Below are 133621 nucleotides of genomic sequence, written 5' to 3' on the forward strand. Positions count from 1 at the left end.
CTTGTACCATTGCATTTTTCTCCCAAACGAAGGACACTAGAATTAAAATTTTAAAGCCTCCTGTTAGGCCATCATCTACACGATATAGCCCTGAATTTTCCAATGCGCAGCTCTTTGCAAACGAGAGATATTGGCAAGGAAAAGCTGTCTTGTACCTTTGCATTTTTCTCCCAAACGAAGGACACTAGAAATAAAATTTTAAAGCCTCCTGTTAGACCATCATCTACACGACATAGCCCTGAATTTTCCAATGCGCAGCTCTTTGCAAAAGAGAGATATTGGCAAGGAAAAGCTGTCTTGTACCATTGCATTTTTCTCCCAAACGAAGGACACTAGAATTAAAATTTTAAAGCCTCCTGTTAGGCCATCATCTACACGATATAGCCCTGAATTTTCCAATGCGCAGCTCTTTGCAAACGAGAGATATTGGCAAGGAAAAGCTGTCTTGTACCTTTGCATTTTTCTCCCAAACGAAGGACACTAGAAAGAACATTTTAAAGCCTCCTGTTAGACCATCATCTACACGGCATAGCCATGAATTTTCCAATGCGCAGCTCTTTGCAAAAGAGAGATATTGGCAAGGAAAAGCTGTCTTGTACCATTGCATTTTTCTCCCAAACGAAGGACACTAGAATTAAAATTTTAAAGCCTCCTGTTAGGCCATCATCTACACGATATAGCCCTGAATTTTCCAATGCGCAGCTCTTTGCAAACGAGAGATATTGGCAAGGAAAAGCTGTCTTGTACCTTTGCATTTTTCTCCCAAACGAAGGACACTAGAAAGAAAATTTTAAAGCCTCCTGTTAGGCCATCATCTACACGACATAGCCCTGAATTTTCCAATGCGCAGCTCTTTGCAAAAGAGAGATATTGGCAAGGAAAAGCTGTCTTGTACCTTTGCATTTTTCTCCCAAACGAAGGACACTAGAATTAAAATTTTAAAGCCTCCTGTTAGGCCATCATCTACACGACATAGCCCTGAATTTTCCAATGCGCAGCTCTTTGCAAAAGAGAGATATTGGCAAGGAAAAGCTGTCTTGTACCTTTGCATTTTTCTCCCAAACGAAGGACACTAGAAAGAAAATTTTAAAGCCTCCTGTTAGTGCTTTATCTACACGGCATAGCCCTGAATTTTCCAATGCGTAGCTCTTTGCAAAAGAGAGATATTGGCAAGGAAAAGCTGTCTTGCACCTTTGCATTTTTCTCCCAAACGAAGGACACTAGAATTAAAATTTTAAAGCCTCCTGTTAGGCCATCATCTACACGACATAGCCCTGAATTTTCCAATGCGCAGCTCTATGCAAAAGAGAGATATTGGCAAGGAAAAGCTGTCTTGTACCTTTGCATTTTTCTCCCAAACGAAGGTCACTAGAAAGAAAATTTTAAAGCCTCCTGTTAGGCCATCATCTACACGATATAGCCCTGAATTTTCCAATGCGCAGCTCTTTGCAAAAGAGAGATATTGGCAAGGAAAAGCTGTCTTGTACCTTTGCATTTTTCTCCCAAACGAAGGTCACTAGAAAGAAAATTTTAAAGCCTCCTGTTAGGCCATCATCTACACGATATAGCCCTGAATTTTCCAATGCGCAGCTCTTTGCAAACGAGAGATATTGGCAAGGAAAAGCTGTCTTGTACCATTGCATTTTTCTCCCAAACGAAGGACACAAGAAAGAAAATTTTAAAGCCTCCTGTTAGGCCATCATCTACACGACATAGCCCTGAATTTTCCAATGCGCAGCTCTTTGCAAAAGAGAGATATTGCAAGGAAAAGCTGTCTTGTACCTTTGCATTTTTCTCCCAAACGAAGGACACTAGAATTAAAATTTTAAAGCCTCCTGTTAGGCCATCATCTACACGACATAGCCCTGAATTTTCCAATGCGCAGCTCTTTGCAAAAGAGAGATATTGGCAAGGAAAAGCTGTCTTGTACCATTGCATTTTTCTCCCAAACGAGGGTCACTAGAAAGAAAATTTTAAAGCCTCCTGTTAAGCCATCATCTACACGTCATAGCCCTGAATTTTCCAATGCGTAGCTCTTTGCAAAAGAGAGATATTGGCAAGGAAAAGCTGTCTTGTACCTTTGCATTTTTCTCCCAAACGAAGGACACTAGAAAGAAAATTTTAAAGCCTCCTGTTAGTGCTTTATCTACACGGCATAGCCCTGAATTTTCCAATGCGTAGCTCTTTGCAAAAGAGAGATATTGGCAAGGAAAAGCTGTCTTGCACCTTTGCATTTTTCTCCCAAACGAAGGACACTAGAATTAAAATTTTAAAGCCTCCTGTTAGGCCATCATCTACACGACATAGCCCTAAATTTTCCAATGCGCAGCTCTATGCAAAAGAGAGATATTGGCAAGGAAAAGCTGTCTTGTACCTTTGCATTTTTCTCCCAAACGAAGGTCACTAGAAAGAAAATTTTAAAGCCTCCTGTTAGGCCATCATCTACACGATATAGCCCTGAATTTTCCAATGCGCAGCTCTTTGCAAAAGAGAGATATTGGCAAGGAAAAGCTGTCTTGTACCTTTGCATTTTTCTCCAAAACGAAGGTCACTAGATAGAAAATTTTAAAGCCTCCTGTTAAGCCATCATCTACACGACATAGCCCTGAATTTTCCAATGCGCAGCTCTTTGCAAAAGAGAGATATTGGCAAGGAAAAGCTGTCTTGTACCTTTGCATTTTTCTCCCAAACAAAGGACACTAGAAAGAAAATTTTAAAGCCTCCTGTTAGGCCATCATCTACACGACATAGCCCTGAATTTTCCAATGCGCAGCTCTTTGCAAACGAGAGATATTGGCAAGGAAAAGCTGTCTTGTACCTTTGCATTTTTCTCCCAAACGAAGGACACTAGAAAGAAAATTTTAAAGCCTCCTGTTAGGCCATCATCTACACGACATAGCCCTGATTTTTCCAAAGCGCAGCTCTTTGCAAAAGAGAGATATTGGCAAGGAAAAGCTGTCTTGTACCATTGCATTTTTCTCCCAAACGAAGGACACTAGAAAGAAAATTTTAAAGCCTCCTGTTAGACCATCATCTACACGGCATAGCCATGAATTTTCCAATGCGCAGCTTTTTGCAAAAGAGAGATATTGTCAAGGAAAAGCTATCTTGTACCTTTGCATTTTTCTCCCAAACGAAGGACACTAGAATTAAAATTTTAAAGCCTCTTGTTAGGCCATCATCTACACGACATAGCCCTGAATTTTCCAATGCGCAGCTCTTTGCAAAAGAGAGATATTGGCAAGGAAAAGCTGTCTTGTACCTTTGCATTTTTCTCCCAAACGAAGGACACTAGAAAGAAAATTTTAAAGCCTCCTGTTTAGACCATCATCTAAACGGCATAGCCATGAATTTTCCAATGCGCAGCTCTTTGCAAAAGAGAGATATTGGCAAGGAAAAGCTGTCTTGCACCTTTGCATTTTTCTCCCAAACGAAGGACACTAGAATTAAAATTTTAAAGCCTCCTGTTAGGCCATCATCTACACGACATAGCCCTGAATTTTCCAATGCGCAGCTCTTTGCAAAAGAGAGATATTGGCAAGGAAAAGCTCTCTTGTACCTTTGCATTTTTCTCCCAAACGAAGGTCACTAGAAAGAATATTTTAAAGCCTCCTGTTAGGCCATCATCTACACGACATAGCCCTGAATTTTCCAATGCGTAGCTCTTTGCAAAAGAGAGATATTGGCAAGGAAAAGCTGTCTTGTACCTTTGCATTTTTCTCCCAAACGAAGGACACTAGAAAGAAAATTTTAAAGCCTCCTGTTAGGCCATCATCTACACGACATAGCCCTGAATTTTCCAATGCGCAGCTCTTTGCAAAAGAGAGATATTGGCAAGGAAAAGCTGTCTTGTACCTTTGCATTTTTCTCCCAAACGAAGGTCACCAGAAAGAAAATTTTAAAGCCTCCTGTTAGGCCATCATCTACACGACATAGCCCTGAATTTTCCAATGCGCAGCTCTTTGCAAAAGAGAGATATTGGCAAGGAAAAGCTGTCTTGTACCTTTGCATTTTTCTCCCAAACGAAGGTCACTAGAAAGAAAATTTTAAAGCCTCCTGTTAGGCCATCATCTACACGATATAGCCCTGAATTTTCCAATGCGCAGCTCTTTGCAAACGAGAGATATTGGCAAGGAAAAGCTGTCTTGTACCATTGCATTTTTCTCCCAAACGAAGGACACAAGAAAGAAAATTTTAAAGCCTCCTGTTAGGCCATCATCTACACGACATAGCCCTGAATTTTCCAATGCGCAGCTCTTTGCAAAAGAGAGATATTGCAAGGAAAAGCTGTCTTGTACCTTTGCATTTTTCTCCCAAACGAAGGACACTAGAATTAAAATTTTAAAGCCTCCTGTTAGGCCATCATCTACACGACATAGCCCTGAATTTTCCAATGCGCAGCTCTTTGCAAAAGAGAGATATTGGCAAGGAAAAGCTGTCTTGTACCATTGCATTTTTCTCCCAAACGAGGGTCACTAGAAAGAAAATTTTAAAGCCTCCTGTTAAGCCATCATCTACACGTCATAGCCCTGAATTTTCCAATGCGTAGCTCTTTGCAAAAGAGAGATATTGGCAAGGAAAAGCTGTCTTGTACCTTTGCATTTTTCTCCCAAACGAAGGACACTAGAAAGAAAATTTTAAAGCCTCCTGTTAGTGCTTTATCTACACGGCATAGCCCTGAATTTTCCAATGCGTAGCTCTTTGCAAAAGAGAGATATTGGCAAGGAAAAGCTGTCTTGCACCTTTGCATTTTTCTCCCAAACGAAGGACACTAGAATTAAAATTTTAAAGCCTCCTGTTAGGCCATCATCTACACGACATAGCCCTAAATTTTCCAATGCGCAGCTCTATGCAAAAGAGAGATATTGGCAAGGAAAAGCTGTCTTGTACCTTTGCATTTTTCTCCCAAACGAAGGTCACTAGAAAGAAAATTTTAAAGCCTCCTGTTAGGCCATCATCTACACGATATAGCCCTGAATTTTCCAATGCGCAGCTCTTTGCAAAAGAGAGATATTGGCAAGGAAAAGCTGTCTTGTACCTTTGCATTTTTCTCCCAAACGAAGGTCACTAGATAGAAAATTTTAAAGCCTCCTGTTAAGCCATCATCTACACGACATAGCCCTGAATTTTCCAATGCGCAGCTCTTTGCAAAAGAGAGATATTGGCAAGGAAAAGCTGTCTTGTACCTTTGCATTTTTCTCCCAAACAAAGGACACTAGAAAGAAAATTTTAAAGCCTCCTGTTAGGCCATCATCTACACGACATAGCCCTGAATTTTCCAATGCGCAGCTCTTTGCAAACGAGAGATATTGGCAAGGAAAAGCTGTCTTGTACCTTTGCATTTTTCTCCCAAACGAAGGACACTAGAAAGAAAATTTTAAAGCCTCCTGTTAGGCCATCATCTACACGACATAGCCCTGATTTTTCCAAAGCGCAGCTCTTTGCAAAAGAGAGATATTGGCAAGGAAAAGCTGTCTTGTACCATTGCATTTTTCTCCCAAACGAAGGACACTAGAAAGAAAATTTTAAAGCCTCCTGTTAGACCATCATCTACACGGCATAGCCATGAATTTTCCAATGCGCAGCTTTTTGCAAAAGAGAGATATTGTCAAGGAAAAGCTATCTTGTACCTTTGCATTTTTCTCCCAAACGAAGGACACTAGAATTAAAATGTTAAAGCCTCCTGTTAGGCCATCATCTACACGACATAGCCCTGAATTTTCCAATGCGCAGCTCTTTGCAAAAGAGAGATATTGGCAAGGAAAAGCTGTCTTGTACCTTTGCATTTTTCTCCCAAACGAAGGACACTAGAAAGAAAATTTTAAAGCCTCCTGTTTAGACCATCATCTGCACGGCATAGCCATGAATTTTCCAATGCGCAGCTCTTTGCAAAAGAGAGATATTGGCAAGGAAAAGCTGTCTTGCACCTTTGCATTTTTCTCCCAAACGAAGGACACTAGAATTAAAATTTTAAAGCCTCCTGTTAGGCCATCATCTACACGACATAGCCCTGAATTTTCCAATGCGCAGCTCTTTGCAAAAGAGAGATATTGGCAAGGAAAAGCTCTCTTGTACCTTTGCATTTTTCTCCCAAACGAAGGTCACTAGAAAGAATATTTTAAAGCCTCCTGTTAGGCCATCATCTACACGACATAGCCCTGAATTTTCCAATGCGTAGCTCTTTGCAAAAGAGAGATATTGGCAAGGAAAAGCTGTCTTGTACCTTTGCATTTTTCTCCCAAACGAAGGACACTAGAAAGAAAATTTTAAAGCCTCCTGTTAGGCCATCATCTACACGACATAGCCCTGAATTTTCCAATGCGCAGCTCTTTGCAAAAGAGAGATATTGGCAAGGAAAAGCTGTCTTGTACCTTTGCATTTTTCTCCCAAACGAAGGTCACCAGAAAGAAAATTTTAAAGCCTCCTGTTAGGCCATCATCTACACGACATAGCCCTGAATTTTCCAATGCGCAGCTCTTTGCAAAAGAGAGATATTGGCAAGGAAAAGCTGTCTTGTACCTTTGCATTTTTCTCCCAAACGAAGGACACTAGAAAGAAAATTTTAAAGCCTCCTGTTTAGACCATCATCTGCACGGCATAGCCATGAATTTTCCAATGCGCAGCTCTTTGCAAAAGAGAGATATTGGCAAGGAAAAGCTGTCTTGTACCTTTGCATTTTTCTCCCAAACGAAGGACACTAGAATTAAAATTTTAAAGCCTCCTGTTATGCCATCATCTACACGACATAGCCCTGAATTTTCCAATGCGCAGCTCTTTGCAAAAGAGAGATATTGGCAAGGAAAAGCTGTCTTGTACCTTTGCATTTTTCTCCCAAACGAAGGACACTAGAAAGAAAATTTTAAAGCCTCCTGTTTAGACCATCATCTAAACGGCATAGCCATGAATTTTCCAATGCGCAGCTCTTTGCAAAAGAGAGATATTGGCAAGGAAAAGCTGTCTTGCACCTTTGCATTTTTCTCCCAAGCGAAGGACACTAGAATTAAAATTTTAAAGCCTCCTGTTAGGCCATCATCTACACGACATAGCCCTGAATTTTCCAATGCGCAGCTCTTTGCAAAAGAGAGATATTGGCAAGGAAAAGCTCTCTTGTACCTTTGCATTTTTCTCCCAAACGAAGGTCACTAGAAAGAATATTTTAAAGCCTCCTGTTAGGCCATCATCTACACGACATAGCCCTGAATTTTCCAATGCGTAGCTCTTTGCAAAAGAGAGATATTGGCAAGGAAAAGCTGTCTTGTACCTTTGCATTTTTCTCCCAAACGAAGGACACTAGAAAGAAAATTTTAAAGCCTCCTGTTTAGACCATCATCTAAACGGCATAGCCATGAATTTTCCAATGCGCAGCTCTTTGCAAAAGAGAGATATTGGCAAGGAAAAGCTGTCTTGCACCTTTGCATTTTTCTCCCAAACGAAGGACACTAGAATTAAAATTTTAAAGCCTCCTGTTAGGCCATCATCTACACGACATAGCCCTGAAGTTTCCAATGCGTAGCTCTTTGCAAAAGAGAGATATTGGCAAGGAAAAGCTGTCTTGTACCTTTGCATTTTTCTCCCAAACGAAGGACACTAGAAAGAAAATTTTAAAGCCTCCTGTTAGGCCATCATCTACACGACATAGCCCTGAATTTTCCAATGCGCAGCTCTTTGCAAAAGAGAGATATTGGCAAGGAAAAGCTGTCTTGTACCTTTGCATTTTTCTCCCAAACGAAGGTCACCAGAAAGAAAATTTTAAAGCCTCCTGTTAGGCCATCATCTACACGACATAGCCCTGAATTTTCCAATGCGCAGCTCTTTGCAAAAGAGAGATATTGGCAAGGAAAAGCTGTCTTGTACCTTTGCATTTTTCTCCCAAACGAAGGACACTAGAAAGAAAATTTTAAAGCCTCCTGTTTAGACCATCATCTGCACGGCATAGCCATGAATTTTCCAATGCGCAGCTCTTTGCAAAAGAGAGATATTGGCAAGGAAAAGCTGTCTTGTACCTTTGCATTTTTCTCCCAAACGAAGGACACTAGAATTAAAATTTTAAAGCCTCCTGTTATGCCATCATCTACACGACATAGCCCTGAATTTTCCAATGCGCAGCTCTTTGCAAAAGAGAGATATTGGCAAGGAAAAGCTGTCTTGTACCTTTGCATTTTTCTCCCAAACGAAGGACACTAGAAAGAAAATTTTAAAGCCTCCTGTTTAGACCATCATCTAAACGGCATAGCCATGAATTTTCCAATGCGCAGCTCTTTGCAAAAGAGAGATATTGGCAAGGAAAAGCTGTCTTGCACCTTTGCATTTTTCTCCCAAGCGAAGGACACTAGAATTAAAATTTTAAAGCCTCCTGTTAGGCCATCATCTACACGACATAGCCCTGAATTTTCCAATGCGCAGCTCTTTGCAAAAGAGAGATATTGGCAAGGAAAAGCTCTCTTGTACCTTTGCATTTTTCTCCCAAACGAAGGTCACTAGAAAGAATATTTTAAAGCCTCCTGTTAGGCCATCATCTACACGACATAGCCCTGAATTTTCCAATGCGTAGCTCTTTGCAAAAGAGAGATATTGGCAAGGAAAAGCTGTCTTGTACCTTTGCATTTTTCTCCCAAACGAAGGACACTAGAAAGAAAATTTTAAAGCCTCCTGTTTAGACCATCATCTAAACGGCATAGCCATGAATTTTCCAATGCGCAGCTCTTTGCAAAAGAGAGATATTGGCAAGGAAAAGCTGTCTTGCACCTTTGCATTTTTCTCCCAAACGAAGGACACTAGAATTAAAATTTTAAAGCCTCCTGTTAGGCCATCATCTACACGACATAGCCCTGAATTTTCCAATGCGTAGCTCTTTGCAAAAGAGAGATATTGGCAAGGAAAAGCTGTCTTGTACCTTTGCATTTTTCTCCCAAACGAAGGACACTAGAAAGAAAATTTTAAAGCCTCCTGTTAGGCCATCATCTACACGACATAGCCCTGAATTTTCCAATGCGCAGCTCTTTGCAAAAGAGAGATATTGGCAAGGAAAAGCTGTCTTGTACCTTTGCATTTTTCTCCCAAACGAAGGTCACCAGAAAGAAAATTTTAAAGCCTCCTGTTAGGCCATCATCTACACGACATAGCCCTGAATTTTCCAATGCGCAGCTCTTTGCAAAAGAGAGATATTGGCAAGGAAAAGCTGTCTTGTACCTTTGCATTTTTCTCCCAAACGAAGGACACTAGAATTAAAATTTTAAAGCCTCCTGTTATGCCATCATCTACACGACATAGCCCTGAATTTTCCAATGCGCAGCTCTTTGCAAAAGAGAGATATTGGCAAGGACAAGCTGTCTTGTACCTTTGCATTTTTCTCCCAAACGAAGGTCACTAGAAAGAAAATTTTAAAGCCTCCTGTTAGGCCATCATCTACACGACATAGCCCTGAATTTTCCAATGCGTAGCTCTTTGCAAAAGAGAGATATTGGCAAGGAAAAGCTGTCTTGTACCTTTGCATTTTTCTCCCAAACGAAGGACACTAGAAAGAAAATTTTAAAGCCTCCTGTTAGACCATCATCTACACGGCATAGCCATGAATTTTCCAATGCGCAGCTTTTTGCAAAAGAGAGATATTGTCAAGGAAAAGCTATCTTGTACCTTTGCATTTTTCTCCCAAACGAAGGACACTAGAATTAAAATTTTAAAGCCTCCTGTTAGGCCATCATCTACACGACATAGCCCTGAATTTTCCAATGCGCAGCTCTTTGCAAAAGAGAGATATTGGCAAGGAAAAGCTGTCTTGTACCTTTGCATTTTTCTCCCAAACGAAGGACACTAGAAAGAAAATTTTAAAGCCTCCTGTTTAGACCATCATCTAAACGGCATAGCCATGAATTTTCCAATGCGCAGCTCTTTGCAAAAGAGAGATATTGGCAAGGAAAAGCTGTCTTGCACCTTTGCATTTTTCTCCCAAGTGAAGGACACTAGAATTAAAATTTTAAAGCCTCCTGTTAGGCCATCATCTACACGACATAGCCCTGAATTTTCCAATGCGCAGCTCTTTGCAAAAGAGAGATATTGGCAAGGAAAAGCTCTCTTGTACCTTTGCATTTTTCTCCCAAACGAAGGTCACTAGAAAGAATATTTTAAAGCCTCCTGTTAGGCCATCATCTACACGACATAGCCCTGAATTTTCCAATGCGTAGCTCTTTGCAAAAGAGAGATATTGGCAAGGAAAAGCTGTCTTGTACCTTTGCATTTTTCTCCCAAACGAAGGACACTAGAAAGAAAATTTTAAAGCCTCCTGTTAGGCCATCATCTACACGACATAGCCCTGAATTTTCCAATGGGCAGCTCTTTGCAAAAGAGAGATATTGGCAAGGAAAAGCTGTCTTGTACCTTTGCATTTTTCTCCCAAACGAAGGACACTAGAATGAAAATTTTAAAGCCTCCTGTTAGTGCTTCATCTACACGGCATAGCCCTGAATTTTCCAATGCGTAGCTCTTTGCAAAAGAGAGATATTGGCAAGGAAAAGCTGTCTTGTACCTTTGCATTTTTCTCCCAAACGAAGGACACTAGAATTAAAATTTTAAAGCCTCCTGTTAGGCCATCATCTACACGACATAGCCCTGAATTTTCCAATGCGCAGCTCTTTGCAAAAGAGAGATATTGGCAAGGAAAAGCTGTCTTGTACCATTGCATTTTACTCCCAAACGAAGGACACTAGAAAGAAAATTTTAAAGCCTCCTGTTAGGCCATCATCTTCACGGCATAGCCATGAATTTTCCAATGCGTAGCTCTTTGCAAAAGAGAGATATTGGCAAGGAAAAGCTGTCTTGTACCTTTGCATTTTTCTCCCAAACGAAGGTCACTAGAAAGAAAATTTTAAAGCCTCCTGTTAGGCCATCATCTACACGACATAGCCCTGAATTTTCCAATGCGTAGCTCTTTGCAAAAGAGAGATATTGGCAAGGAAAAGCTGTCTTGTACCTTTGCATTTTTCTCCCAAACGAAGGTCACTAGAAAGAAAATTTTAAAGCCTCCTGTTAGGCCATCATCTACACGACATAGCCCTGAATTTTCCAATGCGCAGCTCTTTGCAAAAGAGAGATATTGGCAAGGAAAATCTGTCTTGTACCTTTGCATTTTTCTCCCAAACGAAGGTCACTAGAAAGAAAATTTTAAAGCCTCCTGTTAGGCCATCATCTACACGACATAGCCCTGAATTTTCCAATGCGCAGCTCTTTGCAAAAGAGAGATATTGGCAAGGAAAAGCTGTCTTGTACCTTTGCATTTTTCTCCCAAACGAAGGACACTAGAATTAAAATTTTAAAGCCCTCCTGTTAGGCCATTTTCCAATGCGCAGCTCTTTGCAAAAGAGAGATATTGGCAAGGAAAAGCTGTCTTGTACCTTTGCATTTTCTCCCAAACGAAGGTCACTAGAAAGAAAATTTTAAAGCCTCCTGTTAGGCCATCATCTACACGACATAGCCCTGAATTTTCCAATGCGCAGCTCTTTGCAAAAGAGAGATATTGGCAAGGAAAAGCTGTCTTGTACCTTTGCATTTTCTCCCAAACGAAGGTCACTAGAAAGAAAATTTTAAAGCCTCCTGTTAGGCCATCATCTACACGACATAGCCCTGAATTTTCCAATGCGCAGCTCTTTGCAAAAGAGAGATATTGGCAAGGAAAAGCTGTCTTGTACCTTTGCATTTTTCTCCCAAACGAAGGACACTAGAAAGAAAATTTTAAAGCCTCCTGTTTAGACCATCATCTACACGGCATAGCCATGAATTTTCCAATGCGCAGCTCTTTGCAAAAGAGAGATATTGGCAAGGAAAAGCTGTCTTGTACCTTTGCATTTTTCTCCCAAACGAAGGACACTAGAATTAAAATTTTAAAGCCTCCTGTTAGGCCATCATCTACACGACATAGCCCTGAATTTTCCAATGCGCAGCTCTTTGCAAAAGAGAGATATTGGCAAGGACAAGCTGTCTTGTACCTTTGCATTTTTCTCCCAAACGAAGGTCACTAGAAAGAAAATTTTAAAGCCTCCTGTTAGGCCATCATCTACACGACATAGCCCTGAATTTTCCAATGCGTAGCTCTTTGAAAAAGAGAGATATTGGCAAGGAAAAGCTGTCTTGCACCTTTGCATTTTTCTCCCAAACGAAGGACACTAGAATTAAAATTTTAAAACCTCCTGTTAGGCCATCATCTACACGACATAGCCCTGAATTTTCCAATGCGTAGCTCTTTGCAAAAGAGAGATATTGGCAAGGAAAAGCTGTCTTGTACCTTTGCATTTTTCTCCCAAACGAAGGACACTAGAAAGAAAATTTTAAAGCCTCCTGTTAGGCCATCATCTACACGACATAGCCCTGAATTTTCCAATGCGCAGCTCTTTGCAAAAGAGAGATATTGGCAAGGAAAAGCTGTCTTGTACCTTTGCATTTTTCTCCCAAACGAAGGACACTAGAATTTAAAATTTTAAAGCCCTCCTGTTAGGCCATTTTCCAATGCGCAGCTCTTTGCAAAAGAGAGATATTGGCAAGGAAAAGCTGTCTTGTACCTTTGCATTTTTCTCCCAAACGAAGGACACTAGAATTAAAATTTTAAAGCCTCCTGTTAGGCCATCATCTACACGACATAGCCCTGAATTTTCCAATGCGCAGCTCTTTGCAAAAGAGAGATATTGGCAAGGACAAGCTGTCTTGTACCTTTGCATTTTTCTCCCAAACGAAGGTCACTAGAAAGAAAATTTTAAAACCTCCTGTTAGGCCATCATCTACACGACATAGCCCTGAATTTTCAAATGCGTAGCTCTTTGCAAAAGAGAGATATTGGCAAGGAAAAGCTGTCTTGCACCTTTGCATTTTTCTCCCAAACGAAGGACACTAGAATTAAAATTTTAAAGCCTCCTGTTAGGCCATCATCTACACGACATAGCCCTGAATTTTCCAATGCGCAGCTCTTTGCAAAAGAGAGATATTGGCAAGGTAAAGCTGTCTTGTACCATTGCATTTTTCTCCCAAACGAAGGACACTAGAAAGAAAATTTTAAAGCCTCCTGTTAGGCCATCATCTACACGACATAGCCCTGAATTTTCCAATGCGCAGCTCTTTGCAAAAGAGAGATATTGGCAAGGAAAAGCTGTCTTGTACCTTTGCATTTTTCTCCCAAACGAAGGACACTAGAATTAAAATTTTAAAGCCTCCTGTTAGGCCATCATCTACACGACATAGCCCTGAATTTTCCAATGCGCAGCTCTTTGCAAAAGAGAGATATTGGCAAGGAAAAGCTGTCTTGTACCTTTGCATTTTTCTCCCAAACGAAGGTCACTAGAAAGAAAATTTTAAAGCCTCCTGTTAGGCCATCATCTACACGACATAGCCCTGAATTTTCCAATGCGTAGCTCTTTGCAAAAGAGAGATATTGGCAAGGAAAAGCTGTCTTGTACCTTTGCATTTTTCTCCCAAACGAAGGACACTAGAAAGAAAATTTTAAAGCCTCCTGTTAGGCCATCATCTACACGACATAGCCCTGAATTTTCCAATGCGCAGCTCTTTGCAAAAGAGAGATATTGGCAAGGAAAATCTGTCTTGTACCTTTGCATTTTTCTCCCAAACGAAGGTCACTAGAAAGAAAATTTTAAAGCCTCCTGTTAGGCCATCATCTACACGACATAGCCCTGAATTTTCCAATGCGCAGCTCATTGCAAAAGAGAGATATTGGCAAGGAAAAGCTGTCTTGTACCTTTGCATTTTTCTCCCAAACGAAGGACACTAGAATTAAAATTTTAAAGCCCTACTGTTAGGCCATTTTCCAATGCGCAGCTCTTTGCAAAAGAGAGATATTGGCAAGGAAAAGCTGTCTTGTACCTTTGCATTTTTCTCCCAAACGAAGGACACTAGAAAGTAAATTCTAAAGCCTCCTGTTAGGCCATCATCTACACGACATAGCCCTGAATTTTCCAATGCGCAGCTCTTTGCAAAAGAGAGATATTGGCAAGGAAAAGCTGTCTTGTACCTTTGCATTTTCTCCCAAACGAAGGTCACTAGAAAGAAAATTTTAAAGCCTCCTGTTAGGCCATCATCTACACGACATAGCCCTGAATTTTCCAATGCGCAGCTCTTTGCAAAAGAGAGATATTGGCAAGGAAAAGCTGTCTTGTACCTTTGCATTTTTCTCCCAAACGAAGGACACTAGAAAGAAAATTTTAAAGCCTCCTGTTTAGACCATCATCTACACGGCATAGCCATGAATTTTCCAATGCGCAGCTCTTTGCAAAAGAGAGATATTGGCAAGGAAAAGCTGTCTTGTACCTTTGCATTTTTCTCCCAAACGAAGGACACTAGAATTAAAATTTTAAAGCCTCCTGTTAGGCCATCATCTACACGACATAGCCCTGAATTTTCCAATGCGCAGCTCTTTGCAAAAGAGAGATATTGGCAAGGACAAGCTGTCTTGTACCTTTGCATTTTTCTCCCAAACGAAGGTCACTAGAAAGAAAATTTTAAAGCCTCCTGTTAGGCCATCATCTACACGACATAGCCCTGAATTTTCCAATGCGTAGCTCTTTGAAAAAGAGAGATATTGGCAAGGAAAAGCTGTCTTGCACCTTTGCATTTTTCTCCCAAACGAAGGACACTAGAATTAAAATTTTAAAACCTCCTGTTAGGCCATCATCTACACGACATAGCCCTGAATTTTCCAATGCGTAGCTCTTTGCAAAAGAGAGATATTGGCAAGGAAAAGCTGTCTTGTACCTTTGCATTTTTCTCCCAAACGAAGGACACTAGAAAGAAAATTTTAAAGCCTCCTGTTAGGCCATCATCTACACGACATAGCCCTGAATTTTCCAATGCGCAGCTCTTTGCAAAAGAGAGATATTGGCAAGGAAAATCTGTCTTGTACCTTTGCATTTTTCTCCCAAACGAAGGTCACTAGAAAGAAAATTTTAAAGCCTCCTGTTAGGCCATCATCTACACGACATAGCCCTGAATTTTCCAATGCGCAGCTCTTTGCAAAAGAGAGATATTGGCAAGGAAAAGCTGTCTTGTACCTTTGCATTTTTCTCCCAAACGAAGGACACTAGAATTTAAAATTTTAAAGCCCTCCTGTTAGGCCATTTTCCAATGCGCAGCTCTTTGCAAAAGAGAGATATTGGCAAGGAAAAGCTGTCTTGTACCTTTGCATTTTTCTCCCAAACGAAGGACACTAGAAAGTAAATTTTAAAGCCTCCTGTTAGGCCATCATCTACACGACATAGCCCTGAATTTATCAATGCGCAGCTCTTTGCAAAAGAGAGATATTGGCAAGGAAAAGCTGTCTTGTACCTTTGCATTTTCTCCCAAACGAAGGTCACTAGAAAGAAAATTTTAAAGCCTCCTGTTAGGCCATCATCTACACGACATAGCCCTGAATTTTCCAATGCGCAGCTCTTTGCAAAAGAGAGATATTGGCAAGGAAAAGCAGTCTTGTACCTTTGCATTTTTCTCCCAAACGAAGGACACTAGAAAGAAAATTTTAAAGCCTCCTGTTTAGACCATCATCTACACGGCATAGCCATGAATTTTCCAATGCGCAGCTCTTTGCAAAAGAGAGATATTGGCAAGGAAAAGCTGTCTTGTACCTTTGCATTTTTCTCCCAAACGAAGGACACTAGAATTAAAATTTTAAAGCCTCCTGTTAGGCCATCATCTACACGACATAGCCCTGAATTTTCCAATGCGCAGCTCTTTGCAAAAGAGAGATATTGGCAAGGACAAGCTGTCTTGTACCTTTGCATTTTTCTCCCAAACGAAGGTCACTAGAAAGAAAATTTTAAAGCCTCCTGTTAGGCCATCATCTACACGACATAGCCCTGAATTTTCCAATGCGTAGCTCTTTGCAAAAGAGAGATATTGGCAAGGAAAAGCTGTCTTGCACCTTTGCATTTTTCTCCCAAACGAAGGACACTAGAATTAAAATTTTAAAGCCTCCTGTTAGGCCATCATCTACACGACATAGCCCTGAATTTTCCAATGCGCAGCTCTTTGCAAAAGAGAGATATTGGCAAGGTAAAGCTGTCTTGTACCATTGCATTTTTCTCCCAAACGAAGGACACTAGAAAGAAAATTTTAAAGCCTCCTGTTAGGCCATCATCTACACGACATAGCCCTGAATTTTCCAATGCGCAGCTCTTTGCAAAAGAGAGATATTGGCAAGGAAAAGCTGTCTTGTACCTTTGCATTTTTCTCCCAAACGAAGGACACTAGAATTAAAATTTTAAAGCCTCCTGTTAGGCCATCATCTACACGACATAGCCCTGAATTTTCCAATGCGCAGCTCTTTGCAAAAGAGAGATATTGGCAAGGAAAAGCTGTCTTGTACCTTTGCATTTTTCTCCCAAACGAAGGTCACTAGAAAGAAAATTTTAAAGCCTCCTGTTAGGCCATCATCTACACGACATAGCCCTGAATTTTCCAATGCGTAGCTCTTTGCAAAAGAGAGATATTGGCAAGGAAAAGCTGTCTTGTACCTTTGCATTTTTCTCCCAAACGAAGGACACTAGAAAGAAAATTTTAAAGCCTCCTGTTAGGCCATCATCTACACGACATAGCCCTGAATTTTCCAATGCGCAGCTCTTTGCAAAAGAGAGATATTGGCAAGGAAAATCTGTCTTGTACCTTTGCATTTTTCTCCCAAACGAAGGTCACTAGAAAGAAAATTTTAAAGCCTCCTGTTAGGCCATCATCTACACGACATAGCCCTGAATTTTCCAATGCGCAGCTCTTTGCAAAAGAGAGATATTGGCAAGGAAAAGCTGTCTTGTACCTTTGCATTTTTCTCCCAAACGAAGGACACTAGAATTAAAATTTTAAAGCCCTCCTGTTAGGCCATTTTCCAATGCGCAGCTCTTTGCAAAAGAGAGATATTGGCAAGGAAAAGCTGTCTTGTACCTTTGCATTTTTCTCCCAAACGAAGGACACTAGAAAGTAAATTTTAAAGCCTCCTGTTAGGCCATCATCTACACGACATAGCCCTGAATTTTCCAATGCGCAGCTCTTTGCAAAAGAGAGATATTGGCAAGGAAAAGCTGTCTTGTACCTTTGCATTTTCTCCCAAACGAAGGTCACTAGAAAGAAAATTTTAAAGCCTCCTGTTAGGCCATCATCTACACGACATAGCCCTGAATTTTCCAATGCGCAGCTCTTTGCAAAAGAGAGATATTGGCAAGGAAAAGCTGTCTTGTACCTTTGCATTTTTCTCCCAAACGAAGGACACTAGAAAGAAAATTTTAAAGCCTCCTGTTTAGACCATCATCTACACGGCATAGCCATGAATTTTCCAATGCGCAGCTCTTTGCAAAAGAGAGATATTGGCAAGGAAAAGCTGTCTTGTACCTTTGCATTTTTCTCCCAAACGAAGGACACTAGAATTAAAATTTTAAAGCCTCCTGTTAGGCCATCATCTACACGACATAGCCCTGAATTTTCCAATGCGCAGCTCTTTGCAAAAGAGAGATATTGGCAAGGACAAGCTGTCTTGTACCTTTGCATTTTTCTCCCAAACGAAGGTCACTAGAAAGAAAATTTTAAAGCCTCCTGTTAGGCCATCATCTACACGACATAGCCCTGAATTTTCCAATGCGTAGCTCTTTGCAAAAGAGAGATATTGGCAAGGAAAAGCTGTCTTGCACCTTTGCATTTTTCTCCCAAACGAAGGACACTAGAATTAAAATTTTAAAGCCTCCTGTTAGGCCATCATCTACACGACATAGCCCTGAATTTTCCAATGCGTAGCTCTTTGCAAAAGAGAGATATTGGCAAGGAAAAGCTGTCTTGTACCTTTGCATTTTTCTCCCAAACGAAGGACACTAGAAAGAAAATTTTAAAGCCTCCTGTTAGGCCATCATCTACACGACATAGCCCTGAATTTTCCAATGCGCAGCTCTTTGCAAAAGAGAGATATTGGCAAGGAAAATCTGTCTTGTACCTTTGCATTTTTCTCCCAAACGAAGGTCACTAGAAAGAAAATTTTAAAGCCTCCTGTTAGGCCATCATCTACACGACATAGCCCTGAATTTTCCAATGCGCAGCTCTTTGCAAAAGAGAGATATTGGCAAGGAAAAGCTGTCTTGTACCTTTGCATTTTTCTCCCAAACGAAGGACACTAGAATTAAAATTTTAAAGCCCTCCTGTTAGGCCATTTTCCAATGCGCAGCTCTTTGCAAAAGAGAGATATTGGCAAGGAAAAGCTGTCTTGTACCTTTGCATTTTTCTCCCAAACGAAGGACACTAGAAAGTAAATTTTAAAGCCTCCTGTTAGGCCATCATCTACACGACATAGCCCTGAATTTTCCAATGCGCAGCTCTTTGCAAAAGAGAGATATTGGCAAGGAAAAGCTGTCTTGTACCTTTGCATTTTCTCCCAAACGAAGGTCACTAGAAAGAAAATTTTAAAGCCTCCTGTTAGGCCATCATCTACACGACATAGCCCTGAATTTTCCAATGCGCAGCTCTTTGCAAAAGAGAGATATTGGCAAGGACAAGCTGTCTTGTACCTTTGCATTTTTCTCCCAAACGAAGGTCACTAGAAAGAAAATTTTAAAGCCTCCTGTTAGGCCATCATCTACACGACATAGCCCTGAATTTTCCAATGCGTAGCTCTTTGCAAAAGAGAGATATTGGCAAGGAAAAGCTGTCTTGCACCTTTGCATTTTTCTCCCAAACGAAGGACACTAGAATTAAAATTTTAAAGCCTCCTGTTAGGCCATCATCTACACGACATAGCCCTGAATTTTCCAATGCGCAGCTCTTTGCAAAAGAGAGATATTGGCAAGGAAAAGCTGTCTTGTACCTTTGCATTTTTCTCCCAAACGAAGGACACTAGAAAGAAAATTTTAAAGCCTCCTGTTTAGACCATCATCTACACGGCATAGCCATGAATTTTCCAATGCGCAGCTCTTTGCAAAAGAGAGATATTGGCAAGGAAAAGCTGTCTTGTACCTTTGCATTTTTCTCCCAAACGAAGGACACTAGAATTAAAATTTTAAAGCCTCCTGTTAGGCCATCATCTACACGACATAGCCCTGAATTTTCCAATGCGCAGCTCTTTGCAAAAGAGAGATATTGGCAAGGACAAGCTGTCTTGTACCTTTGCATTTTTCTCCCAAACGAAGGTCACTAGAAAGAAAATTTTAAAGCCTCCTGTTAGGCCATCATCTACACGACATAGCCCTGAATTTTCCAATGCGTAGCTCTTTGCAAAAGAGAGATATTGGCAAGGAAAAGCTGTCTTGCACCTTTGCATTTTTCTCCCAAACGAAGGACACTAGAATTAAAATTTTAAAGCCTCCTGTTAGGCCATCATCTACACGACATAGCCCTGAATTTTCCAATGCGTAGCTCTTTGCAAAAGAGAGATATTGGCAAGGAAAAGCTGTCTTGTACCTTTGCATTTTTCTCCCAAACGAAGGACACTAGAAAGAAAATTTTAAAGCCTCCTGTTAGGCCATCATCTACACGACATAGCCCTGAATTTTCCAATGCGCAGCTCTTTGCAAAAGAGAGATATTGGCAAGGAAAATCTGTCTTGTACCTTTGCATTTTTCTCCCAAACGAAGGTCACTAGAAAGAAAATTTTAAAGCCTCCTGTTAGGCCATCATCTACACGACATAGCCCTGAATTTTCCAATGCGCAGCTCTTTGCAAAAGAGAGATATTGGCAAGGAAAAGCTGTCTTGTACCTTTGCATTTTTCTCCCAAACGAAGGACACTAGAATTAAAATTTTAAAGCCCTCCTGTTAGGCCATTTTCCAATGCGCAGCTCTTTGCAAAAGAGAGATATTGGCAAGGAAAAGCTGTCTTGTACCTTTGCATTTTTCTCCCAAACGAAGGACACTAGAAAGTAAATTTTAAAGCCTCCTGTTAGGCCATCATCTACACGACATAGCCCTGAATTTTCCAATGCGCAGCTCTTTGCAAAAGAGAGATATTGGCAAGGAAAAGCTGTCTTGTACCTTTGCATTTTCTCCCAAACGAAGGTCACTAGAAAGAAAATTTTAAAGCCTCCTGTTAGGCCATCATCTACACGACATAGCCCTGAATTTTCCAATGCGCAGCTCTTTGCAAAAGAGAGATATTGGCAAGGAAAAGCTGTCTTGTACCTTTGCATTTTTCTCCCAAACGAAGGACACTAGAAAGAAAATTTTAAAGCCTCCTGTTTAGACCATCATCTACACGGCATAGCCATGAATTTTCCAATGCGCAGCTCTTTGCAAAAGAGAGATATTGGCAAGGAAAAGCTGTCTTGTACCTTTGCATTTTTCTCCCAAACGAAGGACACTAGAATTAAAATTTTAAAGCCTCCTGTTAGGCCATCATCTACACGACATAGCCCTGAATTTTCCAATGCGCAGCTCTTTGCAAAAGAGAGATATTGGCAAGGACAAGCTGTCTTGTACCTTTGCATTTTTCTCCCAAACGAAGGTCACTAGAAAGAAAATTTTAAAGCCTCCTGTTAGGCCATCATCTACACGACATAGCCCTGAATTTTCCAATGCGTAGCTCTTTGCAAAAGAGAGATATTGGCAAGGAAAAGCTGTCTTGCACCTTTGCATTTTTCTCCCAAACGAAGGACACTAGAATTAAAATTTTAAAGCCTCCTGTTAGGCCATCATCTACACGACATAGCCCTGAATTTTCCAATGCGCAGCTCTTTGCAAAAGAGAGATATTGGCAAGGACAAGCTGTCTTGTACCTTTGCATTTTTCTCCCAAACGAAGGACACTAGAATTAAAATTTTAAAGCCCTCCTGTTAGGCCATTTTCCAATGCGCAGCTCTTTGCAAAAGAGAGATATTGGCAAGGAAAAGCTGTCTTGTACCTTTGCTTTTTTCTCCCAAACGAAGGACACTAGAAAGTAAATTTTAAAGCCTCCTGTTAGGCCATCATCTACACGACATAGCCCTGAATTTTCCAATGCGCAGCTCTTTGCAAAAGAGAGATATTGGCAAGGACAAGCTGTCTTGTACCTTTGCATTTTTCTCCCAAACGAAGGTCACTAGAAAGAAAATTTTAAAGCCTCCTGTTAGGCCATCATCTACACGACATAGCCCTGAATTTTCCAATGCGTAGCTCTTTGCAAAAGAGAGATATTGGCAAGGAAAAGCTGTCTTGCACCTTTGCATTTTTCTCCCAAACGAAGGACACTAGAATTAAAATTTTAAAGCCTCCTGTTAGGCCATCATCTACACGACATAGCCCTGAATTTTCCAATGCGCAGCTCTTTGCAAAAGAGAGATATTGGCAAGGAAAAGCTCTCTTGTACCTTTGCATTTTTCTCCCAAACGAAGGTCACTAGAAAGAATATTTTAAAGCCTCCTGTTAGGCCATCATCTACACGACATAGCCCTGAATTTTCCAATGCGTAGCTCTTTGCAAAAGAGAGATATTGGCAAGGAAAAGCTGTCTTGTACCTTTGCATTTTTCTCCCAAACGAAGGACACTAGAAAGAAAATTTTAAAGCCTCCTGTTAGGCCATCATCTACACGACATAGCCCTGAATTTTCCAATGGGCAGCTCTTTGCAAAAGAGAGATATTGGCAAGGAAAAGCTGTCTTGTACCTTTGCATTTTTCTCCCAAACGAAGGACACTAGAATGAAAATTTTAAAGCCTCCTGTTAGTGCTTCATCTACACGGCATAGCCCTGAATTTTCCAATGCGTAGCTCTTTGCAAAAGAGAGATATTGGCAAGGAAAAGCTGTCTTGTACCATTGCATTTTTCTCCCAAACGAAGGACACTAGAAAGAAAATTTTAAAGCCTCCTGTTAGACCATCATCTACACGGCATAGCCATGAATTTTCCAATGCGTAGCTCTTTGCAAAAGAGAGATATTGGCAAGGAAAAGCTGTCTTGTACCTTTGCATTTTTCTCCCAAACGAAGGACACTAGAAAGAAAATTTTAAAGCCTCCTGTTAGGCCATCATCTACACGACATAGCCCTGAATTTTCCAATGGGCAGCTCTTTGCAAAAGAGAGATATTGGCAAGGAAAAGCTGTCTTGTACCTTTGCATTTTTCTCCCAAACGAAGGACACTAGAATGAAAATTTTAAAGCCTCCTGTTAGTGCTTCATCTACACGGCATAGCCCTGAATTTTCCAATGCGTAGCTCTTTGCAAAAGAGAAATATTGGCAAGGAAAAGCTGTCTTGTACCTTTGCATTTTTCTCCCAAACGAAGGACACTAGAATTACAATTTTAAAGCCTCCTGTTAGGCCATCATCTACACGACATAGCCCTGAATTTTCCAATGCGCAGCTCTTTGCAAAAGAGAGATATTGGCAAGGAAAAGCTGTCTTGTACCATTGCATTTTTCTCCCAAACGAAGGACACTAGAAAGAAAATTTTAAAGCCTCCTGTTAGACCATCATCTACACGGCATAGACATGAATTTTCCAATGCGTAGCTCTTTGCAAAAGAGAGATATTGGCAAGGAAAAGCTGTCTTGTACCTTTGCATTTTTCTCCCAAACGAAGGTCACTAGAAAGAAAATTTTAAAGCCTCCTGTTAGGCCATCATCTACACGACATAGCCCTGAATTTTCCAATGCGTAGCTCTTTGCAAAAGAGAGATATTGGCAAGGAAAAGCTGTCTTGTACCTTTGCATTTTTCTCCCAAACGAAGGTCACTAGAAAGAAAATGTTAAAGCCTCCTGTTAGGCCATCATCTACACGACATAGCCCTGAATTTTCCAATGCGCAGCTCTTTGCAAAAGAGAGATATTGGCAAGGAAAAGCTGTCTTGTACCTTTGCATTTTTCTCCCAAACGAAGGACACTAGAATGAAAATTTTAAAGCCTCCTGTTAGTGCTTCATCTACACGGCATAGCCCTGAATTTTCCAATGCGTAGCTCTTTGCAAAAGAGAGATATTGGCAAGGAAAAGCTGTCTTGTACCTTTGCATTTTTCTCCCAAACGAAGGACACTAGAATTAAAATTTTAAAGCCTCCTGTTAGGCCATCATCTACACGACATAGCCCTGAATTTTCCAATGCGCAGCTCTTTGCAAAAGAGAGATATTGGCAAGGAAAAGCTGTCTTGTACCTTTGCATTTTTCTCCCAAACGAAGGTCACTAGAAAGAAAATTTTAAAGCCTCCTGTTAGGCCATCATCTACACGACATAGCCCTGAATTTTCCAATGCGTAGCTATTTGCAAAAGAGAGATATTGGCAAGGAAAAGCTGTCTTGTACCTTTGCATTTTTCTCCCAAACGAAGGACACTAAAAAAGAAAATTTTAAAGCCTCCTGTTAGGCCATCATCTACACGACATAGCCCTGAATTTTCCAATGCGCAGCTCTTTGCAAAAGAGAGATATTGGCAAGGAAAATCTGTCTTGTACCTTTGCATTTTTCTCCCAAACGAAGGTCACTAGAAAGAAAATTTTAAAGCCTCCTGTTAGGCCATCATCTACACGACATAGCCCTGAATTTTCCAATGCGCAGCTCTTTGCAAAAGAGAGATATTGGCAAGGAAAAGCTGTCTTGTACCTTTGCATTTTTCTCCCAAACGAAGGACACTAGAATTAAAATTTTAAAGCCTCCTGTTAGGCCATCATCTACACGACATAGCCCTGAATTTTCCAATGCGCAGCTCTTTGCAAAAGAGAGATATTGGCAAGGAAAAGCTGTCTTGTACCTTTGCATTTTTCTCCCAAACGAAGGTCACTAGAAAGAAAATTTTAAAGCCTCCTGTTAGGCCATCATCTACACGACATAGCCCTGAATTTTCCAATGCGTAGCTCTTTGCAAAAGAGAGATATTGGCAAGGAAAAGCTGTCTTGTACCTTTGCATTTTTCTCCCAAACGAAGGACACTAGGAAGAAAATTTTAAAGCCTCCTGTTAGGCCATCATCTACAAGACATAGCCCTGAATTTTCCAATGCGCAGCTCTTTGCAAAAGAGAGATATTGGCAAGGAAAATCTGTCTTGTACCTTTGCATTTTTCTCCCAAACGAAGGTCACTAGAAAGAAAATTTTAAAGCCTCCTGTTAGGCCATCATCTACACGACATAGCCCTGAATTTTCCAATGCGCAGCTCTTTGCAAAAGAGAGATATTGGCAAGGAAAAGCTGTCTTGTACCTTTGCATTTTTCTCCCAAACGAAGGACACTAGAATTAAAATTTTAAAGCCCTCCTGTTAGGCCATTTTCCAATGCGCAGCTCTTTGCAAAAGAGAGATATTGGCAAGGAAAAGCTGTCTTGTACCTTTGCATTTTTCTCCCAAACGAAGGACACTAGAAAGTAAATTTTAAAGCCTCCTGTTAGGCCATCATCTACACGACATAGCCCTGAATTTTCCAATGCGCAGCTCTTTGCAAAAGAGAGATATTGGCAAGGAAAAGCTGTCTTGTACCTTTGCATTTTCTCCCAAACGAAGGTCACTAGAAAGAAAATTTTAAAGCCTCCTGTTAGGCCATCATCTACACGACATAGCCCTGAATTTTCCAATGCGCAGCTCTTTGCAAAAGAGAGATATTGGCAAGGAAAAGCTGTCTTGTACCTTTGCATTTTTCTCCCAAACGAAGGACACTAGAAAGAAAATTTTAAAGCCTCCTGTTTAGACCATCATCTACACGGCATAGCCATGAATTTTCCAATGCGCAGCTCTTTGCAAAAGAGAGATATTGGCAAGGAAAAGCTGTCTTGTACCTTTGCATTTTTCTCCCAAACGAAGGACACTAGAATTAAAATTTTAAAGCCTCCTGTTAGGCCATCATCTACACGACATAGCCCTGAATTTTCCAATGCGCAGCTCTTTGCAAAAGAGAGATATTGGCAAGGACAAGCTGTCTTGTACCTTTGCATTTTTCTCCCAAACGAAGGTCACTAGAAAGAAAATTTTAAAGCCTCCTGTTAGGCCATCATCTACACGACATAGCCCTGAATTTTCCAATGCGTAGCTCTTTGCAAAAGAGAGATATTGGCAAGGAAAAGCTGTCTTGCACCTTTGCATTTTTCTCCCAAACGAAGGACACTAGAATTAAAATTTTAAAGCCTCCTGTTAGGCCATCATCTACACGACATAGCCCTGAATTTTCCAATGCGTAGCTCTTTGCAAAAGAGAGATATTGGCAAGGAAAAGCTGTCTTGTACCTTTGCATTTTTCTCCCAAACGAAGGACACTAGAAAGAAAATTTTAAAGCCTCCTGTTAGGCCATCATCTACACGACATAGCCCTGAATTTTCCAATGCGCAGCTCTTTGCAAAAGAGAGATATTGGCAAGGAAAATCTGTCTTGTACCTTTGCATTTTTCTCCCAAACGAAGGTCACTAGAAAGAAAATTTTAAAGCCTCCTGTTAGGCCATCATCTACACGACATAGCCCTGAATTTTCCAATGCGCAGCTCTTTGCAAAAGAGAGATATTGGCAAGGAAAAGCTGTCTTGTACCTTTGCATTTTTCTCCCAAACGAAGGACACTAGAATTAAAATTTTAAAGCCCTCCTGTTAGGCCATTTTCCAATGCGCAGCTCTTTGCAAAAGAGAGATATTGGCAAGGAAAAGCTGTCTTGTACCTTTGCATTTTTCTCCCAAACGAAGGACACTAGAAAGTAAATTTTAAAGCCTCCTGTTAGGCCATCATCTACACGACATAGCCCTGAATTTTCCAATGCGCAGCTCTTTGCAAAAGAGAGATATTGGCAAGGAAAAGCTGTCTTGTACCTTTGCATTTTCTCCCAAACGAAGGTCACTAGAAAGAAAATTTTAAAGCCTCCTGTTAGGCCATCATCTACACGACATAGCCCTGAATTTTCCAATGCGCAGCTCTTTGCAAAAGAGAGATATTGGCAAGGAAAAGCTGTCTTGTACTTTTGCATTTTTCTCCCAAACGAAGGACACTAGTAAGAAAATTTTAAAGCCTCCTGTTTAGACCATCATTTACACGGCATAGCCATGAATTTTCCAATGCGCAGCTCTTTGCAAAAGAGAGATATTGGCAAGGAAAAGCTGTCTTGTACCTTTGCATTTTTCTCCCAAACGAAGGACACTAGAATTAAAATTTTAAAGCCTCCTGTTAGGCCATCATCTACACGACATAGCCCTGAATTTTCCAATGCGCAGCTCTTTGCAAAAGAGAGATATTGGCAAGGACAAGCTGTCTTGTACCTTTGCATTTTTCTCCCAAACGAAGGTCACTAGAAAGAAAATTTTAAAGCCTCCTGTTAGGCCATCATCTACACGACATAGCCCTGAATTTTCCAATGCGTAGCTCTTTGCAAAAGAGAGATATTGGCAAGGAAAAGCTGTCTTGCACCTTTGCATTTTTCTCCCAAACGAAGGACACTAGAATTAAAATTTTAAAGCCTCCTGTTAGGCCATCATCTACACGACATAGCCCTGAATTTTCCAATGCGCAGCTCTTTGCAAAAGAGAGATATTGGCAAGGTAAAGCTGTCTTGTACCATTGCATTTTTCTCCCAAACGAAGGACACTAGAAAGAAAATTTTAAAGCCTCCTGTTAGGCCATCATCTACACGACATAGCCCTGAATTTTCCAATGCGCAGCTCTTTGCAAAAGAGAGATATTGGCAAGGAAAAGCTGTCTTGTACCTTTGCATTTTTCTCCCAAACGAAGGACACTAGAATTAAAATTTTAAAGCCTCCTGTTAGGCCATCATCTACACGACATAGCCCTGAATTTTCCAATGCGCAGCTCTTTGCAAAAGAGAGATATTGGCAAGGAAAAGCTGTCTTGTACCTTTGCATTTTTCTCCCAAACGAAGGACACTAGAATTAAAATTTTAAAGCCTCCTGTTAGGCCATCATCTACATGACATAGCCCTGAATTTTCCAATGCGTAGCTCTTTGCAAAAGAGAGATATTGGCAAGGACAAGCTGTCTTGTACCTTTGCATTTTTCTCCCAAACGAAGGACACTAGAATTAAAATTTTAAAGCCCTCCTGTTAGGCCATTTTCCAATGCGCAGCTCTTTGCAAAAGAGAGATATTGGCAAGGAAAAGCTGTCTTGTACCTTTGCATTTTTCTCCCAAACGAAGGACACTAGAAAGTAAATTTTAAAGCCTCCTGTTAGGCCATCATCTACACGACATAGCCCTGAATTTTCCAATGCGCAGCTCTTTGCAAAAGAGAGATATTGGCAAGGAAAAGCTGTCTTGTACCTTTGCATTTTCTCCCAAACGAAGGTCACTAGAAAGAAAATTTTAAAGCCTCCTGTTAGGCCATCATCTACACGACATAGCCCTGAATTTTCCAATGCGCAGCTCTTTGCAAAAGAGAGATATTGGCAAGGAAAAGCTGTCTTGTACCTTTGCATTTTTCTCCCAAACGAAGGACACTAGAAAGAAAATTTTAAAGCCTCCTGTTTAGACCATCATCTACACGGCATAGCCATGAATTTTCCAATGCGCAGCTCTTTGCAAAAGAGAGATATTGGCAAGGAAAAGCTGTCTTGTACCTTTGCATTTTTCTCCCAAACGAAGGACACTAGAATTAAAATTTTAAAGCCTCCTGTTAGGCCATCATCTACACGACATAGCCCTGAATTTTCCAATGCGCAGCTCTTTGCAAAAGAGAGATATTGGCAAGGACAAGCTGTCTTGTACCTTTGCATTTTTCTCCCAAACGAAGGTCACTAGAAAGAAAATTTTAAAGCCTCCTGTTAGGCCATCATCTACACGACATAGCCCTGAATTTTCCAATGCGTAGCTCTTTGCAAAAGAGAGATATTGGCAAGGAAAAGCTGTCTTGCACCTTTGCATTTTTCTCCCAAACGAAGGACACTAGAATTAAAATTTTAAAGCCTCCTGTTAGGCCATCATCTACACGACATAGCCCTGAATTTTCCAATGCGTAGCTCTTTGCAAAAGAGAGATATTGGCAAGGAAAAGCTGTCTTGTACCTTTGCATTTTTCTCCCAAACGAAGGACACTAGAAAGAAAATTTTAAAGCCTCCTGTTAGGCCATCATCTACACGACATAGCCCTGAATTTTCCAATGCGCAGCTCTTTGCAAAAGAGAGATATTGGCAAGGAAAAGCTGTCTTGTACCTTTGCATTTTTCTCCCAAACGAAGGACACTAGAATTAAAATTTTAAAGCCTCCTGTTAGGCCATCATCTACACGACATAGCCCTGTATTTTCCAATGCGCAGCTCTTTGCAAAAGAGAGATATTGGCAAGGACAAGCTGTCTTGTACCTTTGCATTTTTCTCCCAAACGAAGGTCACTAGAAAGAAAATTTTAAAGCCTCCTGTTAGGCCATCATCTACACGACATAGCCCTGAATTTTCCAATGCGTAGCTCTTTGCAAAAGAGAGATATTGGCAAGGAAAAGCTGTCTTGCACCTTTGCATTTTTCTCCCAAACGAAGGACACTAGAATTAAAATTTTAAAGCCTCCTGTTAGGCCATCATCTACACGACATAGCCCTGAATTTTCCAATGCGCAGCTCTTTGCAAAAGAGAGATATTGGCAAGGTAAAGCTGTCTTGTACCATTGCATTTTTCTCCCAAACGAAGGACACTAGAAAGAAAATTTTAAAGCCTCCTGTTAGGCCATCATCTACACGACATAGCCCTGAATTTTCCAATGCGCAGCTCTTTGCAAAAGAGAGATATTGGCAAGGAAAAGCTGTCTTGTACCTTTGCATTTTTCTCCCAAACGAAGGACACTAGAATTAAAATTTTAAAGCCTCCTGTTAGGCCATCATCTACACGACATAGCCCTGAATTTTCCAATGCGCAGCTCTTTGCAAAAGAGAGATATTGGCAAGGAAAAGCTGTCTTGTACCTTTGCATTTTTCTCCCAAACGAAGGACACTAGAATTAAAATTTTAAAGCCTCCTGTTAGGCCATCATCTACATGACATAGCCCTGAATTTTCCAATGCGTAGCTCTTTGCAAAAGAGAGATATTGGCAAGGACAAGCTGTCTTGTACCTTTGCATTTTTCTCCCAAACGAAGGACACTAGAAAGAAAATTTTAAAGCCTCCTGTTAGACCATCATCTACACGGCATAGCCATGAATTTTCCAATGCGCAGCTTTTTGCAAAAGAGAGATATTGTCAAGGAAAAGCTATCTTGTACCTTTGCATTTTTCTCCCAAACGAAGGACAATAGAATTAAAATTTTAAAGCCTCCTGTTAGGCCATCATCTACACGACATAGCCCTGAATTTTCCAATGCGCAGCTCTTTGCAAAAGAGAGATATTGGCAAGGAAAAGCTGTCTTGTACCTTTGCATTTTTCTCCCAAACGAAGGACACTAGAAAGAAAATTTTAAAACCTCCTGTTTAGACCATCATCTAAACGGCATAGCCATGAATTTTCCAATGCGCAGCTCTTTGCAAAAGAGAGATATTGGCAAGGAAAAGCTGTCTTGCACCTTTGCATTTTTCTCCCAAGCGAAGGACACTAGAATTAAAATTTTAAAGCCTCCTGTTAGGCCATCATCTACACGACATAGCCCTGAATTTTCCAATGCGCAGCTCTTTGCAAAAGAGAGATATTGGCAAGGAAAAGCTCTCTTGTACCTTTGCATTTTTCTCCCAAACGAAGGTCACTAGAAAGAATATTTTAAAGCCTCCTGTTAGGCCATCATCTACACGACATAGCCCTGAATTTTCCAATGCGTAGCTCTTTGCAAAAGAGAGATATTGGCAAGGAAAAGCTGTCTTGTACCTTTGCATTTTTCTCCCAAACGAAGGACACTAGAAAGAAAATTTTAAAGCCTCCTGTTAGGCCATCATCTACACGACATAGCCCTGAATTTTCCAATGGGCAGCTCTTTGCAAAAGAGAGATATTGGCAAGGAAAAGCTGTCTTGTACCTTTGCATTTTTCTCCCAAACGAAGGACACTAGAATGAAAATTTTAAAGCCTCCTGTTAGTGCTTCATCTACACGGCATAGCCCTGAATTTTCCAATGCGTAGCTCTTTGCAAAAGAGAGATATTGGCAAGGAAAAGCTGTCTTGTACCTTTGCATTTTTCTCCCAAACGAAGGACACTAGAATTAAAATTTTAAAGCCTCCTGTTAGGCCATCATCTACACGACATAGCCCTGAATTTTCCAATGCGCAGCTCTTTGCAAAAGAGAGATATTGGCAAGGAAAAGCTGTCTTGTACCATTGCATTTTTCTCCCAAACGAAGGACACTAGAAAGAAAATTTTAAAGCCTCCTGTTAGACCATCATCTACACGGCATAGCCATGAATTTTCCAATGCGTAGCTCTTTGCAAAAGAGAGATATTGGCAAGGAAAAGCTGTCTTGTACCTTTGCATTTTTCTCCCAAACGAAGGTCACTAGAAAGAAAATTTTAAAGCCTCCTGTTAGGCCATCATCTGCACGACATAGCCCTGAATTTTCCAATGCGTAGCTCTTTGCAAAAGAGAGATATTGGCAAGGAAAAGCTGTCTTGTACCTTTGCATTTTTCTCCCAAACGAAGGTCACTAGAAAGAAAATTTTAAAGCCTCCTGTTAGGCCATCATCTACACGACATAGCCCTGAATTTTCCAATGCGCAGCTCTTTGCAAAAGAGAGATATTGGCAAGGAAAAGCTGTCTTGTACCTTTGCATTTTTCTCCCAAACGAAGGACACTAGAATTAAAATTTTAAAGCCTCCTGTTAGGCCATCATCTACACGACATAGCCCTGAATTTTCCAATGCGCAGCTCTTTGCAAAAGAGAGATATTGGCAAGGAAAAGCTGTCTTGTACCATTGCATTTTTCTCCCAAACGAAGGACACTAGAAAGAAAATTTTAAAGCCTCCTGTTAGACCATCATCTACACGGCATAGCCATGAATTTTCCAATGCGTAGCTCTTTGCAAAAGAGAGATATTGGCAAGGAAAAGCTGTCTTGTACCTTTGCATTTTTCTCCCAAACGAAGGTCACTAGAAAGAAAATTTTAAAGCCTCCTGTTAGGCCATCATCTGCACGACATAGCCCTGAATTTTCCAATGCGTAGCTCTTTGCAAAAGAGAGATATTGGCAAGGAAAAGCTGTCTTGTACCTTTGCATTTTTCTCCCAAACGAAGGTCATTAGAAAGAAAATTTTAAAGCCTCCTGTTAGGCCATCATCTACACGACATAGCCCTGAATTTTCCAATGCGCAGCTCTTTGCAAAAGAGAGATATTGGCAAGGAAAAGCTGTCTTGTACCTTTGCATTTTTCTCCCAAACGAAGGACACTAGAATGAAAATTTTAAAGCCTCCTGTTAGTGCTTCATCTACACGGCATATCCCTGAATTTTCCAATGCGTAGCTCTTTGCAAAAGAGAGATATTGGCAAGGAAAAGCTGTCTTGTACCTTTGCATTTTTCTCCCAAACGAAGGACACTAGAATTAAAATTTTAAAGCCTCCTGTTAGGCCATCATCTACACGACATAGCCCTGAATTTTCCAATGCGCAGCTCTTTGCAAAAGAGAGATATTGGCAAGGAAAAGCTGTCTTGTACCTTTGCATTTTTCTCCCAAACGAAGGTCACTAGAAAGAAAATTTTAAAGCCTCCTGTTAGGCCATCATCTACACGACATAGCCCTGAATTTTCCAATGCGTAGCTCTTTGCAAAAGAGAGATATTGGCAAGGAAAAGCTGTCTTGTACCTTTGCATTTTTCTCCCAAACGAAGGACACTAGAAAGAAAATTTTAAAGCCTCCTGTTAGGCCATCATCTACACGACATAGCCCTGAATTTTCCAATGCGCAGCTCTTTGCAAAAGAGAGATATTGGCAAGGAAAATCTGTCTTGTACCTTTGCATTTTTCTCCCAAACGAAGGTCACTAGAAAGAAAATTTTAAAGCCTCCTGTTAGGCCATCATCTACACGACATAGCCCTGAATTTTCCAATGCGCAGCTCTTTGCAAAAGAGAGATATTGGCAAGGAAAAGCTGTCTTGTACCTTTGCATTTTTCTCCCAAACGAAGGACACTAGAATGAAAATTTTAAAGCCTCCTGTTAGTGCTTCATCTACACGGCATAGCCCTGAATTTTCCAATGCGTAGCTCTTTGCAAAAGAGAGATATTGGCAAGGAAAAGCTGTCTTGTACCTTTGCATTTTTCTCCCAAACGAAGGACACTAGAATTAAAATTTTAAAGCCTCCTGTTAGGCCATCATCTACACGACATAGCCCTGAATTTTCCAATGCGCAGCTCTTTGCAAAAGAGAGATATTGGCAAGGAAAAGCTGTCTTGTACCTTTGCATTTTTCTCCCAAACGAAGGTCACTAGAAAGAAAATTTTAAAGCCTCCTGTTAGGCCATCATCTACACGACATAGCCCTGAATTTTCCAATGCGTAGCTCTTTGCAAAAGAGAGATATTGGCAAGGAAAAGCTGTCTTGTACCTTTGCATTTTTCTCCCAAACGAAGGACACTAGAAAGAAAATTTTAAAGCCTCCTGTTAGGCCATCATCTACACGACATAGCCCTGAATTTTCCAATGCGCAGCTCTTTGCAAAAGAGAGATATTGGCAAGGAAAATCTGTCTTGTACCTTTGCATTTTTCTCCCAAACGAAGGTCACTAGAAAGAAAATTTTAAAGCCTCCTGTTAGGCCATCATCTACACGACATAGCCCTGAATTTTCCAATGCGCAGCTCTTTGCAAAAGAGAGATATTGGCAAGGAAAAGCTGTCTTGTACCTTTGCATTTTTCTCCCAAACGAAGGACACTAGAATTAAAATTTTAAAGCCTCCTGTTAGGCCATCATCTACACGACATAGCCCTGAATTTTCCAATGCGCAGCTCTTTGCAAAAGAGAGATATTGGCAAGGAAAAGCTGTCTTGTACCTTTGCATTTTTCTCCCAAACGAAGGTCACTAGAAAGAAAATTTTAAAGCCTCCTGTTAGGCCATCATCTACACGACATAGCCCTGAATTTTCCAATGCGTAGCTCTTTGCAAAAGAGAGATATTGGCAAGGAAAAGCTGTCTTGTACCTTTGCATTTTTCTCCCAAACGAAGGACACTAGAAAGAAAATTTAAAGCCTCCTGTTAGGCCATCATCTACACGACATAGCCCTGAATTTTCCAATGCGCAGCTCTTTGCAAAAGAGAGATATTGGCAAGGAAAATCTGTCTTGTACCTTTGCATTTTTCTCCCAAACGAAGGTCACTAGAAAGAAAATTTTAAAGCCTCCTGTTAGGCCATCATCTACACGACATAGCCCTGAATTTTCCAATGCGCAGCTCTTTGCAAAAGAGAGATATTGGCAAGGAAAAGCTGTCTTGTACCTTTGCATTTTTCTCCCAAACGAAGGACACTAGAATTAAAATTTTAAAGCCCTCCTGTTAGGCCATTTTCCAATGCGCAGCTCTTTGCAAAAGAGAGATATTGGCAAGGAAAAGCTGTCTTGTACCTTTGCATTTTTCTCCCAAACGAAGGACACTAGAAAGTAAATTTTAAAGCCTCCTGTTAGGCCATCATCTACACGACATAGCCCTGAATTTTCCAATGCGCAGCTCTTTGCAAAAGAGAGATATTGGCAAGGAAAAGCTGTCTTGTACCTTTGCATTTTCTCCCAAACGAAGGTCACTAGAAAGAAAATTTTAAAGCCTCCTGTTAGGCCATCATCTACACGACATAGCCCTGAATTTTCCAATGCGCAGCTCTTTGCAAAAGAGAGATATTGGCAAGGAAAAGCTGTCTTGTACCTTTGCATTTTTCTCCCAAACGAAGGACACTAGAAAGAAAATTTTAAAGCCTCCTGTTTAGACCATCATCTACACGGCATAGCCATGAATTTTCCAATGCGCAGCTCTTTGCAAAAGAGAGATATTGGCAAGGAAAAGCTGTCTTGTACCTTTGCATTTTTCTCCCAAACGAAGGACACTAGAATTAAAATTTTAAAGCCTCCTGTTAGGCCATCATCTACACGACATAGCCCTGAATTTTCCAATGCGCAGCTCTTTGCAAAAGAGAGATATTGGCAAGGACAAGCTGTCTTGTACCTTTGCATTTTTCTCCCAAACGAAGGTCACTAGAAAGAAAATTTTAAAGCCTCCTGTTAGGCCATCATCTACACGACATAGCCCTGAATTTTCCAATGCGTAGCTCTTTGCAAAAGAGAGATATTGGCAAGGAAAAGCTGTCTTGCACCTTTGCATTTTTCTCCCAAACGAAGGACACTAGAATTAAAATTTTAAAGCCTCCTGTTAGGCCATCATCTACACGACATAGCCCTGAATTTTCCAATGCGCAGCTCTTTGCAAAAGAGAGATATTGGCAAGGTAAAGCTGTCTTGTACCATTGCATTTTTCTCCCAAACGAAGGACACTAGAAAGAAAATTTTAAAGCCTCCTGTTAGGCCATCATCTACACGACATAGCCCTGAATTTTCCAATGCGCAGCTCTTTGCAAAAGAGAGATATTGGCAAGGAAAATCTGTCTTGTACCTTTGCATTTTTCTCCCAAACGAAGGTCACTAGAAAGAAAATTTTAAAGCCTCCTGTTAGGCCATCATCTACACGACATAGCCCTGAATTTTCCAATGCGCAGCTCTTTGCAAAAGAGAGATATTGGCAAGGAAAAGCTGTCTTGTACCTTTGCATTTTTCTCCCAAACGAAGGACACTAGAATTAAAATTTTAAAGCCTCCTGTTAGGCCATTTTCCAATGCGCAGCTCTTTGCAAAAGAGAGATATTGGCAAGGAAAAGCTGTCTTGTACCTTTGCATTTTTCTCCCAAACGAAGGACACTAGAAAGAAAATTTTAAAGCCTCCTGTTAGGCCATCATCTACACGACATAGCCCTGAATTTTCCAATGCGCAGCTCTTTGCAAAAGAGAGATATTGGCAAGGAAAAGCTGTCTTGTACCTTTGCATTTTTCTCCCAAACGAAGGACACTAGAATTAAAATTTTAAAGCCTCCTGTTAGGCCATCATCTACATGACATAGCCCTGAATTTTCCAATGCGTAGCTCTTTGCAAAAGAGAGATATTGGCAAGGACAAGCTGTCTTGTACCTTTGCATTTTTCTCCCAAACGAAGGACACTAGAATTAAAATTTTAAAGCCCTCCTGTTAGGCCATTTTCCAATGCGCAGCTCTTTGCAAAAGAGAGATATTGGCAAGGAAAAGCTGTCTTGTACCTTTGCATTTTTCTCCCAAACGAAGGACACTAGAAAGTAAATTTTAAAGCCTCCTGTTAGGCCATCATCTACACGACATAGCCCTGAATTTTCCAATGCGCAGCTCTTTGCAAAAGAGAGATATTGGCAAGGAAAAGCTGTCTTGTACCTTTGCATTTTCTCCCAAACGAAGGTCACTAGAAAGAAAATTTTAAAGCCTCCTGTTAGGCCATCATCTACACGACATAGCCCTGAATTTTCCAATGCGCAGCTCTTTGCAAAAGAGAGATATTGGCAAGGAAAAGCTGTCTTGTACCTTTGCATTTTTCTCCCAAACGAAGGACACTAGAAAGAAAATTTTAAAGCCTCCTGTTTAGACCATCATCTACACGGCATAGCCATGAATTTTCCAATGCGCAGCTCTTTGCAAAAGAGAGATATTGGCAAGGAAAAGCTGTCTTGTACCTTTGCATTTTTCTCCCAAACGAAGGACACTAGAATTAAAATTTTAAAGCCTCCTGTTAGGCCATCATCTACACGACATAGCCCTGAATTTTCCAATGCGCAGCTCTTTGCAAAAGAGAGATATTGGCAAGGACAAGCTGTCTTGTACCTTTGCATTTTTCTCCCAAACGAAGGTCACTAGAAAGAAAATTTTAAAGCCTCCTGTTAGGCCATCATCTACACGACATAGCCCTGAATTTTCCAATGCGTAGCTCTTTGCAAAAGAGAGATATTGGCAAGGAAAAGCTGTCTTGCACCTTTGCATTTTTCTCCCAAACGAAGGACACTAGAATTAAAATTTTAAAGCCTCCTGTTAGGCCATCATCTACACGACATAGCCCTGAATTTTCCAATGCGTAGCTCTTTGCAAAAGAGAGATATTGGCAAGGAAAAGCTGTCTTGTACCTTTGCATTTTTCTCCCAAACGAAGGACACTAGAAAGAAAATTTTAAAGCCTCCTGTTAGGCCATCATCTACACGACATAGCCCTGAATTTTCCAATGCGCAGCTCTTTGCAAAAGAGAGATATTGGCAAGGAAAAGCTGTCTTGTACCTTTGCATTTTTCTCCCAAACGAAGGACACTAGAATTAAAATTTTAAAGCCTCCTGTTAGGCCATCATCTACACGACATAGCCCTGTATTTTCCAATGCGCAGCTCTTTGCAAAAGAGAGATATTGGCAAGGACAAGCTGTCTTGTACCTTTGCATTTTTCTCCCAAACGAAGGTCACTAGAAAGAAAATTTTAAAGCCTCCTGTTAGGCCATCATCTACACGACATAGCCCTGAATTTTCCAATGCGTAGCTCTTTGCAAAAGAGAGATATTGGCAAGGAAAAGCTGTCTTGCACCTTTGCATTTTTCTCCCAAACGAAGGACACTAGAATTAAAATTTTAAAGCCTCCTGTTAGGCCATCATCTACACGACATAGCCCTGAATTTTCCAATGCGCAGCTCTTTGCAAAAGAGAGATATTGGCAAGGTAAAGCTGTCTTGTACCATTGCATTTTTCTCCCAAACGAAGGACACTAGAAAGAAAATTTTAAAGCCTCCTGTTAGGCCATCATCTACACGACATAGCCCTGAATTTTCCAATGCGCAGCTCTTTGCAAAAGAGAGATATTGGCAAGGAAAAGCTGTCTTGTACCTTTGCATTTTTCTCCCAAACGAAGGACACTAGAATTAAAATTTTAAAGCCTCCTGTTAGGCCATCATCTACACGACATAGCCCTGAATTTTCCAATGCGCAGCTCTTTGCAAAAGAGAGATATTGGCAAGGAAAAGCTGTCTTGTACCTTTGCATTTTTCTCCCAAACGAAGGACACTAGAATTAAAATTTTAAAGCCTCCTGTTAGGCCATCATCTACATGACATAGCCCTGAATTTTCCAATGCGTAGCTCTTTGCAAAAGAGAGATATTGGCAAGGACAAGCTGTCTTGTACCTTTGCATTTTTCTCCCAAACGAAGGACACTAGAAAGAAAATTTTAAAGCCTCCTGTTAGACCATCATCTACACGGCATAGCCATGAATTTTCCAATGCGCAGCTTTTTGCAAAAGAGAGATATTGTCAAGGAAAAGCTATCTTGTACCTTTGCATTTTTCTCCCAAACGAAGGACAATAGAATTAAAATTTTAAAGCCTCCTGTTAGGCCATCATCTACACGACATAGCCCTGAATTTTCCAATGCGCAGCTCTTTGCAAAAGAGAGATATTGGCAAGGAAAAGCTGTCTTGTACCTTTGCATTTTTCTCCCAAACGAAGGACACTAGAAAGAAAATTTTAAAACCTCCTGTTTAGACCATCATCTAAACGGCATAGCCATGAATTTTCCAATGCGCAGCTCTTTGCAAAAGAGAGATATTGGCAAGGAAAAGCTGTCTTGCACCTTTGCATTTTTCTCCCAAGCGAAGGACACTAGAATTAAAATTTTAAAGCCTCCTGTTAGGCCATCATCTACACGACATAGCCCTGAATTTTCCAATGCGCAGCTCTTTGCAAAAGAGAGATATTGGCAAGGAAAAGCTCTCTTGTACCTTTGCATTTTTCTCCCAAACGAAGGTCACTAGAAAGAATATTTTAAAGCCTCCTGTTAGGCCATCATCTACACGACATAGCCCTGAATTTTCCAATGCGTAGCTCTTTGCAAAAGAGAGATATTGGCAAGGAAAAGCTGTCTTGTACCTTTGCATTTTTCTCCCAAACGAAGGACACTAGAAAGAAAATTTTAAAGCCTCCTGTTAGGCCATCATCTACACGACATAGCCCTGAATTTTCCAATGGGCAGCTCTTTGCAAAAGAGAGATATTGGCAAGGAAAAGCTGTCTTGTACCTTTGCATTTTTCTCCCAAACGAAGGACACTAGAATGAAAATTTTAAAGCCTCCTGTTAGTGCTTCATCTACACGGCATAGCCCTGAATTTTCCAATGCGTAGCTCTTTGCAAAAGAGAGATATTGGCAAGGAAAAGCTGTCTTGTACCTTTGCATTTTTCTCCCAAACGAAGGACACTAGAATTAAAATTTTAAAGCCTCCTGTTAGGCCATCATCTACACGACATAGCCCTGAATTTTCCAATGCGCAGCTCTTTGCAAAAGAGAGATATTGGCAAGGAAAAGCTGTCTTGTACCATTGCATTTTTCTCCCAAACGAAGGACACTAGAAAGAAAATTTTAAAGCCTCCTGTTAGACCATCATCTACACGGCATAGCCATGAATTTTCCAATGCGTAGCTCTTTGCAAAAGAGAGATATTGGCAAGGAAAAGCTGTCTTGTACCTTTGCATTTTTCTCCCAAACGAAGGTCACTAGAAAGAAAATTTTAAAGCCTCCTGTTAGGCCATCATCTGCACGACATAGCCCTGAATTTTCCAATGCGTAGCTCTTTGCAAAAGAGAGATATTGGCAAGGAAAAGCTGTCTTGTACCTTTGCATTTTTCTCCCAAACGAAGGTCACTAGAAAGAAAATTTTAAAGCCTCCTGTTAGGCCATCATCTACACGACATAGCCCTGAATTTTCCAATGCGCAGCTCTTTGCAAAAGAGAGATATTGGCAAGGAAAAGCTGTCTTGTACCTTAGCATTTTTCTCCCAAACGAAGGACACTAGAATTAAAATTTTAAAGCCTCCTGTTAGGCCATCATCTACACGACATAGCCCTGAATTTTCCAATGCGCAGCTCTTTGCAAAAGAGAGATATTGGCAAGGAAAAGCTGTCTTGTACCATTGCATTTTTCTCCCAAACGAAGGACACTAGAAAGAAAATTTTAAAGCCTCCTGTTAGACCATCATCTACACGGCATAGCCATGAATTTTCCAATGCGTAGCTCTTTGCAAAAGAGAGATATTGGCAAGGAAAAGCTGTCTTGTACCTTTGCATTTTTCTCCCAAACGAAGGTCACTAGAAAGAAAATTTTAAAGCCTCCTGTTAGGCCATCATCTGCACGACATAGCCCTGAATTTTCCAATGCGTAGCTCTTTGCAAAAGAGAGATATTGGCAAGGAAAAGCTGTCTTGTACCTTTGCATTTTTCTCCCAAACGAAGGTCACTAGAAAGAAAATTTTAAAGCCTCCTGTTAGGCCATCATCTACACGACATAGCCCTGAATTTTCCAATGCGCAGCTCTTTGCAAAAGAGAGATATTGGCAAGGAAAAGCTGTCTTGTACCTTTGCATTTTTCTCCCAAACGAAGGACACTAGAATGAAAATTTTAAAGCCTCCTGTTAGTGCTTCATCTACACGGCATAGCCCTGAATTTTCCAATGCGTAGCTCTTTGCAAAAGAGAGATATTGGCAAGGAAAAGCTGTCTTGTACCTTTGCATTTTTCTCCCAAACGAAGGACACTAGAATTAAAATTTTAAAGCCTCCTGTTAGGCCATCATCTACACGACATAGCCCTGAATTTTCCAATGCGCAGCTCTTTGCAAAAGAGAGATATTGGCAAGGAAAAGCTGTCTTGTACCTTTGCATTTTTCTCCCAAACGAAGGTCACTAGAAAGAAAATTTTAAAGCCTCCTGTTAGGCCATCATCTACACGACATAGCCCTGAATTTTCCAATGCGTAGCTCTTTGCAAAAGAGAGATATTGGCAAGGAAAAGCTGTCTTGTACCTTTGCATTTTTCTCCCAAACGAAGGACACTAGAAAGAAAATTTTAAAGCCTCCTGTTAGGCCATCATCTACACGACATAGCCCTGAATTTTCCAATGCGCAGCTCTTTGCAAAAGAGAGATATTGGCAAGGAAAATCTGTCTTGTACCTTTGCATTTTTCTCCCAAACGAAGGTCACTAGAAAGAAAATTTTAAAGCCTCCTGTTAGGCCATCATCTACACGACATAGCCCTGAATTTTCCAATGCGCAGCTCTTTGCAAAAGAGAGATATTGGCAAGGAAAAGCTGTCTTGTACCTTTGCATTTTTCTCCCAAACGAAGGACACTAGAATGAAAATTTTAAAGCCTCCTGTTAGTGCTTCATCTACACGGCATAGCCCTGAATTTTCCAATGCGTAGCTCTTTGCAAAAGAGAGATATTGGCAAGGAAAAGCTGTCTTGTACCTTTGCATTTTTCTCCCAAACGAAGGACACTAGAATTAAAATTTTAAAGCCTCCTGTTAGGCCATCATCTACACGACATAGCCCTGAATTTTCCAATGCGCAGCTCTTTGCAAAAGAGAGATATTGGCAAGGAAAAGCTGTCTTGTACCTTTGCATTTTTCTCCCAAACGAAGGTCACTAGAAAGAAAATTTTAAAGCCTCCTGTTAGGCCATCATCTACACGACATAGCCCTGAATTTTCCAATGCGTAGCTCTTTGCAAAAGAGAGATATTGGCAAGGAAAAGCTGTCTTGTACCTTTGCATTTTTCTCCCAAACGAAGGACACTAGAAAGAAAATTTTAAAGCCTCCTGTTAGGCCATCATCTACACGACATAGCCCTGAATTTTCCAATGCGCAGCTCTTTGCAAAAGAGAGATATTGGCAAGGAAAATCTGTCTTGTACCTTTGCATTTTTCTCCCAAACGAAGGTCACTAGAAAGAAAATTTTAAAGCCTCCTGTTAGGCCATCATCTACACGACATAGCCCTGAATTTTCCAATGCGCAGCTCTTTGCAAAAGAGAGATATTGGCAAGGAAAAGCTGTCTTGTACCTTTGCATTTTTCTCCCAAACGAAGGACACTAGAATTAAAATTTTAAAGCCTCCTGTTAGGCCATCATCTACACGACATAGCCCTGAATTTTCCAATGCGCAGCTCTTTGCAAAAGAGAGATATTGGCAAGGAAAAGCTGTCTTGTACCTTTGCATTTTTCTCCCAAACGAAGGTCACTAGAAAGAAAATTTTAAAGCCTCCTGTTAGGCCATCATCTGCACGACATAGCCCTGAATTTTCCAATGCGTAGCTCTTTGCAAAAGAGAGATATTGGCAAGGAAAAGCTGTCTTGTACCTTTGCATTTTTCTCCCAAACGAAGGTCACTAGAAAGAAAATTTTAAAGCCTCCTGTTAGGCCATCATCTACACGACATAGCCCTGAATTTTCCAATGCGCAGCTCTTTGCAAAAGAGAGATATTGGCAAGGAAAAGCTGTCTTGTACCTTTGCATTTTTCTCCCAAACGAAGGACACTAGAATGAAAATTTTAAAGCCTCCTGTTAGTGCTTCATCTACACGGCATAGCCCTGAATTTTCCAATGCGTAGCTCTTTGCAAAAGAGAGATATTGGCAAGGAAAAGCTGTCTTGTACCTTTGCATTTTTCTCCCAAACGAAGGACACTAGAATTAAAATTTTAAAGCCTCCTGTTAGGCCATCATCTACACGACATAGCCCTGAATTTTCCAATGCGCAGCTCTTTGCAAAAGAGAGATATTGGCAAGGAAAAGCTGTCTTGTACCTTTGCATTTTTCTCCCAAACGAAGGTCACTAGAAAGAAAATTTTAAAGCCTCCTGTTAGGCCATCATCTACACGACATAGCCCTGAATTTTCCAATGCGTAGCTCTTTGCAAAAGAGAGATATTGGCAAGGAAAAGCTGTCTTGTACCTTTGCATTTTTCTCCCAAACGAAGGACACTAGAAAGAAAATTTTAAAGCCTCCTGTTAGGCCATCATCTACACGACATAGCCCTGAATTTTCCAATGCGCAGCTCTTTGCAAAAGAGAGATATTGGCAAGGAAAATCTGTCTTGTACCTTTGCATTTTTCTCCCAAACGAAGGTCACTAGAAAGAAAATTTTAAAGCCTCCTGTTAGGCCATCATCTACACGACATAGCCCTGAATTTTCCAATGCGCAGCTCTTTGCAAAAGAGAGATATTGGCAAGGAAAAGCTGTCTTGTACCTTTGCATTTTTCTCCCAAACGAAGGACACTAGAATGAAAATTTTAAAGCCTCCTGTTAGTGCTTCATCTACACGGCATAGCCCTGAATTTTCCAATGCGTAGCTCTTTGCAAAAGAGAGATATTGGCAAGGAAAAGCTGTCTTGTACCTTTGCATTTTTCTCCCAAACGAAGGACACTAGAATTAAAATTTTAAAGCCTCCTGTTAGGCCATCATCTACACGACATAGCCCTGAATTTTCCAATGCGCAGCTCTTTGCAAAAGAGAGATATTGGCAAGGAAAAGCTGTCTTGTACCTTTGCATTTTTCTCCCAAACGAAGGTCACTAGAAAGAAAATTTTAAAGCCTCCTGTTAGGCCATCATCTACACGACATAGCCCTGAATTTTCCAATGCGTAGCTCTTTGCAAAAGAGAGATATTGGCAAGGAAAAGCTGTCTTGTACCTTTGCATTTTTCTCCCAAACGAAGGACACTAGAAAGAAAATTTTAAAGCCTCCTGTTAGGCCATCATCTACACGACATAGCCCTGAATTTTCCAATGCGCAGCTCTTTGCAAAAGAGAGATATTGGCAAGGAAAATCTGTCTTGTACCTTTGCATTTTTCTCCCAAACGAAGGTCACTAGAAAGAAAATTTTAAAGCCTCCTGTTAGGCCATCATCTACACGACATAGCCCTGAATTTTCCAATGCGCAGCTCTTTGCAAAAGAGAGATATTGGCAAGGAAAAGCTGTCTTGTACCTTTGCATTTTTCTCCCAAACGAAGGACACTAGAATTAAAATTTTAAAGCCTCCTGTTAGGCCATCATCTACACGACATAGCCCTGAATTTTCCAATGCGCAGCTCTTTGCAAAAGAGAGATATTGGCAAGGAAAAGCTGTCTTGTACCTTTGCATTTTTCTCCCAAACGAAGGTCACTAGAAAGAAAATTTTAAAGCCTCCTGTTAGGCCATCATCTACACGACATAGCCCTGAATTTTCCAATGCGTAGCTCTTTGCAAAAGAGAGATATTGGCAAGGAAAAGCTGTCTTGTACCTTTGCATTTTTCTCCCAAACGAAGGACACTAGAAAGAAAATTTAAAGCCTCCTGTTAGGCCATCATCTACACGACATAGCCCTGAATTTTCCAATGCGCAGCTCTTTGCAAAAGAGAGATATTGGCAAGGAAAATCTGTCTTGTACCTTTGCATTTTTCTCCCAAACGAAGGTCACTAGAAAGAAAATTTTAAAGCCTCCTGTTAGGCCATCATCTACACGACATAGCCCTGAATTTTCCAATGCGCAGCTCTTTGCAAAAGAGAGATATTGGCAAGGAAAAGCTGTCTTGTACCTTTGCATTTTTCTCCCAAACGAAGGACACTAGAATTAAAATTTTAAAGCCCTCCTGTTAGGCCATTTTCCAATGCGCAGCTCTTTGCAAAAGAGAGATATTGGCAAGGAAAAGCTGTCTTGTACCTTTGCATTTTTCTCCCAAACGAAGGACACTAGAAAGTAAATTTTAAAGCCTCCTGTTAGGCCATCATCTACACGACATAGCCCTGAATTTTCCAATGCGCAGCTCTTTGCAAAAGAGAGATATTGGCAAGGAAAAGCTGTCTTGTACCTTTGCATTTTCTCCCAAACGAAGGTCACTAGAAAGAAAATTTTAAAGCCTCCTGTTAGGCCATCATCTACACGACATAGCCCTGAATTTTCCAATGCGCAGCTCTTTGCAAAAGAGAGATATTGGCAAGGAAAAGCTGTCTTGTACCTTTGCATTTTTCTCCCAAACGAAGGACACTAGAAAGAAAATTTTAAAGCCTCCTGTTTAGACCATCATCTACACGGCATAGCCATGAATTTTCCAATGCGCAGCTCTTTGCAAAAGAGAGATATTGGCAAGGAAAAGCTGTCTTGTACCTTTGCATTTTTCTCCCAAACGAAGGACACTAGAATTAAAATTTTAAAGCCTCCTGTTAGGCCATCATCTACACGACATAGCCCTGAATTTTCCAATGCGCAGCTCTTTGCAAAAGAGAGATATTGGCAAGGACAAGCTGTCTTGTACCTTTGCATTTTTCTCCCAAACGAAGGTCACTAGAAAGAAAATTTTAAAGCCTCCTGTTAGGCCATCATCTACACGACATAGCCCTGAATTTTCCAATGCGTAGCTCTTTGCAAAAGAGAGATATTGGCAAGGAAAAGCTGTCTTGCACCTTTGCATTTTTCTCCCAAACGAAGGACACTAGAATTAAAATTTTAAAGCCTCCTGTTAGGCCATCATCTACACGACATAGCCCTGAATTTTCCAATGCGCAGCTCTTTGCAAAAGAGAGATATTGGCAAGGTAAAGCTGTCTTGTACCATTGCATTTTTCTCCCAAACGAAGGACACTAGAAAGAAAATTTTAAAGCCTCCTGTTAGGCCATCATCTACACGACATAGCCCTGAATTTTCCAATGCGCAGCTCTTTGCAAAAGAGAGATATTGGCAAGGAAAATCTGTCTTGTACCTTTGCATTTTTCTCCCAAACGAAGGTCACTAGAAAGAAAATTTTAAAGCCTCCTGTTAGGCCATCATCTACACGACATAGCCCTGAATTTTCCAATGCGCAGCTCTTTGCAAAAGAGAGATATTGGCAAGGAAAAGCTGTCTTGTACCTTTGCATTTTTCTCCCAAACGAAGGACACTAGAATTAAAATTTTAAAGCCTCCTGTTAGGCCATTTTCCAATGCGCAGCTCTTTGCAAAAGAGAGATATTGGCAAGGAAAAGCTGTCTTGTACCTTTGCATTTTTCTCCCAAACGAAGGACACTAGAAAGAAAATTTTAAAGCCTCCTGTTAGGCCATCATCTACACGACATAGCCCTGAATTTTCCAATGCGTAGCTCTTTGCAAAAGAGAGATATTGGCAAGGAAAAGCTGTCTTGTACCTTTGCATTTTCTCCCAAACGAAGGTCACTAGAAATAAAATTTTAAAGCCTCCTGTTAGGCCATCATCTACACGACATAGCCCTGAATTTTCCAATGCGCAGCTCTTTGCAAAAGAGAGATATTGGCAAGGAAAAGCTGTCTTGTACCTTTGCATTTTTCTCCCAAACGAAGGACACTAGAATTAAAATTTTAAAGCCTCCTGTTAGGCCATCATCTACACGACATAGCCCTGAATTTTCCAATGCGTAGCTCTTTGCAAAAGAGAGATATTGGCAAGGAAAAGCTGTCTTGCACCTTTGCATTTTTCTCCCAAACGAAGGACACTAGAAAGAAAATTTTAAAGCCTCCTGTTAGGCCATCATCTACACGACATAGCCCTGAATTTTCCAATGCGCAGCTCTTTGCAAAAGAGAGATATTGGCAAGGACAAGCTGTCTTGTACCTTTGCATTTTTCTCCCAAACGAAGGTCACTAGAAAGAAAATTTTAAAGCCTCCTGTTAGGCCATCATCTACACGACATAGCCCTGAATTTTCCAATGCGTAGCTCTTTGCAAAAGAGAGATATTGGCAAGGAAAAGCTGTCTTGCACCTTTGCATTTTTCTCCCAAATGAAGGACACTAGAATTAAAATTTTAAAGCCTCCTGTTAGGCCATCATCTACACGACATAGCCCTGAATTTTCCAATGCGCAGCTCTTTGCAAAAGAGAGATATTGGCAAGGTAAAGCTGTCTTGTACCTTTGCATTTTTCTCCCAAACGAAGGACACTAGAAAGAAAATTTTAAAGCCTCCTGTTAGGCCATCATCTACACGACATAGCCCTGAATTTTCCAATGCGCAGCTCTTTGCAAAAGAGAGATATTGGCAAGGAAAATCTGTCTTGTACCTTTGCATTTTTCTCCCAAACGAAGGTCACTAGAAAGAAAATTTTAAAGCCTCCTGTTAGGCCATCATCTACACGACATAGCCCTGAATTTTCCAATGCGCAGCTCTTTGCAAAAGAGAGATATTGGCAAGGAAAAGCTGTCTTGTACCTTTGCATTTTTCTCCCAAACGAAGGACACTAGAATTAAAATTTTAAAGCCTCCTGTTAGGCCATTTTCCAATGCGCAGCTCTTTGCAAAAGAGAGATATTGGCAAGGAAAAGCTGTCTTGTACCTTTGCATTTTTCTCCCAAACGAAGGACACTAGAAAGAAAATTTTAAAGTCTCCTGTTAGGCCATCATCTAAACGACATAGCCCTGAATTTTCCAATGCGTAGCTCTTTGCAAAAGAGAGATATTGGCAAGGACAAGCTGTCTTGTACCTTTGCATTTTCTCCCAAACGAAGGTCACTAGAAATAAAATTTTAAAGCCTCCTGTTAGGCCATCATCTACACGACATAGCCCTGAATTTTCCAATGCGCAGCTCTTTGCAAAAGAGAGATATTGGCAAGGAAAAGCTGTCTTGTACCTTTGCATTTTTCTCCTAAACGAAGGACACTAGAATTAAAATTTTAAAGCCTCCTGTTAGGCCATCATCTACACGACATAGCCCTGAATTTTCCAATGCGTAGCTCTTTGCAAAAGAGAGATATTGGCAAGGAAAAGCTGTCTTGCACCTTTGCATTTTTCTCCCAAACGAAGGACACTAGAAAGAAAATTTTAAAGCCTCCTGTTAGGCCATCATCTACACGACATAGCCCTGAATTTTCCAATGCGCAGCTCTTTGCAAAAGAGAGATATTGGCAAGGTAAAGCTGTCTTGTACCATTGCATTTTTCTCCCAAACGAAGGACACTAGAAAGAAAATTTTAAAGCCTCCTGTTAGACCATCATCTACACGGCATAGCCATGAATTTTCCAATGCGCAGCTCTTTGCAAAAGAGAGATATTGGCAAGGAAAAGCTGTCTTGTACCTTTGCATTTTTCTCCCAAACGAAGGACACTAGAATTAAAATTTTAAAGCCTCCTGTTAGGCCATCATCTGCACGACATAGCCCTGAATTTTCCAATGCGCAGCTCTTTGCAAAAGAGAGATATTGGCAAGGAAAAGCTGTCTTGTACCTTTGCATTTTTCTCCCAAACGAAGGACACTAGAATGAAAATTTTAAAGCCTCCTGTTAGGCCATCATCTACACGGCATAGCCCTGAATTTTCCAATGCGCAGCTCTTTGCAAAAGAGAGATATTGGCAAGGAAAAGCTGTCTTGTACCTTTGCATTTTTCTCCCAAACGAAGGACACTAGAAAGAAAATTTTAAAGCCTCCTGTTAGGCCATCATCTACACGGCATAGCCCTGAATTTTCCAATGCGTAGCTCTTTGCAAAAGAGAGATATTGGCAAGGAAAGCTGTCTTGTACCTTTGCATTTTTCTCCCAAACGAAGGACACTAGAAAGAAAATTTTAAAGCCTCCTGTTAGGCCATCATCTACACGACATAGCCCTGAATTTTCCAATGCGCAGCTCTTTGCAAAAGAGAGATATTGGCAAGGAAAATCTGTCTTGTACCTTTGCATTTTTCTCCCAAACGAAGGTCACTAGAAAGAAAATTTTAAAGCCTCCTGTTAGGCCATCATCTACACGACATAGCCCTGAATTTTCCAATGCGCAGCTCTTTGCAAAAGAGAGATATTGGCAAGGAAAAGCTGTCTTGTACCTTTGCATTTTTCTCCCAAACGAAGGACACTAGAATTAAAATTTTAAAGCCCTCCTGTTAGGCCATTTTCCAATGCGCAGCTCTTTGCAAAAGAGAGATATTGGCAAGGAAAAGCTGTCTTGTACCTTTGCATTTTTCTCCCAAACGAAGGACACTAGAAAGTAAATTTTAAAGCCTCCTGTTAGGCCATCATCTACACGACATAGCCCTGAATTTTCCAATGCGTAGCTCTTTGCAAAAGAGAGATATTGGCAAGGAAAAGCTGTCTTGCACCTTTGCATTTTTCTCCCAAACGAAGGACACTAGAAAGAAAATTTTAAAGCCTCCTGTTAGGCCATCATCTACACGACATAGCCCTGAATTTTCCAATGCGCAGCTCTTTGCAAAAGAGAGATATTGGCAAGGACAAGCTGTCTTGTACCTTTGCATTTTTCTCCCAAACGAAGGTCACTAGAAAGAAAATTTTAAAGCCTCCTGTTTAGACCATCATCTACACGGCATAGCCATGAATTTTCCAATGCGCAGCTCTTTGCAAAAGAGAGATATTGGCAAGGAAAAGCTGTCTTGTACCTTTGCATTTTTCTCCCAAACGAAGGACACTAGAATTAAAATTTTAAAGCCTCCTGTTAGGCCATCATCTACACGACATAGCCCTGAATTTTCCAATGCGCAGCTCTTTGCAAAAGAGAGATATTGGCAAGGACAAGCTGTCTTGTACCTTTGCATTTTTCTCCCAAACGAAGGTCACTAGAATGAAAATTTTAAAGCCTCCTGTTAGGCCATCATCTACACGACATAGCCCTGAATTTTCCAATGCGTAGCTCTTTGCAAAAGAGAGATATTGGCAAGGAAAAGCTGTCTTGCACCTTTGCATTTTTCTCCCAAACGAAGGACACTAGAATTAAAATTTTAAAGCCTCCTGTTAGGCCATCATCTACACGACATAGCCCTGAATTTTCCAATGCGCAGCTCTTTGCAAAAGAGAGATATTGGCAAGGTAAAGCTGTCTTGTACCATTGCATTTTTCTCCCAAACGAAGGACACTAGAAAGAAAATTTTAAAGCCTCCTGTTAGGCCATCATCTACACGACATAGCCCTGAATTTTCCAATGCGCAGCTCTTTGCAAAAGAGAGATATTGGCAAGGAAAATCTGTCTTGTACCTTTGCATTTTTCTCCCAAACGAAGGTCACTAGAAAGAAAATTTTAAAGCCTCCTGTTAGGCCATCATCTACACGACATAGCCCTGAATTTTCCAATGCGCAGCTCTTTGCAAAAGAGAGATATTGGCAAGGAAAAGCTGTCTTGTACCTTTGCATTTTTCTCCCAAACGAAGGACACTAGAATTAAAATTTTAAAGCCTCCTGTTAGGCCATTTTCCAATGCGCAGCTCTTTGCAAAAGAGAGATATTGGCAAGGAAAAGCTGTCTTGTACCTTTGCATTTTTCTCCCAAACGAAGGACACTAGAAAGAAAATTTTAAAGCCTCCTGTTAGGCCATCATCTAAACGACATAGCCCTGAATTTTCCAATGCGTAGCTCTTTGCAAAAGAGAGATATTGGCAAGGAAAAGCTGTCTTGTACCTTTGCATTTTCTCCCAAACGAAGGTCACTAGAAATAAAATTTTAAAGCCTCCTGTTAGGCCATCATCTACACGACATAGCCCTGAATTTTCCAATGCGCAGCTCTTTGCAAAAGAGAGATATTGGCAAGGAAAAGCTGTCTTGTACCTTTGCATTTTTCTCCCAAACGAAGGACACTAGAATTAAAATTTTAAAGCCTCCTGTTAGGCCATCATCTACACGACATAGCCCTGAATTTTCCAATGCGTAGCTCTTTGCAAAAGAGAGATATTGGCAAGGAAAAGCTGTCTTGCACCTTTGCATTTTTCTCCCAAACGAAGGACACTAGAAAGAAAATTTTAAAGCCTCCTGTTAGGCCATCATCTACACGACATAGCCCTGAATTTTCCAATGCGCAGCTCTTTGCAAAAGAGAGATATTGGCAAGGTAAAGCTGTCTTGTACCATTGCATTTTTCTCCCAAACGAAGGACACTAGAAAGAAAATTTTAAAGCCTCCTGTTAGACCATCATCTACACGGCATAGCCATGAATTTTCCAATGCGCAGCTCTTTGCAAAAGAGAGATATTGGCAAGGAAAAGCTGTCTTGTACCTTTGCATTTTTCTCCCAAACGAAGGACACTAGAATTAAAATTTTAAAGCCTCCTGTTAGGCCATCATCTGCACGACATAGCCCTGAATTTTCCAATGCGCAGCTCTTTGCAAAAGAGAGATATTGGCAAGGAAAAGCTGTCTTGTACCTTTGCATTTTTCTCCCAAACGAAGGACACTAGAATTAAAATTTTAAAGCCTCCTGTTAGGCCATCATCTACACGACATAGCCCTGAATTTTCCAATGCGCAGCTCTTTGCAAAAGAGAGATATTGGCAAGGACAAGCTGTCTTGTACCTTTGCATTTTTCTCCCAAACGAAGGTCACTAGAATGAAAATTTTAAAGCCTCCTGTTAGGCCATCATCTACACGACATAGCCCTGAATTTTCCAATGCGTAGCTCTTTGCAAAAGAGAGATATTGGCAAGGAAAAGCTGTCTTGCACCTTTGCATTTTTCTCCCAAACGAAGGACACTAGAATTAAAATTTTAAAGCCTCCTGTTAGGCCATCATCTACACGACATAGCCCTGAATTTTCCAATGCGCAGCTCTTTGCAAAAGAGAGATATTGGCAAGGTAAAGCTGTCTTGTACCATTGCATTTTTCTCCCAAACGAAGGACACTAGAAAGAAAATTTTAAAGCCTCCTGTTAGGCCATCATCTACACGACATAGCCCTGAATTTTCCAATGCGCAGCTCTTTGCAAAAGAGAGATATTGGCAAGGAAAATCTGTCTTGTACCTTTGCATTTTTCTCCCAAACGAAGGTCACTAGAAAGAAAATTTTAAAGCCTCCTGTTAGGCCATCATCTACACGACATAGCCCTGAATTTTCCAATGCGCAGCTCTTTGCAAAAGAGAGATATTGGCAAGGAAAAGCTGTCTTGTACCTTTGCATTTTTCTCCCAAACGAAGGACACTAGAATTAAAATTTTAAAGCCTCCTGTTAGGCCATTTTCCAATGCGCAGCTCTTTGCAAAAGAGAGATATTGGCAAGGAAAAGCTGTCTTGTACCTTTGCATTTTTCTCCCAAACGAAGGACACTAGAAAGAAAATTTTAAAGCCTCCTGTTAGGCCATCATCTAAACGACATAGCCCTGAATTTTCCAATGCGTAGCTCTTTGCAAAAGAGAGATATTGGCAAGGAAAAGCTGTCTTGTACCTTTGCATTTTCTCCCAAACGAAGGTCACTAGAAATAAAATTTTAAAGCCTCCTGTTAGGCCATCATCTACACGACATAGCCCTGAATTTTCCAATGCGCAGCTCTTTGCAAAAGAGAGATATTGGCAAGGAAAAGCTGTCTTGTACCTTTGCATTTTTCTCCCAAACGAAGGACACTAGAATTAAAATTTTAAAGCCTCCTGTTAGGCCATCATCTACACGACATAGCCCTGAATTTTCCAATGCGTAGCTCTTTGCAAAAGAGAGATATTGGCAAGGAAAAGCTGTCTTGCACCTTTGCATTTTTCTCCCAAACGAAGGACACTAGAAAGAAAATTTTAAAGCCTCCTGTTAGGCCATCATCTACACGACATAGCCCTGAATTTTCCAATGCGCAGCTCTTTGCAAAAGAGAGATATTGGCAAGGTAAAGCTGTCTTGTACCATTGCATTTTTCTCCCAAACGAAGGACACTAGAAAGAAAATTTTAAAGCCTCCTGTTAGACCATCATCTACACGGCATAGCCATGAATTTTCCAATGCGCAGCTCTTTGCAAAAGAGAGATATTGGCAAGGAAAAGCTGTCTTGTACCTTTGCATTTTTCTCCCAAACGAAGGACACTAGAATTAAAATTTTAAAGCCTCCTGTTAGGCCATCATCTGCACGACATAGCCCTGAATTTTCCAATGCGCAGCTCTTTGCAAAAGAGAGATATTGGCAAGGAAAAGCTGTCTTGTACCTTTGCATTTTTCTCCCAAACGAAGGACACTAGAATGAAAATTTTAAAGCCTCCTGTTAGGCCATCATCTACACGGCATAGCCCTGAATTTTCCAATGCGCAGCTCTTTGCAAAAGAGAGATATTGGCAAGGAAAAGCTGTCTTGTACCTTTGCATTTTTCTCCCAAACGAAGGACACTAGAAAGAAAATTTTAAAGCCTTCTGTTAGGCCATCATCTACACGGCATAGCCCTGAATTTTCCAATGCGTAGCTCTTTGCAAAAGAGAGATATTGGCAAGGAAAGCTGTCTTGTACCTTTGCATTTTTCTCCCAAACGAAGGACACTAGAAAGAAAATTTTAAAGCCTCCTGTTAGGCCATCATCTACACGGCATAGCCCTGAATTTTCCAATGCGCAGCTCTTTGCAAAAGAGAGATATTGGCAAGGAAAAGCTGTCTTGTACCTTTGCATTTTTCTCCCAAACGAAGGACACTAGAAAGAAAATTTTAAAGCCTCCTGTTAGGCCATCATCTACACGGCATAGCCCTGAATTTTCCAATGCGCAGCTCTTTGCAAAAGAGAGATATTGGCAAGGAAAAGCTGTCTTGTACCATTGCATTTTTCTCCCAAACGAAGGACACTAGAAAGAAAATTTTAAAGCCTCCTGTTAGGCCATCATCTACACGGCATAGCCCTGAATTTTCCAATGCGCAGCTCTTTGCAAAAGAGAGATATTGGCAAGGAAAAGCTGTCTTGTACCTTTGCATTATTTTACCAAACGAAGGACACTAGAATGAAAATTTTAAAGCCTCCTGTTAGTGCTTCATCTACACGGTATAGCCCTGAATTTTCCAATGCGTAGCTCTTTGCAAAAGAGAGATATTGGCAAGGAAAAGCTGTCTTGTACCTTTGCAATTTTCTCCCAAACGAAGGACACTAGAATGAAAATTTTAAAGCCTCCTGTTAGGCCATCATCTACACGTCATAGCCCTGAATTTTCCAATGCGCAGCTCTTTGCAAAAGAGAGATATTGGCAAGGAAAAGCTGTCTTGTACCTTTGCATTTTTCTCCCAAACGAAGGACACTAGAATGAAAATTTTAAAGCCTCCTGTTAGGCCATCATCTACACGGCATAGCCCTGAATTTTCCAATGCGCAGCTCTTTGCAAAAGAGAGATATTGGCAAGGAAAAGCTGTCTTGTACCTTTGCAATTTTCTCCCAAACGAAGGACACTAGAATGAAAATTTTAAAGCCTCCTGTTAGGCCATCATCTACACGTCATAGCCCTGAATTTTCCAATGCGCAGCTCTTTGCAAAAGAGAGATATTGGCAAGGAAAAGCTGTCTTGTACCTTTGCATTTTTCTCCCAAACGAAGGACACTAGAAAGAAAATTTTAAAGCCCCCTGTTAGGCCATCATCTACACGGCATAGCCCTGAATTTTCCAATGCGTAGCTCTTTGCAAAAGAGAGATATTGGCAAGGAAAAGCTGTCTTGTACCTTTGCATTTTTCTCCCAAACGAAGGACACTAGAATGAAAATTTTAAAGCCTCCTGTTAGGCCATCATCTACACGGCATAGCCCTGAATTTTCCAATGCGCAGCTCTTTGCAAAAGAGAGATATTGGCAAGGAAAAGCTGTCTTGTACCTTTGCATTTTTCTCCCAAACGAAGGACACTAGAAAGAAAATTTTAAAGCCTCCTGTTAGGCCATCATCTACACGGCATAGCCCTGAATTTTCCAATGCGCAGCTCTTTGCAAAAGAGAGATATTGGCAAGGAAAAGCTGTCTTGTACCTTTGCATTTTTCTCCCAAACGAAGGACACTAGAAAGAAAATTTTAAAGCCTCCTGTAAGGCCATCATCTACACGGCATAGTCCTGAATTTTCCAATGCGCAGCTCTTTGCAAAAGAGAGATATTGGCAAGGAAAAGCTGTCTTGTACCTTTGCATTTTTCTCCCAAACGAAGGACACTAGAAAGAAAATTTTAAAGCCTCCTGTTAGGCCATCATCTACACGGCATAGTCCTGAATTTTCCAATGCGCAGCTCTTTGCAAAAGAGAGATATTGGCAAGGAAAAGCTGTCTTGTACCTTTGCATTTTTCTCCCAAACGAAGGAAACTAGAATGAAAATTTTAAAGCCTCCTGTTAGGGCTTCATCTACACGGCATAGCCCTGAATTTTCCAATGCGTAGCTCTTTGCAAAAGAGAGATATTGGCAAGGAAAAGCTGTCTTGTACCTTTGCATTTTTCTCCCAAACGAAGGACACTAGAAAGAAAATTTTAAAGCCTCCTGTTAGGCCATCATCTACACGGCATAGCCCTGAATTTTCCAATGCGCAGCTCTTTGCAAAAGAGAGATATTGGCAAGGAAAAGCTGTCTTGTACCTTTGCATTTTTTTCCCAAACGAAGGACACTAGAATGAAAATTTTAAAGCCTCCTGTTAGTGCTTCATCTACACGGTATAGCCCTGAATTTTCCAATGCGTAGCTCTTTGCAAAAGAGAGATATTGGCAAGGAAAAGCTGTCTTGTACCTTTGCATTTTTCTCCCAAACGAAGGACACTAGAAAGAAAATTTTAAAGCCTCCTGTTAGGCCATCATCTACACGGCATAGCCCTGAATTTTCCAATGCACAGCTCTTTGCAAAAGAGAGATATTGGCAAGGAAAAGCTGTCTTGTACCTTTGCATTTTTCTCCCAATTACCACTTTAATAATAGGGTAAAGAAAATTAAGTGGATTTTTGAAAGAAAACAGTACTGTCAATATACTATTAAAACAAATTAAAATGGTAAAAGTTATTGTACTTTAAGTAAAATTAAAAGAGCTAAAATATCAATCCCAGTTTTGGATTACTTTAATTAAAAAAAATGCATATAGCAAAGGATAGTTTCAATCTGCCTACCTCTGGGTTATGGGCCCAGCATGCTTCCATTGCTGTACTCTGCTGCACATGTAAGTGCAAGAGATCCCGAAGCACTCACTCATCATGGGAAAGTACCAATGTGTTTCTTCGTTGGTTGATTTAAGAAACATCTTACAAAAACTCTCCAGATTATTGACTTTTTAAAGTTTTTCTAATAAACGTTCTAGATGAATGCTTATTAGCCTTTGTCAGTATGCACTTTTGCAAAGTGTCTCTGTGGCGCAATCAGTTAGTGTGTTTGGCTGCTAACCAAAAGGTTGGTGGTTCAATCCCACCCAGGGACGTAATTGACCTTGTGATAAGATTTTGGTGATCTTTAAGTAGTCAAGTCAAAATTTCAAACCCCCTCTTATGGTGTAGGGTACCAGGCCTTCTCTGATGTAATCAGAGTTAGATTTGATTAAGTGATTTTATAAAAAACAGCTGGGAAGCACAATTTAGCAGTGGGTTGCAGAGAAAAAAAAATATGCTTGCAGAAAAATCAAATTGAGTGATTAAACAGCTCTTCATTTTCTGGCTTTATTTTTATGCTAACAAATCTGTTCTCTGAAAAGTGTCCACAAAGCCAAGTCTCTGATTAACACCTTTGTAAGGATGGTTTTTCACCTATTACTAAATTAAACTTGCTTCATTGGAAAGGCAGCAAGATGTATCCTCATTTCAATGTCTACTGAAATAATACGGGTTGACACCAGGAAACATTAACGCCAATGCATCCTTGCTGCTTTCTCATGTGGAAGACTGTTTAATGTGAAAACAAGGTGATATCTAATTAGCACACAGGTAAGGAATTAAGAAAATCTTTATTTAAGGGGGAAGATGTTTCTCACAAAATCGTTGCCCCGATGCATCATTGAAATTCAAGCTGGAAAGATGATTTTAATATATCACTTGTACATTTTGTATTGCTCTTCTGGTGACAATGTAGTTTGTTTTTGTCAATTACCATTTTAATAATAGGGTAAAGAAAATTAAGTGGATTTTTGAAAGAAAACTATACTGTCAATATACTATTAAAACAAATTAAAATGGTAAAAGTTATTGTACTTTAAGTAAAAATAAAAGAGCAAAAATATCAATCCCAGTTTTTATTACTTAAATTAACAAAAAAAACTGCATATAGCAAAGGATAGTTTCAATCTGCCTACCTCTGGGTTATGGCCAGCATGCTTCCATTGCAGTACTCTGCTGCACATGTAAGTGCAAGAGATCCTGAAGCACTCACTCATCATGGGAAAGTACCAATGTGTTTCTTCGTTGGTTTATGGAAGAAACATCTTACAAAAACTCTCCAGATTATTAACTTTTTAAAGTTTTTTTAATAAACGTTCTAGATGAATGCTTATTAGCCTTTGTCAGTATGCACTTTTGCAAAGTGTCTCTGTGGCGCAATCAGTTAGTGTGTTTGGCTGATAACGAAAAGGTTGGTGGTTCAATCCCACCCAGGGACGTAATTGACCTTGTGATAAGATTTTGGTGATCTTTAAGTAGTCAAGTCAAAATTTCAAACCCCCTCTTATGGTGTAGGGTACCTGGCCTTCTCTAATTTAATCAGAGTTAGATTTGATTAAGTGATTTTATAAAAAACAGCTAGGAAGCACAATTTAGCAGTGGGTTGCAGAGAAAAAAAAATATGCTTGCAGAAAAATCAAATTGAGTGATTAAACAGCTCTTCATTTTCTGGCTTTATTTTTATGCTAACAAATCTGTTCTCTGAAAAGTGTCCACAAAGCCAAGTCTCTGATTAACACCTTTGTAAGGATGGTTTTTCACCTATTACTAAATTAAACTTGCTTCATTGGAAAGGCAGCAAGATGTATCCTCATTTCAATGTCTACTGAAATAATACGGGTTGACACCAGGAAACATTAACGCCAATGCATCCTTGCTGCTTTCTCATGTGGAAGTCTGTTTAATGTGAAAACAAGGTGATATCTAATTAGCACACAGGTAAGGAATTAAGAAAATCTTTATTTAAGGGGGAAGATGTTTCTCACAAAATCGTTGCCCCAATGCATCATTGAAATTCAAGCTGGAAAGATGATTTTAATATATCACTTGTACATTTTGTATTGCTCTTCTGGTGACAATGTAGTTTGTTTTTGTCAATTACCATTTTAATAATAGGGTAAAGAAAATTAAGTGGATTTTTGAAAGAAAACTATACTGTCAATATACTATTAAAACAAATTAAAATGGTAAAAGTTATTGTACTTTAAGTAAAAATAAAAGAGCAAAAATATCAATCCCAGTTTTGATTACTTAAATTAACAAAAAAAAAACTGCATATAGCAAAGGATAGTTTCAATCTGCCTACCTCTGGGTTATGGGCCCAGCATGCTTCCATTGCAGTACTCTGCTGCACATGTAAGTGCAAGAGATCCTGAAGCACTCACTCATCATGGGAAAGTACCAATGTGTTTCTTCGTTGGTTGATGGAAGAAACATCTTACAAAAACTCTCCAGATTATTGACTTTTTAAAGTTTTTCTAGGAAACGTTTTAGATGAATGCTTATTAGCCTTTGTCAGTATGGACTTTTGCAAAGAGTCTCTGTGGTGCAATCAGTTAGTGTGTACGGCTATTAACCAAAAGGTTGGTGGTTCAATCCCACCCAGGGACGTAATTGACCTTGTTATCAGATTTTGGTGATCTTTAAGTAGACAAGTCAAAATTTCAAACCCCCTGTTATGGTGTAGGGTACCTGGCCTTTTCTGATGTAATCAGAGTTAGATTTGATTCAGTGATTTTATAAAAACAGCTAGGAAGCACAATTTAGCAGTGGGTTGCAGAGAAAAAGAAATATGCTGGCAAAAAAATCCAATTGAGTGATTAAACAGCTCTTCATTTTCTGGCTTTATTTTAATGCTAACAAATTTGTTCTCTGAAAAGTGTCCACAAAGCCAAGTCTCTGATTAACACCTTTGTAGGGATGGTTTTTCACCTATTACTAAATTAAACTTGCTTCATTGGAAAGGCAGCAAGATGCATCCTCATTTCAATGTCTACTGAAATAATACAGGTTGACACCAGGAAACATTAACGCCAATGCATCCTTGCTGCTTTCTCATGTGGAAGTCTGTTTAATGTGAAAACAAGGTGATATCTAATAAGCACACAGGTAAGGAATTAAGAAAATCTTTATTTAAGGGTGAAGATGTTTCTCACAAAATCGTTGCCCCAATGCATCATTGAAATTCAAGCTGGAAAGATGATTTTAATATATCACTTGTACATTTTGTATTGCTCTTCTGGTGACAATGTAGTTTGTTTTTGTCAATTACCATTTTAATAATAGGGTAAAGAAAATTAAGTGGATTTTTGAAAGAAAACAATACTGTCAATATACTATTAAAACAAATTAAAATGGTAAAAGTTATTGTACTTTAAGTAAAAATAAAAGAGCCAAAATATCAATCCCAGTTTTGGATTACTTTAATTAACAAAAAAAAATGCATATAGCAGAGGATAGTTTCAATCTGCCTACCTCTGGGTTATGGGCCCAGCATGCTTCCATTGCTGTACTCTGCTGCACATGTAAGTGCAAGAGATCCTGAAGCACTCACTCATCATGGGAAAGTACCAATGTGTTTCTTCGTTGGTTGATGGAAGAAACATCTTACAAAAACTCTCCAGATTATTGACTTTTTAAAGTTTTTTTAGGAAACGCTTTAGATGAATGCTTATTAGCCTTTGTCAGTATGGACTAGAGATGAGCGGGTTCGGTTTCTCTGAATCCGAACCCGCCAGAACTTCATGGTTTTTTTCACGGATCCGAGCAGACTCGGATCCTCCCGCCTTGCTCGGTTAACCCGAGCGCGCCCGAACGTCATCATGACGCTGTCGGATTCTCGCGAGACTCGGATTCTATATAAGGAGCCGCGCGTCGCCGCCATTTTCACACGTGCATTGAGATTGATAGGGAGAGGACGTGGCTGGCGTCCTCTCCATTTAGATTAGGGTTGAGAGAGAGAGAGAGAGATTGACCTGAGGCTGTGATACTGTAGAAGAGAGTGCAGAGTTTAGTGACTGACGACCACAGTGACCACCAGACAGTGCAGTTGTTTGTTTTATTTAATATATCCGTTCTCTGCCTGAAAAAAACGATACACACAGTGACTCAGTCACATACCATATCTGTGTGCACTGCTCAGCCCAGTGTGCTGCATCAATGTATATATGTATCTGACTGTGCTCAGCTCACACAGCTTATAATTGTGGGGGAGACTGGGGAGCACTGCAGTGCCAGTTATAGGTTATAGCAGGAGCCAGGAGTACATAATATTATATTAAAATTAAACAGTGCACACTTTTGCTGCAGGAGTGCCACTGCCAGTGTGACTAGTGACCAGTGACCTGACCACTAGTATATATAATATTAGTAGTATACTATCTCTTTATCAACCAGTCTATATTAGCAGCAGACACAGTACAGTGCGGTAGTTCACGGCTGTGGCTACCTCTGTGTCGGCACTCGGCAGCCCGTCCATAATTGTATATACCACCTAACCGTGTTTTTTTTTTCTTTCTTTATAGTCATACTAGTTACGAGTATACTATCTCTTTATCAACCAGTCTATATTAGCAGCAGACACAGTACAGTGCGGTAGTTCACGGCTGTGGCTACCTCTGTGTCGGCACTCGGCAGCCCGTCCATAATTGTATATACCACCTAACCGTGTTTTTTTTTTCTTTCTTTATACATACATACTAGTTACGAGTATACTATCTCTTTATCAACCAGTCTATATTAGCAGCAGACACAGTACAGTGCGGTAGTTCACGGCTGTGGCTACCTCTGTGTCGGCACTCGGCAGCCCGTCCATAATTGTATATACCACCTAACCGTGGTTTTTTTTTCTTTCTTTATACATACATACTAGTTACGAGTATACTATCTCTTTATCAACCAGTCTATATATTAGCAGCAGACACAGTACAGTGCGGTAGTTCACGGCTGTGGCTACCTCTGTGTCGGCACTCGGCAGCCCGTCCATAATTGTATATACCACCTAACCGTGGTTTTTTTTTCTTTCTTTATACATACATACTAGTTACGAGTATACTATCTCTTTATCAACCAGTCTATATATTAGCAGCAGACACAGTACAGTGCGGTAGTTCACGGCTGTGGCTACCTCTGTGTCGGCACTCGGCAGCCCGTCCATAATTGTATATACCACCTAACCGTGGTTTTTTTTTCTTTCTTTATACATACATACTAGTTACGAGTATACTATCTCTTTATCAACCAGTCTATATTAGCAGCAGACACAGTACAGTGCGGTAGTTCACGGCTGTGGCTACCTCTGTGTCGGCACTCGGCAGCCCGTCCATAATTGTATATACCACCTAACCGTGGTTTTTTTTTCTTTCTTTATACATACATACTAGTTACGAGTATACTATCTCTTTATCAACCAGTCTATATATTAGCAGCAGACACAGTACAGTGCGGTAGTTCACGGCTGTGGCTACCTCTGTGTCGGCACTCGGCAGCCCGTCCATAATTGTATACTAGTATCCAATCCATCCATCTCCATTGTTTACCTGAGGTGCCTTTTAGTTGTGCCTATTAAAATATGGAGAACAAAAATGTTGAGGTTCCAAAATTAGGGAAAGATCAAGATCCACTTCCACCTCGTGCTGAAGCTGCTGCCACTAGTCATGGCCGAGACGATGAAATGCCAGCAACGTCGTCTGCCAAGGCCGATGCCCAATGTCATAGTACAGAGCATGTCAAATCCAAAACACCAAATATCAGTAAAAAAAGGACTCCAAAACCTAAAATAAAATTGTCGGAGGAGAAGCGTAAACTTGCCAATATGCCATTTACCACACGGAGTGGCAAGGAACGGCTGAGGCCCTGGCCTATGTTCATGGCTAGTGGTTCAGCTTCACATGAGGATGGAAGCACTCAGCCTCTCGCTAGAAAAATGAAAAGACTAAAGCTGGCAAAAGCAGTAGCACCGCAAAGAACTGTGCGTTCTTCGAAATCCCAAATCCACAAGGAGAGTCCGACTCCAATTGTGTCGGTTGCGATGCCTGACCTTCCCAACACTGGACGTGAAGAGCATGCGCCTTCCACCATTTGCACGCCCCCTGCAAGTGATGGAAGGAGCACCCGCAGTCCAGTTCCTGATAGTCAGATTGAAGATGTCAGTGTTGAAGTACACCAGGATGAGGAGGATATGGGTGTTGCTGGCGCTGGGGAGGAAATTGACCAGGAGGATTCTGATGGTGAGGTGGTTTGTTTAAGTCAGGCACCCGGGGAGACACCTGTTGTCCGTGGTAGGAATATGGCCGTTGACATGCCTGGTGAAAATGCCAAAAAAATCAGCTCTTCGGTGTGGAAGTATTTCACCAGAAATGCGGACAACAGGTGTCAAGCCGTGTGTTCCCTTTGTCAAGCTGTAATAAGTAGGGGTAAGGACGTTAACCACCTCGGAACATCCTCCCTTATACGTCACCTGCAGCGCATTCATAATAAGTCAGTGACAAGTTCAAAAACTTTGGGTGACAGCGGAAGCAGTCCACTGACCAGTAAATCCCTTCCTCTTGTAACCAAGCTCACGCAAACCACCCCACCAACTCCCTCAGTGTCAATTTCCTCCTTCCCCAGGAATGCCAATAGTCCTGCAGGCAATGTCACTGGCAATTCTGACGAGTCCTCTCCTGCCTGGGATTCCTCCGATGCATCCTTGCGTGTAACGCCTACTGCTGCTGGCGCTGCTGTTGTTGCTGCTGGGAGTTGATGGTCATCCCAGAGGGGAAGTCGTAAGCCCACTTGTACTACTTCCAGTAAGCAATTGACTGTTCAACAGTCCTTTGCGAGGAAGATGAAATATCACAGCAGTCATCCTGCTGCAAAGCGGATAACTGAGGCCTTGACAACTATGTTGGTGTTAGACGTGCGTCCGGTATCCGCCGTTAGTTCACAGGGAACTAGACAATTTATTGAGGCAGTGTGCCCCCGTTACCAAATACCATCTAGGTTCCACTTCTCTAGGCAGGCGATACCGAGAATGTACACGGACGTCAGAAAAAGACTCACCAGTGTCCTAAAAAATGCAGTTGTACCCAATGTCCACTTAACCACGGACATGTGGACAAGTGGAGCAGGGCAGGGTCAGGACTATATGACTGTGACAGCCCACTGGGTAGATGTATGGACTCCCGCCGCAAGAACAGCAGCGGCGGCACCAGTAGCAGCATCTCGCAAACGCCAACTCTTTCCTAGGCAGGCTACGCTTTGTATCACCGCTTTCCAGAATACGCACACAGCTGAAAACCTCTTACGGCAACTGAGGAAGATCATCGCGGAATGGCTTACCCCAATTGGACTCTCCTGTGGATTTGTGGCATCGGACAATGCCAGCAATATTGTGTGTGCATTAAATATGGGCAAATTCCAGCACGTCCCATGTTTTGCACATACCTTGAATTTGGTGGTGCAGAATTTTTTAAAAAACGACAGGGGCGTGCAAGAGATGCTGTCGGTGGCCAGAAGAATTGCGGGACACTTTCGGCGTACAGGCACCACGTACAGAAGACTGGAGCACCACCAAAAACTACTGAACCTGCCCTGCCATCATCTGAAGCAAGAAGTGGTAACGAGGTGGAATTCAACCCTCTATATGCTTCAGAGGTTGGAGGAGCAGCAAAAGGCCATTCAAGCCTATACAATTGAGCACGATATAGTAGGTGGAATGCACCTGTCTCAAGCGCAGTGGAGAATGATTTCAACGTTGTGCAAGGTTCTGATGCCCTTTGAACTTGCCACACGTGAAGTCAGTTCAGACACTGCCAGCCTGAGTCAGGTCATTCCCCTCATCAGGCTTTTGCAGAAGAAGCTGGAGACATTGAAGGAGGAGCTAACACGGAGCGATTCCGCTAGGCATGTGGGACTTGTGGATGGAGCCCTTAATTCGCTTAACAAGGATTCACGGGTGGTCAATCTGTTGAAATCAGAGCACTACATTTTGGCCACCGTGCTCGATCCTAGATTTAAAGCCTACCTTGGATCTCTCTTTCCGGCAGACACAAGTCTGCTGGGGTTGAAAGACCTGTTGGTGACAAAATTGTCAAGTCAAGCGGAACGCGACCTGTCAACATCTCCTCCTTCACATTCTCCCGCAACTGGGGGTGCGAGGAAAAGGCTCAGAATTCCGAGCCCACCCGCTGGCGGTGATGCAGGGCAGTCTGGAGCGACTGCTGATGCTGACATCTGGTCCGGACTGAAGGACCTGACAACGATTACGGACATGTCGTCTACTGTCACTGCATATGATTCTCTCAACATTGATAGAATGGTGGAGGATTATATGAGTGACCGCATCCAAGTAGGCACGTCACACAGTCCGTACTTATACTGGCAGGAAAAAGAGGCAATTTGGAGGCCCTTGCACAAACTGGCTTTATTCTACCTAAGTTGCCCTCCCACAAGTGTGTACTCCGAAAGAGTGTTTAGTGCCGCCGCTCACCTTGTCAGCAATCGGCGTACGAGGTTACATCCAGAAAATGTGGAGAAGATGATGTTCATTAAAATGAATTATAATCAATTCCTCTGCGGAGACATTGACCAGCAGCAATTGCCTCCACAAAGTACACAGGGAGCTGAGATGGTGGATTCCAGTGGGGACGAATTGATAATCTGTGAGGAGGGGGATGTACACGGTGATATATCGGAGGGTGATGATGAGGTGGATATCTTGCCTCTGTAGAGCCAGTTTGTGCAAGGAGAGATTCATTGATTCTTTTTTGGGGGGGGTCCAAACCAACCCGTCATATCAGTCACAGTCGTGTGGCAGACCCTGTCACTGAAATGATGGGTTGGTTAAAGTGTGCATGTCCTGTTTTGTTTATACAACATAAGGGTGGGAGGGCCCAAGGACAATTCCATCTTGCACCTCTTTTTTCTTTTTCTTTGCGTCATGTGCTGTTTGGGGAGGGTTTTTTGGAAGGGCCATCCTGCGTGACACTGCAGTGCCACTCCTAGATGGGCCCGGTGTTTGTGTCGGCCACTAGGGTCGCTAGTCTTACTCACACAGTCAGCTACCTCATTGCGCCTCTTTTTTTCTTTGCGTCATGTGCTGTTTGGGGAGGGTTTTTTGGAAGGGACATCCTGCGTGACACTGCAGTGCCACTCCTAGATGGGCCCGGTGTTTGTGTCGGCCACTAGGGTCGCTAGTCTTACTCACACAGTCAGCTACCTCATTGCGCCTCTTTTTTTCTTTGCGTCATGTGCTGTTTGGGGAGTATTTTTTTGAAGGGACATCCTGCGTGACACTGCAGTGCCACTCCTAGATGGGCCAGGTGTTTGTGTCGGCCACTTGGGTCGCTTATCTTAGTCACACAGCGACCTCGGTGCAAATTTTAGGACTAAAAATAATATTGTGAGGTGTGAGGTGTTCAGAATAGACTGAAAATGAGTATAAATTATGGTTATTGAGGTTAATAATACTATGGGATCAAAATGACCGCAAATTCAATGATTTAAGCTGTTTTTTAGTGTTTTTTGAAAAAAACACCCGAATCCAAAACACACCCGAATCCGACAAAAAAAATTCGGTGAGGTTTTGCCAAAACGCGGTCGAACCCAAAACACGGCCGCGGAACCGAACCCAAAACCAAAACACAAAACCCGAAAAATTTCAGGCGCTCATCTCTAGTATGGACTTTTGCAAAGTGTCTCTGTGGCGCAATCAGTTAGTGTGTACGGCTATTAACCAAAAGGTTGGTGGTTCAATCCCACCCAGGGACGTAATTGACCTTGTTATCAGATTTTGGTGATCTTTAAGTAGACAAGTCAAAATTTCAAACCCCCTGTTATGGTGTAGGGTACCTGGCCTTCTCTGATGTAATCAGAGTTAGATTTGATTCAGTGATTTTATAAAAACACCTAGGAAGCACAATTTAGCAATGGGTTGCAGAGAAAAAGAAATATGCTGGCAAAAAAATCCAATTGAGTGATTAAACAGCTCTTCATTTTCTGGCTTTACTTCTATGCTAACAAAGTTGTTCTCTGAAAAGTGTCCACAAAGCCAAGTCTCTGATTAACACCTTTGTAGGGATGGTTTTTCACCTATTACTAAATTAAACTTGCTTCATTGGAAAGGCAGCAAGAAACACTAGACTAATTGGAGGTGCGCCCTAAAGCAAATTACAATGTTAGGATTAGGGGGTTCGGAAAGACCTCTAGTGTATACTGTCACGATCCGGGTATCTGGACGCCATTACTTACCTTTTAGATGCCTCCTAAGGCTTGCTCAGCGCTCCAGGACCGGATCCCATCTGTTATTCAGATGTCCTTATTCCTGCCTCCTCTCCTGTCACTCTGAGACGCTGTCACAGCGGCGCCATGTTACATCTTGAATGGCATCTCCCGCGGCCTCCGCCGCCGTCCCTGAGTTTCTGCATGCAGGATGTCAGAGTGGCGCTTATGTCAGCCGCGGCCTCCGCTGTGGCCCGCGTGGTTCAAATGTGCACTCATCAGTCTGGCGTCTCCTGTTTACTGTGGCCGGCGCCGCCATTGCTGTTAAAGTTCCCACATGGATTATCAAACCAATCTTCCCTCCAAGTGTCTGCATGGGCGCAGCCATGTTGGATTCTGTCACCTGTTTATTTCCACCAATCCGCTGTTTCCATTGTAATCTGCATAATTGCCTAGCCAATCCCTTCCTTGCTGCAGGTATAAGTATTCTGTGCCTGAGCAAGGAAGGCGTCAGTGCTTTGGTTGTCAAACCTAGTTCCAGTTTGTCTCTCTCCCGTGGTTGTTTTCCAGGTTCCAGTTACCATCTCCAAACCTCCACTAAAGAGACCCGCTCTAGTCTACCACCTGTGGTGCAGCCTGACTCTCCAGTCCTCTGGGACTCATCTGTTTCCAGTTACAGATTTACCTGCTTCCAGCCTAGCTTCCAGCAGAGATCAGCTCTTCTTAAAGTGCCGGTATCATTTCCGCAGATTACCACTCACCACCGGTACTATTATTTCACCGCTCTCAAACTCCATATATCAATCATATTTCATAGCTCTCAAGCTTCATTTATTATTTGGCTGGTTCCATCCAGCAATCCACTCCGTGCTTACATCAGTCTGGTTTCAGCCAGTACCCACAGCAGCCATTTTATCCACAGCAGCCCAGCTTTTCCTGGAACACCAGCTAGTACGATCCTGGGCTATCTCCATTGCTACAGTCGGGCCTGTTAAGGACTTTCCAACTAGAAGATAAGAACTGTCTCATACTACCAGAGCCCTGTGGTCCTTGCCCTCCTGTAGTACCCAGGAACTGTATTATTTCTCTGCTGATTTTATGTTTCTCTTTTATTACTGCTGTGATGCATGGAGTTTGTCAAAATAAACATCATTGACTTTTATCCTGGTTGTCGTGGGCACGCCTTCGGGCAATTCTTCTTCATTTAACTTACATGTCCAGGGGTCTGATACAACCTCCCAGGTTCCACTACACCTCAGCCCCTACAACTGAGGCTGCCTCCAGTCAGCTCAGGCCCTCAGTTGTAACATATACACTGTATATACATTTTAAGATAGGAAGGTACAAAAAACATATTCACATTGCATCTATGGGCTGGATTCAAATGTCCCTTTCCTCCCTCAATCGTGCCCGTCAGCAGCTATTCTATTCTATATAAGGAGCCACGCGTCACCGCCATTTTCACTTGTGCATTGGAGATGATAGGGAGAGGACGTGCAGCGTTTTCTCAGTTTCTGTGTTCAGTGTGCTGCAAATATCTGTGCTCAGTGTGCTGAAAATATCTACGTTCTCTGCCTGAAAAATGCTCCATATCTGTGCTGCATTGTAGTATATAGTAGGAGGACAGGGCAGAATTTTGCTGACCACCAGTATATAATATATAGCAGTACGGTACAGTAGGCCACTGCTCTACCTACCTCCGTGTCGTCAAGTATACTATCCATCCATACCTGTGGTGTATTTTAGTAGTTGTGCGCACTATATATAGTAGGAGGACAGTGCAAAATTTTGCTGACCACCAGACTTCTACTTAAGTCCAATGGTGTAGGATGTGCAAAGCCGTTTGGCTGTGCATTTATTGATCTAAGCATGCATTTTTATCAAAGCGTGATAAAATTGACACATAACGCAGCGTTCAATCAGCGTTAATTTATCTTCAGCTGATATCGATTGTGAATTGACGTTTCTTCTCTTCTTGTCACCTACAGGTAATTACAATTGACTACAACCACCAATCTATTCTGCTGCACTATATCTATATATGCAAAGCTAATTCTGCTGGGTAATTACAATTGACTACAACCACCAATCTATTCTGCTGCACTATATCTATACATGCAAAGCTAATTCTTATCTTCAGCTGATATCGATTGTGAATTGACGTTTCTTCTCTTCTTGTCGCCTACAGGTAATTACAATTGACTACAACCACCAATATATTCTGCTGCACTATATCTATATATGCAAAGCTAATTCTGCTGGGTAATGCAAATTGAAACATTATTGCATAGTATGTGATTTTGAAGTACTTTTTTAAAGTTTTGAATGATATAGACCCAGTTTAATCTTTGTGGAATGCCTGGTTGTTGTTTTTAAGGTAATTCATTGCCTGGCATTTGAGGGGGTGGGGTGTGGTTACAGATTTCAATTATTGGTTTCACTTGTAATAGTCTTCTACTTAAGTCCAATGGTGTAGGCTGTGCAAAGCCATTTGGCTGTGCATTTATTGATCTAAGCGTGCATTTTTATAAAAGCGTGATAAAATTGACACATAACAGCAGTGTTCAATTAGCGTTCAATCGAAGTGAAAAAGAAGGAAAACAGAAGCACACCAATCTAACAAAACAAAGAAAACTGAAGAACTAATAACAAATGTGAGTCACTTACTCCTCAGATCACTCACCTCCTGATTGTTGCATCTGATTACATAGCACAGAACTACCTTACTTGGACATTTCATAAACCATCCATTTCACCTACAAATGCCTGTATCTGTATTATTGTAATTTTGTTTTTTAAGCACAGCTGCACCAATGCAATTTTACCTGCAAACACTTAAAACATCTAACATAATTACCATTGCTTCTTAAACCTCTCACAATCCTTTCATTTCTTACACTCCAAATACATTTCTGCACCCACTTTATCTACGCTTTTGACTCATTTCATACTAAATCTACACCCCTTGAGCCTACACTGCTTTTCTCACCTGCATTTCTACAATTCTTCTGCTCGGATTCCCTTACAGTCTCCTCTCCTACTTCCACTTTCCCTCAACCTATTTACCTACTTAACACTATGTCAATGCTTTCTTATACTCCCCACATCACTCAGTGTATACCTAATAATGTATCTTTATCCTTCCCCCCTAGTCTCCTCCACCTCCTCCTCTGTCTCCCCTCCATCCCTCTGTTTCCTTCCCCCACCTTTCCTGTTACCCCACTTTCATTCACCTCTGCCCCATGGTCCTGCTACCCCACAACTCAGCCCTGCTCCCTCTCTCCCTTCCCTGTCACCTCCCCACACCCCCATCCACATCACACTGACCTCCCTCCCTGCCCACCTCCTGCAGTTTCCCCTCCTAGCTCAGGCACCCGTACCATCACTACTCTCTCATCCCTGCCCTCAAAGTTAATCCCACCTCATCGCTACAGCAACCCTGAAAATCTAATTCACATCTCTCCCACAAACTCATACCCCCTATCCTGCGCCCTCTGGAATGCCAGATCCGTTTGTAACAAACTGGTCCCCACTCATGACCTTTTCATTTCCAACTCCCTACACCTACTAGCCATTACTGAAACTTGGATTACGCCCTCTGACACTACTACTGCTGCTGCTTTCTCTGCTGGGGGCCTTACATTCACACACACCCCCCGACCTGGGGGTCGCCATGGGGGTGGTGCTGGGGTCCTTTTACCTTCTAGTTACTCCTACCAACTCATACCACCAGAACCATCCCTTATATTCTCTACATTTGAGGTCCACTCCATATGTCTCTTCCAACCAGTCCATCTTAGAGTAGCTGTCATTTACCGCCCCCCTGGCACTGCTTCCAAATTCATCGACAACTTTGCTTCCTCACTTCCTCTCTTCTGACATTCCCACCATTATCCTAGGCGATTTCAACATCCCTATTGACATCCCCACACAATCCCCTGCCTCTAAACTCCTTAACCTCACCTCTTCACTTGGTCTCTCCCAGTGGACCTCCTCACCCTCCCATGTGAATGGGAGCTCACTGGATCTGGTCTTCACTCACCGCTGTGATATTTCTGATTTTTCCAACTCCCCATTTCCCCTCTCTGACCACCACCTGCTCTCCTTAAACCTATCTCTCTCGACTTCCCCATCTCTACCTCCTAAGGCTACCATCACTAAGCGTAACATTGAAGCTATTGACACCACATTCCTTTCCTCCCTGTTTGACTCACTTCTCTCTCCTATTCTCTCTCTCTCTCATGCCCTGAACAAGCCACTTCCACATACAATGCTTCCCTTACTTCTGCTCTTGACTCTGTTGCTCCACCAACCACTATTCACCCTCGCAAATTAACACCTCAACCCTGGCACACCAAATGCATCAGATATCTGCAAAAATGCTCACGTACTGCTGAGCGACACTGGAGGAAATCACGCTCTAAGGCAGACTTCCTCCATTTCAAACTTATGCTCTCATCCTTCAGTGCTGCCCTTTCTCTTGCTAAACAGTCATACTTCAAGAACCTCATCTCCTCCCAGTCTTCCAACCCCCGGCGCCTCTTTGCCACTCTCAACTCACTCCTCTGCCCACCTCCACCTCGTCTCCCTTCCTCACTCTCTGCTCTTGACTTTGCCACTTACTTCACATCCAAAATTGACTCCATACGTCAGGACATCACATCACACCAGACTATCAGTAACCAGCCTTCTCCCATCCCTTACCAACCCTCCCCATCCCTCGCACCAACTCTGTCATCTTTCTCCCATGCATCTGGAGAGGAAGTCATGGCCCTCATTCGTTCCTGTCCCCTCACCACCTCCCCACTTGACCCTATCCCCTCCCGCCTCCTCTGCCACATCTCTTCTTCTGCTTGTTCCCAACTTTCCCACCTTCTCAATCTCTCCCTCTCATCAGGCACTGTCCCCTCTGCCTTCTAGCGCGCTCTCATCTCTCCTATTCTTAAAAAACCTACCCTTGATCCAAACACTCTCTCCAACTACCGACCCATCTCTCTTCTCCCTTTTGCCTCCAAACTCCTTGAGCGTATTGTCTACAACCGCCTTACTTCCTTTCTTTCCTCACACTCACTGCTTGACCCATTCCAGTCTGGCTTCCGTCCTCTCCACTCCACTGAAACTGCCCTTACAAAAGTATGCAATGACCTCCATGCTGCTAAATCTAAGGGACACTACTCTCTACTTATTCTACTTGATCTCTCTGCTGCTTTTGACACTGTGGACCACCCTCTCCTACTGCAAATCCTTCACTCCATTGGTCTGCGTAACACTGCCCTCTCTTGGTTGTCGTCCTACCTTTCTGACCGTTCATTCTCTGTCTCCTCTCATGACTCCACCTCCCCCTCACTTCCACTAACTGTAGGGGTACCCCAAGGTTCTGTCCTTGGTCCTCTTCTCTCTCTATACGTCCTCACTAGGTAAGCTCATTAGTTCTTTTGGTTTCCAATATCATCTCTATGCTGATGACACTCAAATCTATCTTTCCTCTCCAGACCTCTCCCCTACTCTCCTCACTCGTATCTCCAACTGTCTCTCTGCTATCTCTTGCTGGATGTCCCAGCGCTTTCTTAAACTTAACATGTCTAAGACCGAGCTGATCATCTTCCCTCCCTCCCGCATAACCTCACCTCCTACAATCTCATTATCTATTGATGGCACTACTATCTCCTCTACCCCCCAAATGCGCTGTCTTGGAGTAATCCTTGACTCCTCCCTCTCCTTCAAACCACACATTCAGCACCTCTCACAAACCTGCCGTTTTCATCTAAAAAATATTTCCAGGATCAGACCCTTTCTGACCCAGGATGCTACTAAGACTCTTATCCACTCACTGGTCATCTCCAGACTGGACTACTGTAATCTCCTCCTGACTGGCATTCCTGACAAATACCTCTCTCCACTCCAATCTATCCTCAATGCTGCTGCCCGGCTCATTTTCCTCACCAAATGCACTACGTCCACCTCTCCTCTCTTACTAGTCCTTCACTGGCTCCCCTTCCCTTTCAGAATCCATTTCAAGCTTCTCACACTTGCTTACAAAACCCTCACCTACTCCTCTCCCATCTACATCTCTGATCTTATCTCGCTTTACACTCCCACCCGTCCTCTTCGCTCTGCTAATGCACGCCGACTCTCCTGCCTACGGATTACTTCCTCCCACTCCTACCTCCAAGATTTTTCACGTGCTGCACCACTTCTCTGGAATTCCCTACCTCTCCCCCTCAGACTCTCCACCTCTCTACAAAATTTCAAATGGGCTCTCAAGACCCACTTCTTCACCAAACCCAGCCAAATCTCATCCTAAACCTCTGTTCCACACTCTCTATGTACCCCATCTGTCTCACCCCTGTCTGTCTACCCCTCCCCTTTAGAATGTAAGCTCTCATGAGCAGGGCCCTCTTCCCTCATGTGCTTACTCTTTACTTACTTTAATAATCTTCAGCTGCACCAAATCCAGCAGTCTTCTGCCACCTGATACTTATTCCAGTGTCATCTGCTGATGTAGCTATGTTTATTTACCCTGTACTTGTCCTATATTGTCATCAACTGTAAGTTGCTGTTTTCCTGTTTGATTATTTGTTTATGTACTCTGTAATTGGGTGCTGCGGAACCCTTGTGGCGCCATATAAATAAAGGATAATAATAATAAATAATATAATATATAGCAGTACGGTACAATAGGCCACTGCTCTACCTACCTCTGTGTCGTCAAGTATACTATCCATCCATACCTGTGGATTTTAGAAAAAAAACATATCTCGGCAGAGCAATCTATAAATCCATCATTTTTCAGACAGCAACAGTGGGTATTGTAATAGTCACCCAATCCATCACTTTTATAGGGTTACATGCATCAACATGCTACAGCCTGTCTCAATAATGCTGCATTCAGACTGCAAATGCCGGATCCTACCCGGTAAGACAAACGTGTACTTACCGGGTGGGATCCGGCATTTGCACTCCGCTGCTGGCTTTCCGACCCGGCAATATACCGGGTCGGTTGCCATAACAACGGAGCGCGCAGCAGCAGCAGGGGCGGGGGTGGAGGCAGCGTCGGGAGATGAGCTCATCTCCAGCGCCGCCTCTCCCTATCTTGTGAATGGGAACCGTGTCGCATCGACACGGCTCCCATTCACACCGCACCTGACCCGGTAATCAACCCGGGTAAAACCCTTCTTTTTTACCGGGTTGATTTACCGGGTCAGGCGACCCGCTAAATCGGCCAGTGTGCTTTCACATCGCACACTGACCCGGTTCGACACGGCAATATGCCGTGTCGGTACCGGGTTATTTGTGCGATGTGAAAGGGGTATAATTTTACTGTCACGGTGTGTGTGTTTGTGTTTTTATTTGGGTATTTTTTGTTGTTGTAGAACTACAGGTACCAGCGAGCCCGTTATTTCCCCGCCTGCTGGTACTTGAGGTTCTCAAAGTACCAGCAAGTGGGGGAGGCTTGCTGGGCCTTGTAGTTCCACAACAAAAAAACAATATTCTTTTTTTACACATATGGCTATCAGCCCGGCACCCACCACCCAGGGGCTGCCTCAGGCTTCACCCCTGGCCCTTGGGTGCCTCGAAGGGAGGAACCTCTTGATTTAAGGGGTCCCCACTCCTCCAGGGAACCCCGGCCAGGGATGACTAGTTGGAGGGGAAATGCCAGGGCCGCAGGGACCTACATAAAAGTGTCCCCCGGCTGTGGCATTATCTCTCTGGCTAGTGGAGCCCGGTGCTGGTTTTAAAAATATGGGGGACCCCTACATCTTTTGTCCCAAGTATTTTTGGAACCAAGACCCGTCTAAGAGCCCGGTGCTGGTTGTCTAGATACGGGGAACCTCTGTCCAATTTTTCCTCCAGTATTTAAATAACCAGGACCGGCTCAAAGAGGCTGGTTATACTAAGGAGGGGGGACCTCACACATTTTTTTTAACCCATTCAGACCCTTCTTCTTTAAGTTAATGCAGAGAGAGGTAGATTTTGGGAGAAGGAATGTCCTAGCATAACTGTTAATTGCAGTGTAATACTGTAATTCAACTGTGCAGCATTTGTGGCTAAATGTCAAAGAAGCCAGTATTTACCCTGCATGCAAAACAATAAATGTATTTGCACATACCTCCCAACTAACCCAATTTTTGCAGGACAGTCACTTTTTTTGGGAATGTCCAGCTAACCCAAACACCCCCCCCCCAGTGTCCCATAGTCATGGGGAAGGGGGGGGGGGTGGAAGGCTCCCTGTAGCTTGTTGCTCTGCAAATATGCACATTGTGGGTAATTCAGACCTGATCGCTAGGGTGCGTTTTTGCATCCCTGTGATCAGGTGGTTGCCGCCTACAGCGGAAGGGAAAATTTGCTGTGCAGGTGTGTGATCACATGTGCACAAGAGCTGCACAGCTCAGCACTTACTCAGCCATTGAGGTGACGTCACAAATCCTCCCACAAAACGCCGGGTCCCTCCAGTGTTTTTCCGGACACTCCCTAGAAACATTCAGTTGCCACCCACACAAACACCCTCTTCTTGTCAATCTTCTTGTGATCTCCGGACCGTCGCACCTACGCATTGTGGCGCATACGCATGTGCAGTGCAGACCTGATTGCCCGCTGGGTGAAAATAAATTGAAGCGATCTGGTCTGAATAAGCCCCAATGTCTATTCACGGGAGACAGAGGGGCTGGGGCATGGTCAGCAGCTCACAGAGCACCTATAATGACAAAAATGGGAGACATGGCTCATGATCGCGATATACCTGCGAAGGTACGCCCTCTACTGATTGACAGGCAGAGGCATTCGCATTTTCTGCGGGGCACCCGGAGAAAATGTAGGCACATGCACAGGATGGACCCTGCGTATATGTCCCCATCCTCTTCATAGTTTTTGCGGTTGGAACGAGCAGTGTGAAAACATCAATTGATGGGGGTAATTCCAAGTTGATCGCAGCAGGAATTTTGTTAGCAGTTGGGCAAAACCATGTGCACTGCATTTACGAACAGATGATTTTTTATATAAATTTTAAAATGTTAGTAAATGTGTGTGTTTTTTTCAACCTGGAAGCCCAACATCGATTAAGATCGATCTTAAATAGACCCCTGGGTTTTAAGGATAACCATATTGAGTCCAATGGTTAATTTACATTGACCGAAGTTCTAATTAAGTAGTGATGTGCACCGGAAATTTTTCGGGTTTTGGTTTTGGGTTCGGTTCCGTGGCCGTGTTTTGGGTTTGGACGCGTTTTGGCAAAACCTCACCGAAATTTTTTTGTCGGATTCGGGTGTGTTTTGTATTCGGGTGTTTTTTTCAAAAAACCCTAAAAAACAGCTTAAATCATAGAATTTGGGGGTCATTTTGATCCCATAGTATTATTAACCTCAATAACCATAATTTCCACTCATTTTCAGTCTTTTTTGAACACCTAACACCTCACAATATTATTTTAATTGGTATTTGGTACCGGGGACACAGTACCTCAATCAAGTCTATAGTTGGCTCTGAAATCAGCATTAAACTGGATCCACACTTAGATTATCTGTCCAATTTTTTTTTCTAGTTGAAACAAAATTATGCTAATATGTGGCAGCAAATGACAATTGACCATTTGCTCCCAAACACTGGAAAACATCCAAAAATGGTCATTTAGATAAATTGGTTAAATCCATTTCATTTAGCTAATTTATCCAAACTACCTTTATTGTATCTTTGTGGGTGAATGATGTGTGGGTCAGTGTTGAGGGTGGTGGAGGAGATGGGTAATAGGCACAGCAGGGTGTGGACAGTCAAATAGTGTGCTTAGAGGTGCAGATAAATAGGGATATCTAATAATTCACCCACTATTCTATAGAATTATTAGATATCCCTATTTATCTGCATTACTCACCTAACACTCAGCATTTATCTACATGCTGATGCTATTCATAGCACTTAGCTTGCAAGTATTTTACCCATAAGGAGACACATTAGATGTTCCCTCTCTTTTCATTAAAGACGCCCCCAGCAACCATACTGTACTATACTATAACAGGAATAATTACTGTGGGGGATTATACCATTTGATCTGGAATAAAGGGAAAATATTGTGGAAAGAGTTCTGTAAGTGTATTATATGTAGAACTATTGCCAGGTTCTGACATTTGTCAAGTGAATTACTAATATACATTCAACTAATATTACATAGTGTCCAGTAATTCAGTATCAGACTAATTGATATAGTCAATTTGGATCAATAATAAAGACACAACACAGGTAGCGAACCTTGATATTAATAAATGTATTTCCATTTATTATATATGGTAATTACATTATACAAACTTATTGTACTTTATTTCGTGTTTAGACAATTTTAACGAATTTATTAAAAGTTAATTTTTAAATCATCATTTGTGCGCCAGCAAAAGAGACATTATTTTCTCTTCTCCTTTCCTGCATAACATTACTTGTCTCTGGTAGCACCCCCGAACGTCCTACAATTAATATTTAATATAACTGATGGACATTTATTGGGGCCTCTTCTTACAAATATTTAGAATTTAATAGCTGGTGCAGAACACATCCCCTTCCCCCCATTCCCTGTATATCTGGATTCACCAAGGAAATGCTGATGCTGACTCCAAGAAGAAAGGGAGTCTCTTCCCTATGAAGGTGAAGCCTTGTTTGGCGACGGCCTAGTTAATTTGATCTCGGCAGCTCCCGCAGGTAAGTCAACCTTCTTGCACTATGTTCCCTCTCAACGGATAAAGACGCATCATTATCTGATGCAGTCATTTCGGCCCAATAGATATGCAAGAAGTTAAGATTCCCCTTTCTTTGCAGGTAGAGGAAGGAGAAGAGGGAAGAGGTCTGTAGCCTCTTCAAGATTGCAGGAGCAGAGATTGTCCTCTGCTTCTGCCAAATCCACTGCATGACGCTAGGGCTTTCTTGCAGGAGCCCGCACCAGTGGGGGCACGTCTAAAACTCTTCAGTCAGTTCTGGATTCATTCGGACCTGGACTCGTGGGTTTTATAAATAGTGTCCCAAGGGTACAAACTGGGGTTTCAAGACGTTCCCCCTCACCGATTGTTCAAATCAGCCTTAGTCAGCAGGGAGAAGGTTTTTATTCAAGCCTCTTCGTGGTCCCGAAGCCGGACGGCTCAGTCAGACCAATCTGAAATCTGAAATCCCTCAATTTCTACCTAAAGAAATTCAATTTCAAGATGGAATCTCTCACGGTAGTGATCTCCAGTCCGGAGGAAGGAGATTTCATGGTTTTGGTAAACTTAAAGGATGCCTACTTACATGTTCCCATTTAGCCACTGCATCAAGCTACCTGAGGTTTGCAATTCAGGATTGTCATTACTAATTTCAGATGTTGCCATTTGGTCTGTCCACGGCTCCGAGGATTTTCACCAGGGTGATGGCGGAAATGATGGTTCTCCTTCGCAAGCAAGGAGTCACAATTATCCCGTACTTGGATGATCTCCTGATAAAGGCGAGATCCAGGGACCAGTTGGTGCAAAACATTGCGCTCTCCCTGACAGTTCTTCAACAACATGGTTGGCTCCTAAACTTGCCAAAATCGCAGTTGGTCCCAATGACGCGGTTGTTGTTTTTGGGAGTGATACTGGACACAGAAGAGGTTTTCCTCCAGTGGAAAGGCTATGGAGATCCAGAGTCTGGTCAATCAAATTCTGAAACCAGCAAGAGTGTTAATCCATCAATGCATTCGGTTGCTGGGGAAGATGGTTTTGGCCTACGAGGCCATTCAGTTTGGCAGGTTCCATGCCAGAGTGTTCCAGTGGGACCTGTTGGACAAGTGGTCCGGATCCCACCTACACATGCACCGGAGGATAATCCTGTCTTCCAAGACCAGAATATCACTCCATTGGTGGCTGCACAGTTCTCACCTCCTAGAGGGGCGATGGTTCGGGATCCAGGACTGGATTCTAGGGACCACGGATGCAACCCTTTCGAGGTGGGGAGCAGTCACACAGGGGGAAAACGTCCAAGGAAGATGGTCAAGTCAGGAAAGTTGTCTCCACATAAATGTTCTGGAGTTAAGGGCCATTTAATAACAGCAGACACAGTACACACTGGGACGGGTGCCCAGCATCCTCTACGGACTAAGAGAAAAGGATTTACCGGTAGGTATTAAAATTCTAGTTTCTCTAATGTCCTAGAGTATGCTCGGGACTCCGTAAGGACCATGGGGATAGACGGGCTCCGCAGGAGACATGGGCACTTTAAGAAAGACTTTAGTTCTGGGTGTGCACTGGCTCCTCCCTCTATGCCCCTCCTCCATACCTCAGTTTGATACTGTGCCCAGTTGAGACTGGGTGCTTTTCAGGAGCTCTCCTGAGCTTTCTGACAGAAAGTATTTTGTTAGGTTTTTAATTTTCAGGGAGCACTGCTGGCAACAGACTCCCTCATCGAGGGACTGAGGGGAGAGAAGCAGCCCTACTCTCTGAGTTGCAAGGTCCTGCTTCTTAGGCTACTGGACACCATTAGCTCCAGAGGGATTGGTACGCAGGATCTCACCCTCGCCGTCCGTCCCAGAGCCGCGCCGCCGTCCCCCTCGCAGATTCAGAAGATAGAAGCCGGGTGAGTATGAGAAGAAAAGAAGACTTCAGAGGCGGCAGAAGAGTTCATGATCTTCACTGAGGTAACGCACAGCACTGCAGCAGTGCACCATTGCTCCCATACACCTCACATACTCCGGTCACTGTAAGGGTGCAGGGCGCAGGGGGGGCGTCCTGGGCAGCAATATAAACCTCTTTTTGGCAAAAATATAACATATATACAGCTGGGCACTGTATATGTATGAGCCCCTGCCAATTTTACAGTTTAAGCGGGACAGAAGCCCGCCGCCGAGGGGGCGGGGCTTCTCCCTCAGCACTCACCAGCGCCATTTTTTCTCCACAGCACCGCTGAGAGGAAGCTGCCCGGACTTTCCCCTGCTTATACCACGGTAGACAAGAGGGTTGAAAAGAGAGGGGGGGCACATAATTCGGCGCAAATGACATACAGCAGCGCTACTGGACAAACATTAAGTTACTGTGTTATTCCTGGGTTATATAGCGCTGGGGTGTGTGCTGGCATACTCTCTCTCTCTGTCTCTCCAATGGGCCTTGTGGGGAAACTGTCTTCAGAAAAAGCATTCCCTGTGTGTGTGGTGTGTCGGTACACGTGTGTCGACATGTCTGAGGAAGAAGGCTATATTAGAGAGGAGCGGGAGCAAATGAATGTGGTGTCTCTGCCGACACCTGATTGGATGGATATGTGGAATGTTTTAAATGCTAGTGTAAACTCATTGCACAAAAGATTAGACAAGGCTGAAGCTTTGGGACAGTCAGGGTCTCAACCCATGCCTGATCCTATGTCGCAGGGACTGTCAGGGTCTCATAAGTGCCCACTATCCCAGATTGTTGACACAGATACCGACACGGATTCTGACTCCAGTGTCGATTACGTTGATGCAAAGTTACAGCCAAAATTGGCAAAATCCATTCGATATAGGATTATGGCAATAAAAGATGTTTTGCACATCACAGAGGAACCCCCTGTCCCTGACAAGAGGGTACATATGTACAAGGGAAAGAAGCCTGAGGTAACCTTTCCCCCCTCACACGAGCTGAACGAGTTATGTGAAAAAGCTTGGGAATCTCCAGATAAAAGACTGCAGATTTCCAAAAGGATTCTTATGGCGTATCCTTTCCCATCAACGGATAGGTTACGATGGGAATCCTCCCCTAGGATGGACAAAGCATTAACACGCACAGCTACAGCTGGAAAATCAAATTTTTTACCTTATGTTCCCTCACAGCATAAGAAAGCTCCGCATTATCAAATGCAGTCCTTTCGGTCACAAAGAAACAAGAAAGTGCGAGGTGCGTCCTTTCTTGCCAGAGGTAGGGGCAGAGTAAAAAAGCTGCACAACACAGCTAGCTCCCAGGAACAGAAGTCCTCCCCGGCCTCTACAAAATCTACTGCATGACGCTGGGGCTCCACTGGCGGAGTCCGGCCCATGTGATGTTATGCAGCCGCTCTGACCACGCCTCCTGTTTCTCCGTTGCCGACCCAATATTGAAACCCTGCCCCCGCACCGCTCCATCTCCGACTTGGAAATGGAGTGTTGTTGACCCCCCTCCCCCCCCCTGCACCGATTGACAGGCAGAGGCGATCGCATTATCTGCGGGGTGCCGCAGAAAATGCAGGCGGATGCGTATGCTCTTAGCAATTTTTGCAGTTGGATTGCTTATTGCGATTGCAATCCAACCTGAATCAGGCCCTATTACCTATCACAATGCACTGCGGGTAGTACAAAATGGGGTTAATACTAATACCTAACAAAATACTTTCTGTCAGAAAGCTCAGGAGAGCTCCTGAAAAGCACCCAGTTTCCACTGGGCACAGTATCAAACTGAGGTATGGAGGAGGGGCATAGAGGGAGGAGCCACTGCACACCCAGAACTAAAGTCTTTCTTAAAGTGCCCATGTCTCCTGCGGAGCCCGTCTATCCCCATGGTCCTTACGGAGTCCCCAGCATCCTCTAGGACGTTAGAGAAAATAGGATTTTAATACCTACCGGTAAATCCTTTTCTCTTAGTCCGTAGAGGATGCTGGGCACCCGTCCCAGTGCGTACTGTGTCTGCAGTTATTAAATGGCCCTTAACTCCAGAACATTTATGTGGAGACAACTTTCCCGACTTGACCATCTTCCTTGGATGTTTTCCCCCTGTGTGACTGCTCCCCAGCCTCGGAGGGTTGCATCCGTGGTCCCTAGGATCCAGTCCTGGATCCCGAACCATCGCCCCTCTAGGAGGTGAGAACTGTGCAGCCGCCAATGGAGTGATATTCTGGTCTTGGAAGACAGGATTATCCTCCGGTGCATGTGTAGGTGGGATCCGGACTACTTGACCAACAGGTCCCACTGGAACACTCTAGCATGGAACCTGCCAAACTGAATGGCCTCGTAGGCCGCAACCATCTTCCCCAGCAACCGAATGCATTGATGGATTAACACTCTTGCTGGTTTCAGAATTTGTTTGACCAGACTCTGGATCTCCATAGCATTTCCACTGGAAGAAAACCTCTTCTGTGTCCAGTATCACTCCCAAAAACAACAACCGCGTCATTGGGACCAACTGCGATTTTGGCAAGTTTAGGAGCCAACCATGTTGTTGAAGAACTGTCAGGGAGAGTGCAATGTTTTGCAACAACTGGTCCCTGGATCTCGCCTTTATCAAGATATCATCCAAGTACGGGATAATTGTGACTCCTTGCTTGCGAAGGAGAACCATCATTTCCGCCATCACCCTGGTGAAAATCCTCGGAGCCGTGGACAGACCAAACGGCAACGTCTGAAATTAGTAATGACAATCCTGAATTGCAAACCTCAGGTAGCTTGATGCAGTGGCTAAACGGAACATGTAAGTAGGCATCCTTATGTCTACCAAAACCATGAAATCTCCTTCCTCCGGACTGGAGATCCCTACTCTGAGAGATTCCATCTTGAAATTGAATTTCTTTAGGTAGAAATTGAGGGATTTAAGATTTCAGATTGGTCTGACTGAGCCTTCCGGCTTCGGGACCACGAAGAGGCTTGAATAAAAGCCTTCTCCCTGCTGACTAATGCCGATTTGAACAATCGGTGAGGGGGAACGTCTTGAAACCCCAGTTTGTACCCTTGGGACACTATTTGTAAAACCCACGAGTCCAGGTCCAAATTAATCCAGAACTGACTGAAGTGTTTTAGACGTGCCCCCACTGGTGTGGGCCCCTCCAAGAGAGCCCCAGCGTCATGCAGTGGATTTGGCAGAAGCAGAGGACGATCTCTGCTCCTGCGATCTTGAAGAGGCTACAGACCTCTTCCCTCTTCTCCTTCCTCTACCTGCAAAGAAAGGGGAATCTTAACTTCTTGCATATCTATTGGGCCAAAATGACTGCGTTAGATAATGATGCGTCTTCATCCGTTGAGAGGGAACATAGGGCAAGAAGATTGACTTACCTGCGGGAGCTGCCGAGATCAAATTAACTAGGCCGTCGCCAAACAAGGCTTCACCTTCATAGTGAAGAGACTCCCTTTCTTCTTGGAGTCAGCATCAGCATTCCCTTGGTGAATACACAATGCCCTCCTATCCGAGACTGCCATGAAATTGGCCCGTGAACTCAAGAGTCCTATATCCCTTGCAGTCGTAAGTATGCTGCAGTGTCCTTGATATGATCTAACGTAAGGAGCATCCCATGTCTCCAGGATATCTATATCGGATGACAAGGTATTCGACCAATTCTTGAATACTACTACTCACCCATGCGCATGTAATGGCAGGTCTAAGTAATGTACCCGTGGTAGTTCGCATTGTGCGTTGGAAGGCACAAAGTAAGCAGACAGGAGAAGTCAGGATAGTGCGCAAGGGCATAGAAGGGAGCGGCTCAAGAAAAGAGAAGTGGAAACAGACAGCAAACTAGGCTGGAGAGAGACCTGAGACAAAGAGATCTGAATTATACGAGAGCCGACCAGGGGAAACACAAATTATGCAGTCAAGTTTCCCACATTTGGGGAAATCGCAGGAGCAGCACACCCAGAGTGCAATGGGTGAGCCTTGCCCTGGGAGAAGCACCTTCATGATCATAGTATCTCACCTGGCAGGTAAGTAGGAGTTGGGCTAGAGCTGGGGAGGGTCGCTGCTCAGGCACCCCCCTGTCAAGTGAAGGAGATCCAACTGAGGCAGCACAAGGAAACTCTCGAAAGAAGAACAAGGCTAGAGGAAGATCTGAGACAAATAAATCTGACTTTTACCAGAGCTGACCAGAGGAAAGCACAAACACAGTCCCCCACTACCACAAATAATGCAGTCAAGTTACCCACATTTGGGGAAATCACAGGGGTCAGCATACCCAGAATGCAATGAATGAACCTCACCCTGGGAGAACAATCTTCATGACCATGGTATCTCCTATGCAAAATAAGTATGATTTGGGATAGGGCTGGGGAGGGCCGCTGCTCAGGCACATCTCTGTCAAGTAAAGGAGATTCAACTGAGGCAGCACAAGGGAACTCTCATCTGGGGACAACAACTGCAGGGAGAACACATATTTTCAGATGAACATGGGAGGGCAGAAGGCTGACTAATACTGAAGCACCACCAAACAACAAACCAAATGCAACAACTAGTACAAGCATTCCTGGGGGAAGGTCTGCAGAAGACGGATTTGCATACGGTGATGTCATCCAAGCAGTGGGCCAAAGTTGGCTGGAACCCTCAACTGCATATGAAAAGAGAAAAGGGGTATGCAGGGCATGGCGGCCTTCTGCGGCGCTTGGATGACCCCTAGTTTGCATTAAACACCCCCACCCTCCTTCGGTGTGGGGCTCATGTTGGCCATGCCCCAGCCCCTGAAGCATTCAAGCTGATTTCTTGCAGCAGCTGGGCACTGTAACAGCTCCAGAGCTGCTCTGTAAGGCAAGTAAAAGGGTGTGGGCCCTGCAGCACTACCTGTAGTTTGCATTGTGCATTGTAAGGCACTAAGTAAGCAGATAGGAGGAGAAGTCAGGATAGTGCACAAGGGTATAGAAGGGAGGGGCTAAAGAAAAAAGAAGTGGAAACAGACAGCAAACTAGGCTGGAGAGAGACCTGAGACAAAGAGATCTGAATTATATGAGAGCTGACCAGGGGAAACACAAATTATGCAGTCAAGTTTCCCACATTTGGGGAAATCACAGGGGCAGCACACCCAGAGTGCAATGGGTGATCCTTGCCCTGGGAGAAGCAACTTCATGATCATAGTATCTCACCTGACAGGTAAGTAGGAGTTGAGCTAGAGCTGGGGAGGGTCGCTGCTCGGGCACCCCCCTGTCAAGTGAAGGAGATCCAACTGAGGCAGCACAAGGGAACTCTCGAAAGAAGAACAAGGCTAGAGGAAAATCTGAGACAAAGAAATCTGACTTTTACCAGAGCTGACCAGAGGAAAGCACAAACACAGTCCCCCACTACCACAAATAATGCAGTCGAGTTTGCCACATTTGGGGAAATCACAGGGGTCAGCATACCCAGAATGCAATGAATGAACCTCACCCTGGGAGAACAATCTTCATGACCATGGTATCGGCTATGCAAAATAAGTATGATTTGGGATAGGGCTGGGGAGGGCCGCTGCTCAGGCACATCTCTGTCAAGTAAAGGAGATTCAACTGAGGCAGCACAAGGGAACTCTCATCTGGGGACAACAACTGCAGAGAGAACACATATTTTCAGATGAACATGGGAGGGCAGAAGGCTGCCTAATACTGAAGCACCCCCAAACAACAAACCAAATGCAACAACTAGTGCTAGCATTCCTGGGGGAAGGCTGCAGCAGATGGATTTGCATATGGTGATGTCATCCAAGCAGTGGGTCAAAGTTGGCTTCAACCCTCGTCTGCATATGAAAAGAGAAAAGGGGCGTGCAGGGCATGGCAGCCTTTTGCAGCACTTGGATGACCCCTAGTTCGCATTAAACATCTCCACCCTCCTTCGGTGTGGGTCTCATGTTGGCTATGCACCATCCCCTAAAGTATTCAAGCTGATTTCTTGCAGCAGCTGGGCACTGTAACAGCTCCAGAGCTGCTCTGTAAGGCAAATAAAAGGGTGTGGGACCTGCAGCACTACCTGTAGTTTGCATTGTGCGTTGGAAGGCACAAAGTAAGCTTACGGGAGAAGTCAGGATAGTGCGCAAGGGCATAGAAGGGAGCGGCTCAAGAAAAGAGAAGTGTAAACAGACAGCAAACTAGGCTGGAGAGAGACCTGAGACAAAGAGATCTGAATTATACGAGAGCCGACCAGAGGAAACACAAATTATGCAGTCAAGTGTCCCACATTTGGGGAAATCACAGGAGCAGCACACCCAGAGTGCAATGGGTGAGCCTTGCCCTGGGAGAAGCACCTTCCTGATCATAGTATCTCACCTGGCAGGTAAGTAGGAGTTGGGCTAGAGCTGGGGAGGGTCGCTGCTCGGGCACCCCCATGTCAAGTGAAGGAGATCCAACTGAGGCAGCACAAGGGAACTCTCAAAAGAAGAACAAGGCTAGAGGAAGATCTGAGACAAAGAAATCTGACTTTTACCAGAGCTGACCAGAGGAAAGCACAAACACAGTCCCCCACTACCACAAATAATGCAGTCGAGTTTCCCATATTTGGGGAAATCACAGGGGTCAGCATACCCAGAATGCAATGAATGAACCTCACCCTGGGAGAACAATCTTCATGACCATGGTATCTTCTATGCAAAATAAGTATGATTTGGGATAGGGCTGGGGAGGGCCGCTGCTCAGGCACATCTCTGTCAAGTAAAGGAGATTCAACTGAGGCAGCACAAGTGAACTCTCATCTGGGGACAACAACTGCAGGGAGAACACATATTTTCAGATGAACATGGGAGGGCAGAAGGCTACCTAATACTGAAGCACCCTCAAACAACAAACCAAATGCAACAACTAGTGCAAGCATTCCTGGGGGAAGGCCTGCAGCAGATGGATTTGCATATGGTGATGTCATCCAAGCAGTGGGTCAAAGTTGGCTTCAACCCTCATCTGCATATGAAAAGAGAAAAGGGGCGTGCAGGGCATGGCAGCCTTTTTCGGCGCTTGGATGACCCCTAGTTCGCATTAAACACCTCCACCCTCCTTCGGTGTGGGGCTCATGTTGGCTATGCCCCAGCCCCTGAAGCATTCAAGCTGATTCCTTGCAGCAGCTGGGCACTGTAAAAGCTCCAGAGCTGCTCTGTAAGGCAAATAAAAGGGTGTGGGACCTGCAGCACTACCTGTAGTTCGCATTGTGCGTTGGAAGGCACAAAGTAAGCAGACGGGAGAAGTCAGGATAGTGCGCAAGGGCATAGAAGGGAGCGGCTCAAGAAAAGAGAAGTGGAAACAGACAGCAAACTAGGCTGGAGAGAGACCTGAGACAAAAAGATCTGAATTATACGAGAGCCGACCAGGGGAAACACAAATTATGCAGTCAAGTTTCCCACATTTGGGGAAATCGCAGGAGCAGCACACCCAGAGTGCAATGGGTGAGCCTTGCCCTGGGAGAAGCACCTTCATGATCATAGTATCTCACCTGGCAGGTAAGTAGGAGTTGGGCTAGAGCTGGGGAGGGTCGCTGCTCGGGCACCCCCCTGTCAAGTGAAGGAGATCCAACTGAGGCAGCACAAGAGAACTCTCGAAAGAAGAACAAGGCTAGAGGAAAATCTGAGACAAAGAAATCTGACTTTTACCAGAGCTGACCAGAGGAAAGCACAAACACAGTCCCCCACTACCACAAATAATGCAGTCGAGTTTCCCCACATTTGGGGAAATCTCAGGGGTAAGCATACCCAGAATGCAATGAATGAACCTCACCCTGGGAGAACAATCTTCATGACCATGGTATCTCCTATGCAAAATAAGTATGATTTGGGATAGGGCTGGGGAGGGCCGCTGCTCAGGCACATCTCTGTCAAGTAAAGGAGATTCAACTGAGGCAGCACAAGGGAACTCTCATCTGGGGACAACAACTGCAGGGAGAACACATATTTTCAGATGAACATGGGAGGGTAGAAGGCTGCCTAATACTGAAGCACCCCCAAACAACAAACCAAATGCAACAACTAGTACAAGCATTCCTGGGGGAAGGTCTGCAGAAGACGGATTTGCATACGGTGATGTCATCCAAGCAGTGGGCCAAAGTTGGCTGGAACCCTCATCTGCATATGAAAAGAGAAAAGGAGTATGCAGGACATGGCGGCCTTTTGCGGCGCTTGGATGACCCCTAGTTCGCATTAAACACCCCCACCCTCCTTCGGTGTGGGGCTCATGTTGGCCATGCCCCAGCCCCTGAAGCATTCAAGCTGATTTCTTGCAGCAGCTGGGCACTGTAACAGCTCCAGAGCTGCTCTGTAAGGCAAGTAAAAGGGTGTGGGCCCTGCAGCACTACCTGTAGTTTGCATTGTGAATTGTAAGGCACAAAGTAAGCAGACGGGAGGAGAAGTCAGGATAGTGCACAAGGGTATAGAAGGGAGGGGCTCAAGAAAAAAGAAGTGGAAACAGACAGCAAACTAGGCTGGAGAGAGACCTGAGACAAAGAGATCTGAATTATATGAGAGCCGACCAGGGGAAACACAAATTATGCAGTCAAGTTTCCCACATTTGGGGAAATCACTGGGGTAGTACACCCAGAGTGCAATGGGTGATCCTTGCCCTGGGAGAAGCAACTTCATGATCATAGTATCTCACCTGGCAGGTAAGTAGGAGTTGGGCTACAGCTGGGGAGGGTCGCTGCTCGGGCACCCCCCTGTCAAGTGAAGGAGATCCAACTGAGGCAGCACAAGGAATCTCTCGAAAGAAGAACAAGGCTAGAGGAAGATCTGAGACAAATAAATCTGACTTTTACCAGAGCTGACCAGAGGAAAGAACAAACACAGTCCCCCACTACCACAAATAATGCAGTCGAGTTTCCCACATTTGGGGAAATCATACGGGTCAGCATACCCAGAATGCAATGAATGAACCTCACCCTGGGAGAACAATCTTCATGACCATGGTATCTCCTATGCAAAATAAGTATGATTTGGGATAGGGCTGGGGAGGGCCGCTGCTCAGGCACATCTCTGTCAAGTAAAGGAGATTCAACTGAGGCAGCACAAGGGAACTCTCATCTGGGGACAACAACTGCAGGGAGAACACATATTTTCAGATGAACATGGGAGGGCAGAAGACTACCTAATACTGAAGCACCCCCAAACAACAAACCAAAGGCAACAACTAGTGCAAGCATTCCTGGGGGAAGGCCTGCAGCAGATGGATTTGCATATGGTGATGTCATCCAAGCAGTGGGTCAAAGTTGGCTTCAACCCTCGTCTGCATATGAAAAGAGAAAAGGGGCGTGCAGGGCATGGCAGCCTTTTTCGGCGCTTGTATGACCCCTAGTTCGCATTAAACACCTCCACCCTCCTTCGGTGTGGGGCTCATGTTGGCTATGCCCCAGCCCCGAAGCATTCAAGCTGATTTCTTGCAGCAGTTGGGCACTGTAACAGCTCCAGAGCTGCTCTGTAAGGCAAGTAAAAGGGCGTGGGACCTGCAGCACTACCTGTAGTTCGCATTGTGCGTTGGAAGGCACAAATTAAGCAGACGGGAGAAGTCAGGATAGTGCGCAAGGGCATAGAAGGGAGCGGCTCAAGAAAAGAGAAGTGGAAACAGACAGCAAACTAGGCTGGAGAGAGACCTGAGACAAAGAGATCTGAATTATACGAGAGCCGACCAGGGGAAACACAAATTATGCAGTCAAGTTTCCCACATTTGGAGAAATCACAGGAGCAGCACACCCAGAGTGCAATGGGTGAGCCTTGCCCTGGGAGAAGCACCTTCATGATCATAGTATCTCACCTGGCAGGTAAGTAGGAGTTGGGCTAGAGCTGGGGAGGGTCGCTGCTCGGGCACCCCCCTGTCAAGTGAAGGAGATCCAACTGAGGCAGCACAAGGAATCTCTCGAAAGAAGAACAAGGCTAGAGGAAGATCTGAGACAAATAAATCTGACTTTTACCAGAGCTGACCAGAGGAAAGAACAAACACAGTCCCCCACTACCACAAATAATGCAGTCGAGTTTCCCACATTTGGGGAAATCATACGGGTCAGCATACTCAGAATGCAATGAATGAACCTCACCCTGGGAGAACAATCTTCATGACCATGGTATCTCCTATGCAAAATAAGTATGATTTGGGATAGGGCTTGGGAGGGCCGCTGCTCAGGCACATCTCTGTCAAGTAAAGGAGATTCAACTGAGGCAGCACAAGGGAACTCTCATCTGGGGACAACAACTCCAGGGAGAACACACATTTTCAGATGAACATGGGAGGGCAGAAGGCTGCCTAATACTGAAGCACCCCCAAACAACAAACCAAATGCAACAACTAGTGCAAGCATTCCTGGGGGAAGGCCTGCAGCAGATGGATTTGAATATGGTGATGTCATCCAAGCAGTGAGTCAAAGTTGGCTTCAACCCTCGTCTGCATATGAAAAGAGAAAAGGGGCGTGCAGGGCATGGCGGCCTTTTGCGGCGCTTGGATGACCCCTAGTTCGCATTAAACGCCTCCACCCTCCTTCGGTGTGGGGCTCATGTTGGCTATGCCCCAGCCCCTGAAGCATTCAAGCTGATTTCTTGCAGCAGCTGAGCACTGTAACAGCTCCAGAGCTGCTCTGTAAGGCAAGTAAAAGGGTGTGGGCCCTGCAGCACTACCTGTAGTTCGCATTGTGCGTTGGAAGGCACAAATTAAGCAGACGGGAGAAGTCAGGATAGTGCGCAAGGGCATAGAAGGGAGCGGCTCAAGAAAAGAGAAGTGGAAACAGACAGCAAACTAGGCTGGAGAGAGACCTGAGACAAAAAGATCTGAATTATACGAGAGCCGACCAGGGGAAACACAAATTATGCAGTCAAGTTTCCCACATTTGGGGAAATCACAGGAACAGCACACCCAGAGTGCAATGGGTGAGCCTTGCCCTGGTAGAAGCACCTTCCTGATCATAGTATCTCACCTGGCAGGTAAGTAGGAGTTGGGCTAGAGCTGGGGAGGGTCGCTGCTCGGGCACCCCCCTGTCAAGTGAAGGAGATCCAACTGAGGCAGCACAAGGGAACTCTCGAAAGAAGAACAAGGCTAGAGGAAGGTCTGAGACAAAGAAATCTGACTTTTACCAGAGCTGACCAGAGGAAAGCACAAACACAGTCCCCCACTACCATAAATAATGCAGTCAAGTTTCCCACATTTGGGGAAATCACAGGGGTCAGCATACCCAGAATGCAATGAATGAACCTCACCCTGGGAGAACAATCTTCATGACCATGGTATCTCCTATGCAAAATAAGTATGATTTGGGATAGGGCTGGGGAGGGCCGCTGCTCAGGCACATCTCTGTCAAGTAAAGGAGATTCAACTGAGGCAGCACAAGGGAACTCTCATCTGGGGACAACAACTGCAGAGAGAACACATATTTTCAGATGAACATGGGAGGGCAGAAGGCTGCCTAATACTGAAGCACCCCCAAACAACAAACCAAATGCAACAACTAGTGCTAGCATTCCTGGGGGAAGGCTGCAGCAGATGGATTTGCATATGGTGATGTCATCCAAGCAGTGGGTCAAAGTTGGCTTCAACCCTCGTCTGCATATGAAAAGAGAAAAGGGGCGTGCAGGGCATGGCAGCCTTTTGCAGCACTTGGATGACCCCTAGTTCGCATTAAACATCTCCACCCTCCTTCGGTGTGGGTCTCATGTTGGCTATGCACCATCCCCTAAAGTATTCAAGCTGATTTCTTGCAGCAGCTGGGCACTGTAACAGCTCCAGAGCTGCTCTGTAAGGCAAATAAAAGGGTGTGGGACCTGCAGCACTACCTGTAGTTTGCATTGTGCGTTGGAAGGCACAAAGTAAGCTTACGGGAGAAGTCAGGATAGTGCGCAAGGGCATAGAAGGGAGCGGCTCAAGAAAAGAGAAGTGTAAACAGACAGCAAACTAGGCTGGAGAGAGACCTGAGACAAAGAGATCTGAATTATACGAGAGCCGACCAGAGGAAACACAAATTATGCAGTCAAGTGTCCCACATTTGGGGAAATCACAGGAGCAGCACACCCAGAGTGCAATGGGTGAGCCTTGCCCTGGGAGAAGCACCTTCCTGATCATAGTATCTCACCTGGCAGGTAAGTAGGAGTTGGGCTAGAGCTGGGGAGGGTCGCTGCTCGGGCACCCCCATGTCAAGTGAAGGAGATCCAACTGAGGCAGCACAAGGGAACTCTCAAAAGAAGAACAAGGCTAGAGGAAGATCTGAGACAAAGAAATCTGACTTTTACCAGAGCTGACCAGAGGAAAGCACAAACACAGTCCCCCACTACCACAAATAATGCAGTCGAGTTTCCCACATTTGGGGAAATCACAGGGGTCAGCATACCCAGAATGCAATGAATGAACCTCACCCTGGGAGAACAATCTTCATGACCATGGTATCTTCTATGCAAAATAAGTATGATTTGGGATAGGGCTGGGGAGGGCCGCTGCTCAGGCACATCTCTGTCAAGTAAAGGAGATTCAACTGAGGCAGCACAAGTGAACTCTCATCTGGGGACAACAACTGCAGGGAGAACACATATTTTCAGATGAACATGGGAGGGCAGAAGGCTACCTAATACTGAAGCACCCTCAAACAACAAACCAAATGCAACAACTAGTGCAAGCATTCCTGGGGGAAGGCCTGCAGCAGATGGATTTGCATATGGTGATGTCATCCAAGCAGTGGGTCAAAGTTGGCTTCAACCCTCATCTGCATATGAAAAGAGAAAAGGGGCGTGCAGGGCATGGCAGCCTTTTTCGGCGCTTGGATGACCCCTAGTTCGCATTAAACACCTCCACCCTCCTTCGGTGTGGGGCTCATGTTGGCTATGCCCCAGCCCCTGAAGCATTCAAGCTGATTCCTTGCAGCAGCTGGGCACTGTAAAAGCTCCAGAGCTGCTCTGTAAGGCAAATAAAAGGGTGTGGGACCTGCAGCACTACCTGTAGTTCGCATTGTGCGTTGGAAGGCACAAAGTAAGCAGACGGGAGAAGTCAGGATAGTGCGCAAGGGCATAGAAGGGAGCGGCTCAAGAAAAGAGAAGTGGAAACAGACAGCAAACTAGGCTGGAGAGAGACCTGAGACAAAAAGATCTGAATTATACGAGAGCCGACCAGGGGAAACACAAATTATGCAGTCAAGTTCCCCACATTTGGGGAAATCGCAGGAGCAGCACACCCAGAGTGCAATGGGTGAGCCTTGCCCTGGGAGAAGCACCTTCATGATCATAGTATCTCACCTGGCAGGTAAGTAGGAGTTGGGCTAGAGCTGGGGAGGGTCGCTGCTCGGGCACCCCCCTGTCAAGTGAAGGAGATCCAACTGAGGCAGCACAAGAGAACTCTCGAAAGAAGAACAAGGCTAGAGGAAAATCTGAGACAAAGAAATCTGACTTTTACCAGAGCTGACCAGAGGAAAGCACAAACACAGTCCCCCACTACCACAAATAATGCAGTCGAGTTTCCCCACATTTGGGGAAATCTCAGGGGTAAGCATACCCAGAATGCAATGAATGAACCTCACCCTGGGAGAACAATCTTCATGACCATGGTATCTCCTATGCAAAATAAGTATGATTTTGGATAGGGCTGGGGAGGGCCGCTGCTCAGGCACATCTCTGTCAAGTAAAGGAGATTCAACTGAGGCAGCACAAGGGAACTCTCATCTGGGGACAACAACTGCAGGGAGAACACATATTTTCAGATGAACATGGGAGGGCAGAAGGCTGCCTAATACTGAAGCACCCCCAAACAACAAACCAAATGCAACAACTAGTACAAGCATTCCAGGGGGAAGGTCTGCAGAAGACGGATTTGCATACGGTGATGTCATCCAAGCAGTGGGCCAAAGTTGGCTGGAACCCTCATCTGCATATGAAAAGAGAAAAGGAGTATGCAGGACATGGCGGCCTTTTGCGGCGCTTGGATGACCCCTAGTTCGCATTAAACACCCCCACCCTCCTTCGGTGTGGGGCTCATGTTGGCCATGCCCCAGCCCCTGAAGCATTCAAGCTGATTTCTTGCAGCAGCTGGGCACTGTAACAGCTCCAGAGCTGCTCTGTAAGGCAAGTAAAAGGGTGTGGGCCCTGCAGCACTACCTGTAGTTTGCATTGTGAATTGTAAGGCACAAAGTAAGCAGACGGGAGGAGAAGTCAGGATAGTGCACAAGGGTATAGAAGGGAGGGGCTCAAGAAAAAAGAAGTGGAAACAGACAGCAAACTAGGCTGGAGAGAGACCTGAGACAAAGAGATCTGAATTATATGAGAGCCGACCAGGGGAAACACAAATTATGCAGTCAAGTTTCCCACATTTGGGGAAATCACTGGGGTAGTACACCCAGAGTGCAATGGGTGATCCTTGCCCTGGGAGAAGCAACTTCATGATCATAGTATCTCACCTGGCAGGTAAGTAGGAGTTGGGCTACAGCTGGGGAGGGTCGCTGCTCGGGCACCCCCCTGTCAAGTGAAGGAGATCCAACTGAGGCAGCACAAGGAATCTCTCGAAAGAAGAACAAGGCTAGAGGAAGATCTGAGACAAATAAATCTGACTTTTACCAGAGCTGACCAGAGGAAAAAACAAACACAGTCCCCCACTACCACAAATAATGCAGTCGAGTTTCCCACATTTGGGGAAATCATACGGGTCAGCATACCCAGAATGCAATGAATGAACCTCACCCTGGGAGAACAATCTTCATGACCATGGTATCTCCTATGCAAAATAAGTATGATTTGGGATAGGGCTGGGGAGGGCCGCTGCTCAGGCACATCTCTGTCAAGTAAAGGAGATTCAACTGAGGCAGCACAAGGGAACTCTCATCTGGGGACAACAACTGCAGGGAGAACACATATTTTCAGATGAACATGGGAGGGCAGAAGACTACCTAATACTGAAGCACCCCCAAACAACAAACCAAAGGCAACAACTAGTGCAAGCATTCCTGGGGGAAGGCCTGCAGCAGATGGATTTGCATATGGTGATGTCATCCAAGCAGTGGGTCAAAGTTGGCTTCAACCCTCGTCTGCATATGAAAAGAGAAAAGGGGCGTGCAGGGCATGGCAGCCTTTTTCGGCGCTTGTATGACCCCTAGTTCGCATTAAACACCTCCACCCTCCTTCGGTGTGGGGCTCATGTTGGCTATGCCCCAGCCCCGAAGCATTCAAGCTGATTTCTTGCAGCAGTTGGGCACTGTAACAGCTCCAGAGCTGCTCTGTAAGGCAAGTAAAAGGGCGTGGGACCTGCAGCACTACCTGTAGTTCGCATTGTGCGTTGGAAGGCACAAATTAAGCAGACGGGAGAAGTCAGGATAGTGCGCAAGGGCATAGAAGGGAGCGGCTCAAGAAAAGAGAAGTGGAAACAGACAGCAAACTAGGCTGGAGAGAGACCTGAGACAAAGAGATCTGAATTATACGAGAGCCGACCAGGAGAAACACAAATTATGCAGTCAAGTTTCCCACATTTGGAGAAATCACAGGAGCAGCACACCCAGAGTGCAATGGGTGAGCCTTGCCCTGGGAGAAGCACCTTCATGATCATAGTATCTCACCTGGCAGGTAAGTAGGAGTTGGGCTAGAGCTGGGGAGGGTCGCTGCTCGGGCACCCCCCTGTCAAGTGAAGGAGATCCAACTGAGGCAGCACAAGGAATCTCTCGAAAGAAGAACAAGGCTAGAGGAAGATCTGAGACAAATAAATCTGACTTTTACCAGAGCTGACCAGAGGAAAGAACAAACACAGTCCCCCACTACCACAAATAATGCAGTCGAGTTTCCCACATTTGGGGAAATCATACGGGTCAGCATACTCAGAATGCAATGAATGAACCTCACCCTGGGAGAACAATCTTCATGACCATGGTATCTCCTATGCAAAATAAGTATGATTTGGGATAGGGCTTGGGAGGGCCGCTGCTCAGGCACATCTCTGTCAAGTAAAGGAGATTCAACTGAGGCAGCACAAGGGAACTCTCATCTGGGGACAACAACTCCAGGGAGAACACACATTTTCAGATGAACATGGGAGGGCAGAAGGCTGCCTAATACTGAAGCACCCCCAAACAACAAACCAAATGCAACAACTAGTGCAAGCATTCCTGGGGGAAGGCCTGCAGCAGATGGATTTGAATATGGTGATGTCATCCAAGCAGTGAGTCAAAGTTGGCTTCAACCCTCGTCTGCATATGAAAAGAGAAAAGGGGCGTGCAGGGCATGGCGGCCTTTTGCGGCGCTTGGATGACCCCTAGTTCGCATTAAACGCCTCCACCCTCCTTCGGTGTGGGGCTCATGTTGGCTATGCCCCAGCCCCTGAAGCATTCAAGCTGATTTCTTGCAGCAGCTGAGCACTGTAACAGCTCCAGAGCTGCTCTGTAAGGCAAGTAAAAGGGTGTGGGCCCTGCAGCACTACCTGTAGTTCGCATTGTGCGTTGGAAGGCACAAATTAAGCAGACGGGAGAAGTCAGGATAGTGCGCAAGGGCATAGAAGGGAGCGGCTCAAGAAAAGAGAAGTGGAAACAGACAGCAAACTAGGCTGGAGAGAGACCTGAGACAAAAAGATCTGAATTATACGAGAGCCGACCAGGGGAAACACAAATTATGCAGTCAAGTTTCCCACATTTGGGGAAATCACAGGAACAGCACACCCAGAGTGCAATGGGTGAGCCTTGCCCTGGTAGAAGCACCTTCCTGATCATAGTATCTCACCTGGCAGGTAAGTAGGAGTTGGGCTAGAGCTGGGGAGGGTCGCTGCTCGGGCACCCCCCTGTCAAGTGAAGGAGATCCAACTGAGGCAGCACAAGGGAACTCTCGAAAGAAGAACAAGGCTAGAGGAAGGTCTGAGACAAAGAAATCTGACTTTTACCAGAGCTGACCAGAGGAAAGCACAAACACAGTCCCCCACTACCATAAATAATGCAGTCAAGTTTCCCACATTTGGGGAAATCACAGGGGTCAGCATACCCAGAATGCAATGAATGAACCTCACCCTGGGAGAACAATCTTCATGACCATGGTATCTCCTATGCAAAATAAGTATGATTTGGGATAGGGCTGGGGAGGGCCGCTGCTCAGGCACATCTCTGTCAAGTAAAGGAGATCAACTGAGGCAGCACAAAGGAACTCTCATCTGGGGACAACAACTGCAGGGAGAACACATATTTTCAGATGAACATGGGAGGGCAGAAGGCTACCTAATACTGAAGCACCCCCAAACAACAAACCAAATGCAACAACTAGTGCAAGCATTCCTGGGGGAAGGTCTGCAGAAGACGGATTTGCATACGGTGATGTCATCCAAGCAGTGGGCCAAAGTTGGCTGGAACCCTCATCTGCATATGAAAAGAGAAAAGGAGTATGCAGGGCATGGCGGCCTTTTGCGGCGCTTGGATGACCCCTAGTTCGCATTAAACACCCCCACCCTCCTTCGGTGTGGGGCTCATGCTGGCCATGCCCCAGCCCCTGAAGCATTCAAGCTGATTTCTTGCAGCAGCTGGGCACTGTAACAGCTCCAGAGCTGCTCTGTAAGGCAAGTAAAAGGGTGTGGGCCCTGCAGCACTACCTGTAGTTCGCATTGTGAATTGTAAGGCACAAAGTAAGCAGACGGGAGGAGAAGTCAGGATAGTGCACAAGGGTATAGAAGGGAGGGGCTCAAGAAAAAAGAAGTGGAAACAGACAGCAAACTAGGCTGGAGAGAGACCTGAGACAAAGAGATCTGAATTATATGAGAGCCGACCAGGGGAAATACAAATTATGCAGTCAAGTTTCCCACATTTGGGGAAATCACTGGGGCAGCACACCCAGAGTGCAATGGGTGATCCTTGCCATGGGAGAAGCAACTTCATGATCATAGTATCTCACCTGGCAGGTAAGTAGGAGTTGGGCTACAGCTGGGGAGGGTCGCTGCTCGGGCACCCCCCTGTCAAGTGAAGGAGATCCAACTGAGGCAGCACAAGGAATCTCTCGAAAGAAGAGCAAGGCTAGAGGAAGATCTGAGACAAATAAATCTGACTTTTACCAGAGCTGACCAGAGGAAAGAACAAACACAGTCCCCCACTACCACAAATAATGCAGTCGAGTTTCCCACATTTGGGGAAATCATACGGGTCAGCATACCCAGAATGCAATGAATGAACCTCACCCTGGGAGAACAATCTTCATGACCATGGTATCTTCTATGCAAAATAGTATGATTTGGGATAGGGCTGGGGAGGGCCGCTGCTCAGGCACATCTCTGTCAAGTAAAGGAGATTCAACTGAGGCAGCAGAAGGGAACTCTCATCTGGGGACAACAACTGCAGGGAGAACACATATTTTCAGATGAACATGGGAGGGCAGAAGGCTACCTAATACTGAAGCACCCCCAAACAACAAACCAAATGCAACAACTAGTGCAAGCATTCCTGGGGGAAGGCCTGCAGCAGATGGATTTGCATATGGTGATGTCATCCAAGCAGTGGGTCAAAGTTGGCTTCAACCCTCATCTGCATATGAAAAGAGAAAAGGGGCGTGCAGGGCATGGCAGCCTTTTTCGGCGCTTGGATGACCCCTAGTTCGCATTAAACACCTCCACCCTCCTTTGGTGTGGCGCTCATGTTGGCTATGCCCCAGCCCCGAAGCATTCAAGCTGAGTTCTTGCAGCAGCTGGGCACTGTAACAGCTCCAGAGCTGCTCTGTAAGGCAAATAAAAGGGTGTGGGACCTGCAGCACTACCTGTAGTTCGAATGGTGCATTGGAAGGCACAAAGTAAGCAGACGGGAGAAGTCAGGATAGTGCGCAAGGGCATAGAAGGGAGCGGCTCAAGAAAAGAGAAGTGGAAACAGACAGCAAAGTAGGCTGGAGAGAGACCTGAGACAAAGAGATCTGAATTATACGAGAGCCGACCAGGGAAAACACAAATTATGCAGTCAAGTTTCCCACATTTGGGGAAATCACAGGAGCAGCACACCCAGAGTGCAATGGGTGAGCCTTGCCCTGGGAGAAGCACCTTCCTGATCATAGTATCTCACCTGGCAGGTAAGTAGGAGTTGGGCTAGAGCTGGGGAGGGTCGCTGCTCGGGCACCCCCCTGTCAAGTGAAGGAGATCCAACTGAGGCAGCACAAGGGAACTCTCGAAAGAAGAACAAGGCTAGAGGAAGATCTGAGACAAAAAAATCTGACTTTTACCAGAGCTGACCAGAGGAAAGAACAAACACAGTCCCCCACTACCACAAATAATGCAGTCAAGTTTCCCACATTTGGGGAAATCACAGGGGTCAGCATACCCAGAATGCAATGAATGAACCTCACCCGGGGAGAACAATTTTCATGACCATGGTATCTCCTATGCAAAATAAGTATGATTTGGGATAGGGCTGTGGAGTGCCGCTGCTCAGGCACATCTCTGTCAAGTAAAGGAGATTCAACTGAGGCAGCACAAGGGAACTCTCATCTGGGGACAACAACTGCAGGGAGAACACATATTTTCAGATGAACATGGGAGGGCAGAAGGCTACCTAATACTGAAGCACCCCCAAACAACAAACCAAATGCAACAACTATTGCAAGCATTCCTGGGGGAAGGCCTGCAGCAGATGGATTTGCATATGGTGATGTCATCCAAGCAGTGGGTCAAAGTTGGCTTCAACCCTCGTCTGCATATGAAAAGAGAAAAGGGGCGTGCAGGGCATGGCAGCCTTTTTCGGCGCTTGGATGACCCCTAGTTCGCATTAAACACCTCCACCCTCCTTCGGTGTGGGGCTCATGTTGGCTATGCCCCTGCCCCTGAAGCATTCAAGCTGATTTCTTGCAGCAGCTGGGCACTGTAACAGCTCCAGAGCTGCTCTGTAAGGCAAGTAAAAGGGCGTGGGCCCTGCAACACTACCTGTAGTTCGCATTGTGCGTTGGAAGGCACAAATTAAGCAGACGGGAGAAGTCAGGATAGTGCGCAAGGGCATAGAAGGGAGCGGCTCAAGAAAAGAGAAGTGGAAACAGACAGCAAACTAGGCTGGAGAGAGACCTGAGACAAAGAGATCTGAATTATACGAGAGCCGACCAGGGGAAACACAAATTTTGCAGTCAAGTTTCCCACATTTGGAGAAATCACAGGAGCAGCACACCCAGAGTGCAATGGGTGAGCCTTGCCCTGGGAGAAGCACCTTCATGATAATAGTATATCACCTGGCAGGTAAGTAGGAGTTGGGCTAGAGCTGGGGAGGGTCGCTGCTCGGGCACCCCCCAGTCAAGTGAAGGAGATCCAACTGAGGCAGCACAAGGGAACTCTCGAAAGAAGAACAAGGCTAGAGGAAAATCTGAGACAAAGAAATCTGACTTTTACCAGAGCTGACCAGAGGAAAGAACAAACACAGTCCCCCACTACCACAAATAATGCAGTCGAGTTTCCCACATTTGGGGAAATCATACGGGTCAGCATACTCAGAATGCAATGAATGAACCTCACCCTGGGAGAACAATCTTCATGACCATGGTATCTCCTATGCAAAATAAGTATGATTTGGGATAGGGCTGGGGAGAGTCGCTGCTCGGGCACTCCCCTGTCAAGTGAAGGAGATCCAACTGAGGCAACACAAGGAATCTCTCAAAAGAAGAACAAGGCTAGAGGAAGATCTGAGACAAATAAATCTGACTTTTACCAGAGCTGACCAGAGGAAAGAACAAACACAGTCCCCCACTACCACAAATAATGCAGTCGAGTTTCCCACATTTGAGGAAATCATACGGGTCAGCATACCCAGAATGCAATGAATGAACCTCACCCTGGGAGAACAATCTTCATGACCATGGTATCTCCTATGCAAAATAAGTATGATTTGGGATAGGGCTGGGGAGGGCCGCTGCTCAGGCACATCTCTGTCAAGTAAAGGAGATTCAACTGAGGCAGCACAAGGGAACTCTCATCTGGGGACAACAACTGCAGGGAGAACACATATTTTCAGATGAACATGGGAGGGCAGAAGGCTACCTAATACTGAAGCACCCCCAAACAACAAACCAAATGCAACAACTAGTGCAAGCATTCCTGGGGGAAGGCCTGCAGCAGATGGATTTGCATATGGTGATGTCATCCAAGCAGTGGGTCAAAGTTGGCTTCAACCCTCGTCTGCATATGAAAAGAGAAAAGGGGCGTGCAGGGCATGGCAGCCTTTTTCGGCGCTTGGATGACCCCTAGTTCGCATTAAACACCTCCACCCTCCTTCGGTGTGGGGCTCATGTTGGCTATGCCCCAGCCCCGAAGCATTCAAGCTGAGTTCTTGCAGCAGCTGGGCACTGTAACAGCTCCAGAGCTGCTCTGTAAGGCAAATAAAAGGGTGTGGGACCTGCAGCACTACCTGTAGTTCGCATTGTGCATTGGAAGGCACAAAGTAAGCAGACGGGAGAAGTCAGGATAGTGCGCAAGGGCATAGAAGGGAGCGGCTCAAGAAAAGAGAAGTGGAAACAGACAGCAAAGTAGGCTGGAGAGAGACCTGAGACAAAGAGATCTGAATTATACGAGAGCCGACCAGGGAAAACACAAATTATGCAGTCAAGTTTCCCACATTTGGGGAAATCGCAGGAGCAGCACACCCAGAGTGCAATGGGTGAGCCTTGCCCTGGGAGAAGCACCTTCCTGATCATAGTATCTCACCTGGCAGGTAAGTAGGAGTTGGGCTAGAGCTGGGGAGGGTCGCTGCTCGGGCACCCCCCTGTCAAGTGAAGGAGATCCAACTGAGGCAGCACAAGGGAACTCTCGAAAGAAGAACAAGGCTAGAGGAAGATCTGAGACAAAAAAATCTGACTTTTACCAGAGCTGACCAGAGGAAAGAACAAACACAGTCCCCCACTACCACAAATAATGCAGTCGAGTTTCCCACATTTGGGGAAATCACAGGGGTCAGCATACCCAGAATGCAATGAATGAACCTCAACCTGGGAGAACAATTTTCATGACCATGGTATCTCCTATGCAAAATAAGTATGATTTGGGATAGGGCTGGGGAGGGCCGCTGCTCAGGCACATCTCTGTCAAGTAAAGGAGATTCAACTGAGGCAGCACAAGGGAACTCTCATCTGGGGACAACAACTGCAGGGAGAACACATGTTTTCAGATGAACATGGGAGGGCAGAAGGCTACCTAACACTGAAGCACCCCCAAACAACAAACCAAATGCAACAACTAGTGCAAGCATTCCTGGGGGAAGGCCTGCAGCAGATGGATTTGCATATGGTGATGTCATCCAAGCAGTGGGTCAAAGTTGGCTTCAACCCTCGTCTGCATATGAAAAGAGAAAAGGGGCGTGCAGGGCATGGCAGCCTTTTTCGGCGCTTGGATGACCCCTAGTTCGCATTAAACACCTCCACCCTCCTTCGGTGTGGGGCTCATGTTGGCTATGCCCCAGCCCCGAAGCATTCAAGCTGATTTCTTGCAGCAGCTGGGCACTGTAACAGCTCCAGAGCTGCTCTGTAAGGCAAGTAAAAGGGCGTGGGCCCTGCAGCACTACCTGTAGTTCGCATTGTGCATTGGAAGGCACAAATTAAGCAGACGGGAGAAGTCAGGATAGTGCGCAAGGGCATAGAAGGGAGCGGCTCAAGAAAAGAGAAGTGGAAACAGACAGCAAACTAGGCTGGAGAGAGACCTGAGACAAAGAGATCTGAATTATACGAGAGCCGACCAGGGGAAACACAAATTATGCAGTCAAGTTTCCCACATTTGGAGAAATCACAGGAGCAGCACACCCAGAGTGCAATGGGTGAGCCTTGCCCTGGGAGAAGCACCTTCATGATCATAGTATATCACCTGGCAGGTAAGTAGGAGTTGGGCTAGAGCTGGGGAGGGTCGCTGCTCGGGCACCCCCCTGTCAAGTGAAGGAGATCCAACTGAGGCAGCACAAGGGAACTCTCGAAAGAAGAACAAGGCTAGAGGAAGATCTGAGACAAAAAAATCTGACATTTACCAGAGCTGACCAGAGGAAAGAACAAACACAGTCCCCCACTACCACAAATAATGCAGTCGAGTTTCCCACATTTGGGGAAATCACAGGGGTCAGCATACCCAGAATGCAATGAATGAACCTCACCCTGGGAGAACAATCTTCATGACCATGGTATCTCCTATGCAAAATAAGTATGATTTGGGATAGGGCTGGGGAGGGCCGCTGCTCAGGCACATCTCTGTCAAGTAAAGGAGATTCAACTGAGGCAGCACAAGGGAACTCTCATCTGGGGACAACAACTGCAGGGAGAACACATATTTTCAGATGAACATGGGAGGGCAGAAGGCTACCTAATACTGAAGCACCCCCAAACAACAAACCAAATGCAACAACTAGTGCAAGCATTCCTGGGGGAAGGCCTGCAGCAGATGGATTTGCATATGGTGATGTCATCCAAGCAGTGGGTCAAAGTTGGCTTCAACCCTCGTCTGCATATGAAAAGAGAAAAGGGGCGTGCAGGGCATGGCAGCCTTTTTCGGCGCTTGTATGACCCCTAGTTCGCATTAAACACCTCCACCCTCCTTCGGTGTGGGGCTCATGTTGGCTATGCCCCAGCCCCGAAGCATTAAAGCTGATTTCTTGCAGCAGCTGGGTACTGTAACAGCTCCAGAGCTGCTCTGTAAGGCAAGTAAAAGGGCGTGGGCCCTGCAGCACTACCTGTAGTTTGCATTGTGCGTTGGAAGGCACAAATTAAGCAGACGGGAGAAGTCAGGATAGTGCGCAAGGGCATAGAAGGGAGCGGCTCAAGAAAAGAGAAGTGGAAACAGACAGCAAACTAGGCTGGAGAGAGACCTGAGACAAAGAGATCTGAATTATACGAGAGCCGACCAGGGGAAACACAAATTATGCAGTCAAGTTTCCCACATTTGGAGAAATCACAGGAGCAGCACACCCAGAGTGCAATGGGTGAGCCTTGCCCTGGGAGAAGCACCTTCATGATCATAGTATATCACCTGGCAGGTAAGTAGGAGATGGGCTAGAGCTGGGGAGGGTCGCTGCTCGGGCACCCCCCTGTCAAGTGAAGGAGATCCAACTGAGGCAGCACAAGGAATCTCTCGAAAGAAGAACAAGGCTAGAGGAAGATCTGAGACAAATAAATCTGACTTTTACCAGAGCTGACCAGAGGAAAGAACAAACACAGTCCCCCACTACCACAAATAATGCAGTCGAGTTTCCCACATTTGGGGAAATCATACGGGTCAGCATACCAAGAATGCAATGAATGAACCTCACCCTGGGAGAACAATCTTCATGACCATGGTATCTCCTATGCAAAATAAGTATGATTTGGGATAGGGCTGGGGAGGGCCGCTGCTCAGGCACATCTCTATCAAGTAAAGGAGATTCAACTGAGGCAGCACAAGGGAACTCTCATCTGGGGACAACAACTGCAGGGAGAACACATATTTTCAGATGAACATGGGAGGGCAGAAGGCTACCTAATACTGAAGCACCCCCAAACAACAAACCAAATGCAACAACTAGTGCAAGCATTCCTGGGGGAAGGCCTGCAGCAGATGGATTTGCATATGGTGATGTCATCCAAGCAGTGGGTCAAAGTTGGCTTCAACCCTCGTCTGCATATGAAAAGAGAAAAGGGGCGTGCAGGGCATGGCAGCCTTTTTCGGCGCTTGGATGACCCCTAGTTCGCATTAAACACCTCCACCCTCCTTCGGTGTGGGGCTCATGTTGGCTATGACCCAGCCCCGAAGCATTCAAGCTGATTTCTTGCAGCAGCTGGGCACTGTAACAGCTCCAGAGCTGCTCTGTAAGGCAAATAAAAGGGTGTGGGACCTGCAGCACTACCTGTAGTTCGCATTGTGCGTTGGAAGGCACAAAGTAAGCAGACGGGAGGAGAAGTCAGGATAGTGCACAAGGGTATAGAAGGGAGGGGCTCAAGAAAAAAGAAGTGGAAACAGACAGCAAACTAGGCTGGAGAGAGACCTGAGACAAAGAGATCTGAATTATACGAGAGCCGACCAGGGGAAACACAAATTATGCAGTCAAGTTTCCCACATTTGGGGAAATCACAGGAGCAGCACACCCAGAGTGCAATGGGTGAGCCTTGCCCTGGGAGAAGCACCTTCCTGATCATAGTATCTCACCTGGCAGGTAAGTAGGAGTTGGGCTAGAGCTGGGGAGGGTCGCTGCTCGGGCACATCCCTATCAAGTGAAGGAGATCCAACTGAGGCAGCACAAGTGAACTCTCGAAAGAAGAACAAGGCTAGAGGAAGATCTGAGACAAAGAAATCTGACTTTTACCAGAGCTGACCAGAGGAAAGCAAAAACACAGTCCCCGACTACCACAAATAATGCAGTCGAGTTTCCCACATTTGGGGAAATCACAGGGGTCAGCATACCCAGAATGCAATGAATGAACCTCACCCTGGGAGAACAGTCTTCATGACCATGGTATCTCCTATGCAAAATAAGTATGATTTGGGATAGGGCTGGGGAGGGCCGCTGCTTAGGCACATCTCTGTCAAGTAAAGGAGATTCAACTGAGGCAGCACAAGGGAACTCATCTGGGGACAACAACTGCAGGGAGAACACATATTTTCAGATGAACATGGGAGGGCAGAAGGCTACCCAGGGCCGGCGCTACCACTAGGCAGCTTTAGGCAGCTGCCTATGGGCGGCGACCACTGGAGGGCGGCACAACACACTGAAGAAATTACCAGCCGGCAGCTCCACTCGCGATTGGCTCCCACGTCATGTTGGCTACTTCCCCCGTCCCTGCGATTGGGCTCCCCCAAATGTTATCCACGTCCCCCCCCCCGTCCCCCCCGTGATTGTATAGCCGAATGTTACCCGCCCCCGCCTTCACGCAATCCCGCGATTGGCTCTTGCCCTACTGCATGTTGTCACCAGCTCCCCCCCTTCCCCCCGCAATTGGACTCCCGCTCACGATTGGTACCCGCTGCCTCCCGCTCAACTCCTGCATCGTGTTACCGGCTCCTTCCTGTCCCCGCTCTGCTGCGATATACGTCAGTGTCGGAGTGTCCCAGAGAACCTGGCCCCCGCCTGCCAGAAGGACCAACACCTGGGCATGGAGGAGGAGGCTGCACTGAGAAGATGACAGCCGGGTCCGTGGATGGCAGAGCGGGCGGACATTTGCGAGAAGCAGCGCACACCCGGGGGTTACCCTCTCACCTTGTGTCAGTAAGTGGTGTCTGTTTAGTGAGTTTGTGTCAGTAAGTGGTGTCTGTTTGTGTCAGTAAGTGGTGTCTGTGTGCATTTGTGTCAGTAAGTGGTGTCTGTGTGCATTTGTGTCAGTAAGTGGTGTTTGTTTGTGCAAGTAAGTGGTGTATGTGTGTCAGTAAGTGGTGTCCGTATTCTTGTCAGTAAGTGGTGTCTATGTAGGGTGTGTGTGTCAGTAAGTGATGTCTATGTAGGTGTGTGTGTGTGTGTGTGTGTGTGTGTGTGTGTCAGTAAGTGGTGTCTATGTAGGGTGTGTGTGTGTGTGTGTGTGTGTGTGTGTGTGTGTCAGTAAGTGGTGTCTATGTAGGGTGTGTGTGTGTGTGTGTGTGTGTGTGTGTGTCAGTAAGTGGTGTCTATGTAGGGTGTGTGTGTCAGTAAGTGGGGTCTATGTAGGGTGTGTGTGTGTGTGTGTGTGTGTGTGTGTGTGTGTGTAAGTGGTGTCTGTGGTAAATGTTTGGGGTAAATTATTATAGTTTGCTGTGCTTGATGTGAGCTGCTCAATTTATAGATCAGGGAATCCATTTTTGGAGGCGAGATTAAGCGCTGTGTTAGTGTATGTCTGGCACAGTGATGAATAAATGAAAAAATGATGATATAATATAAATGAAAAGAAAGAACAAAATAGAAAAAATATGGTGGTAAATAATAATGATAAAAAATTATAATAATAATAATAATAATAATAAAAACTAATAATAATAAAAAAATTATGAAAAAAAATTGTGGCTTGCGGCAATGAATAGGAAAAAAGGGCTTACATTTTGTCAGGTCCCGCTCGAAATGCATTGGATATAGCATGGGAGCAGACACAAGAGAAGGAGAAAGCACCGCCGCCAGCGTCTGCCATCACCGGAAGCCGAGACCCGAACTTCAGGTCAAAGCGCATAGCGCACAGAGCGGGACCTGACTTATGGTAAGCCAGGGACAGTGTCCACCAAGCGTTCAAAGCGGGACTATAATTTTCTCTAACCAGCTCCACACCAAATCAAATCACGTAGAAGGGCCTGTAAACATCGGGCCACTAGACCATTGTTTTTATATTTTATTATTTATTTATTTTTTATTTTTTTAAATTATTCCTAGTGTCCTCTTTCCAATCTTTCTCCTTTCTTCACCTGCTGCACCCACTGCACTCTCCTCTTTTTTCCTATTCATTGCCGCAAGCCACAATTTTTTTTCATAATTTTTTTATTATTATTATTTTTTATCATTATTATTTACCACCATATTTTTTTCTATTTTGTTCATTCTTTTCATTTATATTATATCATAATTTTTTCATTTATTTATTCATCACTACACTAACACAGCGCTTAGTCTCACCTATGTGGTAAATGTGTCAGTAAGTGGTGTGTGTGTGTGTGTGTCAGTAAGTGGTGTCTTGTGACATTTATGTCAGTAAGTGGTGTTTGTGTGTGTGTCAGTAAGTGGTTTCTGTGTAGTATGTGCATTTGTGTCAGTAAGTGCTGTGTGTGTCAGTAAGGTGTGTGTGTGTGTGTGTGTGTGTCAGTAAGCGTTTGTGTCGGTAAGTTGTGTCTGTGTATTGTGTGTCAGTAAGTTGTATCTTTGTCAGCAAGGGGTGTCTATGTACATGCCAGTAAGTGGCGTCAGTAAGGGGTGTACTGTATATCTGTAAGTAGTGTGTGTGTTAGTAAAGGGTATATGTCAGTAAGTATCTGTGTCAGTAAATTTGTGTCAGTAAGGTATGTATGTGCCAATAACTGGTGTCTATGTCAGGGGTATTTGTCACAGGGCCGGTTCAAGCCCGCTCGGCGCCCCGGGCAGGAAACGGGGTGTGGCCTAATACAGGGGGCGTGGTCAGTTACGCCCCCTGTACATTACTAGCGCCGCTTGACTGCTGAGCGGTGCGCGATGACGTCATTGCGCACCGCTCAGCAAAGGTACACTCCACGAAGGGAAACTAGACGCTACGCGTCTAGTTCCCTTCACAGGAGGCGGGGACACAGCGGGCAGCGGGCAGCGGAGGCGGACGGGGGACACAGCGGGCAGCAGTGGCGGATCTTGCCACGGTGCGGCGCCCTCCGGAAGGCGGCGCCCCGGGCAAAAGTCCTGCTTGCCCGTGGCAAGATCCGCTACTGATTTGTCAGTAAGGGGCATCTGTGTCAGTAAGAGGTATCTGCCAGTAACTAGTGTCTATGTCATTTAGGGGGTGTCTGTCAGTAAGTATGTATGTGCCAACAAGTGATGTCTGTGTCAGTAAGTAGTGGTAGTCTATCTGTGTCAGTGTGTTTGTGTCAGCGGAATCTGTGTCAGTAAACTTTTTTTTTACATAGTTTTTTTTTTAGGGGACGGTCTCTTTTTGACAGCTGTGGAACTTCTAAGAAGCCACTGCCACACATTTACCTGCGGGGCGGGTGGGTCTGGGTAGTGTGAGGGGGGGGGGGAGGGGGCGGCAGTAGGCAGAAGTTTTGCCTAGGGTGCCGAGAAGCCTTGCACCGGCCCTGAGGCTACCTAATACTGAAGCACCCCCAAACAACAAACCAAATGCAACAACTAGTGCAAGCATTCCTGGGGGAAGGCCTGCAGCAGATGGATTTGCATATGGTGATGTCATCCAAGCAGTGGGTCAAAGTTGGCTTCAACGCTCGTCTGCATATGAAAAGAGAAAAGGGGCGTGCAGGGCATGGCAGCCTTTTTCGGCGCTTGAATGACCCCTAGTTCGCATTAAACACCCCCACCCTCCTTCGGTGTGGGGCTCATGTTGGCTATGCCCCAGCCCCTGAAGCATTCAAGCTGATTTCTTGCAGCAGCTGGGCACTGTAACAGCTCCAGAGCTGCTCTGTAAGGCAAGTAAAAGGGTGTGGGCCCTGCAGCACTACCTGTAGTTTGCATTGTGCATTGTAAGGCACTAAGTAAGCAGACGGGAGGAGAAGTCAGGATAGTGCACAAGGGTCTAGAAGGGAGGGGCTCAAGAAAAAAGAAGTGGAAACAGACAGCAAACTAGGCTGGAGAGAGACCTGAGACAAAGAGATCTGAATTATATGAGAGCTGACCAGGGGAAACACAAATTATGCAGTCAAGTTCCCCACATTTGGGGAAATCGCAGGAGCAGCACACCCAGAGTGCAATGGGTGATCCTTGCCCTGGGAGAAGCAACTTCATAATCATAGTATCTCACCTAGCAGGTAAATAGGAGTTGGGCTAGAGCTGGGGAGGGTCGCTGCTCGGGCACCCCCCTGTCAAGTGAAGGAGATCCAACTGAGGCAGCACAAGGGAACTCTCGAAAGAAGAACAAGGCTAGAGGAAAATCTGAGACAAATAAATCTGACTTTTACCAGAGCTGACCAGAGGAAAGCACAAACACAGTCCCCCCCTACCACAAATAATGCAGTCGAGTTTCCCACATTTGGGGAAATCACAGGGGTCAGCATACCCAGAATGCAATGAATGAACCTAACCCTGGGAGAACAATCTTCATGACCATGGTATCTCCTATGCAAAATAAGTATGATTTGGGATAGGGCTGGGGAGGGCCGCTGCTCAGAAACATCTCTGTCAAGTAAAGGAGATTCAACTGAGGCAGCACAAGGGAACTCTCATCTGGGGACAACAACTGCAGGGAGAACACATATTTTCAGATGAACATGGGAGGGCAGAAGGCTACCTAATACTGAAGCACCCCCAAACAACAAACCAAATGCAACAACTAGTGCAAGCATTCCTGGGGGAAGGCTTGCAGCAGATGGATTTGCATATGGTGATGTCATCCAAGCAGTGGGTCAAAGTTGGCTTCAACCCTCGTCTGCATATGAAAAGAGAAAAGGGGCGTGCAGGGCATGGCGGCCTTTTGCGGCGCTTGGATGACCCCTAGTTTGCATTAAACACCTCCACCCTCCTTCGGTGTGGGGCTCATGTTGGCTATGCCTCAGCCCCTGAAGCATTCAAGCTGATTTCTTGCAGCAGCTGGGCACTGTAACAGCTCCAGAGCTGCTCTGTAAGGCAAGTAAAAGGGTGTGGGCCCTGCAGCACTACCTGTAGTTCGCATTGTGCGTTGCAAGGCACAAAGTAAGCAGATGGGAGAAGTCAGGATAGTGCGCAAGGGCATAGAAGGGATGCGGCTCAAGAAAAGAGAAGTGGAAATAGACAGCAAACTAGGCTGGAAAGAGACCTGAGACGAAGAGATCTGAATTATACGAGAGCCGACCAAGGGAAACACAAATTATGCAGTCAAGTGTCCCACATTTGGGGAAATCGCAGGAGCAGCACACCCAGAGTGCAATGGGTGAGCCTTGCCCTGGGAGAAGCACCTTCATGATCATAGTATCTCGCCTGGCAGGTAAGTAGGAGTTGGGCTAGAGCTGGGGAGGATCGCTGCTCAAGCACCCCCCTGTCAAGTGAAGGAGATCCAACTGAGGCAGCACAAGGGAACTCTCAAAAGAAGAATAAGACTAGAGGAAGAAATGAGACAAAGAAATCTGACTTTTACCAGACTTGACCACAGGAAAGCACAAACACAGTCCCCCACTACTACAAATCATGCAGTCAAGTTTCCCACATTTGGGGAAATCACAGGGGTCAGCATACCCAGAATGCAATGAATGAACCTCACCCTGGGAGAACAATCTTAATGACCATGGAATCTCCTATGCAAGATAAGTATGATTTGGGATAGGGCTGGAGAGGGCCGCTGCTCAGGCACATCTCTGTCAAGTAAAGGAGATTCAACTGAGGCAGCACAAGGGAACTCTCATCTGGGGACAACAACTGCAGGGAGAACACATATTTTCAGATGAACATGGGAGGGCAGAAGGCTGCCTAATACTGAAGCACCCCCAAACAACAAACCAAATGCAACAACTAGTGCAAGCATTCCTGGGGGAAGGCCTGCAGCAGATTGATTTGCATATGGTAATGCCATCCAAGCAGTGGGTCAAAGTTGGCTTTAACCCTCGTCTGCATATGAAAAGAGAAAAGGGGCGTGCAGGGCATGGCGGCCTTTTGCGGCGCTTGGATGACCCCTAGTTCGCATTAAACACCTCCACCCTCCTTCGGTGTGGGGCTCATGTTGGCTATGCCCCAGCCCCTGAAGCATTCAAGCTGATTTCTTGCAGCAGCTGGGCACTGTAACAGCTCCAGAGCTGCTCTGTAAGGCAAGAAAAAGGGTGTGGGCCCTGCAGCACTACCTGCAGTTTGCATTGTGCATTGGAAGGCACAAAGTAAGCAGACGGGAGAAGTCAGGATAGTGCGCAAGGGCATAGAAGGGAGCGGCTCAAGAAAAGAGAAGTGGAAACAGACAGCAAACTAGGCTGGAGAGCTCTTCTGTCTATATTTTGCAAACCTGCTCTTGTCCTCTCCAGCTGCTCCATGTAGATTTGACGTCTGGAAAGGTGCATAACCCACTGACAAGCAAACACACTCCTGCATGAGTTTTCTCTCTCACTAGCTGGATGATACACAATCATTTGCATGTGCTCCACCTCCGACACACCACCCACCCAACCACCCAGTGACCAGAGCCACCCACAAGCCAACTGGCTACGTTATTTAATTTGCACAGTGTAGTCATCCAGGCAGCATGTCCTTCTCAATGGAAGGATCTCTGGTTCCATGGAATCTTCCGCATTGGAATGCTGCGGAACAAAAAGGATTTAAATATTCAGCTTGCTAGCATTCAATGTACCTGCGGCTTGGCTCTAGCACATGGGTCTTCATCCTGTGGCCCTCCAGCTGCTGTGAAACTACACATCCCAGCATGCCCTGCCACAATTTTGCTATTAAGGTATGCTAAAACTGAGGCAGGGCATGCTGGCATGTGTAGTTCCACAGCAGCTGGAGGGTCGCAGGTTGAAGACCCATGTTCTAGCATGCCTGTTCTATGATGCATGTACCGTGATGTCACAATCAGCTTGGAATGGGGTGTCTAGCAGGCATTTGCTGACAGCCACTTGAGGGAGACACACATCAGGAGATGCAGCATATCGGAGGTCTTCGATGCCTTTCCAGCAAATGCACACCACCTGCTGCTGGTCTGGACACAAAACAATACCCACAATCGAAGTCCCAAAATGCCCAACTACTGGATTCATGTAAGTAGTGAATTTAGGAATGAATTTAGAAGTAGGAAATTAAGTTAGTTCACAAGTACATTCAAATTCAGATCTAAAGTCTAGGTAGGCCTCACGTCCTGGCAGCCCCCAGCACTTAAAAATGCCTTGATTAGAGGTAGAGAATTAAATGTAGATAAAAAGTAGACACAAAATAAGACTCCACAGAGCAGTTATCAGGTGTCTTTATCAATTGTTGCATTTAAAAAATCAAGCAATTAGGGAACACAATGTTGCAACAATGTAACCCTATTTGCAAAATAGTACTAAATAAGTTTGTCGATGTAAGACATTTGCAAAGGCGCATCCAAAACACGCTGGAAAATGCAACTGAATCTGTTTTTGGAGGCTAGAATAGGAAATGTGCATCGGTCCTACAAGTACTGAAAGCTCTTCTACCATCTCCCTTTTCTGAAAAGCCATTTAATATATGGTTCCCAGATAGGGGACATATCAGATATTGCCTTTCAAAAGCAGCAAATATCATACCACTTCTATTGCCATCAAAGATAAAAATTGATTGTTTTCAGATATTGGATTGAAAAAGCAGTCTTTATTGACATAAAGAAGCAAAAAAACATACATAAACATTACACACATAAGTACTGTGTTGCAGCACAGATAAAACACAATACAAATGCTGTCGGTATAGTACAGTTCAAGAACTACAGCACAGGCCAGCCTACACTATAAATCATGAACTGCACTATACATTTAAACAATACAATAATACAACAGTTAATAAGGCTATGGGTGTGGAATGTAAGAGGGTGAGGGAATCACAAGCCCGAAGCTTTATTGAAAGACAGACACATATAAAGGGAGGATTAATAAATACAAAGATATCCTTTACTATAGAATGTAGTCCAATCCGGTCTTTCAACTCTTCCACAACTTAAAAACGGATAGTGTTCCCAAGCCTTGTATCCTGGAATATCTTCAGTCTCTCGCCAATGAAGAAAACAATCCCTCCAGCAGACTCTTCAACCACGATACAAGATCGCAGCCAAAAGGGCGAGAAGCAACTACACTTGCGTTTAACCAAAATAGCTAAAACTTAGTGGAGGAAAGTGCAGTGCACCAAAACATAAGCTGACACAATCATGGAGAATGCGCCAGCATATATGCTCTTCTATCTATATTTTGCAAACCTGCTCTTGTCCCCTCCAGCTGCACCATGTAGATTTGACGTCTGGCAAGGTGCATAACCCACTGTCAAGCAGGCACACTCCTGCATGAGTTTTCACTCTCACTAGCTGGATGATACACATTCATTTGCATGTGCTCCACCTCCGACACACCGCCCACCCAACCACCCAGTCACCAGAGCCACCCACAAGCCAACTGGCTCCGTGATTTTATTTGCACAGTGCAGTCATCCAGGCAGCATGTCCTTCTCAATGGAATAATCTCTGGTTCCATGGAATCTTCCGCATTGGAATGCTGCGGAACAAAAAGGATTTAAACATTCAGCTTGCTAGCATTCAATGTACCTGCGGCTTGGCTCTAGCACATGGGTCTTCATCCTGTGGCCCTCCAGCTGCTGTGAAACTACACATCCCAGCATGCCCTGCCACAGTTTTGCTATTAAGGTATGCTAAAACTGAGGCAGGGCATGCTGGGATGTGTAGTTCCACAGTAGCTGGAGGGTCGCAGGTTGAAGACCCATGTTCTAGCATGCCTGTTCTATGATGTATGTTCCGTGATGTCACAATCAGCTTGGAATGGGGTATCTAGCAGGCATTTGCTGACAGCCACTTGAGGGAGACACACATCAGGAGATGCAGCATATCGGAGGTCTTCGATGCCTTTCCAGCAAATGCACACCACCTGCTGCTGGTCTGGACACAAAACAATGCCCACAATCGAAGTCCCAAAATGCCCAACTACAGGATTCATGTAAGTAGTGAATTTAGGAATGAATTTAGAAGTAGGAAATTCAGTTAGTTCACAAGTACATTCAAATTCAGATCTAAAGTCTAGGTAGGCCTCACGTCCTGGCAGCCCCCAGCATTTAAAAATGCCTTGATTAGAGGTAGGGAATTAAATGTAGATAAGAAGTAGACGCAAAATAAGACTCCACAGAGCAGTTATCAGGTGTCTTTATCAATTGTTGCATTTAAAAAATCAAGCAATTAGGGAACACAATGTTGCAACAATGTAACCCTATTTGCAAAATAGTACTAAATAAGTTTGTCGATGTAAGACATTTGCAAAGGCGCATTTAAAACACGCTGGAAAATGCAACTGAATCTGTTTTTGGAGGCTAGAATAGGAAATGTGCATCGGTCCTACAAGTACTGAAAGCTCTTCTACCATCTTCCTTTTCTGAAAAGCTATTTAATATATGGTTCCCAGATAGGGGACATATCAGATATTGCCTTTCAAAAGCAGCAAATATCATACCACTTCTATTGCCATCAAAGATAAACATTGATTGTTTTCAGATATTGGATTGAAAAAGCAGTCTTTATTGACATAAAGAAGCAAAAAAACATACATAAACATTACACACATAAGTACTGTGTTGCAGCACAGCCAAAACACAATACAAATGCTGTCGGTATAGTACAGTTCAAGAACTACAGCACAGGCCAGCCTACACTATAAATCATGAACTGCACTATACATTTAAACTATACAATAATACAACAGTTAATAAGGCTATGTGTGTGGAGTGTAAGAGTGTGAGGGAATCACAAGACCGAAGCTTTATTGTAACACAGACACATATAAGGGGAGGGGCAATAAATAGAAAGGTATCCTTTACTATAGAATGTAGTCCAATCCGACCTCTGTGCTCTTGCACAACTGAAAAACGGATAGTGTTCCCAAGCCTTCCATCCTGGAATATCTTTGGTCTTTCGCCAATGAAGAAAACAATCCCTCCCTCCAGCAGACCCTTCAACCACGATACAAGATCACAGCCAAAAGGCTGAGAAGCAACTACACTTGAGCTTAACAAAAATGGCTAAAACTTAGTGGAGGAAAGTGCAGTGCACCAAAACATAAGCTGACACAATCATGGAGAATGTGCCAGCATATATGCTCTTCTATCTGTATTTTGCAAACCTGCTCTTTTCCCCTCCAGCTGCTCTATGTAGATTTTACGTCTGGCAAGGTGCATAACCCACTGACAAGCAGGCACACTCCTGCATGAGTTTTCTCTCTCACTAGCTGGATGATACACAATCATTTGCATGTGCTTCACCTCCGACACACCACCCACCCAACCACCCAGTCACCAGAGCCACCCACAAACCAACTGGCTCCGTGATTTAATTTGCACAGTGTAGTCATCCAGGCAGCATGTCCTTCTCAATGGAAGGATCTCTGGTTCCATGGAATCTTCCACATTGGAATGCTGCGGAACAAAAAGGATTTAAATATTCAGCTTGCTAGCATTCAATGTACCTGCGGCTTGGCTCTAGCACATGGGTCTTCATCCTGTGGCCCTCCAGCTGCTGTGAAACTACACATCCCAGCATGCCCTGCCACAGTTTTGCTATTAAGGTATGCTAAAACTGAGGAAGGGCATGCTGGGATGTGTAGTTCCACAGCAGCTGGAGGGTCGCAGGTTGAAGACCCATGTTCTAGCATGCCTGTTCTATGATGCATGTACCGTAATGTCACAATCAGCTTGGAATGGGGTGTCTAGCAGGCATTTGCTGACAGACACTTGAGGGAGACACACATCAGGAGATGCAGCATATCGGAGGTCTTCGATGCCTTTCCAGCAAATGCACACCACCTGCTGCTGGTCTGGACACAAAACAATGCCCACAATCGAAGTCCCAAAATGCCCAACTACAGGATTCATGTAAGTAGTGAATTTAGGAATGAATTTAGAAGTAGGAAATTAAGTTAGTTCACAAGTACATTCAAATTCAGATCTAAAGTCTAGGTAGGCCTCACGTCCTGGCAGCCCCCAGCATTTAAAAATGCATTGATTAGAGGTAGAGAATTAAATGTAGATAAGAAGTAGACACAAAATAAGACTCCACAGAGCAGTTATCAGGTGTCTTTATCAATTGTTGCATTTAAAAAATCAAGCAATTAGGGAACACAATGTTGCAACAATGTAACCCTATTTGCAAAATAGTACTAAATAAGTTTGTCGGTGTAAGACATTTGCAAAGGCGCATCCAAAACACGCTGGAAAATGCAACTGAATCTGTTTTTGGAGGCTAGAATAGGAAATGTGCATCGGTCCTACAAGTACTGAAAGCTCTTCTCCCATCTCCCTTTTCTGAAAAGCCATTTAATATATGGTTCCCAGATAGGGGACATATCAGATATTGCCTTTCAAAAGCAGCAAATATCATACCACTTCTATTGCCATCAAAGATAAACATTGATTGTTTTCAGATATTGGATTGAAAAAGCAGTCTTTATTGACATAAAGAAGCAAAAAAACATACATAAACATTACACACATAAGTACCGTGTTGCAGCACAGCCAAAACACAATACAAATGCTGTCGGTATAGTACAGTTCAAGAACTACAGCACAGGCCAGCCTACACTATAAATCATGAACTGCACTATACATTTAAACAATACAATAATACAACAGTTAATAAGGCTATGGGTGTGGAGTGTAAGAGGGTGAGGGAATCACAAGCCCGAAGCTTTATTGAAAGACAGACACATATAAAGGGAGGATTAATAAATACAAAGACTTTACTATAGAATGTAGTCCAATCCGGTCTTTCAACTCTTCCACAACTGAAAAACGGACAGTGTTCCCAAGCCTTCCATCCTGGAATATCTTCAGTCTCTCGCCAATGAAGAAAACAATCCCTCCAGCAGACTCTTCAACCACGATACAAGATCACAGCCAAAAGGGCGAGAAGCAACTACACTTGCGTTTAACCAAAATTGCTAAAACTTAGTGAAGGAAAGTGCAGTGCACCAAAACATAAGCTGACACAATCATGGAGAATGCGCCAGCATATATGCTCTTCTATCTATATTTTGCAAACCTGCTCTTGACCCCTCCAGCTGCTCCATGTAGATTTGACGCCTTGCAAGGTGCATAACCCACTGACAAGCAGGCACACTCCTGCATGAGTTTTCACTCTCACTAGCTGGATGATACACATTCATTTGCATGTGCTCCACCTCCGACACACCGCCCACCCAACCACCCAGTCACCAGAGCCACCCACAAGCCAACTGGCTCCGTGATTTAATTTGCACAGTGCAGTCATCCAGGCAGCATGTCCTTCTCAATGGAATAATCTCTGGTTCCATGGAATCTTCCGCATTGGAATGCTGCGGAACACAAAGGATTTAAACATTCAGCTTGTCAATGTACCTGCGGCTTGGCTCTAGCACATGGGTCTTCATCCTGTGGCCCTCCAGCTGCTGTGAAACTACACATCCCAGCATGCCCTGCCACAGTTTTGCTATTAAGGTATGCTAAAACTGAGGCAGGGCATGCTGGGATGTGTAGTTCCACAGCAGCTGGAGGGTCGCAGGTTGAAGACCCATGTTCTAGCATGCCTGTTCTATGATGCATGTACCGTGATGTCACAATCAGCTTGGAATGGGGTATCTAGCAGGCATTTGCTGACAGCCACTTGAGGGAGACACACATCAGGAGATGCAGCATATCGGAGGTCTTCGATGCCTTTCCAGCAAATGCACACCACCTGCTGCTGGTCTGGACACAAAACAATGCCCACAATCGAAGTCCCAAAATGCCCAACTACAGGATTCATGTAAGTAGTGAATTTAGGAATGAATTTAGAAGTAGGAAATTAAGTTAGTTCACAAGTACATTCAAATTCAGATCTAAAGTCTAGGTAGGCCTCACGTCCTGGCAGCCCCCAGCATTTAAAAATGCCTTGATTAGAGGTAGAGAATTAAATGTAGATAAGAAGTAGACACAAAATAAGACTCCACAGAGCAGTTATCAGGTGTCTTTATCAATTGTTGCATTTAAAAAATCAAGCAATTAGGGAACACAATGTTGCAACAATGTAACCCTATTTGCAAAATAGTACTAAATAAGTTTGTCGATGTAAGACATTTGCAAAGGCGCATCCAAAACACGCTGGAAAATGCAACTGAATCTGTTTTTGGAGGCTAGAATAGGAAATGTGCATCGGTCCTACAAGTACTGAAAGCTCTTCTCCCATCTCCCTTTTCTGAAAAGCCATTTAATATATGGTTTCCAGATAGGGGACATATCAGATATTGCCTTTCAAAAGCAGCAAATATCATACCACTTCTATTGCCATCAAAGATAAACATTGATTGTTTTCAGATATTGGATTGAAAAAGCAGTCTTTATTGACATAAAGAAGCAAAAAAACATACATAAACATTACACACATAAGTACCGTGTTGCAGCACAGCCAAAACACAATACAAATGCTGTCGGTATAGTACAGTTCAAGAACTACAGCACAGGCCAGCCTACACTATAAATCATGAACTGCACTATACATTTAAACAATACAATAATACAACAGTTAATAAGGCTATGGGTGTGGAGTGTAAGAGGGTGAGGGAATCACAAGCCCGAAGCTTTATTGAAAGACAGACACATATAAAGGGAGGATTAATAAATACAAAGACTTTACTATAGAATGTAGTCCAATCCGGTCTTTCAACTCTTCCACAACTGAAAAACGGATAGTGTTCCCAAGCCTTCCATCCTGGAATATCTTCAGTCTCTCGCCAATGAAGAAAACAATCCCTCCAGCAGACTCTTCAACCACGATACAAGATCACAGCCAAAAGGGCGAGAAGCAACTACACTTGCGTTTAACCAAAATGGCTAAAACTTAGTGAAGGAAAGTGCAGTGCACCAAAACATAAGCTGACACAATCATGAAGAATGCGCCAGCATATATGCTCTTCTATCTATATTTTGCAAACCTGCTCTTGTCCCCTCCAGCTGCTCCATGTAGATTTGACGCCTGGCAAGGTGCATAACCCACTGACAAGCAGGCACACTCCTGCATGAGTTTTCACTCTCACTAGCTGGATGATACACATTCATTTGCATGTGCTCCACCTCCGACACACCGCCCACCCAACCACCCAGTCACCAGAGCCACCCACAAGCCAACTGGCTCCGTGATTTAATTTGCACAGTGCAGTCATCCAGGCAGCATGTCCTTCTCAATTGAATAATCTCTGGTTCCATGGAATCTTCCGCATTGGAATGCTGCGGAACAAAAAGGATTTAAACATTCAGCTTGCTAGCATTCAATGTACCTGCGGCTTGGCTCTAGCACATGGGTCTTCATCCTGTGGCCCTCCAGCTGCTGTGAAACTACACATCCCAGCATGCCCTGCCACAGTTTTGCTATTAAGGTATGCTAAAACTGAGGCAGGGCATGCTGGGATGTGTAGTTCCACAGCAGCTGGAGGGTCGCAGGTTGAAGACCCATGTTCTAGCATGCCTGTTCTATGATGTATGTTCCGTGATTTCACAATCAGCTTGGAATGGGGTATCTAGCAGGCATTTGCTGACAGCCACTTGAGGGAGACACACATCAGGAGATGCAGCATATCGGAGGTCTTCGATGCCTTTCCAGCAAATGCACACCACCTACTGCTGGTCTGGACACAAAACAATGCCCACAATCGAAGTCCCAAAATGCCCAACTACTGGATTCATGTAAGTAGTGAATTTAGGAATGAATTTAGAAGTAGGAAATTAAGTTAGTTCACAAGTACATTCAAATTCAGATCTAAAGTCTAGGTAGGCCTCACGTCCTGGCAGCCCCCAGCATTTAAAAATGCCTTGATTAGAGGTAGGGAATTAAATGTAGATAAGAAGTAGACGCAAAATAAGACTCCACAGAGCAGTTATCAGGTGTCTTTATCAATTGTTGCATTTAAAAAATCAAGCAATTAGGGAACACAATGTTGCAACAATGTAACCCTATTTGCAAAATAGTACTAAATAAGTTTGTCGATGTAAGACATTTGCAAAGGCGCATTTAAAACACGCTGGAAAATGCAACTGAATCTGTTTTTGGAGGCTAGAATAGGAAATGTGCATCGGTCCTACAAGTACTGAAAGCTCTTCTACCATCTTCCTTTTCTGAAAAGCCATTTAATATATGGTTCCCAGATAGGGGACATATCAGATATTGCCTTTCAAAAGCAGCAAATATCATACCACTTCTATTGCCATCAAAGATAAACATTGATTGTTTTCAGATATTGGATTGAAAAAGCAGTCTTTATTGACATAAAGAAGCAAAAAAACATACATAAACATTACACACATAAGTACTGTGTTGCAGCACAGCCAAAACACAATACAAATGCTGTCGGTATAGTACAGTTCAAGAACTACAGCACAGGCCAGCCTACACTATAAATCATGAACTGCACTATACATTTAAACTATACAATAATACAACAGTTAATAAGGCTATGTGTGTGGAGTGTAAGAGTGTGAGGGAATCACAAGACCGAAGCTTTATTGTAACACAGACACATATAAGGGGAGGGGCAATAAATAGAAAGGTATCCTTTACTATAGAATGTAGTCCAATCCGACCTCTGTGCTCTTGCACAACTGAAAAACGGATAGTGTTCCCAAGCCTTCCATCCTGGAATATCTTTGGTCTTTCGCCAATGAAGAAAACAATCCCTCCCTCCAGCAGACCCTTCAACCACGATACAAGATCACAGCCAAAAGGCTGAGAAGCAACTACACTTGAGCTTAACAAAAATGGCTAAAACTTAGTGGAGGAAAGTGCAGTGCACCAAAACATAAGCTGACACAATCATGGAGAATGTGCCAGCATATATGCTCTTCTATCTGTATTTTGCAAACCTGCTCTTTTCCCCTCCAGCTGCTCTATGTAGATTTTACGTCTGGCAAGGTGCATAACCCACTGACAAGCAGGCACACTCCTGCATGAGTTTTCTCTCTCACTAGCTGGATGATACACAATCATTTGCATGTGCTTCACCTCCGACACACCACCCACCCAACCACCCAGTCACCAGAGCCACCCACAAACCAACTGGCTCCGTGATTTAATTTGCACAGTGTAGTCATCCAGGCAGCATGTCCTTCTCAATGGAAGGATCTCTGGTTCCATGGAATCTTCCACATTGGAATGCTGCGGAACAAAAAGGATTTAAATATTCAGCTTGCTAGCATTCAATGTACCTGCGGCTTGGCTCTAGCACATGGGTCTTCATCCTGTGGCCCTCCAGCTGCTGTGAAACTACACATCCCAGCATGCCCTGCCACAGTTTTGCTATTAAGGTATGCTAAAACTGAGGAAGGGCATGCTGGGATGTGTAGTTCCACAGCAGCTGGAGGGTCGCAGGTTGAAGACCCATGTTCTAGCATGCCTGTTCTATGATGCATGTTCCGTGATGTCACAATCAGCTTGGAATGGGGTGTCTAGCATGCATTTGCTGACAGCCACTTGAGGGAGACACACATCAGGAGATGCAGCATATCGGAGGTCTTCGATGCCTTTCCAGCAAATGCACACCACCAGCTGCTGGTCTGGACACAAAACAATGCCCACAATTGAAGGCTCAAAATGCCCAACTACAGGATTAATGTAAGTAGTGAATTTAGGAATGAATTTAGAAGTAGGAAATTAAGTTAGTTCACAAGTACATTCAAATTCAGATCTAAAGTCTAGGTAGGCCTCACGTCCTGGCAGCCCCCAGCATTTAAAAATGCCTTGATTAGAGGTAGGGAATTAAATGTAGATAAGAAGTAGACGCAAAATAAGACTCCACAGAGCAGTTATCAGGTGTCTTTATCAATTGTTGCATTTAAAAAATCAAGCAATTAGGGAACACAATGTTGCAACAATGTAACCCTATTTGCAAAATAGTACTAAATAAGTTTGTCGATGTAAGACATTTGCAAAGGCGCATTTAAAACACGCTGGAAAATGCAACTGAATCTGTTTTTGGAGGCTAGAATAGGAAATGTGCATCGGTCCTACAAGTACTGAAAGCTCTTCTACCATCTTCCTTTTCTGAAAAGCCATTTAATATATGGTTCCCAGATAGGGGACATATCAGATATTGCCTTTCAAAAGCAGCAAATATCATACCACTTCTATTGCCATCAAAGATAAACATTGATTGTTTTCAGATATTGGATTGAAAAAGCAGTCTTTATTGACATAAAGAAGCAAAAAAACATACATAAACATTACACACATAAGTACTGTGTTGCAGCACAGCCAAAACACAATACAAATGCTGTCGGTATAGTACAGTTCAAGAACTACAGCACAGGCCAGCCTACACTATAAATCATGAACTGCACTATACATTTAAACTATACAATAATACAACAGTTAATAAGGCTATGTGTGTGGAGTGTAAGAGTGTGAGGGAATCACAAGACCGAAGCTTTATTGTAACACAGACACATATAAGGGGAGGGGCAATAAATAGAAAGGTATCCTTTACTATAGAATGTAGTCCAATCCGACCTCTGTGCTCTTGCACAACTGAAAAACGGATAGTGTTCCCAAGCCTTCCATCCTGGAATATCTTTGGTCTTTCGCCAATGAAGAAAACAATCCCTCCCTCCAGCAGACCCTTCAACCACGATACAAGATCACAGCCAAAAGGCTGAGAAGCAACTACACTTGAGCTTAACAAAAATGGCTAAAACTTAGTGGAGGAAAGTGCAGTGCACCAAAACATAAGCTGACACAATCATGGAGAATGTGCCAGCATATATGCTCTTCTATCTGTATTTTGCAAACCTGCTCTTTTCCCCTCCAGCTGCTCTATGTAGATTTTACGTCTGGCAAGGTGCATAACCCACTGACAAGCAGGCACACTCCTGCATGAGTTTTCTCTCTCACTAGCTGGATGATACACAATCATTTGCATGTGCTTCACCTCCGACACACCACCCACCCAACCACCCAGTCACCAGAGCCACCCACAAACCAACTGGCTCCGTGATTTAATTTGCACAGTGTAGTCATCCAGGCAGCATGTCCTTCTCAATGGAAGGATCTCTGGTTCCATGGAATCTTCCACATTGGAATGCTGCGGAACAAAAAGGATTTAAATATTCAGCTTGCTAGCATTCAATGTACCTGCGGCTTGGCTCTAGCACATGGGTCTTCATCCTGTGGCCCTCCAGCTGCTGTGAAACTACACATCCCAGCATGCCCTGCCACAGTTTTGCTATTAAGGTATGCTAAAACTGAGGAAGGGCATGCTGGGATGTGTAGTTCCACAGCAGCTGGAGGGTCGCAGGTTGAAGACCCATGTTCTAGCATGCCTGTTCTATGATGCATGTTCCGTGATGTCACAATCAGCTTGGAATGGGGTGTCTAGCATGCATTTGCTGACAGCCACTTGAGGGAGACACACATCAGGAGATGCAGCATATCGGAGGTCTTCGATGCCTTTCCAGCAAATGCACACCACCAGCTGCTGGTCTGGACACAAAACAATGCCCACAATTGAAGGCTCAAAATGCCCAACTACAGGATTAATGTAAGTAGTGAATTTAGGAATGAATTTAGAAGTAGGAAATTAAGTTAGTTCACAAGTACATTCAAATTCAGATCTAAAGTCTAGGTAGGCCTCACGTCCTGGCAGCCCCCAGCATTTAAAAATGCCTTGATTAGAGGTAGGGAATTAAATGTAGATAAGAAGTAGACGCAAAATAAGACTCCACAGAGCAGTTATCAGGTGTCTTTATCAATTGTTGCATTTAAAAAATCAAGCAATTAGGGAACACAATGTTGCAACAATGTAACCCTATTTGCAAAATAGTACTAAATAAGTTTGTCGATGTAAGACATTTGCAAAGGCGCATTTAAAACACGCTGGAAAATGCAACTGAATCTGTTTTTGGAGGCTAGAATAGGAAATGTGCATCGGTCCTACAAGTACTGAAAGCTCTTCTACCATCTTCCTTTTCTGAAAAGCCATTTAATATATGGTTCCCAGATAGGGGACATATCAGATATTGCCTTTCAAAAGCAGCAAATATCATACCACTTCTATTGCCATCAAAGATAAACATTGATTGTTTTCAGATATTGGATTGAAAAAGCAGTCTTTATTGACATAAAGAAGCAAAAAAACATACATAAACATTACACACATAAGTACTGTGTTGCAGCACAGCCAAAACACAATACAAATGCTGTCGGTATAGTACAGTTCAAGAACTACAGCACAGGCCAGCCTACACTATAAATCATGAACTGCACTATACATTTAAACTATACAATAATACAACAGTTAATAAGGCTATGTGTGTGGAGTGTAAGAGTGTGAGGGAATCACAAGACCGAAGCTTTATTGTAACACAGACACATATAAGGGGAGGGGCAATAAATAGAAAGGTATCCTTTACTATAGAATGTAGTCCAATCCGACCTCTGTGCTCTTGCACAACTGAAAAACGGATAGTGTTCCCAAGCCTTCCATCCTGGAATATCTTTGGTCTTTCGCCAATGAAGAAAACAATCCCTCCCTCCAGCAGACCCTTCAACCACGATACAAGATCACAGCCAAAAGGCTGAGAAGCAACTACACTTGAGCTTAACAAAAATGGCTAAAACTTAGTGGAGGAAAGTGCAGTGCACCAAAACATAAGCTGACACAATCATGGAGAATGTGCCAGCATATATGCTCTTCTATCTGTATTTTGCAAACCTGCTCTTTTCCCCTCCAGCTGCTCTATGTAGATTTTACGTCTGGCAAGGTGCATAACCCACTGACAAGCAGGCACACTCCTGCATGAGTTTTCTCTCTCACTAGCTGGATGATACACAATCATTTGCATGTGCTTCACCTCCGACACACCACCCACCCAACCACCCAGTCACCAGAGCCACCCACAAACCAACTGGCTCCGTGATTTAATTTGCACAGTGTAGTCATCCAGGCAGCATGTCCTTCTCAATGGAAGGATCTCTGGTTCCATGGAATCTTCCACATTGGAATGCTGCGGAACAAAAAGGATTTAAATATTCAGCTTGCTAGCATTCAATGTACCTGCGGCTTGGCTCTAGCACATGGGTCTTCATCCTGTGGCCCTCCAGCTGCTGTGAAACTACACATCCCAGCATGCCCTGCCACAGTTTTGCTATTAAGGTATGCTAAAACTGAGGAAGGGCATGCTGGGATGTGTAGTTCCACAGCAGCTGGAGGGTCGCAGGTTGAAGACCCATGTTCTAGCATGCCTGTTCTATGATGCATGTTCCGTGATGTCACAATCAGCTTGGAATGGGGTGTCTAGCATGCATTTGCTGACAGCCACTTGAGGGAGACACACATCAGGAGATGCAGCATATCGGAGGTCTTCGATGCCTTTCCAGCAAATGCACACCACCAGCTGCTGGTCTGGACACAAAACAATGCCCACAATTGAAGGCTCAAAATGCCCAACTACAGGATTAATGTAAGTAGTGAATTTAGGAATGAATTTAGAAGTAGGAAATTAAGTTAGTTCACAAGTACATTCAAATTCAGATCTAAAGTCTAGGTAGGCCTCACGTCCTGGCAGCCCCCAGCATTTAAAAATGCCTTGATTAGAGGTAGGGAATTAAATGTAGATAAGAAGTAGACACAAAATAAGACTCCACAGAGCAATTATCAGGTGTCTTTATCAATTGTTGCATTTAAAAAATCAAGCAATTAGGGAACACAATGTTGCGACAATGTAACCCTATTTGCAAAATAGTACTAAATAAGTTTGTCGATGTAAGACATTTGCAAAGGCGCAAACAAAACACGCTGGAAAATGCAACTGAATCTGTTTTTGGAGGTTAGAATAGATGCAGGATCAAGTAGCTCAATGGGTAGGGTGTTTGATTAGAATTCAACAGGTTATAGGTTTGAATCCTGGGTATGATAGTTTGAGGTGTTATTTAATAAAGTATGGCCCTCATTCCGAGTTGTTCGCTCGCAAGGCGAATGTAGCAGAGTTACACACGCTAAGCCGCCGCCTACTGGGAGTGAATCTTAGCTTCTTAAAATTGCGACCGACGTACGCGCAATATTGCGATTACAAACGAGTTAGCAGTTTCAGAGTAGCTCCAGACTTACTCTGCCTGTGCGATCATTTCAGTGCTTGTCGTTCCTGGTTGACGTCACAAACACACCCAGCGTTCGCCCAGGCACTCCCACCGTTTCCCCGGCCACTCCTGCGTTTTTTCCGGAAACGGTAGCGTTTTCAGCCACACGCCCCTGAAACGCCGTGTATCCGCCCAGTAACACCCATTTCCTGTCAATCACATTACGATCGCCGGAGCGAAGAAAAAGCCGTGAGTAAAAATACTTTCTTCATAGTAAAGTTACTTGGCGCAGTCGCAGTGCGAACATTGCGCATGCGTACTAAGCGGATTTTCACTGCGATGCGATGAAAAATACCGAGCGAACAACTCGGAATGAGGGCCTATGTTTATACAGGTTGAGTATCCCATATCCAAATATTCCGAAATACGGAATATTCCGAAATACGGACTTTTTTGAGTGAGAGTGAGATAGTGAAACCTTTGTTTTTTGATGGCTCAATGTACACAAACTTTGTTTAATACACAAAGTTATTAATAATATTGTATTAAATGACCTTCAGGCTGTGTATATAAGGTGTATATGAAACATAAATGAATTGTGTGAATGTAGACACACTTTGTTTAATGCACAAAGTTATAAAAAATATTGGCTAAAATTACCTTCATGCTGTGTGTATGAGGTGTATATGTAACATAAATGCATTCTGTGCTTAGATTTAGGTCCCATCACCATGATATCTCATTATGGTATGCAATTATTCCAAAATACGGAAAAATCCCATATCCAAAATACCTCTGGTCCCAAGCATTTTGGATAAGGGATACTCAACCTGTATATTAGTCACACATGGCTTACTTGTACAAATGGCATGTCACCAGTTAGTGCTGACTGCTGATATGCCATTTGCACAAACACGCCATGTGTGACTGTATATGCATTTAAGGAGGGCACCCCGGCAATACCACAAACCATTGAGTGTCAAGTATACTAGATATATCTTCATATCTCATGTGCTTTCTCTGAGACCAATCTTGTTATGCCCCTTCCCCACAAGGCATGCGCCTTTTGTCCATATTGCACAAATGGGGTGGGTGGGGGCATATAATTCTCTGTCACAGGGCACCAAAAAGTCTAGTTATGGCTCTGGTATGCATTATGTAATCTGGCAGACCATATCTCCAACACTGGCTGGTTGGAATAGAAATCCGGTTATCTATGTGAGCAAATGACCATCAACGATTTACTCTCAAACACTAGAAAATGGACAAAAATGGTCCCCTAAACAAATTGGTTAAATTTTGGGTTTAACCAATTTGTGTAATGACCATTTTTGACCACTTTTCTAGTGTTTGGGAGCAAATGGTTAATTGAGATTTGCTCCTATACATTACCAGATTTTCATTCCATCCATCCAGACTGGATGGATAGCCTGACAGATAATTGTGTAGTGTACGCCCAGGATAACTGTCAGTTGTGCTTTCTTTTATGACGGCACATAAATGGGTGGGCAGATCCAGAGCAAGCACTGCCCACTCATGCATAGTTGTCAACTGATGTGAAGTTCCAGGGGGCAATCTCAGTTATAAAGAAAAGTATCTGGAAATTGTCCCTAGTTTAAAAAATAAAAAAAAATTGATCAACTCCATTTATTTAGTATGATATCCCAGGTGATAGGATGCCGGCAGTCAGAACAACATACTTTATTAAATAACACATCTCAAACTACCATACCCAGGATTCAAACCTATAACCTGTTGAATTCTAATCAAACACCCTACCAATTGAACTATTTGATCCTGCATAAAAATTGTGAACATTATATGAAGCTATTGGTACTTTGAAAAAAAAAAGTATCAGCATTACAACGCAGCAGATCCATGCAGTTTGCAGCCACACACTACATGTATCTGCTCAGCCACAATGCTGACTATTTCTTCACAAAGTACAAGGTGAGCTCCAAACAGAATTCTCTAGCTTAGAATTATGCCAAACCTAGAAGTCGGGCCCCCCACCCTGGGATCCCCCAGAGGGTGGCCTGCACCGTCATGCGGCAGGCTTGTCCGTTTTGGAAGCAGGCTGATGGGCAGCCCAGGCTTGCTTCAGTCTGGGCTTGGCAGGTCTGGAAGCATGAGCTTGCTTTGGGTATGCCTGACCTTGGGTACGCTTTACCTTGAGGATGAAAGGGCCAAGGGAAAGTACTTTTAGCCTTCTGCGTGGTAGGAGTCATACTAGGTAGGCAAGCTGTTTTAGCAGTAGCCAGATCAGCTACAATCTTATTGAGGTCTTCTCCAAAGAGAGTGTCTCCCTTGAAAGGAAGCACCTCCAGGGTTTTCTTGGAATCCATATCCACCGACCAGGATCTCAACCAGCTGTATAAAGTATTACCTTGGAACTGGCTCTCCACTCCCCATTATCTGGTTATCATGGCTTCCTCCGCCAGTGTCCAGACTCGCTTGCTGAAGCTCGGCCACTTCTTCCTAGCAGCAGGCTCCTGGATCACTGGGCAGCAGAGGTGCTTGGGAGCCGGAAGGGGGTGGAGCAATCAGGCAGGCAGTTGCAGTGCTGCCCAGCTATCTGTGGTGTGAGAAGAAGCAGGGGCACCCCACCGCTGGCAGTGCTGCAGCTAGTGGTGGTGGCAGCGGCGAGGCTGCTGGGCTGGGTCTTGAAAAAGGTGGAAAGAAGGGTGTTACGGCATGGAATGTACAAACTGCGAGACCCTGCTGGTAGCGCCTTTGTCTATTTAGTAGGAAGGGCACGTAACAGCCGGAGGGCAATGGAGGAAGCCCCTTTAGGGCTGGAGCCCGGCGGCAACTGACTCCGTTGTCTCTGGCAGTTCCGCCCCTGGACTAGAGGAAAGGTCAAGAACATGGCAACATTTAATGCCAAAAAATGCAAAATCATACACGTCTCAAAAATACAAAGGCTAACTATAATATTAAGGGCATTATAATGGCAAGAGGAAAGCTATCTAAGTATTACTATTTCAGGTGAGCAATGTAACAAAGCAATAGGAAAGGCAAGTCAGATGCTTGTTTGCATAGGTTAAAGAACCAGTAGCAGAAAAAAGTAATACAGGTTGAGTATCCCATATCCAAATATTCCGAAATACGGAATATTCCGAAATACGGACTTTTTTGAGTGAGACTGAGATAGTGAAACCTTATTGTATTAAATGAACTTCAGACTGTGTGTATAAGGTGTATATGACACATAAATGAATTCTGTGAATGTACACACACTTTGTTTAATGCACAAAGTTATAAAAAATATTGGCTAAAATGACCTTCAGGCTGTGTGTATATGGTATATATGAAACATAAATGCATTCTGTGCTTAGATTTAGGTCCCATCACCATAATATCTCGTTATGGTATGCAATTATTTCAAAATACAGAAAAATCCGATATCCAAAATTCCTCTGGTCCCAAGCATTTTGGATAAGGGATACTCAACCTGTAATGCCACTGTATAGGTCCTTGGTACAGCCACATTTAGAATCCTGTGTTCAGTTCCAGAAGCCATATCTCAAGCGCCTTGAGTCCTGTTGGAGAAAGAGCACTATATAAATAAATAGTATCAAAATTTGTTTCACGGCACCCCTAGGCCAAAGTTTTTTTTATTGAGAAATTCAGAAAAAAATATAAAATTAAGTAAATTGTGTTTATAGCATGTCATCCTCAGGTTCAGTTATGTTGTGAGGGAATGGTTTTGCCAATTTAATAAAGTATAAATAATTTTAATTGGTCCTGGACCACCAAACTATGCTACCAGTGCAAGAACCCCAGTTTGGAAACTACTGCCATAAAATAAACCTTTTTTGTTTTTTTTTAAACTACATGTAATACACCTTAGATCTCAGTTCCTAAAAGGTTTTAAACCCTTGCATACAGTAAACTACACATATTTAAAAATCCTACACCGGGCACAAGTGCTCACGGGCCAATTTCATGGCAGTCTCGGATAGGAGGGCATTGTGGATTCACCAAGGGAATGCTGATGCTGACTCCAAGAAGAAAGGGAGTCTCTTCCCTATGAAGGTAAAGCCTTGTTTGGCGATGGCCTAGTTAATTTGATCTCGGCAGCTCCCGCAGGTAAGTCAGCCTTCTTGCCCTATGTTCCCTCTCAACGGATGAAGACGCATCATTATCTGACGCAGTCATTTCGGCCCAATAGATATACAAGAAGTTAAGATTCCCCTTTCTTTGCAGGTAGAGGAAGGAAAAGAGGGAAGAGGTCTGTAGCCTCTTCAAGATCGCAGGAGCAGAGATCGTCCTCTGCTTCTGCCAAATCCACTGCATGACGCTGGGGCTCTCTTGCAGGAGCCCACACCAGTGGGGGGCACCAGGGGCGGAACTACTGGCAGGGCAGGCAGTGCATTGCACTGGGGCCCCGCCGCACTCAAGGGCCCACAGCCGCCGGCATTACAATGAGTCACAATGACTCATTGTATCATGCCGCAGCCGCACACCAGCGCTCCCGTCGGGTCTGCATCCTGCGACTCCCGCCGCCCGCCCGTCGTAACGAACAGATCAGGCCAGGGCACTACGGGCAGCAGCCGCAGCACCAGACACGCTGCCGCCTCTGTAACACACGAAGAGGGAGGAGGGTCGCTTGGAGATGAGAGGAGCAGCGGCACGGGGGGGGAGGAGGAGGAGGAGGGAGGTGAAGGAAGGAGCCGCAGCAGCGCTTTGTTACTGGTGGAGGCGCTGCTGTTGCTGCCCCTCTGCTTCACTATAGGCTGTCTTCCGAGAACAGCCTATAGTGAAGCAGAGGGGCAGCAGCAGCAGCGCCTCCACCAATAACACAGCGCTGCTGCGGCTCCCTCCTCCACCTCCCTCCTCCTCCTTCTCTACTGCCCGGGAATCGTCAAGCTGCACGAGGAGCCTGAGCCAGCGGAGAGGGTAAGTATAATTCTTCTTTCTTTCTTTCTTTCGTTCTTTCTTTCTTTCATCTCTTTCTTTCTTTGTTGGGACTGCCTGCCGCTATGTGTAAAAAGGGGGAATCTGCCTGCCGCTATGTGTAAAAAGGGGGAATCTGCCTGCCGCTATGTGTAAAAAGGGGGAATCTGCCTGCCGCTATGTGTAAAAAGGGGGAATCTGCCTGCAGCTATGTGTAAAAGGGGGGAATCTGCCTGCAGCTATGTGTTAAAAGGGGGACTGCCTGCCGCAATGTGTAAAAAGGGGGAATCTGCCTGCCGCTATGTGTAAAAAGGGGGAATCTGCCTGCAGCTATGTGTAAAAAGGGGGACTGCCTGCCGCAATGTGTAAAAAGGGGAAATCTGCCTGCCGCAATGTGTAAAAAGGGGGAAGCTGCTTGCCGCAATGTGTAAAAAGGGGGAATCTGCCTGCCGTAATGTGTAACAAGGGGGATGCTGTCTGCCGTAATGTGTAACAAGGGCACGCTGTCTGCCATAATGTGTAACAAGGGCAAGCTGTCTGCTGTAATGTGTAACAAGGGCAAGCTGTCTGCTGTAATGTGTAAAAAGTGTACGATGTCTGCCATTATGTGTAACAAGGGCAGGCTGACTGCTGTTATGTGAAAAAAGTGTACGCTGTCTGCCGCTATGTTTAACAAGGGTAGGCTGTCTGCCGTTATGTGTAAAAAGTGTACGCTGTCTGCCGCTATGTTTAACAAGGGCAGGCTGTCTGCCGTTATGTGAAAAAAATGTACGCTGTCTGCCGCTATGTGTAACAAGGGCACGCTGTCTGCCGTTGTGTAAAAAAGGGGGATGCTGTCTGCCGTAATGTGTAAAAAGGGGACGTTGTCTGCTGTAATGTGTAAAAAGAGGACGCTGTCTGCTGTAATGTGTAAAAAGAGGAATCTGTCCGCCGTAAGGTGTAAAAGGGTCTCTACCTGGTGTAGTGGTGCTACTGTGCGGCGTAATTTGAATAATGGAGACTACTGTGCACCGTTTATGAATTGGTATTATTTTGTGGCCACACCCCTTAACCACGAAGCCACGCCACTATGTATTTTTGCGCGCGCCTACGGCGCGCACTGCCCCTGTTTTGCATGCAGGGGTGGAGCTCCAATGCCGTTTCTTGCACACACTGCTAAAATGTCTAGTTACGGCACTGTTGCTAGGTATCCACTTCCCTGAGCAGGCGCCCCTCACCAGATCCTCTCCAGGGGTGAGGGGGTGGACTTGGATGGGATGGGATGGGGGGGGGCCCAAGCCATTTTGTCGCACATGGGCCCACTGCTCGCTAGTTCCGCCACTGGGGGGCACGTCTAAAACTCTTCAGTCAGTTCTGGATTAATTCGGACCTGGACTCGTGGGTTTTACAAATAGTGTCCCAAGGGTACAAGCTGGGGTTTCAAGAAGTTCCCCCTCACCGATTGTTCAAATCCGCCTTAGTCAGCAGGGAGAAGGTTTTTATTCAAGCCTCTTCGTGGTCCCGAAGCCGGACGGCTCAGTCAGACCAATCTGAAATCTGAAATCCCTTAATTTCTACCTAGAGAAATTCAATTTCAAGATGGAATCTCTCAGGGTAGTGATCTCCAGTCCGGGGGATAAAGGAGATTTCATGGTTTTGGTAGACATAAAGGATGCCTACTTACATGGTCCCATTTAGCCACTGCATCAAGCTACCTGAGGTTTGCAATTCAGGATTGTCATTACCAATTTCAGACGTTGCCGTTTGGTCTGTCCACGGCTCCGAGGATTTTCACCAGGGTGATGGCGGAAATGATGGTTCTCCTTCGCAAGCAAGGAGTCACAATTATCCCGTACTTCGATGATCTCCTGATAAAGGCGAGATCCAGGTACCAGTTGGTGCAAAACATCTACTCTCCCTGACAGTTCTTTAACAACATGGTTGGCTCCTAAACTTGCCAAAATCGCAGTTGGTCCTAATGACGCGGTTGTTGTTTTTGGGAGTGATACTGGACACAGAAGAGGTTTTCTTCTAGTCGAATGGCTCTGGAGATCCAGAGTCTGGTCAAACAAATTCTGAAACCAGCAAGAGTGTTAATCCATCAATGCATTCGGTTGCTGGGGAAGATGGTTGCGGCCTACGAGGCCATTCAGTTTGGCAGGCTCCATGCCAGAGTGTTCCAGTGGGACCTGTTGGACAAGTGGTCCGGATCCCACCTACACATGCACCGGAGGATAATCCTGTCTTCCAAGACCAGAATCTCACTCCATTGGTGGCTGCACAGTTCTCACCACCTAGAGGGGCGATGGTTTGGGATCCAGGACGGGATCCTAGGGACCATGGATGCAACCCTCCGAGGCTGGGGAGCAGTCACACAGGGGGAAAACATCCAAGGAAGATGGTCAAGTCAGGAAAGTTGTCTCCACATAAATGTTCTGGAGTTAAGGGCCATTTAATAACTGCAGACACAGTACGCACTGGGACGGGTGCCCAGCATCCTCTACGGACTAAGAGAAAAGGATTTACCAGTAGGTATTAAAATCCTATTTTCTCTAACGTCCTAGAGGATGCTGGGGACTCCGTAAGGACCATGGGGATAGACGGGCTCCGCAGGAGACATGGGCACTTTAAGAAAGACTTTAGTTCTGGGTGTGCACTGGCTCCTCCCTCTATGCCCCTCCTACAGACCTCAGTTTGATACTGTGCCCAGTGGAGACTGGGTGCTTTTCAGGAGCTCTCCTGAGCTTTCTGACAGAAAGTATTTTGTTAGGTTTTTCATTTTCAGGGAGCACTGCTGGCAACAGACTCCCTCATCGAGGGACTGAGGGGAGAGAAGCAGCCCTACTCTCTGAGTTGCAAGGTCCTGCTTCTTAGGCTACTGGACACCATTAGCTCCAGAGGGATTGGTACGCAGGATCTCACCCTCGCCGTCCGTCCCAGAGCCGCGCCGCCGTCCCCCTCGCAGAGCCGGAAGATAGAAGCCGGGTGAGTATGAGAAGAAAAGAAGACTTCAGAGGCGGCAGAAGACTTCATGATCTTCACTGAGGTAACGCACAGCACTGCAGCTGTGCGCCTTTGCTCCCATACACCTCACATACTCCGGTCACTGTAAGGGTGCAGGGCGCAGGGGGGGCGCCCTGGGCAGCAATATAAACCTCTTTCGCAAAAATATAACATATATACAGCTGGGCACTGTATATATGTATGAGCCCCCACCAATTTTACAGTTTAAGCGGGACAGAAGCCCGCCTCCGAGGGGGCGGGGCTTCTCCCTCAGCACTCACCAGCGCCATTTTTTCTCCACAGCACCGCTGAGAGGAAGCTCCCCGGACTCTACCCTGCTTATACCACGTCAGACAAGAGGGTTGAAAAGAGGGGGGCACATAATTCGCAAATTACATACAGCAGCACTACTGGGCAAACATTAAGTTACTGTTTTATTCCTGGGTTATATAGCGCTGGGGTGTGTGCTGGCATACTCTCTCTCTCTGTCTCTTCAAAGGGCCTTGTGGGGAAACTGTCTTCAGAAACAGCATTCCCTGTGTGTGTGGTGTGTCGGTACACGTGTGTCGACATGTCTGAGGTAGAGATGAGCGGGTTCGGTTTCTCTGAATCCGAACCCGCACGAACTTCATGTTTTTTTCACGGGTCCGAGCAGACTCGGATCCTCCCGCCTTGCTCGGTTAACCCGAGCGCGCCCGAACGTCATCATGACGCTGTCGGATTCTCGCGAGACTCGGATTCTATATAAGGAGCCGCGCGTCGCCGCCATTTTCACACGTGCATTGAGATTGATAGGGAGAGGACGTGGCTGGCGTCCTCTCCATTTAGATTAGGGTTGAGAGAGAGAGAGAGAGATTGACCTGAGGCTGTGATACTGTAGAAGAGAGTGCAGAGTTTAGTGACTGACGACCACAGTGACCACCAGACAGTGCAGTTGTTTGTTTTATTTAATATATCCGTTCTCTGCCTGAAAAAAAACGATACACACAGTGACTCAGTCACATACCATATCTGTGTGCACTGCTCAGCCCAGTGTGCTGCATCAATGTATATATATATATCTGACTGTGCTCAGCTCACACAGCTTATAATTGTGGGGGAGACTGGGGAGCACTGCAGTGCCAGTTATAGGTTATAGCAGGAGCCAGGAGTACATAATATTATATTAAAATTAAACAGTGCACACTTTTGCTGCAGGAGTGCCACTGCCAGTGTGACTAGTGACCAGTGACCTGACCACCAGTATATATAATATTAGTAGTATACTATCTCTTTATCAACCAGTCTATATTAGCAGCAGACACAGTACAGTGCGGTAGTTCACGGCTGTGGCTACCTCTGTGTCGGCACTCGGCAGCCCGTCCATAATTGTATATACCACCTAACCGTGGTTTTTTTTTCTTTCTTTATAGTCATACTAGTTACGAGTATACTATCTCTTTATCAACCAGTCTATATTAGCAGCAGACACAGTACAGTGCGGTAGTTCACGGCTGTGGCTACCTCTGTGTCGGCACTCGGCAGCCCGTCCATAATTGTATATACCACCTAACCGTGGTTTTTTTTTCTTTCTTTATACATACATACTAGTTACGAGTATACTATCTCTTTATCAACCAGTCTATATTAGCAGCAGACACAGTACAGTGCGGTAGTTCACGGCTGTGGCTACCTCTGTGTCGGCACTCGGCAGCCCGTCCATAATTGTATATACCACCTAACCGTGGTTTTTTTTTCTTTCTTTATACATACATACTAGTTACGAGTATACTATCTCTTTATCAACCAGTCTATATATTAGCAGCAGACACAGTACAGTGCGGTAGTTCACGGCTGTGGCTACCTCTGTGTCGGCACTCGGCAGCCCGTCCATAATTGTATATACCACCTAACCGTGTTTTTTTTTTCTTTCTTTATACATACATACTAGTTACGAGTATACTATCTCTTTATCAACCAGTCTATATATTAGCAGCAGACACAGTACAGTGCGGTAGTTCACGGCTGTGGCTACCTCTGTGTCGGCACTCGGCAGCCCATCCATAATTGTATATACCACCTAACCGTGTTTTTTTTTTTCTTTCTTTATACATACATACTAGTTAGGAGTATACTATCTCTTTATCAACCAGTCTATATTAGCAGCAGACACAGTACAGTGCGGTAGTTCACGGCTATGGCTACCTCTGTGTCGGCACTCGGCAGCCCGTCCATAATTGTATATACCACCTAACCGTGGTTTTTTTTTCTTTCTTTATACATACATACTAGTTACGAGTATACTATCTCTTTATCAACCAGTCTATATATTAGCAGCAGACACA

The 133621-nt window shown here is 44.1% G+C and overlaps 40 non-coding genes and 5 pseudogenes across 40 annotated transcripts; 2 read left to right on the forward strand and 43 right to left on the reverse strand.

Moving 5' to 3' along the window:
• The first annotated feature begins 54611 nt into the window (after nt 1-54611).
• TRNAS-GCU (transfer RNA serine (anticodon GCU)) lies at nt 54612-54685 on the forward strand. Its single transcript has one exon. It is a non-coding gene; the product is annotated as a tRNA-Ser (tRNA).
• A 1093-nt stretch (nt 54686-55778) lies between these two features.
• TRNAI-GAU (transfer RNA isoleucine (anticodon GAU)) lies at nt 55779-55852 on the forward strand. Its single transcript has one exon. It is a non-coding gene; the product is annotated as a tRNA-Ile (tRNA).
• A 25215-nt stretch (nt 55853-81067) lies between these two features.
• LOC135002641 (U1 spliceosomal RNA) lies at nt 81068-81230 on the reverse strand. The gene has a single exon (XR_010203830.1). It is a non-coding gene; the product is annotated as a U1 spliceosomal RNA (small nuclear RNA).
• A 152-nt stretch (nt 81231-81382) lies between these two features.
• On the reverse strand, nt 81383-81546 carry LOC135002469 (U1 spliceosomal RNA). The gene has a single exon (XR_010203661.1). It is a non-coding gene; the product is annotated as a U1 spliceosomal RNA (small nuclear RNA).
• Nucleotides 81547-82241: 695 nt separating this feature from the next.
• On the reverse strand, nt 82242-82383 carry LOC135002769 (U1 spliceosomal RNA; annotated as a pseudogene).
• Nucleotides 82384-82535: 152 nt separating this feature from the next.
• LOC135002572 (U1 spliceosomal RNA) lies at nt 82536-82699 on the reverse strand. The gene has a single exon (XR_010203762.1). It is a non-coding gene; the product is annotated as a U1 spliceosomal RNA (small nuclear RNA).
• Nucleotides 82700-83369: 670 nt separating this feature from the next.
• Nucleotides 83370-83532, reverse strand: LOC135002679 (U1 spliceosomal RNA). The gene has a single exon (XR_010203863.1). It is a non-coding gene; the product is annotated as a U1 spliceosomal RNA (small nuclear RNA).
• Nucleotides 83533-83684: 152 nt separating this feature from the next.
• LOC135002482 (U1 spliceosomal RNA) lies at nt 83685-83848 on the reverse strand. Its single transcript, XR_010203674.1, has one exon. It is a non-coding gene; the product is annotated as a U1 spliceosomal RNA (small nuclear RNA).
• A 671-nt stretch (nt 83849-84519) lies between these two features.
• On the reverse strand, nt 84520-84682 carry LOC135002642 (U1 spliceosomal RNA). Its single transcript, XR_010203831.1, has one exon. It is a non-coding gene; the product is annotated as a U1 spliceosomal RNA (small nuclear RNA).
• Nucleotides 84683-84834: 152 nt separating this feature from the next.
• Nucleotides 84835-84999, reverse strand: LOC135002847 (U1 spliceosomal RNA). Its single transcript, XR_010204002.1, has one exon. It is a non-coding gene; the product is annotated as a U1 spliceosomal RNA (small nuclear RNA).
• A 695-nt stretch (nt 85000-85694) lies between these two features.
• LOC135002812 (U1 spliceosomal RNA) lies at nt 85695-85836 on the reverse strand (annotated as a pseudogene).
• Nucleotides 85837-85988: 152 nt separating this feature from the next.
• LOC135002552 (U1 spliceosomal RNA) lies at nt 85989-86152 on the reverse strand. Its single transcript, XR_010203742.1, has one exon. It is a non-coding gene; the product is annotated as a U1 spliceosomal RNA (small nuclear RNA).
• Nucleotides 86153-86822: 670 nt separating this feature from the next.
• On the reverse strand, nt 86823-86985 carry LOC135002717 (U1 spliceosomal RNA). Its single transcript, XR_010203898.1, has one exon. It is a non-coding gene; the product is annotated as a U1 spliceosomal RNA (small nuclear RNA).
• Nucleotides 86986-87137: 152 nt separating this feature from the next.
• Nucleotides 87138-87301, reverse strand: LOC135002515 (U1 spliceosomal RNA). The gene has a single exon (XR_010203706.1). It is a non-coding gene; the product is annotated as a U1 spliceosomal RNA (small nuclear RNA).
• A 671-nt stretch (nt 87302-87972) lies between these two features.
• LOC135002763 (U1 spliceosomal RNA) lies at nt 87973-88135 on the reverse strand. The gene has a single exon (XR_010203939.1). It is a non-coding gene; the product is annotated as a U1 spliceosomal RNA (small nuclear RNA).
• A 152-nt stretch (nt 88136-88287) lies between these two features.
• Nucleotides 88288-88451, reverse strand: LOC135002849 (U1 spliceosomal RNA). Its single transcript, XR_010204004.1, has one exon. It is a non-coding gene; the product is annotated as a U1 spliceosomal RNA (small nuclear RNA).
• A 670-nt stretch (nt 88452-89121) lies between these two features.
• LOC135002680 (U1 spliceosomal RNA) lies at nt 89122-89284 on the reverse strand. Its single transcript, XR_010203864.1, has one exon. It is a non-coding gene; the product is annotated as a U1 spliceosomal RNA (small nuclear RNA).
• A 152-nt stretch (nt 89285-89436) lies between these two features.
• LOC135002449 (U1 spliceosomal RNA) lies at nt 89437-89600 on the reverse strand. Its single transcript, XR_010203642.1, has one exon. It is a non-coding gene; the product is annotated as a U1 spliceosomal RNA (small nuclear RNA).
• Nucleotides 89601-90271: 671 nt separating this feature from the next.
• LOC135002657 (U1 spliceosomal RNA) lies at nt 90272-90434 on the reverse strand. Its single transcript, XR_010203845.1, has one exon. It is a non-coding gene; the product is annotated as a U1 spliceosomal RNA (small nuclear RNA).
• A 152-nt stretch (nt 90435-90586) lies between these two features.
• Nucleotides 90587-90751, reverse strand: LOC135002848 (U1 spliceosomal RNA). The gene has a single exon (XR_010204003.1). It is a non-coding gene; the product is annotated as a U1 spliceosomal RNA (small nuclear RNA).
• A 695-nt stretch (nt 90752-91446) lies between these two features.
• On the reverse strand, nt 91447-91588 carry LOC135002813 (U1 spliceosomal RNA; annotated as a pseudogene).
• Nucleotides 91589-91740: 152 nt separating this feature from the next.
• Nucleotides 91741-91904, reverse strand: LOC135002593 (U1 spliceosomal RNA). Its single transcript, XR_010203781.1, has one exon. It is a non-coding gene; the product is annotated as a U1 spliceosomal RNA (small nuclear RNA).
• Nucleotides 91905-92574: 670 nt separating this feature from the next.
• Nucleotides 92575-92737, reverse strand: LOC135002699 (U1 spliceosomal RNA). Its single transcript, XR_010203881.1, has one exon. It is a non-coding gene; the product is annotated as a U1 spliceosomal RNA (small nuclear RNA).
• Nucleotides 92738-92889: 152 nt separating this feature from the next.
• LOC135002516 (U1 spliceosomal RNA) lies at nt 92890-93053 on the reverse strand. The gene has a single exon (XR_010203707.1). It is a non-coding gene; the product is annotated as a U1 spliceosomal RNA (small nuclear RNA).
• A 671-nt stretch (nt 93054-93724) lies between these two features.
• LOC135002764 (U1 spliceosomal RNA) lies at nt 93725-93887 on the reverse strand. The gene has a single exon (XR_010203940.1). It is a non-coding gene; the product is annotated as a U1 spliceosomal RNA (small nuclear RNA).
• A 152-nt stretch (nt 93888-94039) lies between these two features.
• LOC135002850 (U1 spliceosomal RNA) lies at nt 94040-94203 on the reverse strand. Its single transcript, XR_010204005.1, has one exon. It is a non-coding gene; the product is annotated as a U1 spliceosomal RNA (small nuclear RNA).
• A 701-nt stretch (nt 94204-94904) lies between these two features.
• On the reverse strand, nt 94905-95039 carry LOC135002834 (U1 spliceosomal RNA; annotated as a pseudogene).
• A 152-nt stretch (nt 95040-95191) lies between these two features.
• LOC135002655 (U1 spliceosomal RNA) lies at nt 95192-95354 on the reverse strand. Its single transcript, XR_010203843.1, has one exon. It is a non-coding gene; the product is annotated as a U1 spliceosomal RNA (small nuclear RNA).
• Nucleotides 95355-96024: 670 nt separating this feature from the next.
• On the reverse strand, nt 96025-96187 carry LOC135002669 (U1 spliceosomal RNA). The gene has a single exon (XR_010203855.1). It is a non-coding gene; the product is annotated as a U1 spliceosomal RNA (small nuclear RNA).
• A 152-nt stretch (nt 96188-96339) lies between these two features.
• LOC135002551 (U1 spliceosomal RNA) lies at nt 96340-96503 on the reverse strand. Its single transcript, XR_010203741.1, has one exon. It is a non-coding gene; the product is annotated as a U1 spliceosomal RNA (small nuclear RNA).
• A 671-nt stretch (nt 96504-97174) lies between these two features.
• On the reverse strand, nt 97175-97337 carry LOC135002825 (U1 spliceosomal RNA). The gene has a single exon (XR_010203989.1). It is a non-coding gene; the product is annotated as a U1 spliceosomal RNA (small nuclear RNA).
• Nucleotides 97338-97489: 152 nt separating this feature from the next.
• Nucleotides 97490-97653, reverse strand: LOC135002517 (U1 spliceosomal RNA). Its single transcript, XR_010203708.1, has one exon. It is a non-coding gene; the product is annotated as a U1 spliceosomal RNA (small nuclear RNA).
• A 152-nt stretch (nt 97654-97805) lies between these two features.
• Nucleotides 97806-97969, reverse strand: LOC135002583 (U1 spliceosomal RNA). The gene has a single exon (XR_010203771.1). It is a non-coding gene; the product is annotated as a U1 spliceosomal RNA (small nuclear RNA).
• A 670-nt stretch (nt 97970-98639) lies between these two features.
• Nucleotides 98640-98802, reverse strand: LOC135002615 (U1 spliceosomal RNA). The gene has a single exon (XR_010203803.1). It is a non-coding gene; the product is annotated as a U1 spliceosomal RNA (small nuclear RNA).
• Nucleotides 98803-98954: 152 nt separating this feature from the next.
• On the reverse strand, nt 98955-99118 carry LOC135002540 (U1 spliceosomal RNA). The gene has a single exon (XR_010203730.1). It is a non-coding gene; the product is annotated as a U1 spliceosomal RNA (small nuclear RNA).
• A 670-nt stretch (nt 99119-99788) lies between these two features.
• Nucleotides 99789-99951, reverse strand: LOC135002773 (U1 spliceosomal RNA). Its single transcript, XR_010203948.1, has one exon. It is a non-coding gene; the product is annotated as a U1 spliceosomal RNA (small nuclear RNA).
• Nucleotides 99952-100103: 152 nt separating this feature from the next.
• LOC135002742 (U1 spliceosomal RNA) lies at nt 100104-100267 on the reverse strand. Its single transcript, XR_010203921.1, has one exon. It is a non-coding gene; the product is annotated as a U1 spliceosomal RNA (small nuclear RNA).
• A 670-nt stretch (nt 100268-100937) lies between these two features.
• LOC135002774 (U1 spliceosomal RNA) lies at nt 100938-101100 on the reverse strand. Its single transcript, XR_010203949.1, has one exon. It is a non-coding gene; the product is annotated as a U1 spliceosomal RNA (small nuclear RNA).
• A 152-nt stretch (nt 101101-101252) lies between these two features.
• Nucleotides 101253-101416, reverse strand: LOC135002596 (U1 spliceosomal RNA). The gene has a single exon (XR_010203784.1). It is a non-coding gene; the product is annotated as a U1 spliceosomal RNA (small nuclear RNA).
• Nucleotides 101417-102089: 673 nt separating this feature from the next.
• LOC135002685 (U1 spliceosomal RNA) lies at nt 102090-102252 on the reverse strand. The gene has a single exon (XR_010203869.1). It is a non-coding gene; the product is annotated as a U1 spliceosomal RNA (small nuclear RNA).
• A 152-nt stretch (nt 102253-102404) lies between these two features.
• On the reverse strand, nt 102405-102568 carry LOC135002531 (U1 spliceosomal RNA). Its single transcript, XR_010203721.1, has one exon. It is a non-coding gene; the product is annotated as a U1 spliceosomal RNA (small nuclear RNA).
• Nucleotides 102569-106345: 3777 nt separating this feature from the next.
• LOC135002838 (U1 spliceosomal RNA) lies at nt 106346-106487 on the reverse strand (annotated as a pseudogene).
• Nucleotides 106488-106639: 152 nt separating this feature from the next.
• Nucleotides 106640-106803, reverse strand: LOC135002844 (U1 spliceosomal RNA). Its single transcript, XR_010203999.1, has one exon. It is a non-coding gene; the product is annotated as a U1 spliceosomal RNA (small nuclear RNA).
• Nucleotides 106804-107475: 672 nt separating this feature from the next.
• On the reverse strand, nt 107476-107638 carry LOC135002689 (U1 spliceosomal RNA). The gene has a single exon (XR_010203871.1). It is a non-coding gene; the product is annotated as a U1 spliceosomal RNA (small nuclear RNA).
• Nucleotides 107639-107790: 152 nt separating this feature from the next.
• Nucleotides 107791-107954, reverse strand: LOC135002582 (U1 spliceosomal RNA). Its single transcript, XR_010203770.1, has one exon. It is a non-coding gene; the product is annotated as a U1 spliceosomal RNA (small nuclear RNA).
• Between the last annotated feature and the right edge of the window lie 25667 nt (nt 107955-133621).

The sequence above is a fragment of the Pseudophryne corroboree genome, unplaced genomic scaffold (genome assembly GCF_028390025.1).
Source record: "Pseudophryne corroboree isolate aPseCor3 unplaced genomic scaffold, aPseCor3.hap2 scaffold_179, whole genome shotgun sequence".
Lineage (NCBI taxonomy): Eukaryota > Metazoa > Chordata > Amphibia > Anura > Myobatrachidae > Pseudophryne > Pseudophryne corroboree.